The sequence below is a fragment of the Bradysia coprophila genome, chromosome III (genome assembly GCF_014529535.1).
Source record: "Bradysia coprophila strain Holo2 chromosome III, BU_Bcop_v1, whole genome shotgun sequence".
Taxonomy (NCBI): Eukaryota; Metazoa; Arthropoda; class Insecta; order Diptera; family Sciaridae; genus Bradysia; species Bradysia coprophila.
In genome coordinates this window covers 1,960,279-2,104,457 of record NC_050736.1, presented here as the reverse complement: position 1 = coordinate 2,104,457, position 144,179 = coordinate 1,960,279, and the positions used below count along the sequence as shown (strand labels likewise).

The following is a 144,179-nucleotide window of genomic DNA, read 5'->3' as shown; positions in this document are numbered from 1 at the left end:
TATCATTTTCTGCATGTAATATTATACCGAGGCTAGTGTACAGAACATTTTTTCTGATATAATTACACGTTACTTAATTGGATGGAACAGATGTATATATTTCAAAGTCGTAATTTATTTATTTTTTTCTATTAAAAATGGATCAACTTGTATGAGTTTATGTTAACGAAAAAGAGGAATAAAAAATAAAACGAAAACATATTTTCGAATTTGTGTCGTGTGTACTGCTGTGTCAAATCAATCAAAATCTTAAATTCATTGAACATATCATAACAAGAAAACGAATACATCTTAAGTTACCCATTTTGTTTTCGTTGCTCTTTTTTTTTTTGTTCTTGCAAGTTTTCTGAATATAAATGAGCGTAATGTTCCTTGTGTGGTCTCGTTTCACTTTGAAGTGAACAAAAACGAGATTCTCTGATCATTTTGCGCTTGTATAAATATTTCAAATAAATTAATTAAAACGGTACACAACAGTAAATTGAATTTTCATTATTCGATCAGACTGTGGTCAATGGTCAGTAATAATATTTTGTATTTTTTGTTCCAAATTCTTTAAGTGCAGTGGACATAGTCTTAAAAGAGTTTCACCTGTGTAGTAAATGATATGCTGATTTCATTGAACAGCTCCCAGTACCGGCCTGGCTCGATAAAACCCTTCGGGCCATTGTATGAAGAAAATTTGTAAAAAAAAAGCCTACAATCGAAAAGACCATAAGGACAGTTCGGGCCTGGCAGCTTCCAAGTCATGTACAGTGTACTTCGCACATTATAGAGCCTATTTTAGAGGAATTATATTCCCGAAAATTATCCCATTTTTGAGGCTAGTTTTATCTGTTTTCCTAAAATAACAATAGATCAAAGGGCCGCTGTTGGTTTTCATGTTTTTGAGCAAAAAAGTGGTATACGCACCTGTAAGAATGTTCGGAATTATAGGCCCTACATTAATCAACTTCCATCGGCATCTAACGACAATAATAAGCGACTGCCTCCAACGTGGCTTTGTATAATGAAATTGATATCTAAACGTTTGAGATAAAAGATTTCGTATTAAACATTCGGCAATACCTTCGATTTGAACAAAAGATGTAACAGATTGAATAAATTTATGCTCTGCCGTTTCTAAACTTTTAAGAGTGAATTTGCGAATTCGTCGACCAATTGAAAAACATTGGTTCTCGAATATTCAAAACCAATCGAATAATTTTTGCCCATAGGCTAACTACAACAGTAGCCGACTCTCTTCAATAGTCGTGGAATGCCTCCAAATAAATTTCTAAAAATCGAGAATTCAGTTTTGGATTTTTAGAAATTTATTTGGAGGCATTCCTCGACTAATTAAGTAAAGTCCAGGGTGCCGAAAGTTGGCAAGCCGCAATTAATTTCAATGTGTTAAGTTGTCGTTTCAATGAATTTGAATTCAAAATTTTATCTGATAACTTTCCATAAAAAACTTATTCAATATTTGCCTTGTGCATTTTCGCTTCATGTCAGGTCCATTCAATTTCGACGTGTAGTTTTGTGAGTTCAATGTAAACTCGAATTTAACATGCCTAAGACCAAACATTTAAAACTTTATTGTTAGAAAAGCATGTTGCATGAAAATACGTATAACTTGACGACGAAGTTTTATTTTTCAACAAATCAACAACCTGGAAAATCATTTCACGAATTTTTTTTTTGTTTACGAAAACTTTCTCTGTGGACAAATTCATTCGTTGTTAAGGGAACTTGTTTGAAATAAGTTTTTCAATTTTTTTTTTGAAGCATCTGCTTACGGTCTTTGGTTTATTTGTTTGTAAAAATAGAAAAACAAAATTTTCTCTTGTAAACGTTATCGTTTTTGAAATGAGAAGACACCAATTACGAATAATTCAGATAAATTGGATAAATTGGCTAGTAAGTTAAATGTTTACCGTCCATCAAGCTTGGAAATAACAGCACAATTAACAATGAAAACGCACCATGTCTGTAACGTAGATACATTCTCTATATGAGAAAAAAAAAATTAATATTTCAAGAGAGATGACACCATTCCGGTCCATATACATCGCTCTACGTATTCCGCAAAACTGAACAGCAAAATTATACATCCTATGCTTCCCTTTCGTTTTACGAAATCGTTTATGACAAACATTATATTCATTTGGGGACAATAAGTCTTGAGCATTGCATCTTGTTCCAGCTTCAGCTTTACATTTATTTTAAATATTCGTTGAATTTAAAAAAGTACAAAAGTACATACTAACCAGACAATAATGGTGAGCACAAAAGCAACAAAAAAAGATAAATAAACCAAAAAACTTGCCTGTAAACATAGAATAATTTTATTTTGTCGCGACTACATATAATCCGATGCTCCAGTGTCTATTGTCTCCTTATATAACATCGTATCCATGCATCGTTATGTATACTTCATCCCCTTCGACATTGTTTTATATACACAGGGGTGACATTACCATGATTCTTCTACGTAAATAAATTCGAATGATTTCAGTTAAATGAAATTCCTTATAGAATTTCGGGTTTATTAATAATTTAAAATGTTCAATGTTGCCTCGCATATAAATTAGTTGATAAAACAGGGATTTCATGGGACTATTATAGTTTAAAGAGAATAAATAATTTTATTGATTAAAGTCTTTAAATTCCAAATGCCGTTATATACACTAGAGGAAATTAAATCGAAATAGAGACAATATTCATACCTCCAAATGATCGTATGCACGGTAAATTTACTACCCCTATGTGACTGACTGAACTCTCAACAAACTCTTAATACGAATTAAGTTGTTTCGTGTTATTATCAGAGAACTTGTTCTAAATATATGCTCATTAGACAAGAGTTATAAACTTTAGATCGTATTTGTGAAACTTTTCGATAACGTATTTAATGATGTGACTTTGTGCAAAGTTTTCCTATCCAACTCATAGCATAAGTCAAATAGTTGATTTAGACTTAAACGAATTGAGCACAAAACACCTTAGGACGAAAGCATTTATGTTACGAAAATCAATTAATTTCTGTGAATCAAAATAATTCCAGCAAAACTGAAAATAGGAAATGAGATCCGTTATGCTTGTCAACCATTTCACATTGTAGGTGTTTTCAATAGCACATACATACTTCCACTCCACAGTTAACAGTTGAGAAGTGAATTTGATTTAAAAAGAAATTCAATCGATTTCATCAGAACCATTTGATTTCTATTATTTAACACATTTTCTGATATCTATTTTACTTGAGTTTGATTTCACCATACAAAAAAGGCAAACAAAATTCACGAAAAACTAGCAAAACATAAGTGTGTCGGTTTTCGAAATTCCGTGAGTGTGTGCACTATTTTTGCACTATTCTCTGACTCCTTAATACATAAAAATTGTCACGAATTGTCACAGTTGATGCATGATGCGCCACCATGAAACGAAGAATCAAAAAGACCCAAGACTTCTTTGACTATGTTGATAATATTGATTGTTGTTAGGGGGACAAGATCGATAAAAACAATCTAACATTTTTATAGATTAATAATCAACTACACAAATACCACCAACTCAACATATTTTTATTCGAAACACTTTATAATTCCCCGTACAATAAAATGTAAGCAACTGGGCCGAAACCGAAATCGTTTAGTATTTACTCAAGGCAATTTCATTTCTGAGAAGTTTATTTTCTGGTAAATTCATCAATTTCTTTATTCGTTTCTTTAAATTTTAAAACATTAGGCGCAACTCCCTACGGTTCGTTATGTTCGCAAGTAAAAGGTTATTAAACCAAATTTTGTTTAATTCTTTTGCTCAATTACGAATTACGATGCTGCTTACGATACACTTGCGAAGTTGACTGAAATGAGTGAAATTGAATTTTACTTACAACACCGTGTTAAATTTAAGTTTATATACAAACTTCAGGCAATAATTTAAAATTGGCCAGTCCAACGCACTTGAAGCATGAGTGGTAATCTAAACCGGACAAATTTTGGCACTGTAAAAAATCTGTAAAAATTTTTCATACAAAATAGTACTCTAATTGGCAGCTGCCGCTCAAAGTACTTATTGTAGTTCGTGAGTAAAAATTGTAAAAGGCTTATGAGTAATCGACATAAATAATTACTCCTAATTCGTAGAGTACAATCTAACTTACATGAACAACTATAAGATAACTTCTTTTATGTATGAAGTCTTGAAGTCTTCAATGATACACAAGCATATATATGCGACCCTTACCAACCATTATGTCTTACTCAGAGCCTATTTTTAGAAGTAAGTTCTTTCAAAACAAATCTAAATTTTCTTTACGGAACTTTTCAAAAATTTAATTCCAAAAATAGACTCTGAGGCTTTATCAACATGCACCGTTTAGAGGACACACCAAAATGTTGTGCAGTACTAAGCTTGGTTTTGTAAACAAAATTATCACATAATTTTGTTTTTGAATTTTATAAATAAAAGTCAACAGAAAATGCTATCTGTCTGTTATGTGATGGCATTACTCGATGATCAACAAGTAGAATTTTGTAGTACCTACAATACTAAAAGCAGATTTGTGATACGTTGTAATAAGGTCTCTATACTTATAAATATATCAAACGATAATTAAGATTTGTTCAACAATTCAACAATTTGCTAAGACGACACTAAAAGACTCTCTTTGAAGAAGTGTGACATCAATGCACTTCAAGCAAAAGTGCTTATAATGGCAGCTGCCAAATAGAACATTATTAAATTTGTCCTAATTTTTTTGTGAGTGCCAAAGTTTGTTTGATATTCCAGTTTCAGTACTCCATATAGAGTACCACTCATTATCAAAGTGCATCGGTGACAGCCGAGATATTTAGCTATTATTTTGCTAGGCATTTCAGCTATAAGAACAGAATTTGCATTTGAATGATAAAAAACGTGACTAAATCTAAAATCAAGAATTCCTCGAGTAAACTCATTTGTTACTCTTAAGTGTCTGAAAATGAATAATCAAAAAAGAACCCCACCAATCCAACCGACCACCCAGACCCCTAAATGACCATAACGGAGTTTCATATCTGAAAGGAATGAAAGAAGAGTGCCAGACTTCAGCTGGATGAACTTATTTCACAACGTAAACATCGTTTCGATTCCTATTCCGATAACGTTGCAGCTTTTGCGATTGATGTTTAGTATTCCTTGTGGTTTACAATCAATTATATTAGGAGAAAATTTCTCTGTTGATTTGTTGAACTTCGTTAGGGTCCTTCTAAGATTCAGAAGTAAAAGTCGCAGAACGAATGTTTCCTATCGGGTAATACAGTCCTACGAAATTTTTTGTTCAAATTTTTTATTGGGTTAGGACTTGAGTCACAATTCTTCACTTATGTAGGGCCTTAATATGATATTCCAGAAAATATATGAAGGAAATGAGATCGATTATGCTTGTCATTGTCAACCTTTTCACATTGACAGTGTATTGAAATCACTTAATTTTTTTTCTTTTTCAGTAATAAACAAAACTTTTTATTATCAAACTACTTTTACAATAATTATAATTATATATCACGTTTGTATAACTCCTTATAGTCATCAGAATAATTAATCCACAAAATTAATTTTCATAATAGCGATACTTTTGTGTAGGATATGGAGCCTTTTTATCAAAATATTCACCCCTATGTGCGCCCAAACCCTGCCCAACGCGAACACTATAATTTTGTATACGTGGCTGGTGCATCGGATTCAGTTCCACAGTTGCTGCGCCACCATGAAACGACGAACCACCAAAACTGCTTCGCCTGCGTTCCACTGGAGGCTTCTCATAGTATTGATTTCCTCGATGTGAAGGATTATCGGCACGGACATGTTGATATAATTTGGGATAGGGATACCCACTAACAATTGCGACAAGAGCGACAAAAACAACCTAAAATAGTATTAAGTCAAACTACCGTTCGTATAATCAAAAAGTTATTTAATTACCACTAATTTCCACATATTTTTATTCGAAACACTTTATGTTCACCGGGAGGTGCGGTAATCATGGTTTGATAGCGAAATGAAACGCATTTCTGTGTAACAAAATAATTTGAGATAAAAAAAGTCTTCGCAATTCGATTAATCTTTTCGAAGAAGAATTTCTATTTGAATCAAAAACGTACACTATATTGCACTTACCATACCAATTATTCATTCAAAAATAATCACATTGATTTATTTTCATTTAAGTTCGCAAGAGTACACTGCGCAAACATTACATGGAATTGTTCTATGACTTTTTTGTAAACCATGCTTGTTTCAAAAAATGAAACAAAACGAAACAAATCAAAATAAAACAAAACAAATCAAAACGAAACAAATCAAAACAAAACAAAACAAATCATGTTTCGGCCACTTGGCAACAAATTACAAGATCTGTTTTAAAGATTATGACATGGATTTCGATTATCACTCTTTCCAGGTAGCATCATTGAGATTGAACTTAAAGGTAAACAAAGTAAAATTTTAAATTTTTTAATTTAAATTGCTCCGAAACAGCTAAAAACAAATTGTTTTTCCGTGGGAAATCTACGGAAAACAAATTTAATTTGTGCTGTTTCGCGACCTAATACTTACAATATTTTTATGTTTCACTTTGTTTACCTCTAAGTCCAATCATAATTAAGCTACCATAAAAGAATAATTAACGAAATCCAAATATTAATCCTTAAAACAGATCTTGTAATTTGTTGCCAAGTGGCCGAAACATGTTTTGTTTTGATTTGTTTTGATTTGATTTGTTTTGTTTTGTTTTGTTTTGTTTTGTTTTGTTTCACTTTTTCGAAGCAATGTTGGCAACTTACAATAAAAGATCTCACAGAATAATTTCGTGTGTATGAAAAGTCAATGCACACATGATTTCAACTTCTAGGATTTGTATTAAAAAATCAACGTTGATGTGATCATTTTTGAATAAATGTTTCGTGAGTGCAGTGGTGTTATGTTTTCGTTCGAATAGAAACCATGTTTCGAAATATGTGAACAATCTGCAAGACATTTTTTATCTCAATTATATATTGTTTTAGAGAAATGCTTTTCATTTTCTGTAAAACCACGATTCCCGCACCTCCCCGTAAAATTTTATTGACTGTGCAACTGTTCGCAGCTTATTCGCTTTTATACTCAAAGTCGAAATTGTTTAGTATTTATTCAAAGTTGTCCAACATATCATATCGTAAAGGAATATTTTTGCTTCTTCATCTCGTATCTTTCCATTCCAATAACATTGCTTTGATCAACAAACATTGCTTAGAGAATAAGTGCGCATCGCTTAGAGAATAACTGCGCATCGCTTCGAGACCGCACAAAAAATTATTGTGCAGTATTCTAGAGGTCCGCAATTTGTTTGTAAACAAAATTATCAGACAAACTTTGTTTTGGAATTTTAATTTTTTTTTTTTTCAAACAACAAAAAATTATATCTGTCTGTTATGCAATGACATTCATTGATGATTAACCCACAAAGTTGTAGCATAAAGAATATGTGATTGTGGTTTCGTTCTTATATGAAACGTATCCGATTTTTTTCCACTAAGTTATACTTAAATTGGCTAAAACGATACTATACGACAATACTTCGCGTCTAATAAATCTTTGAACAAACTAGCTGGGAATTTTTTAAATTGTATTATTTCCTTGTGATGGATGATGCAGAAAATCAAAGGACAGTAAAAGTATTACGTAGAAGCGTGCGCCGTTAATATCTCGACATCGACAAACAATTTGGTCCAAGCTTTTGGGTTAAGTGTAATTTTGGGAATGCGATATGTTGTCAACCTCGGCTTCGCCTCGGACTTTCCATTTTAACAACTCTGGCGCAAAATAAAATAAAAAGAAAATAGCTATTTAGAAAAGTAAAACGACAATCGTCATCGAAAACTTCTGGACTAGTTCAAGCTATTACTGCTTTTACTGCTATTATAATCTAAAGATCATTGACAAAAATAAAACTTGAAAGGGCAAAATTCCATCGAAAATTGCAAAACAATCATACACCGGAAAGTGAGTCATTACTACATTGATAGGAGAGATTATATTCATTTCTTAGGGTGATTAGCTTACAGAGTAATAGTACATTACTCACCAATGAGGGAAAATGATAGAAATGCTGCTTATTGTGTGAAATTAACCGATCGAGGCGTAGCCAAGGTCGATAAACACACAAGAAGTACCATTTCCATCATTTTCCTCATTGCCAAGTAAGGTATTTAATTCAAAAACTTGAGGTAAAATTTTCCCTCACGTTTTTGAATAAAATAACTTACGGCCTCGCTAAGAACTTTTTATTTTGTGATCGAACAGAAACCCTTAAATTAGCAAAACCAATAATTCCAAACAAGGACGTCATCTACTATACTTCACCGTAGCCTTCGCCCTCGTCAATTCTCTATCGGCCACACTATTCTGCCAATACAGCAACAATAACTAAGCAACGACCGGGTTTCTCTTTTTCCTTTTTTTTCAGAAAATTTTTTCTCACAAACATAATGCCATAGATGCATTACATTACAATGTGTAAATTGATTTTCTTTCATCCCCCTATTTTCCTACAAATAAATTTCCAACAACCGGGGTTGTACGAGCATTTATATTTTATATTCTAAGACGCTTAGATTAGACCTATGGCAAGAAAGTGGAAGCACTTTCAGTACAGTATGTATATTCAGCAAAGTCTATATTCCACTTAAGAGTTAGCTATAAATACGTTTTATTTATTGTATGACATTCAATTCTTTTTCGTTTCCGTTTCGGGCTTCGTATATATTGTGAATTGTGGTGATTTATTTATCACTTTCCTCTTTTAAGGAATGTAATTTCCTATTTCAGTGAAAATAAATTATATTAATTTAACTGTTTGCGAACAAGAAAAAAGAGAGTCCCGTTGGTAAAAACTTTTGCGTTCATAAGCAACAGACAGACAACAATTCGAAGCTAAGTTTGATCAAACTTTCAAACACAAATAGAAACACTGAAGTTAATTTAAATTTTGTCATTTCCATGTCATTTTTTTTGTTGTCGCTTTTATCCAAACAAAGACTTACCGTAAAACTACTTTACGAAACATAAACAAATTTATGCAGTCGTGAGTGTTACATCCTTGGTTACAACATATACATCCAAGTGTAAATCTCTATTTTAAATCGTCAGCTGTTCTAATTCTCATAAAGTTTCGACAATAATCGTAACGATTGAAAGCTTCAGTTCCCCCAAAATTGACTAAACCCCAACAATCGCTTTATGGACTACAGAAGATAAAGATACTGGTGCAATATTCGGGACCGAATACAAAAGTTTTGATTAACTTTGAGTCGTATAATGCTTTGAGGTGTAGCTTTCAACTATAACGTCTACCTTGGCGAAATATTTTATGCGTTGGAACTAGTGTAAAATTGGATTGGGCAATTAAGTTAACATTTACTGAAACGGATGGGCTTATAATTGTTCAATTCGCTCTTTAAATTACGCCAAATTACAATTACAATAATTTTAATTTAAAGGAATCTTAAAGGAAAAGTACGTCAATGAAAGTATTTCTCTTGCCTGATAAGCGGTATTCAGATAAATAATAGCAATTTTCACATCAAATATCGAATGAACGAATAGAGGTTACTCATTTAAGAAAAGATGTTGTGTTAAGAAATATTTATGGTAATAATGGGAACCAGCCTATGAAAGCCAGTTAAGCTTGCACTTTGAGGTAAGATTTTAAGTATAGATTGGAACAGACTTGACCTGACCTGAAATCCTGTTCTAAATCAGGTTAGGTTCAAATGCAACCTGAACTCGAAATTACTTTTATGGAGATACCATTTCTGATACTCCTGCAGATGTAACGCATCTGCATAGCGCACGAGGCACGACTGATAAATTCTCCACAAAGTCATATAATTGATTTTTAATTTACTTCTACGTCAAATCCATACGAAAAGCCAAATTTAATCACGAAAATCCGATAAAATTGGTTTATTTTATTGAATGTAACATGTCAGCAATAAATGGGTTGATTTATATAGTTTTTATAAATGTCGCATGTCTTCGTATACAATAAAATATCAGATCGATTGGGCCAATGTATTATATACGGTTTACGTATTACATAGCACGGTACTGTGGTGCTAGAAATTAATACTGTTTATAAAACCTTTCCCATTTCTGTATTAACTGTTGTAGTATTTAACTTCAGCATTTTCACAATTGCACATATTCCCAGATTAAAGATAAAGAATTTCAATTAATGTCTGCTGTGGTTGAATATTCTCGACCATGTACCACATATTTCGTATGAATTGAATATATATACGTATAATATATAATATTACAGCGCATATATAAAGTCTAAGCGTGTAGTGGAGTAAAAGGATAAGGATCGTTTGTTTGCAATTTCAGCGTATAATTGATTGTGTATCAGATAAAATTAATTGCTTAGTGAGGAGGTGGTCATTTATTTGAAACAAACGAATTAAGCGAACGGATCTGTTATTTTTTCTGTTTTTACTTTTGTGTGATCATAAATCAATTTACTTACAAATCATTTTTGGTTCCATGAAACTGTGGAAGTAACTTGAAGAGAGAAAAGCACTGGACATTGATGTGAAAATAATCCTATTCCTACAAGTACATACAATCCTTGGAGCCAATCCAGCAAATCGAAAAATAAAAAAAATAAATAATGGGATAGTCGTAGGCACTCAACAAAGTTTTAAGTCAGCATAAGCAAATTCAAATTAATGAATTTGTAGTTACCAATTTATAGGTAAATAGCAGCCTCTTCAATGATATAATTGCGTGAGAGCGTAACTGAAGACCATTGAATCCGATTCAATTGTAAATTCAATGTTGAATTATTGTTTTCCAAAATCATTTATATCACCAACATAGGCTTCAGAAACAAGCTCTTTCTCGTACATTTATGACAATAAATTATCTGCAGCGACGTCCATAACATAAAACTACTTCAGTGATAGCACAATGGGAAATCGTTGAAAAGAATTTCTTTTCCATTGTGTTTAATGCTTAGTTTCCTCTTACCAAAAAAAGTACTCCGTGTGAGAGACAAAATTGAATTTTTTCAATTTTTCTTTGTTTATTTGACAGCTTGCTCTCTCACGGCGCTCTAACGGCTCTCTCACGGAGTACTTTTTTTAAGTGGAATGGGCACTTAAACCTAGATGCTACAAAGGGAAAATCACGTCCAACGTATAAGCGTATATTACGAGTATTGCGACACACATGAGACGCACGTGTCAAAGTGTTTCTGAAGTTTGTCCAAATAACACTTGATTTTTATGAATTTCTTTTTGACTGTCTTTTTGTTCGTTTTTTTTCGATTTTATTTTCATTTATCCTGCCAGGCATTACATGAATGCAAACAGATTCCATGTTTCTAATGAACCGCGCATAAAAGAAAAATGGAAACATTTGTCTGGAGGAAAATCAAGAAAAATTAAAATCATGCCACAAACATGGTCATTTCTTTGCAGAAGAATTTTTTTATGCTTTCACCAACTTCCTTTTTTTTATTTTTAACTTTAAGCATGCTAATAAGTTGTCACTGTTAAAAGTTTGTCGTTTCGCAATGGTAATATAATCGGATTATATTGTCGGTTTTCTTGTTAGTTTTATGTGAGTCATAAAATTATTTTATAGTTTTGTGAAGAGTTTGTTATTTAAATGCAGGATTTACATTATACCAGATTGTTTGTGCGTTAGTTGTTCTTGCATGTTAGCAAGTAGAAAAATAGATCAAAATATTTTCCTTAACATTTCTACTCATTTGTATTTGCGGTAAATTTGAAAAAAAAACAACAATTTTCGTGTCTGCTTTTGCTTACCCTTGAAATGAATTGAACCGATGTTAGAAAATTCTTATTGCTGACAAGAACGAAGTATGTGGTGTAGTCTCTTTACTGGTTTCCTCTACGAGAGGCTGTGTGTCGGTAGCTCGGTGCGCAGTCGGAATTACATACTACCCAGGCATTCTTCGGTTCAGTACAACAGCTCTTTTTTCGTTCGGTCAGCAGCCGATTATAACTCTATTCCGGTCCATATTAGGGGGCTACCATCGGCGGTGTAGTTTAATGACGCTAGTATGGTATATTTTACGTCGTTGTAGATGTCGATTGGGTGTTGCTTGGGCGTGCTGCCACCCATGTGATCAGAGTCTTTTGTATCTTTTACGTTTCCTTTTTACTGTTTTATATCTAGGATTTTGCAAAAGTACACTGTAACCAAACTGACGTTAACGTCTTACTTTCCGTCTGTATAGTTCGTTTTTGTAGATGTAAATGTGCTGTATTTTGTTTTTCGCGCAGAACATTAGTATAATGATCTTCCTTTTGTACTAAATTATTGAATAAATTGAATTGAAAAGATTTAAGTTTAACCTTGCAATATTTCTCCATTCACAGATGGTAATCAAGGCATTTTCCACCGATGAATAGAAAAGCTTGTACTTCTTTAGTTTTTACATATTTTTTGCAATGTAATCAGTGTTCATTGTTTCTATTGGTTGCTGTTCTCGTTAGCATATCTACTGAAGTACGGATAAAAACCTTAAGTCTTTTGTTATAACTATATTACTGTAAAACTGTTTGTGTGTGTTGTACGAAAGAGGTAAATAAGAGTGTGTTTTTGACTATGATTTTCTATTATTCATTTTGAAGTTAAGAACTATATTCAAATAAGACGGCAAACATACCACTATTACAAACATGAAGTCTGTTACTTTTTTTGAGTTGATTTGATTTATTAATGACAAAATATGTGTAAGGTGATCTAGATTATAGTTACATATTATACGCGAGCCAAAACAACTCGAGTACATAAATTTGCGAAAATTTGTAGAAGATTGCATTATAAATAAAGAGAAGAAATCGTCCTAATGTAAAGAACAAAAATGTAAACTAAAAAAATACAAGCAAATCATTCTTCCTTTAAATAATAACACATTTAAAACAAAAGAACCGAAAAATAGTTATTAATGAACCACGAGATAGAGAATTAAAATTCAAAACAAAAAACTTCAAGGCCGTACATCCACTGACGCGTAAGTATTTTCTGGACATCGGCGCCTACATTATATTGAGTAAATAGGGACTAGCCAGAGTTCATCTCTTACTTTTGTCGTCAATACTGATAACAGATGAGATAGACGTCAGGTTTTATGTGCAAAAAAATTGTTTAAATGAACATTCACCGACATCGTTATCGAATTTGTCATACTTTTTGTTATCAAAGCATTTTCAACAATTGGATTCAAAATCTTTTACTTCATTAGTTTTTACACATGTTTTCCCATATAAGACCCCAAGTAGCATTTCAGAAAAAATAACTTATTCGTTAAAATAACGTTGTAGCAACGTTGCCACAACGGTTGTGCAACCGTTGTTGCCCGGTTATAGTTTAACCTACGTCAATTAACCGTTGGATAACCGTTAAACAACGAAAAAGTTAAAAATTATAGTTGCTCTACCTTAAATTTTTAACTTTTTCGTTGTTTAACTGTTATCCAACGGTTAATTGACCTAGGTTAAACTATAACCGGGCAACAACGGTTGCAAAACCGTTGTGACAACGTTGCTACAACGTTATTCTAACGAATAAGTTATTTTTTCTGAAATGCTACTTGGGACACCATTAACCAGGGTCATCGCTTATTTTTATTGTTGTTGTAATTAACAGGTGAAATAGCTGGTTGATTTCAAGGTTTAATTGACCAGTCTCGAGTTGGCTACCAAAAGGCGCTCTTGTGAAATGCAGATGAAGGCGCCAAAAAGCTCTATAGAAAGGTGACAATATAGCAAATTCAATAAAATTACTAAAGGCGCGCTTGTGATTTTTCAAGTCGCCTCATATGGCCAGTGCCGGCCTGCCATTTCCTTGAAAATAACTTGAAACGTTTCTCATTTTACATCGTGTCAAATATTTTCTATTCAATTTGAAGTCACATATTTATTTAAATGATGGAAAGAAGACCGTCAAATATTGTAATCCATAAGCAACCAGATGTTAAATTTTTCATTAAAGTTCTCTCTGAGAAAATAGAAAAAAGAATGAAAAATATATGAAAATTCTTTAATCTGTGGTATAGCATGACAGAAATCTACCACACTGTTCCCAGTACCACCCATATGCAAATAATGTAATAATTAAAAATAATTTAAATTCCATTCCAACATAAATCATACCACAGAATTCCAAAAAGCGCACATAAAAAAAAATTACGACGGTACTTTTTTGCGCTATACTGTGAACAATTTCATATTAAAAACTGTGTCTGGTCACGCTTTTGTCTCCAGCGTATCCTGTAAAACCGTTTTTAGTTTTTTTTTTATATTCTTTTTATCTTTTTTTATATTTTTTTTTGGGCAAAGGATATAATTTCAAATATGAGTAATTGTTAACCGGCTCTCATTGTTGGAAGCAAGCATACGATGGCCCGAGGCTAGTACTGTGTGTAGGTGTGTGATATGCGGGTGCGAGATTTACATTTAATGTAAAGTTTAGAGGTAGATTATATTTCATTCATGTGGAACATGTGGACCGCTTAGAGGTAGTACGTGTGTTTTGTAATGAAATATTTACATTGCTTAATGTTTTACACTTACCGAGCTGGATTTACATGTATGATACCATTTGTTTACATGTTTGCAGAATATGCAGATTGTTCATTATATATTTTAAGCTCTTTAGAAAAGGAATATTGCATACAAGTCAGTTGGAGTGGTACATTAATGGAATTAATTTGTTATTTAAAAAAAGACATCAATTCCCTTTTTATCTTTTTTATTTTAATTGTTTTGTGATTTATGAAGCAGGATACGGAGCGGGAGAAATATGAATGAATTTATGTGAGCGTGTTTTACCCCATAAAAGTTCATCATGGAATACCAGTAGCAGTACAGTCGCAAAATTGCATTAAAAATCCATTTTAATTCGAAAAATAATCGATGTTTCTTTAACTCATAAGTATTAAAATGTATTGACTTCGAAGTACTAGATTTTGGAAGAATGATGCACGACGATTCTTTTATGTAAATGCTAAATCTAGTTCAAGAAACAAACGTGAAATTTATTAAGCCATAGATTCAATAAAGGTTAAAGAAGTTAAAATACAATTTTGAATCAGTCAAAAATGCTCAAATATTAAATGCAATGCAACTGAATGGAACTCACCGAAATTCAACGAAGTTTCAATGACATGCACTGTAATAATCAACTGATTAAATAAACTTTCACAAAGAACAACCATATTATCAGTACAAACCGAACATGTAGTCTATTACTTCTTCTAGATGAGTATTTAAGCAAACCAATGCAAAATCTTTTACTTCATTTGTTACTTGAGGCATTCTGCTACGTAAGTGGGCACTAACTACTAGCATGTTTTGGTTCCAAATGTGAATTAAAATCAATCCGCTACCTGCAAGCAAGTAGTCAAGCCAACTCCGAACTGAAATCCGAAATTGTTCATAATATTTCGAAAATTCCAATATTTTTGCCGTAAAAATAACTTATAGAATGTTTACGGAGAGTGAAAACCAGTTAAATTTAACGGGTCTGTGCAGGCTCAACTGTCAAAAATTCATGAATAAATAAGTAACATTGAGAGCCCAGATTAAATTTGTATTTCCTCATATTTTGACTATATTTCCACAGATAAGTTAAAATTAACTGGTCAGAAATCGCTCTCTTTGAACACTTTAGAGTGTTAAAAGAGCGGAAAAAAGGGAAAAGGACCACTTATACAGCTGGTCTCGATGGATGATATACCAATTAACTTAACTGAGCTCGATGACTATTTCTGACATTCTATTTTAACACTATATATGGACCGAAATGATCAGAGCGAGAAGCCAGAAGACTAGTCAATTATAACTTGTCTTGCGGGACTTGTCATTGCATTTTTCCATATATTATTTTGACACATCCCGCAAGACAAGTTAAAATAAGTGGTCTGAATTATATTTCCTTTTCTCTCATCATAATAGTCTCTAGCTTCTATGCGAAATATAGTAAAAAATACTCTTTTTGTGCAAGAACGCTCTCCATTTAATCCAATTTTCCCGTTGAGTCCTATCAAAGCTAAAATGTAGAATTTATCTCGACTCATAAATCTATTGCATGAACAGTTTTGTGATACGATTTGTGCAGTGCAGTTCTTAAAGTAATGTAACCGGCACACTCTCTGCTCGCCCTCACATATTCAAAATTGTATTCGGCTTTTAATACCTCATTTATGTAACAATTTTTCGCTACAGAAATGAATCACACATTTTATATTGACAAATTGATTCGATTTTTACCATCAAGTTCGTATGAAAATGCTCTGTAAGTTTTATTACATGCACTAAAAATCACATTAATTCGATGTCATCAATTTGACTTTTTATTTTCATGCTGACAACAAAAGTACGTAAAACTTTCCCAGTGCCCAATCAAAGTCATTAAGTATGCATGATTGGTCCAGTCAGAATTTATTGAACCGTTAACTTATTGCTTTTCTTTGCTTTTTCGCTCGCCTTTCATCGATTTTTCCTTGTGAACGAAAGTTTTTAAAGTTTCCAACAGATTTAAGACTTTATTTATAACTTTCTATGTTAACACAAAAGAAAGGAATTCGTGTGTTGTGCTTGTACACAATGTTCGCAGTTTGTTATGTTCTCCTTTTTATTGTTGCTGCTAGAAATAATGAATATATTTCGTGCTTTTTGGTGGAAATTCAGTTGGTTAACTTGACTTATGTGGTAACATTTTATAACACAAAAATTTATGATGTTGTGCTAACGGGGAGATTGTTCGTTCATACATAATTGTTAGTAAACACACCACACATAATTAAAATGCAGTCTAAAGGAAATTATTGACTAACATTTCAGTGAGCATTTGCTTGCTTAGTCATATGGAATACTCTAATGTAATAATAATGTCGAATATGAGGAACTTTATATATAATTTTGTATCGTCTCGTATGCACATGAAGTTACTTTTAGTTTAGTTATACAGTGTTCATTCCATCATCTGGCTTTATCAAAAATGGTTGAAAATTTTGCTTGCACCGTACAGTGTCATTAAAGCAAAATTCATAAAGCTCATAAAGCATTCGAAGGGGAGAATTTTATGTCACGCTATCAATGAATTTTAGTGGCCATTTGCTTCAGCATGATGCATCATTTGGCATCAAACTCTGTAGTAATTTAATGAGAGGAGATCTTTTCAAACTGATTCTCCATTACAATGGACCAAAATAATAAAGAATTTATTGTATTCTGTGTTGTACATAATTCATCTTGACGACCGGAGATGGGATATAGCAATTCCGGAATTACCAGAATTTATACTAAAATCAATAACATTTGAATAACAAAATAATTGGGAGTGGGAGTCTGTCAATCACTTTCAAACAGTAAATTTAATTTCCTCTGCGTACAATTCAAAACAGCATATTTCCTCTACACACATTGTAATCAATCGAAGCGAGAAAAGTTGTCAAATGTTCGAAAATTGCAATATTTCAGATGCAGGTTGATATTTTCAATTGAAATTATATTTCACTTTATAAAAGCACATACCGCTTGTGTGTGTTGTATCCATATATATTATGATAACGTTAACTAAAGCTCCATTGAATACCAGCAAAAAAAATCGATCGTTGGTCTATACACATATGCAACTTAAAACTTCGCCCGAAATCTCCCTACAACCCATAACAATAAAAAAAATCCAACCATATTCTGGTTCTCCACGGCTATAATGGTTCGATTAATTACAATTTTAAAACAATCCAATTTGAAGTGGTTTTGTACAACTGAATCATGTCATACATTTACCCTCATTTACGCTGAATGTTTGTACTGTTGCTACCAACTGAAACCGCATTCTTGTGTAAAATACATGTGTAACATGATGAAAATGTTTTGTTTCGAAAAGTAAGCTTTTGATTTATTATGGTAGATTGAAAATCACCCCATGGGAATAGGGGATTCACTCTGAAAGAGCTAACAATTACCGTACCAGTCTGAAAGGAAATCTGATAATTACAATTGCCCGAAATGAGTCTGGTCTGCAATACAATCGATTTCATATTATGATACACTTCCCATCAGTTGCATTGAAGCGTACATCGGTGCATATACGTAAAGAGTTTAATAAGATTTGTTCAGAGTGTTTGTCGCTGCACAAAGAGCTATCTTTTCGGTAAATATTAATCCTGACATTTCACAGACTTTGTATCTCGTTTATGGAAGGGCGTTCGTTGTTTTCCTTATTATTTCTGTCTGTTGATCAATCTCAGCGAACGGCACATAAACATTTTTATCCCTCCAGTAATATAAAATGTAAAATTTCCCGTGAAGTTTACGCGTCAACACAGTTGTGATATATATTTGGAAAACTTTACACGAAAATTTGAAATGCGTGAAAATAAGTTTTACCGAATTTTAGTCTGTTTGAAGACACGTCATTTCATGTTTAATTTAATGTGCTTGACTAAGTGGCAGATTTTGATTTGCGTTGCAATCATTTCGAATTTGATAAATAATTTAACATAAATTTGAGCTAAGAGTTTTGCTTCATAACTTTAATGCTAAATAGACTGACAAAAAAGGCGACAGGTGATGATTTTATCAACAAAATCTTTAATAAAATTTCCAACATTTTCGTTGTATTAATTTGTTTCAATTCAATTTAAATGAGATACGTTTAAGGATACGATAAAAGATTCAACACAACATCTGTTGCTATGTAATACGGACTATGTACGGACTGTCTACACCATTAAAGCAATTCTCTTAACTTAATTAATCATAATTAAAACTGCGTTTTTATTTCGGTAATTATACCTTAATTATCAATATCCACAAGAAAAACGCTCTCGAAATTTCAATAAAAACAACCCAAAGTACCTTCTTCCGTAATCCTTTTTATACATCAACATCCGCGCTTAAAATTGTTATTTTTGAAAATCCGCATACACCCGCATGCTGTGTGAGTATACATCCCATATTTTTTCTAGGCCATTAAACTTGACACTCTTAAGACCGTCGATTCACCAAAAAATTTTCATATTTCCCATTTTAATATTTTCGTGTATAATAAATTCGCGCCAAAAATTCTCATCTTTATGCAAATTTTTCGTTATTTACTTCAATCATGTAAATACAGACATAACATTGCGCTACCAGCCCATTGTGAAAACTTCCCATGGATAGATGATGATGGTGATGCCATTTAATACGCAGACATAACATATTTTCGGTATTTATGAAAATTTTCATAATAAGGTTTTTCATGAAACATAAAACGGTGTGTGTTGTGTTGAAGAGCACAATATTTCGACAGATAAGAATACAGCTAAGAGGAGGGAAAGTGTTATTACATTTAAATCTGTTAAGATAAAACATCATAATTTCGAGGGAAATTTCATTAGGGGGTTTCGGAAAAATTGCTATTAAATTTCCAAAATGTTCAAATATTTGTGGAATAAAGTTTGGCTCTTATGGAGAAGACTTGTCGAAGGTTTTTGGGCGTTTGTTGGTATTTTCCATTGAAATTAAAAATAACTTCCGATTCGTTTCAGTTATACATAGTTACGTAGAGGTTGCGTAGATTGACGGTGCGGAATGTGATAAATGTTCCCTAACGATTCAAACAAAACTAGGGTGCCAATTGTGTGGTAGACGTGTTGTTAACTATGCGGCTGCACCATATTGTGGCACTCAATCCGAGATGAATAAAATCTCTTTCGCTTGTATTTGCGTATCAAACGGAATAGAGGAGCGGTTAAAAGAGACTGGGAAAACAATGACTTAGAAGTTTGTTTACGTGTCGCTGATGGAACTGAATAGGTAATAAATCCAAATGAAACTAAAATTCAAGCCTCTCACTCTGTTGTGATACACACGTTGTTGCAATATTTTACAATTTTCACCCTACTCGTACAAACAAACCAACAAATGATTAATCTTCTTGAGCATAATGACCCACATCCCATTAACAGCAAAAATCTTCAATGCGAAACATTCAGTCGCATATTATTTTATTTGCACAATCAATGTTTAGACCATACGCATAAAAAGGGGGCCGTATTACCACACCAACCCACACACAATCAACATCGCTCGTTTTTTTTTGTATTTAACATTGTAATGACTAACAAATTGAATTGTATGACACGTGTCATATTTGACAAGAATTTTGTAAAATTCAAACCATTTTGACTCTATAATCATCGTTGTTGGGGTTGTCGCATAATGGGCTATAATTTTAATCGAAATATTGTAACGAGTATACTGAAATTGATTCGAATATACACGATTTTTTTTATGAAATTTGTCGTCATTTATTGAAGTAATATGCTTCTCAATTAGATGTATATGTCTGAATGGCTCACAGGCAAAACGCAACAATGGTCTCATTTAATAAACAAAAAAAAAATGAAATTACGACATGATTTCTTTGAAAAAGAAAACTGCATCAAACGAGCCCCATACCGCGTGATTCTCTTTGACAACGTAATTGAATACTTCAAGTTATTGATGTTTGTTATGTTCATTAAATCCGAAAGAGAATTGATATTGTAATTTAAGGGCAGTTGAAGGTTTTGGCATCATAGATAGACGGTGAAAGCGATAAGGTTGAAAAATTGCTCAATGCTGTAGTTTAGGTTTCAAATTTCATACAAAATCTTTTACTTCATTAATTTTAACATATGCATTACCACCCAATCATGTTATAATCAGAGTCATTATTTTACTAGTTTCAGTCACTGAAATTCAGTTAAAGACGTACCTAATCAGTTAAAGACGTACATGATCAGTTTACTAAAGTACTAGTGTGACCCACTGTGCCATTAGTAACGAAGTCATAAACCATTCTTACAGTTTTACGTTTTACGACTTTTAGTAATTTGACTTACAGCAACGCACTTCAAGCATGATCGGTAGTCTAAATATAGTACTGAAACCGGACAGTACAATTTTGGCATTCTAAAAAATGAAAATGCTTGCTCAATTTTTCCCCTGCCACTTACTTACTTACTGACTTAGGCGGGCACCACAACACAACCCACTATTGGCTTTGGCCTCTTCCAGCAATCTTCTCCAGTCGGACCTATACCGCGCCATCGTTCTCCAGTCGCTCACTCTTAGTACTTTCAGATCGGACTCAGTTGTATCTTTCCATCTCGCTCTCGGTCTTCTTGGTCTGCGGTTACCACCGGGATCTGTATTTAGCAGTTTCAGTGGTACACGTTCCTCATTCATTCTTTGCGAGCCATCTTAATCGATTGATTTTGATGAATTTGACTCTATCGGGCTCCTTGTAAAACTGATACAGCTCATGGTTGTATATTCTTCTCCAGTTGCCGATCATATTGACACCTCCTTTCAAAAGCCAAAAGTGTCTGTTCATCACGTTGTGCCATGCACCAAGCTTCTGATCCATATGCTACAAGTGGTCGAATTAGCGAACCTACTGCTACTAAAAGTCATAAAACTACCTGTCTCGGCATCCCATTAAACTGCAGCGTCTAACAATGTCTTACAGCTGGATAAAATTAAGAAATGAAAGCAAAACTTATCTCCATAAATAACACATTGAAAGCCTGACTCGAAGAAATTATTGTTTTGGAAATTCACGCACAATTTATCAAAATTAGCGAATGAGTTTTGTATTATATCCGATCCATTGACTCGTCGACTCAATGAAAAAGTAATCATCGAAATAAAATTAAAGAAAAATAATATTTCAAGGTTTTTATATTTTTTTGCAGTTGAATACGAGAAATCTTAACTCAATTTATTATTCGCTTTAACAAAGACATAAAGAAGGGAATTTTTGCATAAATAATCTTTAAAAACACATTTATAACATTTGGTTCAACACGGTACTTCATTATTTATTCTTATCTTGTTAATCTGCTTTTTTATGGCCGATATGTCTCATTAAACACGAGAATAAATATGAAGACGTTAAATTGGGAAAATTATTGCTATTTTCTGCAGATGAAGACAATTTTTTGTTATGTTTGAATTAATTGGAATTTGAAAGTTTCATAGAATGTGCGATATGAAATATGCGAGAGACATCACAGTTACGGTGTAATATCATGAAGAATTTTTCTGCATTTTTTTTTGCTTAGATGGATTTGAATCGTCGGAAGTACCGATTTTTTGCAGATGCTGTTACCATTCACGGCTCGTCAGGCGAGAAACTGGTGATTTGCGATGGTAATTGGATATTACCAGTTCGCATGGCTAGCCATTTCTTATTAAGAACGATGAAGAAAATAATCGATGAACTCGATCTTGTACATATATTGTTTTATAGCATAGCATTGGTAAAACCAAATGAAGTAAAAGATTTTGTGACAAGCACGATGTTTTCAATAGAAAAAGTAATAGATTGCACGGTGATAGACTTTCTGTGAATATTCATTTAAATAGATCTCTTCGCTTGACAACTGGCAGTGCTATAGGAGAATGATGTTTAGAAACTAAGAAGAAATGTAATAGAGTTTTCCCATATTTTAGTACATTCTGTCATAAAATTACTGCTGTCACTGCGCTTATTTTCATGTGAACCAACTTCATATGGCGACATTTGTTCTGTAATGACAAATGTGAAGTTGGTTCACATGAAAATAAGCTCTGCAGAGAATGAAGTACTATGAAAAAAATGTGGCGCCTCTACAGGCCAACCCACTTGTCCCATCGCATGCCAGAAATTGTGTGCAAACTAAACAGAGCCATCTTCGCAAAGAGGGGAAGTTTTTGAAATATTTTTTAGGAAAACAGTTAACATAGAAAATGCTAATGGAAAATTGAATTAAACACTTTTAGTAATCATGAAATATTTATATTTGAAGTCAAGAAAAATAAAAGCGTTGAATTGCTCGAAAAAATGTTTAAAATTTATTGCTGCATTTGCAGGAATTTAAATTATTTTTTTTGATACCAACATCGAAAGTTGATACTTTCGCCCTCGAAATCCGGGGCGAAAGTAAAAAAATGCAAGTTATGTGTTTGAGCGGGGAGAAAGAAAGAATACATAAAGCGAAAGTCAATATACATAATGCGAAAGTCGACTACATAATGTAATAGTCGACTCTTGTCAACAAGTGTACTGCGATCAAAATTGAAATAAAGCGTGCGCCAGTGCGCTTATTGAAATTAACATACGAAGTTGATACTTTTTGTTGCTGAATGATTTGTTAGTTATTTGTTAATTTTTGTGTGTGTTGTTGTTGTGATGGCTAAATAATTAAATTTTTTATATACCAGGGGGCTGCCGCCCCCTGGACCCCCGCATTTTCTGGCTAAATGCCTTCATATTTCAACATTTTGTTCTGCTGTTTGCGATACGTATCAACTTTCGATGTTGGTATCAAAAAAAATAGTATGAACGACTCGGGGCAAAAGTAAAAAAATTCAACCTGTGCGATTGAGGCCCTTGCCTTCGGCGCGAGCATCAACTCTCGCACACGGTTGAATTTTTTTACTTTCGCCCCTTGTCATTCAATGTACTATTTTTTGATACCAACATTGAAAAATGATACTTTCGCCCCGCATATGACGGGCGAAAGTAAAAAAATGCATCCCACGGGGAGAAAGTACTTAACGAAGAGCGAACGCAACTGAACGAACAGCGAAAGTGACTGACGTCACAGAAAATGAGAGAAATGAGTCGAGTTGTCAACAAAATCCGCTCATATTATGCAGAATACTTTGATCAAAATTGTAAAACACTGTGCGCCAGTGTTCTTATTGAAATTAGCATACAAAGTTGATACTTTTTGTTACTGAATGATTTGTTAGTTATATCTTAATTTTTGTGTGTGTTATTGTTGTGATGGCTAAATTATTCAATTTTTCATATACCAGGGGGCTGCCGCCCCCTGGACCCCTGCATTTTCTGGCTAAATGCCTTTTTATTTCAACATTTTGTTGCGATGTTTGCGATACGTATCAATTTTCAATGTTGGTATCAAAAAAAATAGTATGAACGACTCGGGGCAAAAGTAAAAAAAATCAACCTGTGCGATTAGAGCCCTTGCCTTCGGCGCGGGCTCCAACTCTCGCACACGGTTGATTTTTTTTACTTTCGCCCCTTGTCATTCAATGTACTATTCCGCTTTTGCGAGGTTGGCTATGATTAGTTTGCACACAAAATCGTCAAAGTAATCCACTGCACTGAGCTGTGCTGTCATCAGTTTCGCAAACCGATGAGAACTATAGAAAAGTATAAAATGTTGAAAAATCTAGTCTTCTTGTGATCAATGTCAACATTGGCACAAAAACTGGATTTTTCAATTCTTTATCCCTGGGCATGTAATGGTTATTAAATTCAAGTTAGCAACTGCCAAGTACATCGTACTGGTGTTATTTTTGATATTTTTTGTTATTATCCTCGATTTTACAGTGCAAGGAAATAAGCAAGTGACATTTTCAACGAATGCAATCCAATTGACGTTGCTCAATCTACAGTGTGGATTCCAAATGCGATGCGATATACACGGTATATCCGTTATACATATGCGAAAATGTCTTAACATTAGTAATGCATGTGGATTGAAGAAGGAAAATGGGTTTGTAACTTTTCATTTTTCCTTGCATGTAGCATATACAAATTTAAGTGTCCGCATTTAGTGAATCGAGGCTTAATACAGTTAATTGTATCGGGCTTGTTTTGAGAAATACAAGTTACACGTCTACGAAACCATGCAAGCGTGTCGTCTTTCAATTGTAAACATATATGGATTCTCTGGCTGTTGCTGGTATATTCTTTTAATTAAAAATTATTTTTATCCACAATCTTATTTTATTGCTTCACTGTTATTTTATTGGTACAGACCAACACAAATTTCATTCGATTATTTAAGTCCATAAGTGCAGACGATTACTTAATTCAAATCGGGAATGTTAAAGTGCAATTAGTAATTAAATTAAATTTATAACTTACCAATTTTCAAAACAAATACATAAATCGGTTGTTGGCGCCATTAAGAAACTTTTAATGTGCATTATTGAATAAACATTTTGAGGCTTTAATCTAAATGTATGTTTCGTTTTAGAAGAAATTATTTTTTCTTCAAATGATAACATTTTTAATGTTTTTCACCGAGATAATGAAATTGATTTTTTTCCTTCAACTTGTAACCAATTTCGGTTTTGTGTTAATGTTTATGGAATAAAAGCATTCTTAAAACAGCTATTTGATAAGTACTTTATAAATTGCAGCACTTGGGTTAGAGATGCATTAATTGATTTAAAATACCTCGCTTGACACACTCGTTTATACACTCTAAAATTCCGATTCGACAAAAAAACCGTTGTAATGGCAAAGGAATGTTTACAAAAACATAAAAGTCTGAATTAATTTTACTGAAGAAATCGCTATACTTTAGTGCACATAACTCTTCAGGAGTCCCTTTGGGGAACTCAAAGTCCTTGAGGAGCTATAAGTATCGACGAATCTCAGGTAGTGACAACTCTCGACGGGAAGTCACACTCCAGGAAACTGCTCCAGGGTTACCGTGGAAACAAACCGTGCAGAGACAAACAAATATACCCCACTGTTTTCATAAAGTAGTTACCGCTAGATACTTAAAAAATGTGAAGGAATCGATTGAAGTAAATGAATCTAACAGTACGATACTAACAGGGGACAGTACGAAACTAAAGCTTAGAGACAAAAAAAAATAAAATCCCACTTTGAGAGAAAGTAGAAGGATACTATCTTTTGCATCACTTGTAAAAATTCTTCTGGGAAAAATCTCTTGCGCTGCTGGTGTACATGCGAACATTTTCCAATACTCGCCTAATCTTCCTATAAATTATGTACATTTCAGACAAACTTCTCAATAGGAAGATAACAAACATTGTTGAACAAAGCTGCTGGAAATTATTAATAAAGTATTACATTCATGCCTGTAAAATAATCGGGAAAGTAAAGGGAAAAAAGCACTACTAAAAACAATTAAGAAGAAGTGATGACGATGAAATCTTAAAAGACGAGTTGGTACGAACAAATAAGTGCTATTGAGTCTTTTTTTAAAGCTTACAAAGTGCTATCCTATAATTGCGAAGAAATTCTTTTTAATCTTCTTGAAACCGATTACGTTTTTCCGGTCTTCAAAGCATACTTATGAATATTTATATCAAAAATAAAATGTAAAAAAAAGTTAACGATCTGGCTCGTAAAAAAAGGAACATCGTTACAAAGCATGAGGCTATACGCACAACATCGAATGGAAATGCCAACCCATATGGTATATCTGAACGGAGGTTCATTGCATTGTATTGTACAACTTTTCTAAAGGAAGCAGGCAACGATTCACAATTTCATTTTCTTTGTGGGGATTCATTCAGTGTTCACAGAATTCTGTTTCCGATACATCTATTATACTCGTATACACATTCGATACGGCAATATAACTACGTATCTACGTTTGTACAGCATGTATATGTATATAATATGAACGGCATAGACAGGCAGAAAAGGAAAAAAGGGGACGAAAATTGACTGACTTCTGATGAGAGTGAAAGCTGCAAAATGCTTATTCATAGGCAAATCGACTTCTTTTATATGAACTTTCTTGTGTAATAAATTGATTCTTAACTTTTTGAAAGCATGGAACTAGGATTTGAATACTACACCCATTTCAAATATTAAGATGTTACACACAATCAATTATGATTCTTTCTGGTTCGATAAAGCAGAACATTTCTTTATAGTGGTTCTATTTACATTCACTTGTGATATGTCCATATACAACAGTAAAGTTGAAAGTCATCCTTTCTATTTAGACGCACGCTAACTATGCATACATGACAGTGTCTATTTATGCTCATCCAAACGAAAACGAAACGAAAGTAAGGTATTCCGTAATTTTGCCGGATCCAATATCCAATGGGGTGCTTCTATTATCGATCAAAGTATTATGGTTATCCACAGCAGTGCTGTGATTTATCTCGTTTAGGTGTGTTGTTTTCCGTTCACTTTAACAGATTTGACTTGAACTGTAAATCTGTGTCTTAGTAAATTTTGTTTTAGGTTTCATAAGGGCGCTAATGACTAGCGGCGGCGGCGTTAGCTCGATCAGTCTTAATTTGTTATTGACTCGACTATCGATCCACGTTATAGCAAGCTTCGAATTCCAGGAATCCGTGAGAAAAATGTAGATCATGTCATGTCGTAGGTTACATTTTTTCCATTTATGGCCAAAGATGTGCAATCATGGATAAATTTATCATCATGGATTCACGACAATTTAAATAATGTCCTGGCGAAAAGTAAGTTTTACGATTCTCTCATTAAATTGTGACTACGACGACTTTTATACCCTAGTCTAATATACAAATGGAGTTGGTTCTAGTCGTCCTTTAAGTATTTAGGACATTTATAACAGCCTCTACCAATTATTATTGAAAATTTCAATAAAGTCTCGTTCGTATGCTCAAATACTGATAGTCATTCAAGGAACACATTGTTTTGCTTTTACCTTAACACGTCAATTCAGGAAACATTATGTTGATGTTTCAGGATGAAGGCCGATCGTTACAATTGAAGAAGTTCAAGTCTTCGAAGTTTATGTTTCAAACGTTTCATCTGTTACCTATTAAAATAACGAAAATAAGCGATAGCCCCCCAGATAATGTGAATAAATATAGCAAAATTTGTGATGAAACGAATGAAGTAAAAGATTTTTATCTGATACTATTCTCAACAAATGGAGTAACAGAGTTTGTGGATAAATTGCGATACGCTTGTCGTTTCAAAGAGAAAAGAAGAAAAAAGTCCAGGCATCAAAAATGTCGTCGGCGATTAGCCGAGAAAACAGTCAGCCCACCCATGTGCACATCAATCCTTCATAAGGTCACGGTTCGGAACCTATGCCAAATTGCTGTATTAACCAATATGAAAATCATTCGTAACGTGACTTTCATTTTTGAGCTCAAGTTATAACGAGACCTATTGTTAACCTCAGCCGTCACACATTCACACATGGTACAAAATACAGATTGGTGTCAAATCAAAATGAACAATAAAATTCATTGACAGGTCTGATGAACTAAGGAGCTAACAGGCTAACTACTAAGAATCCTCTTGTTTATTGTGAACATATATTATGCCAATGAAGCGCAGTCAATTTTATTTTAAAACTGAAATGTAGGACACTTGTATCTTCGCAGAGATATACATTCTAAAAGTGCTATTTGTCGCCATGTCAGAAGATTTCTATTTTAGACCACTTATATTTCATAAATCGACGATTTTAAAATCGTTTATTCCGCGCCTTAGGTTTCGTTAAATCCTAAACTAGTACCAGACGTGAACAGAAATTTGTGCCCTTTCCCCCAAATGCGCATATTCTGGTGCACCATCAAGCTTTAATGTGAAAAGATCTGACCAATAGAATTTGAAATGCAAAATTTTCATTCATTATTGAGATTTCTTTGGGAACGTTCATAACTGACGTCCGCTTTTTTCAGTGTTGCCGTCATATTTAAATCATCAATAACTCCATAAGTATGCATTTTTTAGAAGTTAAATGTATGACTCCCCAATAATACTCCTTAAGTAGAGGGTTGGTCATTTGTCATGTGGAGTAATTTAAGATTTAAATCTCACGGCAACACTGGTAAAAGTGCACATCATTTAGGTTTATATGAATGTTCCCTTTAGAAATTCTTCAAATTAATGAAACGAAAATTCGCCAATTAATCCACTAAACGCTTCATCATTCTCATATCAGGCATGGTTTTGATATATTTTTTAATCAAAATTACCTGATAACGAATTATATGAAAAATGTATGATTTTGAGCGCATTAATTTCGATAACTCCAAAAATCTATATCTCCTCTGTACGATATGCCGAAAACATCGCTTTCAAATTGTTTGATAGACATAAATTTTCCATATTTTCCAGCAATTTATTGTTATTTGTTTCGAACGTACCGCATCGTCGTATGCTCTCGTGTCTATTGAGTAAATTCAAAGGTCCCTAAATTCAATAAAGCACTGTGCATTGAAATATATGGTGTGAAACTGATCTGACATTTGGAGCGATATTTCATTTTATAGATTTGACATTTTGTGTAACCAAATAATTTCCGTGTTGGCTTTTAATATCAAGTATAGTGTATCGATAGAATAATCATGAACAATCACAAGTGGGGTTTGGGTTAATTAATTTATTGAATTGCGTCTGTAGAGGGTGTTTTGTTTTAGTTTATGTTCAATGACGGTAACATAGTGCACTCGAACATTTCCGATAATCCATTGTGATGTGAGCCAATACACAAAATTTTGTTGTTTAATAAATTATACAAATACTTCTGACCGGTTTTACGGGCTTATGTGTTCTATATGGATGTGTGTTCTCTGTCGTCCATTCAAAATTCAGTACCCATTGTTGGCAGTTTGTTTTAATATTTGATTAGGATACTTTCATGAGTCGGCCTCAGGTAGGTATCGGGAAAGTTACACAATAATTCATAACACAAATCGATACTGTTGGTAATATGATGTGCATGTTACACAAACAAACAGTGTAGTTCCACAAAATATGTAATTCAATTAATTGATTCAACATTGGGCAACAATTTTACTGCTACTTAGAAATTTATTAATTTTATATTCCAATTGATAATTTGTCTAGAATTAGTTGATCAGACTTCAACTATACCAAATCTACAACTTGCGATTGCATTAACGTTTTCCCTAAAATTATTATCAATTAACAACTTAGGCGGTTTTTCAACAGGTCCACTCATACAAACAAAACTGTATATACGTCTGAAATAAAACCACATAAAAAGCCATATGAACAGTTTTGTGTGTATGAGTGGATCAGCTGATGTAAAACAGCTGAAACAAATGCATGTCTTTTCACATACGTAGACTGTAATACTTCTATTGTTAAGACTATTTTTTCCGAGTTCGCTACAAATTCTTGTAAATCATTCATTTTTCGGAGTTTTTGTCGCTAACTGGTGAGCAACCGAATAGAGAATAGAAATGAATTTTGTGCAACCGAGAATTGAAATACGACTCTTTTCAGCACTCATTTCAGTGTTGTAAAGTGACTGATTTCAGCACCCGTTTGATGTGATATTACAACACTCAAAGCAGTGTTGATATGGAATTTGTATGAGTTGTTACAGCATTCGTTTGAGAAAATGCAAAGCAATGTGATCGATCAAATTTGAAGAGTGATTGTTTACAATGAAAGTTATGATTTTTTGTGCTCTTGTCTATTTCAATTCTCGGTTGGCACAAAGCATGATGTGTTACACGTATTGTAATGAGATTTTTTCAGCACACGACCCAAGTTTTCCTTACGAGCGGAGCGACATTACAATCAACATTACAATACTTGTAACACAACATACTATTTCGTAATTGAGGTTTTCCAGATAGATTCTAAAACTAAGTACAAGCTCTTGTGCTTTAGTTTGATGCAAAATCTTGTACTTCAATTGTTTATGCATACATTTCGTCCTATAAAAGGAAAACCTTATTGGAGCTCATCACTTATTTTTGTAATGATTGTTGAAAACAGATGATAAACGGTTGTTAATCCTTTCTTCGTTCCTTTCCTCTCAAGCCAATGTTATTAAACTGATTAAATAAACCATTTCCAAGTCACTAACAGTAGAATTGTCGTTTCGTAACTTTGTGCTCATAATGGATACACGCCCCTTCAAACTACCGAGTAAACTTTAACAAAACAATATATTTCAGAAAATGTTTCGCTTAAAAAAAGACATCCTTCGATTATATCATCCCACAAAATCATAAAAACAACTGAACAACTAGTGGAAAAAAAAGAACGAAACAATTCCTTCAAAAGTTTTTCTGAAAGTATTTTGTCGTCGCACAGCAATAAATTACAGCACCCACTGTTTTCAATTTAGAAGTTGTTCCTGGTGAAAGCGGTAAAAATGGGGAGCAGCCAAAGAAAGACATATTAAAAAGCGTTCAGTCCGTGATCTCATAAAATTCACTGGAAATATTTCAATTTATCAAGAAGACGTACAACTTCATCCGCACTTTATATATAATAATGCAATTCGTGATGCTAACAAATATACTTAAACTTATATACGAAACTTATATGGTTTATAATGATTCACATTTAAACAATAAAAAAATAAAATGCGTTGCTATATTGCCCAACCTCCACCTTTGTTCTGTCTTGTTCTTCGTTTTGTCTTTATTCTAATTCATTTTATTTATGTTGTTTTCTTATTGGATTTCAAAATATAAAGTTTCGTTTTCCATTGGCTATAAGCATTTAAATCATAAGTGGTAAATCATTCATAATTCCGCATACGAGAGCATCAAGAGTAAATAAAAATCAAATATAAACACCATACGTATAGTGCATGTGTATGAAAATGTATACATAAAAACAAAAATCTTATTGAACGGGAGAGCGCGAGTGAAATGAATGAAATATCCGCCTCTCTCGCATTCTCTTATTATTGTTTACGTTGTAAATTCTGAGTAGCACGTGTTTCCAGCTCGTATTATGCGTGTGCATGTATGTATTGTTAAAGAAAAACGGCTATAAAATACACATGAATTCCGATTTTCGGAGAAGAGAAAATAGAAAGAGTACGGAGAATCAGAGCCGGCAAGAAATTCGGAAAGAGAGAGTATCCAATGTTTGTATGAAAATAATCGAATATGCTGGATTTCGTTTTCAGTTTACTTTCAACTGCCGTAGAGACAATACGGACAGGTCGTGTGTGTGTTTCATTCGATAAAGGCAAAAACTTTTTTTTGAACTATCCACATTGTAAAAGAAGAGAATATATCGTGTGTATTGAAAACATGACTAATTCTTGATAAAGTGCCAAATTTTCGTTCACCGTTACACACCAGATATGAAATCATAATTTCGTTGATACTCGAAGTGTTTATGGCACTTGAAAATTGATTAAAAAGAATTTACGTTGAAAATAGTGCAACCGACAAAAGTGCAGTGAATGGATCACGTTCATACAACATTATAACAATAGAAATATAGAGTTTTTTTTTGTAAGTAATTAAAAAAGTTATCAACAGTTTTTTATATTAATTTTTATTATCTACAAAAGAGCTATAAAGAGTTTAATGATTCTTCATTATTTTTCAAAAATGTGGTAATCAGTGATATCGAAGTTTTAATGAAAAAAGTTTTCCGTTTTTCTGTGAAAACATGTAGCGAAAATTTAGTGTATTCACATACGTAAATATAACTTATGTACATAAAAGTGGAAGAAGTACAATCATTGGTTATACATGCTATGTGTTCTGGAAAATTAATCGGAAATTGTGTGTTTAGTTAAAGGATTACATCTCACTCTCGAATGCTATACATGCTAAACATATTACCCAAATACACAACCATTCTATTGGATACATTGCATCAAATTGCTGTGGATTAATTTGGATTATTAGGGATTATTTTAATAAATTACAATTGTTATTGGTATGTTTGAATATTATAATAATAATTAGATTTAATATTGTCTGTCATATATGGTTATGACTTGGAATTCATATAAAATTTAAATATTTGATTGGATTTTTCGGTTGGATTGAATTTACAATGTCTGTTTCTCCGTGAATGTATTTATACTGATTTTATCATGCCTTTTTTGTGTATGTTTGCATATCCAAATCAAAATAATTTTTGTTTCAGTAAAAAACCGAATTTTGTAATTCATATGCAATCGGACTTTTCGACGAGGAATATTCATTTTTTTATTAACGTTTTTTTCACAAAATATTTATACGATTGAACCAGAGCGATATATTCAAATCAGTCAAAGGAAAAATATTTCGAGTGCTCTTTGAAATATACTTTAGGGAAATGGGGAAAAAAAAGTAAATTTGCGGAATGGAAAGAAATAAATAACTGGCCATTCAATGTAATAAGAGGGGAAATTTTGGACAAGAGACTGAATTTTGTTGACGACGAAACGAATCGAACCGCTTTGTAAACAAAATTACTTTTTAAACTTTGACTTCCTTCATTGAGGAATGTTGTCGAAAGTATCTAACTAAATCGTACAAAGGACGAAAAGTAACCTTAGCGACGGTGTATTTGCTCAAACCATAAATGTGTCTTTTCACCATGTTTTCATTCATAAAAGATTTGAGTTATTCTGCCGTAAGAAATGAACAATTTTCATTAAAATTGTAGAGACAAAGTTACGTAGACAACTAACGAACTAACAAAAAGTTGAAAAAGAGATGAAAAACTTGAGAAGCTCTTCACATCACTTGCAATAAAATTCTGATGTGAATAATTGTCCTCGATGTGAGCACATAGAAGAATATTCAAAAAAAAATAATCATAAATTCTCTGTGCAGAATACTTTTTCGACAAGAATCGAAAATGTTTCCAGCGAAACCATTTAAAAAACTTCCCTAGTTTTTGTCCCATAATTTTGTTTTGAATAAAACCCTCTGACAGTGATGGGATGCCTTTACATCATGTCATCTTGGTATAATGTTCACAGGGCTTCAACACATGATCCACGAAAATCCACATAGGCTCCTCTTGCTGTAAAAATAATAATAAAAAAAACATTTCACTTTCGACTTATCTACATCGATTTTCAATTTGATGTGCCTTTTTTTGTAAGTCGTGTATTGCATGTACACCCAATCAACTTTTTAAAAAGAAATATACCAAAGCAATGGGAATAAGAAAGTTGGTAGTAAAAATATTTTTAATTTAAAATGTAAGTAACGTTTGTATGATTTAACGATATCGGCGATAAGTCAGCTAATATATGACTTTAAGTCGTTTAATGATGGACGAGCAAAACACTTATTAAACGAAACGTAGCACCGTTTCACGTTTTTAATGGGGGGACAACACTCGAGTGACTCTCCGATTGTAGATTTCAATGCGAGATTTGTGTGATAGTTTGTCTACACATTTCTTTCGATTGTGATGATACGAGGTAAAAGGTACTTTAGAAAATCTATTCAATCATTTTAATGCAAGACTACTGAAATGATATTGATATAAATGTGGACAGAACGGTTGAACGAGAGACCGTGATATTGAAATTGTGTTATCTTGATAGTTTTACGTAAAATTTACGTAAATTAGTTTCTTCTCATAATAATTCAGTTTTCAATAGAATTCGAATAAAGTCGATGACTCTAACAGAGTCAACGTTTTCAGTATTTAGTTCTTCGTTAAGTTGTTTTTGGGAAATTTTAATTTAGTGAGACTTGTAACGAAAATCTATAACGACTAGTCGGCACCAGTTTTTTTTTTGCTTGAACAGACAATGAAATTTGTCTGATTTTTTTTAGCAAATAAATTGGACATTGATATACTGATATGTCTTGATCATTCTATTTAAAAATCACTGAACCGAAGGTAGATAGGATGCAAAAAAAACTTGGGTTGTAATTACCAGCTTATTAGTTTGTATAAAACATCAGTACTGTACGAACAAGACGAACAAGATACGAGAAACATGAAACTGAAAATATATTTTGTTAATGTTATTGACATTAACCAATTCAAATAATTCAATTACAAAACCAATATAATCAATCAATGTTTAAGATGATTATGGACATGAATTTAATTTCTGTTAGTGTATCGAACATGATTATTTAAACAGCGAAGAAAAAATTCATTACATTAAAAATTATTCAAAAAATATATTCATAAAAATGATAAATGGGAATGATCTCTAAAGAACTTTTTTTTTTCATTTCGCTGAATATAGCACTGCATCTGTTTTTGTGTGTATCAGAGGAAAAAAATATGAAATTACATTCAGATTTACTTTACAATTTACTGATGATTGATAGTTGACTGGAAAAATGTTTATACAGAAAGGTTTTAGGAGAGAAGAAAAAAGAGCGCGTACAACATAACGTCGAGCTATAAAGATAAACCATATGTGCTAACGAAAAATTAATAATTACAAAATTATTACCTCACCAATTAATTAGCGGAAGATTGCGTTTTAGTAGTATCAAACACTATTATCGATTGATCGAATATACTTAGATCTAAAACGTTTCATCTGGCCGACAAAACCATCTCAGATATGCTTATACACACTCCTCCGACAATGGTAATCAAGCCGACAAAAAAATGGTGAAACTTTGAAGTGGATCCAGAGAAAAAACGTACTGTTAATTGCAAGACTACTTTCTTACAATTAGGTTCCAAACAATTTTTTTTTTTTTTTCTTCGATGCAGAACATTATTATAAGATACTTTGCTTCGTATTATATGCCAAAAAAATGTTTACTTTTTTTTATAAACCATTTTGAAAACCCAAAAAATAACGAAAAAAACGAATTGACGAAACGAAATACACTCCGGAGTGTATTCCGATTCGAATTTTCATGATTTTTTGCGTGTTCAAAGTGTTCTATAACAAAAATTAAACATTTTTTTGGCATATAATACGAAGCAAAGTATCTTATAATAATGTTCTGCACCGAAGAAAAATAAAAAAAATATTTGTTTGGAACCTAATTAGAAGAATTTTACAAATTGTTTGTAGCGGAAGTGGAATTGTAGCAGAAAAGGCAGAAAAGGCACTTAGATTAATTTCTTTACTGGGTTCCAAGTAAAAGTAATATTACAAACATACACTTAGGTAGAAAAATGCCCATAATAGGCCAACCAAAACCAAAATAATTTAATTTAACAAATTTTAATTTAAAATAAAAAAAAACTTAAAGTTCCATTATGGAATCAACAATCTATCGACGAATTTTTAGGAACGGTGATCCGTCGGTTAATCGGTCACACGTCATAGCTGGTGTTTCAGGTGCTTCTCCACATTTCCTGCAACCTGCTAAACTTTCTAGTCCCATGGTTAAATTTTCAAAGAGCTGTTTTAGAGCAGTTCAGTAAATATTTTGTCCTCTTTCCGGAAGGAAATTGGTTGAGGGTTCACATTTCTAAAGATTGTTACACTATAAGGAAGATCGTTTGCTGGTTGTGGTCCGGTATACTTGCTATCGTTACCTTCTCAGGCCAATCTGTAAGCTTCTTTGTTGCTAATGATACCGTGATGACCTGGTACACACGTAAGTGTCAGATCGTTTCGACTCGATACGTGGTCTTTATCTAAACATTTTAGGATAAGCTTTCCTTCAGGGCTGTATACGCTTTAATTACTCCAAAAGTTTCTGCCTGTGTGATCGATTAATACTTGCCCAAGGGGCAGGACACACTTTTTGAAGGATCTGCAGGAGTAACTTACATTATTAATCATCTGTTATCGAAAGCAACGGAAGTATGAGTGGTGACCGGCAGCTAATGTTCTCTTATATAATAAAATGTGTGTTGAAACAAATGAAGTAAAAGACACTACATCAAACTAAAGAAGTACCAGATATAATGATTTCGTTAGGGCGATCGAGACATAACTATGTGATATCGTTGCATCTCGCCCCCAACTAAGCCATTCCTATTTAACTTACAATTAGAATTATGAGACCTATGCCTGACATGCTACAATTATTTTTCTTTGTGATTTAAAATCAGGACGAAAGATTTTAGGTGTCTAAACTTACACATTTGGTGGTTCCACACATTTTATAATGCAATGCAGATCAAAGAAGCAGAAATCACGAAGTCTTCCCATTCATTTTGGTCAACGTGATGCTTTCTATCCATTAGACTCATAATAAAGAGACCTGTCACTTTACACCAAGGTATATGAACATCTGTTGCAGCATCTTAATTAAATTTTCCTTCTAAAACTTAATCAAAATCAGTCCTTATAAGTTGAGCACACTATTTATATACATTTTAAGCTATGGGTAACGTTACTGTGCGCGAAATGAAGAAACAAATCACAGTTTGTTTGGAACTGACTATGTAATTAAAATCTTGTAGTCGTTTAACAAAAATATTAACCTCTTGTGTCACACATATAAGATATATATCGAAACAGCTATGTAATAAATATCGCTTGTCAGATTTCCATATTCATATTTCCATTAATACACTAGATACACACAGGTACACACGTACAGTACCACATGAAATCGTGGCTGCATTTTTTACCTTTTCTTTCACTTAATTAACTGTCAAAATAATAGCATTTATGCCAGATTAGGAGAAAATAAAAATATAAATTACTTAAGACATTTTAACTGGTATTTTTTTTCTCTCTTTGAATGAATAAATTCAATAAAAGATACATTTTATTGAAGAGCAGAAATGTCTATTAAGCAATGGCATGTTGGAGCTTCTCTAGATTTGTTGATACCCGCAACTCAATGTAGGTGTATTGAGCTGTCAACTATTTCAAAACGACTTTATACACATATTCCAACATCAACGGTCTTTCTCTTCTCATTTCCATATATAAGCTGTTATTATACTTTACGACAATGCCACAATAAAATAATTAACTCAGTGAAAAAGAACTTACAAACTGAAATAGACAACGTCAGAGATTTTAACGAAATTATAGAAGAAAAAACAAAAGCAAAAACTCCATCCATTCTATACGCTCTGTGTTGCTGTGTATTAAGTAGTAATGTGAGCTGTTGGCTGTATAATAAGTCCAAGTCAATGATGCATTTCTTGCATTTATTGAGTGGAAATAAAACTGATAAAACCTGTTCCACAATGTACAGCATGCAACATGCAATATAGGCTTCAGCAATATTATTGCTGAGAACATGATTATTGAAGTACGTTCATTGCACATAGCCGCATACCGCTAATATCAAGATAGACGAAAGAATATTGTCAGATGTAGTGAAATATAAATATCGAAGAAAAAAAAACAAAGACTTTGTGGTCTATAAATTACGTCGCCACACACAAAATGTTAAAAGGTATTTTTAATGCTAGGTCAGCCTAATAATTTCTACTTTGCCATTTTATGAACGGGTAAAACATTTTCCGAAATGTGAAATGGTTTTTGATCGCTTTTTTTTGTCGGTTCACACAAAAGCTGGCACGAGGATTTTTGGTTTAGGAAAATACCATTAATGGAACAATGTTAGTATAGTCACTTGCTCTACCATTTTCAGATTAAATAAATCACAAGCGATAACGCAGAAAAAAAAAGTTTTACGGTCTTGCAGTGGTATTCACATCCACTTGAATGTACAGAATTATTCTTTATTCCTCGCATTTTTTTTTCGCTCTGCTAAAAGCAGTTCTCAGTAGGTGGTGATATTTCACTAAGCTGAAAACCCTTCTAACAATGTATACTATGTATTATGCAACTACCTAGTAAATTACTCCAACTACCCTTCCGCTTCAGCTAGAGATTTTCTGTATAAGTTCTATAGCTTTTTACACTGCTGTTTCTCACACAAAACATCTACATGTGGTATTATTCTTTGTCATATTGCGAGAGAAACTAGTACTTTATAGGGCCCCATTGTGGTGTATTGAATAGAATATTGTAATTTGAGTACGTAATACATTTGTTTAGGTCTGAAGAACTCAAATAGAGGTAATATATTTCCATTTTCCATTCTGCACCGTATAACAATCCTCCCGAACAATGCATCAAACAAATTTCGTATATATATACCAGACTAGCAGTTGATACGAAGACATATTATGAACATGAAGGTTTATAATGTGCACTCTCTATTATAGAGTTCTCTGGCTATGCCATAATGAGTGAATGTCGTTTTGGGTAATTGTTCTTGATGGATTTAACATTTCATGCAACTTGTTAGCCCACATGTCATAAAAAATGAATTAAACGAAATTTATAATGACACCATTAAATGCATGATATCAAAATCGGCTTTGCTATTTCTTGTCGTTTGAAAAGAGTTTTTTTTTTGTTGAGTGATGCTACATTCTATATGGATTGTGTGTATGCGTACATCAGTTAAGCTTTCTATATTCGACCATGCGGGGGGACAAGTGGTTTTTAGGAAATTGCGAAACAACGAAACTATATTGAGTGGAGTTTCATTTAATTCGTCTGATAAGAGGAATTTAATTCAGATTATCCGGATTTTAATTTCATGGGTTCGTAAAGCATGGTGAGAAGAAGTTACCATGAAATTGAGTTTATATTTTGATTTTCTTTTTGTGGCTTCTTATTATTTCACAAAACTTTTATATTATATGAAACGTAATGGGGTTATTAATAAGGCTTAATGTCCTCTCATAATAAGACGAACCATGTCAATATTTATTTAAATTGCAAATTGATGCGAATGAATGAACAAGCGAGCGTTGAACAGAATGAATGACTTGTATATACAATTTATTATCATAACAATTCACAGTGAGTTAAGATTTGTGTAAAATTAACATGAATAGAACACGTATCTGTCGTCGGTTTTATGTGACAGAGAGCGCTGTGTAAATAATTTTGCGTAAATTACGACTTGATTACTGAACATTTGACGCAAAGTTGTGAAATCAAGTACAGTGAGCGGTGATCATTTTTGTATTGAAGTTCGCATGTACCAGCAAGTATGTATTCCGAGACATATTCCAAATTACATTCATATTCATCACAAACGATCAAGTACTGAGCCGTATAAAGATTATTATGATCTTCACTCCGTTTACTCACCGTTTTGAAAAACAAAATAATGAAAACCGCTCCTATCATAGTTGTAACGTAAACGGTGAGTAAACGAAATTAAGTGTGGATTAAGCTTAGGGATGTGAGTAAACTGAGTATGGTTGCGCATGTAGTCATATAGCTCAATCTGTAAACAAAGTGACAGTTCAAGTGAGAAAAGTTGTATTTTCGCCCTAACTCTATGATTACTAACGGTAGACCAAAAGTGTTTGTTGCATTTTTGTTGTATTTCAGTACAAAATTTTTTGAAATTGTTGTATTAAAACAACACGTCTCCTAAGGGCTAAGGGAGAGAAAGTACTGAACGTTTCTAACTAGAAATCTCATTCGGATGATCGTCAGAAAAAAATCATTTTCTCATGATTTTTAGGTGGAGAAAATAAAGTTTTCATGCCTTGAAACAAAATTACAGAACTTTCCTCGTCATTTAGTACCTTTGTATGAAAAGTTGTATATATATGTGGACGCTAGATCTTAGGCACTTTCCCTTGTCGCCCTCACTTCGCTCAGGCTACAGTTCAATTGCCTCGTATCACACTACACCTAAGAAAAATATTAATTTACCTGGTGGGCTCAGTTGAAGTTAACTTCGATACAAAGATGACTGACTAAACAACAACTGTATTTCTATTTCGTTCTATTTCGTTGAATGAATATAAGACTATGAAGGAAACAATTGTTTTACCTTTTGAGCTAAAAGCGTATATTCCTTTCTTCGTGTTGCTCAATTATTTCCCAAAACTTATAGTTTGTGAAACAAGCCACATTTTATTTTAGTTGAAGACTTAATATTTAAATTAACATCTACAATTTAATAGTCATGTTAATTAGCCTATAAGACATAAGTACAGAAAAAAAAACAGTATAATTATTATACTTAAAAGCCATAATAATAAATAAACCCGTTGTATTATAGCCAAACTTACTATATACTCCAACTACTAACTGTAGCTTCCCATGGTCTAAATATAATATATGTAAAAAAATATTACCGAAAGTCACACAAGGAACATTTACAACATAAAGAAAACCAGCGAGTGATAGAGCCCCCCCTTTAAACAATCTCGCGCTACATTAAAATATATGTTTGGAAACATAACATCGTTTAAAACACTTGAAAACACAGAGTTAAAATAAATATGTAATTATAGAGATATAAGTACCACCATTTATAATTTGAATTTTCTTATTTGCCTCTTGTGAAGGTAAAAAATAAAGAAGACGAAGTACAAAAAAAAGAGAGGAACGAAACACATTGTTTCGGAATAAAGAAACAAACACGGGTCTAAATCAATACATGTTGTAAATAAAATATGATTTTCTTCTATATTGAACCTCCTCGTTTATAAACGTTAATATGTTATGCACAGAGGAGTTAACCGAATCATAAAACACACGTTCATCGCATGAACCAACATTTCTCTTCTCACAATTTAAATTCAAAATTCCACAATAAAAACGATATAAATTGAACATTATCTGAAATAACAAATTGCCTATCAACACATTTTTAGTACGTCCATTTAGTTATGGATTTTATATATTATGGTTCGGTCAATAACGATTATGTGGACTTGATAGAAGGTGAGGTTTTTTTTTGTATCCTTGTGTGATAGAATCGGTGATAATTTATCGACTGTAAACATTATATTGCTCAGTTCCTATTTTGTTCTGGTCAGCGATTTGACAGTAAAATCACTGTTATAAACTTAATACTAGTTTTTAAAAAAACGTCATTCAATACAACTTACTGTTGAGAGTACTTAATGCCAAACGAACCAGTTAAATTACCACCACATTTCTAAGAATATTAAAAACTTAATTGCCGGCATTGCAAGTTGCATTTCAAAAGTAATTATTTTTTGTAATAACGTCAAAACAGAACCTACAGATATTAAATTAAAAAATAAATTGGTAGAGATCGTTTAATTTGCAATATTCCGAAGAAAGAAAACCATGTTGCAAAAGTGCAAAGTGGAAATCGGCGGTTTAGATGCGAGATGCGAGTTGCGAGATGCATTAACAGTCTTTCTTAATAAGGTCATCACACGGTTCACGAATGAGGGTTTCACCTTTTTATTTAAAAAAAAAAACTCAGAGTGACACAGGAAGGTAAAAATGGTTCTTCTATACTCGTTGTATAACGTACTTCTGAATGACTTGAATACGTATTTATCCAGAAAAGCGGTGAATAAAGTCTTTATGTATAATAAATACGAAGAATATGTAAAATGCTATTGTATACTCTAATGGCATTGGCATGAATTAACTTCAAGTTTTGTACATTTTCTCACATTTGCAAATGTGAACCTTTTTCACAATTTAGAAAACTCTTAGTTCACTGTAACGTAACCTGATACTTTGCATGTAAATTTAAATACATTTTCGTTTTAATAACATTTCTAGATCAACCAACTTAGGTAGCGAAACATTTCGTAAAATGTGAGATCGGTTAGTCGTTCTTTTTAAGTCAGTAACTCGGTGTAGAGAATTTCTCGGAAGATTGAAAGGAAGTGAAATTATTTATTCTTAGGCCAATGTTCTCTTATATAGCATAAAATGAAGTCTAAAGAAGTTACAGATTTGATATAAAACAACAAGAGATACTTGAAGCAAAAGAACTAATAGATATAATTGTTATAAAATTAGCTAAATACATACAGGGAATGTGTTTTAGTAGCGAATTATAAGAAAAATGAAATTCGTATTTTTACTTGTTTCGACATTTTTCTATTTTTCTTCTTGATTGATAATCACATTTATGTTCCACATAAAGTGTATCTCTAAAGAAAATGTTAGAAAATTTGATATTCAATTTTCTTATAATTCGCTAATGTGACCCGTCCCCTTTCTGCATTTAACTACTCTATGGCATTTATCGAAGATTAAGTTTGTCTTTGTCTCCTTGAGGAAACTTTGTCTGTCTCTCAATCGATTTCTTTTTAAACGATTATTCATTATACACCTAAAACAAACATTATTGCTAAATTATCTTATTTTGAACGGCTCAACCAAAAATAAGTCTTCGTTTTATATTCCGGCGATGACGGAGTAATAAAGTACGATTATTGTTCCATCAATTTGAGAAGATTGCATTTAATCAAACAGCTTCAAATTGAACATGAACACCATAGACGTGGGTGGACATTATTTTAGCAAACGAAAAAAAAATGAAATCCCTAACAGTAGTTATTACGTATATATGCACGTTGCCTATCTCCTGACACCATCACAATGTCGTTAAAACGTTGATGTCGCTTATTTATATCAAACAAATTGCAAGCTCTCATCATCCTCACATTTCACAAATACAAAAAAAAAATCACGATAATGAGCAAACGAGCCATCGATTTTTCTATTTGATTTATGATGTATGTTATGTGTTTGCATGTCAAATATGTACAATGTAAACAGAAGATTAAATGAAAAAAAAAATCATAAAACAGAGAAAATACCAAATTAATAGTTGGTAATATTGACACTAATAACAACGGTGTTATTACAACACGGGTGTCATTTGACACGTATTATATTATCAAATATAAATTAGATGGTAGGATATTACACGAATGTACACACGATGCATAAATTAATGGATAAAAGTGCATGTGAAAGTTAAATAATAACAAGAATGACACGAAAAACATATAATAAAATTGATAATTAAATGATAAAAGAAGACAGGCCAGTTTGACAAAATTAAATAATAAAAAAAAAAAGAAGCGCTGGAACAACTATACACAACAAAACAAAAACATAATTTTAATTAATTGAAGTTAAATATAGCAATTACAATCTAATTGGTTTAAATTGTACGACTTCTTGTTGTTATGCTTTTGGCATTTCATTCTTAAAATGTTCCATCAGTCCCTTCAATCGTCCACATCGTTATTTTATATACATTTCCAGTTCGTAACAACAATAATGAAAATATAATTGGTTTTAATTAACAAGTAAAAACATGGGATTTTCAATTGATTAATTGGGGGTAGTATAGTGTTTGTATTGTATCGCTATACATGTGTTCGAAGACATTCAAGTCAGAATATTTCGAAAAACCGTCCGTATTAGCCAACACACCAACATCGAACAAAATCCTAAATTTAAACAATTAATATTGTATAAAGTGTAAGGTACCATCCAGTAACAGGGACTGGAGGGCATTCCCCGTTTACAAGTTGATGATAAATTTATTGTTTGAAATTAATTGCTTTTAACTTCTAGCAAATTGGCACAATTTGTGGAGTGAAAACAGTGCCCTGGGGTGCGATGATAAATAATTATCCATACTTTGGGGTTATAAATGAGATGACACTGTTGTTTACTTTATGACTATAGTCCTATGTACAGTATCCAGCAAAATTTATATAATAATAATAAAAACCGCTATAACACCATACAGTTGATGTGTCTAAATTTAATAATTTTCATCTTGTGTACACTGGAAACCATATTTTATCGTTTTCATGATGGGTATGATGGGCTTGTTAGTTTTGAGTTTTGAAGAATTTATGTGTGTCGTGATCACGATCTCAAACGTTCACGTTGATGATACGAATCTATCTGTCATTTTTAGCTGTAATAATTCATCATTTTAATTATTGAGTGGGCGATATAACCTACCTAATCTTTTGAGTGTGTTTTTATGACGTTAATTATTTTTCTTTTATGATTTTCAAAATAAAAATATTTTGAATAAAAAGTCTTTTGCAGATGAACTTTTACGGTCGATGTGAAACGTTTAGTAATTAATGTCTCAATACGGGATATAGGTCGGTGTGCTGAAAGGTTTCATCTATCAGTGGAACAATGCGCGTTCGTTAAAACAGCATTTCCAGTAAAATATTAGGTCAAGAAATTTTTCAAACTGATGTAACGAATCGATTGTTATATTCAATATAGCAAACGATTTAGATTTTGCTTGTAAGAAGGATTAGATTTCCAAAAATAGCTTGATTAAAGCAAAGACAAAACGTGTAAAATTCAAGTTGTGAATGATTCCCGGATTCAAATCGATTTTTGTTTTTCTAGTATTTTTTAGAATCGCCCAAACCCAACCTACAATGTTTATATATTGACTCTTTTAATAGTAGGCTACTTACACACATTTCACTTCACACTGTGAAGTATGTTCAAAATTCTAAAACAATTCTAAGCTTAAAATGCATGAAGAAGTCGAAGTACATAAAATTGAGTTATTTGTACCATTAAGTAACGTTCGTAAAATTGAAGAGACTGAGAAAGAATACTTACGGCGTCTTATAATCACTGCCCTCGCGAACAATTATTTAACCGAGAACAACTTGAACCATCACTTTGATCGTGTGGTACGTCAACATCGTTCTAAGATAATTAATGTCATCAAGTCTGACCTGCTGCACCGATATTATGGGATGGGAGCTCAATTGACGAATGAATCCATATGAATATCTTTTTTGTACGTGTGACAAAGACTATTTCAAATGAAGTGCTAATGAAATTTATAAAACAGAACTTGTGTCTAATAAATTTTTAAAATTGATAAAAATTTCATCTCCTCTCGATAATGCTAGTAAAATCAAGCGGTTGAGAGAGTTGTTATTAGTCCTTTATGTCGCAAAATTTATGCTAAAACCATAAAGTTATAGATTTTGTTCCAAACGCTGAAAAATGGGTTGAGTGAGATAAGTAACAGTTCTAATGATTATGACGCGATACGACTTCCGTCTATGAAAGGTTATAAGTACTAGCAATCAGCATGCAGAAGTGGCATAATCATATGTTATCGACAACGGCGAGGATAAAAGTAAGCAATGAGCTTTGCTTTGTTATCACATATAGTAGACCTTATATCTATTCAAATGAAGTAGAAAACTTTCTATTAAATACAGGTTCGATACCTTTAACAGATGAAGTAGTAGATGGAACTTTACCGCGATAAATTTGCTATTTCTAAAAATCTGTAGACATTTATCTAAATACTTTACATGAAGGCAGAACTATGTTTTCAAGACAATTGACTTGTAACGGACGGTTACAATAAATCCACACAAAAAATATTTGAATTATTGTCACAAATGATGCGATCCATTCCAATTAATTGATTCGAGTTGCTTTCCCATAAAACAATAAAAAATGTCCATTCCATTTCTAGGCCAAAATCGTCAACGTATTAATAATATAAAACCGAATTCCATTACAAAGCATAAAATATAATTAACAGCAAAATATAGAAAAACACAAAATAAACACCAGCGCGTATCAATTAACTTGTTTTTAATTGAAATTCATTCAACATTGCATGTTCAATTGTTTTATCAGATAAGTTTGGTTCAACTGTTGTTTACGTCCATTTATTTGTTGATGGCTTGCGTCTATAAATAATAAAGTACTAGGCTCTATGCTCAACCAGAATATGAGAACACAATGTGTACATTATGTGTGGTAAAATAGAAAAACAAAAATTGTCGTGGTTCGCAATAAAAATTTTGCATTTTCCAATGTATTGCATGTATATGGTGTGTGTTATGATAACAACATTTCTCTCTTCTTTTTTTATATTTATTTATATATAAAAAACACGACCAAATGTAATTAAAACAAAGTGAATGAAAAATAAACGATTCGATACGATACAAAGTTGTTGTTGTATATTTATATAAAAATAAATGAAAAGGCAGGTACTTAATTTATGTATTGCTGTTTACCGCACTGATATTGATAAATACTTTTTCATCGTGTTTAATTTACCGCCGCATCAGAAATTTCATATCAATGGAAAAATATTATTCACCGAAGACATGGGGAATTGATATGATATGCGAGGCATGTTTGCAGAAAAGTGAGTCGGCAATTTAGTGAATTGTGTGATGGTGTATGGAGATAATGAAAAGGGGGAAAACAGATTTTGAACAAAAAAATTAATTACATCCAGTCAAAATATGAGATGATGTTCGAAAGATAAGGGAAAATATGCGAAAAAGCATTAATTATTTTAATCATGCGAATATGATAATTATCAAGAATTAGTTGGCTGGTATACGCTTTTTGCATTTAATAAGTACATTAAGCCATTTCAGCTCTGCGGGAGATTGCTTGCAAAGTTAAGTGCTTCTTTTAATTTATCTTTTTTTTTAAATATCTTCAAGTATAAATCGTGTGTACTAGTTTAATCGGAATGGGAATACGTTGCCAATCTGTATCTTCGCAGTACAAATTTGGATCCGTTCCTGCTTTCTAGTTGATTGAATAATTCCCTCGAAAACTGTTTCTAATTCAGAAATTTCTGTTTTTTAGTTTTTCGAATTTGAATTTAATATTTCGATTGTTATCTGAAGACATTAATCAAATTTACGAATAGTGTACAGCGGTAGTTGACCTTATCGACATTAGAAAAAAAAACATATTTTTCTGATAAACATTATAAATCTTTACGAGACAGATTATAAACCTTGTAATTTGTCGGGGCAATGCATTCAAAGGTTGAAATGAATCCGCTTCTGTTGGATTGATTAAAGATTGGAAAGTAGAAATTTCGAATGTAATTCAAGTGGACTTTTGGGAACCGGCCGGTAATCTGTTATGGCCTGGCGAACGATCCGGGTTGTGACTGTGAGGCCCAAAGTCTGAATGTACTCTGAGGGCATTTTCAGACAATATTAGAGAATTAAATGAAGTGACACCTGGAGTGCGTGAGTGGCTGCAACGTCTAGACCTACAACTGTAATGCGTATATAGTGATTTGCGATAAAAATTTGACGATCGTGATTTTTAATCTTTGATATTTTTCTTTGTACGACTTTGTAACTTACACATACGATAAATAATAAATCTGTTATGGACAACACTGACCAAAACAAATGATGAACTCTAACCATGTTCTTTGGAATAGAAGCTTAATAGAACAAATGAAGTACAAGATTTTGTAACAAATATGCGGATCCTGCACTCACGGAATAACAAATCTTTTATCGTCGGTTATCAATAACGACCTCAGGCATAAACGAAAAGCACAGACTAACGCGGTCTTATAGAAAAAATATTGTTCCAAAAATGAAGTAAAAGATTTGATCAATCTTTTGAAAGTTCTTCGATCAAATAAAGTAATAGATCCTATAGCAATGCTGTTACTGATATACTTGTCGACTGTGAAAGGTACCAGATTTCCTGTTGAAAGATACTTTTTATGTGCCAAAATATTTTGTTTGTATTTTTACTGCTTTTCATTTTTAAAATCAATGAAATTTTATAACTTAAATATACTGTGTCCCGTAAAGGTGAATATGTTAATCATCAAACACATAAATTCATTTCAAAACAAATCAACAAAACATCGTGAAATCAGAATTTATGACTCATTTCGAGTAAAAAAAATGTTTTTTTTCTGTCGTAGGTTTCCACTAAGACTAAGGACTATAATTAATAAAGAAATAACGCACACAAAAAACGCAAACAAAGATAAATCAAAACAAAAAACTTTGCCATCAAAGAGAATAATTTCAAGAAATTCCTTTTCAGTTCTTCTTTTTTGTCTCACTATCCGTTTTTTGCTTATTATCTTTTTGCCACATTAATTCATTAGAACATAAATTTTGAATATTATCTACAATACATGTAATATCCATAAATATATTAACATTTTTATTATTTATGACTTTCTGTCAAATGAAATTTTTTTTGTCTTAAGTTTCATCATGCTCTTTTAGTTGGTTAGTTCATTTTGAAAATAAAGTTGGTTGTGCTCGGGCCACTCATCTCATCAAATGTATTTAAAAGAAAAAACTTTTTCAATTTAAATATGCAAGGGCAAGGCATATAAAATCATAAAAATTTGTGAAACATGATCTGTCTTTTAGCAGTCTGTGTATTTGAATTGTGACTGTGGTCCCCCTAAGAAATTTGATCTAAAATGATTTAGAAATTTCTGTTCTTCGGTTTTTTTTTGTTTTTAAATAAACAAAATATCATTTTTAATACATTGTATAAATAAACTTCATCGATGCAGTTCTCGATGATTGTTTGCAATTACTTTGCTAGGCAAATATTGCGGAAAAGATTTTGACTTTGATGCATATAATATTAACAAAATCAGTCGGTACTGAGTATTGAATGAGTCATATTAATGTAGTTATCGTGATATTGTAGGTGTGCGAAAGTGGGATGTGTTGAGTTCACAGGATGCTCGCACTATTTAAATTTATTTTGTACGCAATAGGAGAAAAACATTGAAAATTGATTTTTGTTTAAACTTTACGCTTAAATGTTTTGTATTATACAAAGAAAAGGCATGTCTGGTTTAAAAGGTGATGGCTTTATAGGTTCAATAAATAATATGATTTGTTCTTTGTTATATCGAAGGTAGAACAGAATTATATTTTAAAAACTTATTTCTATTAAAATAAATATTTTTTATTGTTTCCTTTTCTGTTATTCTTTATCCTTTGTGATCGTCCATCCCATTTTTATTAAAAATTATGACCATGACTGACCTTTCCCTAACGTAACCATTTTTTCTATCATTCATTATTTAAAATGAAATCAACAAAAATATAAATCAAATTTTCCACTTAGAATTTTACCATTTAGTTTATTATTTGAATGCACAAATTTTTAACACAATTGCATTTCAGTATATAACGAGAGAGCTCTTATAAAAATTCAATTAATTTCGGAAGGGGGTTAAAAAATTTTATATCATAATCCTCTAACCAGCGGTTCATCTATTCACATACATAAAAAATAGAGAATACAAAACTTAATGGTTCATTAATTTCATTTTTTTTAGATTCGAATTTAAACCGATTAAGGTATATCATACAGTCTGTATGGCGATATTATGCTCACTAGATATGTCATGCATTTGAAATTTGTATTTTATGTACATTTTTCTTGTTCCATTTTTTTCTGTACCATTCATTTATTCTTTTCTGTAAACAAAAATTAACCCGAGACTGGTTTCAAATAAAAATTTATATTTTAATTTTCCACCGTGAAATTTGATGGTAATGATTCTTTAATGCCACACTACCATGCATGTATACTATGTTCATAGTCAAAACTTCAGCATTTTATATATTACTTACATACTCAAACATATCAGTAACAACCAGAGAGCCCAATATAACGCACAACAATATAGTGATTACATTTTTTTTGTATTTAAAAAATACTCACATATATGTAGTATAATATAGTCCTAAAAATAATAATAAAGGGAAAAAAAGTTTATTACAACACATGCCTTCACCGTTGAAATTCAGCTCTCTGACAGTACAATGGTATATATCACAAAAATAATAACATACATAAGAGAACTGTGAAGAACCAAATAAAAATGCCGACAGAGGGATATGTATATATATGTTTGAAAATATACTTGAAGGGTCTGGTGTATAGGGTAGGTTTTTTGGTTTTTAATTTTAAACGCCAAGATGCATCAGTCAGATTGAGGGTTATTCATTCCAAATACCAAACCGTGTACACACATAAAACGTAGGTACACATTGATGACTATTATACGTTACATCAACATGGCATGGATATGTTTATAAATACAGTTATATGTATAATAAATAATGTATTATTGTAGTAGCACTCAAGAACACTGAAACGGTTTTATGTTACAGGGTGAATCATTGTGCAATGTATGGTGTCAATTAGGTGGAAATAACATGCAAGAAGGGGACTTTGTGGATATGCACAACTTAAAATTTTCGTCTCATATGTGTACATTTACACTCAGTGTTTCATATTCATCCCTAAGCCTTATTTTACAAAACACACACGGAGAGTCTCGTTACTACTAAAGTTACATACCATCGTCGTCGACGCTTGGTATGAGAGAATTAATATTTAACAATCATTTCTTGGATACACTTTTAGATTAGGGTCTCACGGGATTATAAATGTCGATTTCTTTATTGATGGGAAACATTGCATCACATACGAATGCTATTCAAAAGCGAACGACACCGAGGAAAAAAATATGTTTCCACAGTAGACATTGTCGAAAAGTTTCAAGTTGTTTTGAAGGAAATAGTTCATAATGTGGTTCCATGGTTGATGTTTTGACTTATTGTAAATTGATTTTTTTTTTCTTCGTTCATCGAAATAAACATATGGTCACCAGCCAATGCATGGTATAATTAAGAAAATGGATGGGTTTTAAGTGCATGAAGAAAACCCTATATGGGGAGCGAGAAGTTAATATCGAATATTGAGTTGATTTTAATATAGCATGTTCGTCAATATAAACAAGAACAAAGGGATTTTGTAGCGCTAGCTTTTATGAAACACATTTTACCATAAAAAGTGACATGAATTTTGTATCGTAACTCGAAACATTGAATTTCACTTCGATGAAATATTGTAAACAAAATTTCAGAGTCAGACGATTTTGACATATGCAATTGGTAATCGTTTCTTATATAATATTTAATGTGCTTGCCTGCACTGACAGTAGCATTAAAACATGTTAAGTAAAAATAAAAAATAAAATTCTTGGTAGAGGAACTGAAGACAAGAATAAAATTGCTGAAGACATATTACACTCAGCAAAAAATAAGGGTTCACATTGTTAGCATCACTTGAGATAAAACAGACAATTCAAAAATTATCACATAAGTTTCATATTTGGCAGGATAGAAGCGTTCATATTCTCAACTTAAATAAAATGATAATTTAAAATGCGATCCGTATTTTATTGAAACCTTTTAAATTGTTGGTTTTTTTACAATAGAAAACTGTTAAATTACCTTCACCGTATACCTCAATATATAAGGATAAAAAAACCAAAACATTCAATTCATGGTGCACACAAAAGTATAAGACTTCTAACATTTCTTTTGTTGCTAAAATTTTACCCTTTCGAAAATGAATTGGTGCATATAGCAATCTACGTTATTGAGGGGACGTATAGTAACACCTCTCTATATATATACATTTCAGGGGTGCTACGGGCAATTCAATTGAAAAATATACGCGGACGTGTTACTGCAATCTACCTCTTTTGTTTGTCCTCTTCGATAAAAAGCAGTAGCTCATTGAGGATACCATAAATTTTCGCATAAAATATTTCAAATACCCGGAAAAATAACGAACCAAATAAAAAAACGTAAAATAAAAACTAAAACAATGCAGACAATTTGGCCATTTACAACCAACGCTCGATTTCATTAACACGCACATCAGATATAAACAGCGTTGCATTGAAATTAAAAATGTGTTTTGAATATTAAATGATGAATTGGTTATGCATGCAAACATTAAATTCACCTTTTTATATACAAAATATTTATTTTGAAAAAAACCACAACAACAACAGTGCTATTATACCGTTCAAGCTGTAATGAATGAAGTGTGTTGTAAACTACGCCAACTTAAAGATGACTATATAAACTTTATAGCCAATTTCGCCTGAAAATAAATCAGATTGGGCGCTTATACATCCAATATAAGACCGTTCTAATGCCCAAAGCCATCATCGTTGTACAGATGAAATGTAACAAGTGAAAAGAGCTTTCAAAGTTGTTAAAGTTTTGCCGAGTTTAGAAATTGAACATCAAAAAAATGATACCATTGCTATTGAACTGTTTCGTGTCGTTTTCCACCTGAGTGGGTACAGAGACACAAGAAAACCCGTATCCACGAAATGCGTGTACTTTACGAATATTTCAGTTTGTGATAGGCGCCCGTCTCGGTTAACGAGCCTCTCAGCAATGTATGCAAATTTCTTAATAATAAACGATTCAGAAATGACGAAGAGAAGTTAATGTACATGTTTGAGTAGTTAATTCATTTGAATATAGAGTCAATGTACAAAGAATTTAAACAGTATAAAAAAACGAATGATAAGAAAAGAAAAATGTTTTTTTTTGTACAAATGCATCTGCAATGTTCAGCTGAATAACATTTCTTGTTTGGATTTTGATAAGGAGGACTTTGTAGGAAAAAAACACGCTGAACTAATAGTCTAGTTCAAACAGAGTGTATCTTTTAATAGCGAAAGAACTTTAGTCAAAGAATAAAGTGAATGAATGAACGGTGAATGTAACAATAAAATGTTTATGGACGAGGGGTGTATAATGTCAGGTGTGAGGTCGAACACATTGTCGCACCTTTCTTTCGTTGAAATCTTTACACAACACGTAATTTTACAGTGTTATTTCGTGATGTTTTGATGTTTTTTTTTTGTTGAACTGAACAACAATATCAACGAAATGCTATGCACGAGACATGATTTAGAGTATATTCACCGAGCAATTTATGTCATGCAATGTGCACTATATAAACCAGACATGCAAAACTTGTATTAAATGCATAAATTCTAAATTGGAACAAATAAGTTTTGGATCGAATTTTAATAATTCAAGCGTTAACTAGAAGCCCCTCTCATCCGTTAAATTTCATATTCATTGAACCACAGACACACACAAAGTAGTGCATGACCTATCTATCTATTATCTATAAGTAATAATTTCCAAACTGACACTTTATAATAATTTTCTCCTTCGATGAAACCAGTCAGACAGACGATAGGAGTTTTGAAAATGTTTTTATATCATTTTAATATTACATTCGTACAGCATTCTTGAAAATAAAATAACATTCCCAAGAAATAAATTTTCAAAAAGCAATAAATTACAATCATCCTCGGGACCGTCCCTTTTTGAAAATGCACATTTCGTTTAACTCATTTATCTTTTTTTTTTCTCCAAATCCCAAAATATTTCCGCACCTTCGATGGAATTATAAAATTAGTCTTCATAAAGTGGAGTAATATTTTTTTGTTAGACGTTAGACATGGTAAAGATAGAGTGGTGTATGATGTGAAGACGAATAAGATAAAATGATTTTTTTTCGGAAAAGACTTGTACGTAGTGTAGGTATAGATTGGTCGACAAGTTTGTTTGTTTACTTAAGTATTTAAAAAATTTGTTTGAAAAAAATGTTAATAGCAAAACTAAACAACAGATAAATTTATTAGTAAAACGTCTTTCACGACTATCTGTGCCGTGGCGACGCGTCGACATTTCTATATGCGGTGTATAGATCTAAAAGATACATACGAACCTGAAAGCGTACTTAAGAAAATTTTATTTATTGAATTCTCTTCATATTAATTTCCACTCTAACAGCATGTCGCCCCCCGGATACTAGTTCTTAAGTCTCAAAGTCATTAAACACTTATACCCACTTTAGTGTGTTTTCTTAGACAGATAGAGTCAATTCTACTTCCTCGCAACTGTATTCACTTCGAACGTTTTTTGGATTGTCAGATTAGATTTGGTTCAGAGGAAGAGCCAATATTAGAAAGAATTTTTCGAAAATGTAATTAAAACGTAATATAACGAATGTGACCGAGAACCAAACATATGCCCGGCTCAAGTGCCTTTCGGCTTTTATTACGAAAAAAAAAATGGATTTCGTATTAAATGTGTGTGCACACACATATGCATCGCACTGTGACATGAGTTCCTAATTAAATATGCCGGGGCAATGTGTTCATGTTATTCTTGCATGAACAGTCATAAAAAAAAATTGTTTCATTCGAATTTAACATTGAGCAAATATACAACACACTAAACTCACGTTGATTTTCAAGCATACACATACCAAAAACCTTTTTATGTTTTAAAATACTAAAAATAATAGGCGCCTTGTTATGCAACAAACATCTGTGGCTTTCGAATTATATTTTAAGTTTTCTTTTGAAGGATACTTTGAGTACTTCTAATTGAACAATAAAAAATTTTCGATTTTTTTTTTCACTTCGCCTTTATTGTTCTGTTGAAATACATATTTTCAACCGTCAATTTGAATTTATTTATATGATGGATGAAATAATATTCAACAGCATAGAAAACCTCAATGTAAGCCAATATGTGACTTTGTGGTTTATATTATATTATAATGAAATGTTCGGAATGTGGAGGCAATTGTTTCATTATGAAGGTTTTGTTAATAGTAGTACTTGTATTCGGACAATGATTAAGTTTCTGTTATATGCATATGCCACTGGTTATTATATTTTCAAGTCATCCAATATGAATTGAATAATAAAAAAAACAAACGGCAAATGTTTTGAATATTTGTTATTTGATGTTAAAATATTTTTTCTTTCTATTTTCAGAAGTCAACATCCGATTTAAGCATTTGCAACAATCGAACGAGCTTGATTTAGAATATATTCAAATGTAAGTTAATTTCTGTCCATAAAGCAATTCGTTTTGTTTCCATCTTAGACTGTAGTTGTTATAAGGAAGAGTAAACCGTTAGTCTCCTATTTGTTTCCAATTATTTTTTAAAAACAAATTTGCTTAGTAATCTCTTTCCACGGATTTTCTAATATTAATGAATGCCAGTGATGCATTTTAGGTTAAACTTCTCATCAACCGTGACTAATTTAAAAAACTGAACTGTGGAACTGCCGCTCGTCCCCAGTATTTACTTCTACGCAATTTGTTTGTTTGCTTTTTTTTCGACACACCAGGTGTTAATTTTTTGTGTTGGCAATTTCCATGAGGGAAAAATATAAGTTCCGGATTTACTCTAATTTATTTTCCCTCTGCCAAACAAAAAATAAAAATTTCGGTAAAAGGTATTTTACATTTTACCCCACTCAACGGCTGCAACGCGTAAATGAAACATTTAATTTGTAATTAAACTTTCGGAAGTGCCTTGGTCTGTAAATTTTTGCCTGTCATACAAAGTCTAACTTTTGAGTCACTGCACTCATCTGATCTTTATATAATTAGCTTCGTTTTTTTTTATTCTAAATAACTTCTGGAACTACGGGTACTGGAATTGCTTATTTTGAAAAGAAAAGGGAAACACACCGTGTGGAATTTTAAACGGATTTTTTTTTTATTGCTCCGAGGCAAATAGAATACGTACTAAGTACCCGTGTTTCGTAATTCGGTTTTATTTAGAAGCTTTGAATAAATTTGAAATTTACAACCTGCAACTTCCTAAACATAATAACGTAGAAGGGTAGGTATTACACACACAACTTTCATGTTAAAACAAATATATCATTTTAGAAAGGTATCTCTCAAATAAAACACTTTCATACTATGGTACAAAGTTGCCGCTAGACTGATGCTTCAACCCAACACACATGGATATATCCGAAACAAAATGCCATTTTTCTTAGTTTAATTTGCGAGAGAAGAAAAAAAAAACAATTCAATTTCGTTTTCTATTGTAAAACTGTCAGCACACAGTGCCAAGCTTTTAACATTGATTAATTGCATTTGATTTTATATTATCCAATTAAGATGAATGAATGTAAAAGTGTGATGTCAATTGCTTTGAAAAGTTTTCCGAACGACACACAATAAATTTGAAAAGGAGAAAAAATAAATGGTTGGCGTGTGGAAAAAAAGCTCATTAGGTTTAGTGTTTTGTGTCACAGTAGGACACTGCTGGGTGGATGATAATAACGAATTAATCTAAAGTTTCAAAATCAAATAATCATGGAGTATGGATCGATGGAGGCTGCTACTTGTTTTTATTATGTTGTTGTTTTAGTCACAATGAAAAGACAATAATTCAGAGTTCATTTTCTTACTTCGTAATAAAATCAGTTGCCGAAGAAACATAATATTTACGGTAATATCATACTCGCAGAGTAAACTAAATTTGGTGTTTCTCTTTGTAAGCAACAACGGTGCGACGGCAATGAAAGATTCAATGACAGCGGTAGAAGTAATCCCTTCAGGCACCACATTTTTTTGTGAATTATATTTTGTAACTCGTTACAATAGAATCCAAACTATTGTCGATGTGGTCATAATAAAACACACCTTGCATTTTTTATGCCCCGTGCACGTATGAACCCGCACATCATTTATTCGTACCGTGAACATTCCTCCAAAATTATTAATATTTATTTTCTTCAAATTTAATCCCATTTTTAAATTATTTACTATTAAACGTATCCGCACACTCCATTGTACACTTAAGGAGAGCACACAAACTTGATTGCCCTTTTAAATTATGCAGGAATGTCCTTGTCCCCAGGTTAAAAAAGCAGAAAAAAACAACTTTCAATTCCGTTGAAGTAAAAGCTCGATATAATACTTTTTTCTCTTTGTAAACGTACTTAAGTTTCAAATGTTATGGCAGGATCGTGAATATACTCCACATTTAGCTGGAAGAGTAAAAAAAAATCGTTCTATGTTTGCTTTGCACACCATAAACATGTATATGTAGTACACCATCTGATATGTGCTACTTCCAGTATTACCGAGAGTATTACTTACATTCGAACGAAAATGAAAAATCTGGTTTATAATAAATTTATGAATTTAAGTTACGGTTTACGGATCTTATGTGAATGGTCGTATTCATCCGTACATTGGATGGTTTAGTAATATATTTCGTATGTGGTATAGAGTAAACACATACACCACTTCTTTTATGGTGAATGAGAAGAGAAGTAAAAAAAAAAACAAAATTCCTCCATATGTGGTGTCTGAATACTTTATGTGAAAAAACAACCCATAAAAGAGGGTTGTGCAAGTTTACTTAATGCCCCGAAGCTTTATGTTTTCAAACCATGCTTGTGTGTACATGCTCGAAATATTAACTGCGTTATTTAAATTTTTTAGGTGAAAATAAACAAAATGAATTTTTTTTCCAATGCACACACTGTACAGTGTACACATGATGGCTATTCATAGTTCTTTAAACTTTTGGAATATCCGTGGAACACATTTACATTTTTCTCCATCATCATCATATCCTATCCATTTCTATGATATTAACATAAATATAGGATGTAATTTGCAATAAACAGATTTTAAAGACCTTGATTTAAATGAGATTTAACGATGTATTTATCGACAATGTATCTGTGAAAAAGAATTTCGGATGGAAATCAATTGAGGAAGTTAATCTAAGTAAATACCAAACGAAAATAGATTTTTCAATTTCATTTCTCTTTTTCTTATTACTTTTTTTTCTATCTACTTCTTTTCGTCTATGTTGTTCCATGTACTTGAAAAAATCCGTATAATAAAATATTTATAACAACGGAAAATATGGTTTGTCACGTTTTATTTATTGTTTTAAAGAAAAAAGAAAGTTAAAGTTCTATTTACATTTCGAATTTTATTTGTAAAGATACATGTTATTTTAACTTATCTTCTTTCGGAACAAACACAAGATTTTGTATTGAGCTAGTCTAGCTGAGTGCAATATAATTTATATTGGGTTAGAAGATGTATCTATAATTTGATTTTTTTTTGTTTATTTTCTCAATAAACATTTTCATTGTCTTTGCAAATATCGTCTACGATACGAAAAAAAAATAAATAAAAAAAGAATTTGCTAAATTTACACACGAAATCAATAATCATGACTGGTCGATACATATAAATTTTGATGTGTTCATATCAGTACGACATCATTCGTTGATAAGTTTTTCCGAACAAAAAAATTTGTTTGTTTAACATTTTTTGTATGTGATTGATATCAAGCTAATCGATTATATTTTCAAGAGGTTAGCGCATACGATCAATTTAAATGTAGTATAATTTTTTCAATTTATTTCGTTGCGGTTTTTTCAAGCTTGCTAATCCTTTCTTATCTGTTTGATAAGAGCTTGAACATTAAAATGGATTTTTAGTTTATTCACACTGTGATTATTGTTGTTGCAGATCGAGACATAGAGGTCAGTCTGTTTACAATAGAAATGATTTTAAAATATTCCTTATCGGTTTAGAAAAAGGAGGTCACACATTCTATGGAAATTTGTTTCCGCAGAACTGATGATTATTTCATAATATTGTAGACGACTACAACACTAACAATTGAAATACTTCTCATCCATCTCTCGTTTCAATTCCATCCATCTCCCTTAGTAATTTTGACATATTGAGTAGATTTAACCTTTTAAAAGCGGCTAGTATCTATTCTCTAGACAATGTTTTCTCATATGTATAGTGAAACAAACGACGTAAAAGATTTTGTACCACATACGGAACGTAACTGTGATCAAAAGAAGGGGCAGTTTCAAATGTCTCAAAGGTTAAAGAAGAAGAAAGTAAGGAAACGTGATTCGTCTCCTCATTTCTTTTTTCTCCCAAATCTAAGTGAATGGCTTCAGGAAGAAAAGGAATGGGAAACAGTTGTATTTGATACGCTAGATCTTGTTATCAATCATCACTGAAGGGAGGTGATGACGAGGAAAAACCTTATAAAATTCGGGAAAAATTGAAGTTTTAACCTGTTACAGACGGCAAGCGTATGACCAGTGTTATTATCGGGTCTGTTACTTCACTCATTTTACCATATAAAGTACCCTATTACTCAGAGCTTGTCATTATTTTTGTTGTCGTTATAGATAACAGGTGAATAGCTGAATGTGATAGGTTACCGCATCTGAAGTATCTTGGAATGGTTTTTCAGTATCTACGAAAGTCTCTTCACTAACCTAAACACTAATTTCTTGTGAACCCTTTCGAAAAACTATTTCTCGCTTGAAGTGTAGATCTCATTTCAGGGTAGACCTTCGCTCTGAATTTATTTACCCACAGCATCGAGTCCTGGCTAAAATTTTATAAAATTTAACATTCGAACCGGTATAGAATCTGGAACTTCCGAATGTTGCACGGAATACACAAATATTTCTACTATTTCGAAATAATAACAGAGTGTCGCTTTCAAGGAATAATTTACTTTTCATGCGGTCATACTGAATGGAATTATTGACGTGAACACATTTACCAACTGCTGTGTGTGATGGTATGATATTTTTAACAAAGCACAACCGATTATGTCAGAAATAACATTTTGTAGGAAATACATTTTAATGTTACGTTTATGCATGCTTGAAGATCAGTTCATTTGAATAATTACAATAAATACCATTTCTCAGCCATCAACCAAGCTGCACTTTTCAAATTCAAATTTTATTATGTTACATACTGTCAATCGTAATTCTTTGCCTAATGTTCGAAAAAAAAGAATACGAAAGACAACAACGTTTAAATTATTTATGAAAACGAAAATATTTATGGTGTAACCTTAACCCCATAAAACACATCCGCTGTAATGCATTTTAGAATTTCAAATATATGACTGATAATCATCAACATGCATGAATGAATACATTTTTTTTCATTTGTTGTACAATATAACAAAATAATATCTTTCGAACATCTTTTACATTTATTTGGTGACCTTATCTATTCGGTGTCAAAATGCACATTAGATGGTACCTCAATGTGTATGATTGAGAAGTATTTTTTTTTTCTGTGTTAAAGAAATTCTTTTGTTCACCCAAAAATGAATGAAAAACATTTTTCTATCTAATGCCCAAAAAAAGAGATCTCATACACGGCTTTGTTCCTTAATAACATCTCTTTGAAAACATAATTGTAATTTAAGACAACTGTATAGTTGAATGATGTACCGAAAAATGCACTTACGAAAATAAAATAAAATTTAAAGTTCGTTTGACTGAATCAAATAAAATTTCGAGCTCATAAGGTAAAGATGCTTGCATAGATCTATTTGAACAAAAGAAAAATCTTGTAATCCTAAGTTCATGTATCACGGTATCGGTACACGGTATAATATACCTAAATCTACTACTTCTTTCTGTCGTGAATTTAATTACAAAATCTACTACTTCAATTGTTTTAACATACTTTTTGCTTTCAAAAATACTATTCAGAAGTCATCGACTGTAATATTGTTGGTGTTGTCAATAACAGAGGATTTTTATAAAGGCATGTGATAATTTTGTAAATGGCAATTTGGAAACTAGAATTGACCTTTACTAAATCTTATTAGCATTCTCAGCACTAGCACTAACATCAACCAATCACAAAACACATATTTTATTCGAATATATTTAAGGCAACTCTAGCGTTTATTTTGTTAAATTTCTAGCAATTAATTTGTTTAAATCACTGTTACCACTGCTCCACTGCTTTCTAGTTTTCGTGGGCTTTCACAAAACCCCCAGAAAGATGCGGAAAATGAACGCATCGATCACGTTTATCAGATTAAATTCTTATTGATCCTCTGCTTCCATAAACCGAACAAGGATAAGTGTAGAATTCAACCGATAAATGCTGCACAATCATTCACGTCATCAGAAGTAAAATATTAAATCAATTTTTCCCAAGATAAATATTTGCAGACGATGCAATTTTTCTAAACGGATGCGATGATATATCGAGTCGACAGTTCAGTACACATCGACTACGTTAAAAATAGGAACAAACCTTTCTTGAATTACAATATTTATTCAGCTCACAATTGCAGTACTAACGTAGAGTACCCTACAAATAACTATACTTTAAAAAAAATAATTCGAACATAAAAAAGCGAAAGAAAGAAATGTAAGCCTTGAGGGATTATGCGTGAGATAAGATATACATTTTTTGAGCACGTTAAGCCGTTAGACAAGATAATGATTATGTTATTTTCTAGATTTGTATAATCGATTACGCGATTTGTCATACAAATTTCTTTAGCCTCTGCTGTATTTATATAGGTAACGCGTAATGCATACTACAATAATATGGCATCCAAACGATTGATCATGCATGCCTCTTTATTTTTCGTTATTTTTTTTTTCTCTCGTTTCGGTATCGATATTGAGTTCAATACAGCTCTACACGCTACAGCTATACTCATCATTTATTTTATAAGGAAAAGACACAATTATTTTTATAATACTCTCACGATTTGCTACTTTGTATTATACTTCGGTCTTTTCATCTTTTAATGCTTCTTGTCATGCCGGCATATTATTGAGTCTTTGGCGAACTGCAAGATTAATTTGTCTTTCATGAATTTGACTACTGATGAGCTTGATCAATCGATAAAATGTTTTTTCTTTCTTTCTTTTTTTAGTTTTCAATGTCACATTGTGTAGCTAACACACCCAAACGAGTAAATTTGTCAATTTTTTTGAATACAAAATGAGCACAGTGTTTGTGCTTTGTTAAATTTAAAGTTTGACAGCATCTAATTTTCACTTGATTTAATCAGAGAAATTTGAACGTAGGATTCTTCATATAAGAATCTTCTGTCATCTGTTATCTACTACAAGGACAAGCATAAACGATGTCTTTCGTAATAGTAATGTTTATGTTTAAACAAATGAAGTGCCAGATTTCCAGTTATCAAAGTAGAATAAAATACTTTGAGCAAATAAAGTAATAGATTGAATGTTTACATTGAGATACGCTTGCTGGTTTCTAGAAGATTAATACTGACCTTACATACAATGTACATACATTGTCAAATCAATATAATTTTTAACAATCATCATAAATGTCTTGTAAGATGCAGCAGATACATTCAAAAGATTATAACAAGCCATGTTAAAGCAAGTTCCGGCCTTTGTAGTTATAGCTTAATAGTTCCTTGACTGAGTTTCTGACTTTTATTTTGATTGTTGGGACACACAACCTAAGTTGCAAGCGGTACACCGGACCACAAAATCATTTTATAAGGTTTTCGGGATCTGCGAATCTATCAAAGAGAAACTTTAATCTCCTGCTAAGTACTTTCATGTGTTTGATACAAAATATTCAGATTTTCTTATGCATGAGAACTTGAGACAGAGTTTATATCTTATATTTGTTGTTGTCGTTGCTGTTCGTTTGGCTTGAAGTTGTTGAAGATAAATGAAGTCTTCATATTGGAAATTAATTCATTAAAAACTCTGCAAAATTCGAAGATGACTTGAGTAACTTAGAGAAATAATTCCTATCATAATAGACGTTGTTGAATTTAGAATACGAGAAATAAATTCTCTATAAATGTAGCGTGCAGCAGCAGCACACAAAATGATTTTGATTCGTATTCCCGATTTATAACAAAATTTGATAACGATCAGTTGTCAGAAACCGTATTCCCATAACTATATATCTCATAAAATTGCGATTGAAACTTCCAATAACTTCTATTGAAATTCAATAAAAAAAATTCCTAACCATGAAAAGTCTGTCATGAGATAGTTCCACTTACAACAATAAACGTTTCACAGTGAAACAGAAGCATCGGTAATGAAAATTGGATAAAACAAAGAGACTTCAAGTCAAGTATACGAACGCAATTGATTCCGTGATTTATCATTGCCTTCAAATAGTCTTACATGAGATTAGATTCCAGATTTGAGCTGATTCGAAATGCATTATCCACGTATCTATGGATACACATCATCTAGTAAGGCAACTGTAAAATGTTGAAACAATTTTTTTCTCCTTTTATAAGAAACCAAGAACGAAATAAAAAGATTTTTTTTTCGTCATGTCTAAGTGGTTCTCAGATAAAATGAAAAGATTAACATTTTTTGTTCTATTTGCTTTATCTTACCATAATTTAATAGAACACAAACATCCAGAACATTTAAGCGCATATATATATGAGAGGAAAACGTTTATTTTGATATTGAAATTTTGTCAAGGAGAGAGATCAACAACTGAAGAAAAACACAATTTCCATGTAAAATCGTTTTAAATTCTATTTCTCCATCTCGTGTCGCTTTGAATTGATTCGGTTTTGTTATATGGGTACCTAAACATATATACATGGTATAATATGATTGTTAGATGTGTATCGTGTACAATTCGAGGTACATCCTCATCCTTCATAAATATGTATGGACACAGTACAAAACTTTATCTTTATTTGTATATAAAGTACCTTAGCGAAATGGAATTTTATGTCTGATGTATTACATGTAAGAGATTCTCTGAATCTGACGGAATTTTTATACCGCATATACTATGCATTGCATATAGTTTGATGTCTTTTCGTACATCACAGTTACACAAAATCCTCGACTCTTTTGCAAAACAATTGTTATGTGTTTCGTACCATGAAAATGTAATTCTATATTCCGGAATGATGAATAATATAATGTCTCTAAAAATAAAAAATAGAGAAAAAATAAGGGAAGATAACTGAAATTGAATGATGTGAATTCTTTTTTTTTTGCTGCTCCGCTCCAGTTTAAGGACGAAATCGGATATTTTATAATATTTTAAAGACATTTTACGAATCCGATAAAAGTTTTTGATTCGTTTCGTTTTGTTGGATTTATAATGAAAGGAATTCAATTCTTTGATTATTTTTTATTGGATTGCTAATATCGGATTGAATTGAATATTGAATTATAATAGTTAATTGTTAATTTGGGATGAAAAAGAAACTCGATATGTATATACTCAATACAATGTCGTATAATGGCATGTAGGTAGGTACTGTCGTTGTTCCGATTTCATGATTGTATAAAGCTTTCATAAATGACGTACTGTTTAAAGGGGAGGGGTTACGTAATTTTTGAATGGCGATCATTGTTAGAGGATAGGAAATATGCTGAAAATCTTTTTATTGAAAGCGAAGAAAAAGACTGCTCATAATGTCGCAGCCAGGAAAAAAAACGATCTTTTCAAACACAAATATCACAAATAAGTGAATTGTCTGACTCGACTCAACCAATCATAATTAGGAATTGAAAGGTCTAGTAAAAATATAGAAAGTTCACGATTTCAGCAATGCACTGGCATCAATTCTCGTTTGCTCTACCTTATGTCAACTCTACCGACAAAGTGCGATTCACTATTTCACTGAAAGATGTCGCTGCAACTAAGCCAATGTCAACAGAAAAATAATTATCTTTTTAGTCGACGCATTTTAATCAAATAAAATGTCGTTGTAAAGCACGTGCCCTCAGTACTCTGTAATTAGTTTCTAAATCGGCCCTATATCGGCTTGACAATAAGTGTCCTTAAAAAGGATATGATGAAACCAATTAGAAACCAATTACTGTTCCGGAGTCCCGAGCTCCTGTGCGTTACAACGGTTTATCTAAAATCCGTCGAGTAAAAAATAATAATTTTTCTGTTCACACCGGATTGGTTGTAGCGACAGTGAAATAGTGAATCGTACTCTATCGATAGAGCTAACATATAATAGAGGAAAGAGAATTGATGCCGCAATACCTCTCCTGGTAAATGCTTGGAAGAAGCTAACAGCAATCTATTAAAATTTGTCAGCAAAATTTTTCTTGTTCATCGTTCTCTCACTTTCATTCTTCAAACTATTGGACTCACCAAAACTGCTAGGTTTCAACATAATTTACACTCAGTTATTTAATTCGAAAATTGTTTTACTTTACAACGCTTCCAAGTTTAAAAACATGCAAAGTGCTTTATCTAACATGCCTGTCCATGGTCACATCGAAACACCCGAACCGAATAATGTGACATGAATCGAAACTGAATAACACTTTTTACACACTTGATCGTGCGGTGTAATTCAACGCAAATTTCTGTGTTAAATTGACAAAATGGGATTTTGAATTTGAAAATCATTTATTCATTGGTTTGAAATTGGTTTTTAAGTTTTGCACCACACATGTGGATCATGTGCGGAGACCGTTCGGTGTGCAGTATGGCGAGTGTGTGTGCATTTCGGCTTTTCGTCTTATTTACTCTTTTCCGTTTTGTTGAAGAAACGTGAATGTCTAATTGGGTTATTCGACGAAACGCATTGTGCCGGCTCACATAAGGTATAAAAACTTAAATTAATTAAGCGTGTTCGTACATCTCGTACACGACGTATGTATGTACATATACGTGGGTATGGCCGATCTATGTGAAAACTCTTCATTAAAAATAATAAAATTACATGTTCCACTGGAATAAACAACTCAATGATGATAATCAAAACCATTTCAATTAATTAACATCACAATGTTGTTTTTTTTGTTATTCATTCATTTGGATGAACAAAGAGCAACCCATCCATATTCCATACACCGGAAAAAGATTTTTTATCAATCATAAGAGTAAAGTGCCGCATTGCACACCATTCTTCAGTATATATAAATTGTAAAATAAAAAACAATCATGTAAAACGACGACAGTAAATTCTGCCCACTCATAATGGTAATAGCTATAACAGAAAATAATGCACATTTCCATTAAATTTTGTTTACTTAATTTTAGATTATACACAGAATTAATTGGCATTTTTCGACGTTAATATTATGGTAGTTGCAGTCAATTTATTTTAATTTGGCCCGAAATGCAAACGGAAAAGCGAATAATTGATTAGATTTTGTGTACAGATAGAGCAAGTCAATTAAGATAGATCAAATAATCTTGTTAATGATAAATAAAACCAGTTTTTATTGCAAGCCAGAGAGTCAAATGAGAACCATAAGATGATATTGACAGTTTTTCTACACCATTAAAATGAAATTGGAATTGATAAATATCGGTAATTAAATGAGTTTTTATTATAGATTTATTTTTTTCGATGGAAAATATGGTGCAATTAAATGGGCAGGAATCGTTGGGATTGGGAGCGAAAGCAAATCGATGAAAAGAAATTCTTTATGAGTTTTTGTGTTTTTATAGAGTTTGTACGATGGCTTCATATATTTATTATCGGGCATTTAAGGACGGATGTCATTCTGGAAAGCATCAAGCGACAAACGTTTATTACCGTGATTATAGCTCTAGTTATGTTGTCCTAATTTTTCAATTTTCTTATTTAATAAAAATGCACTACAACTACAAACCGTTGCGGTAAATGATATCCCCACATTGTCGATAAAAAATGAAACTATAGTTAAACTCAAGAAACAAAGAAACGACTAATCGAATCATCTGTTATCGTCAGCAATCACAAAAATAATCAATAAACTCAGTTTAATGTGTTCTTATATAGCTTATATTGCTTGTTAAAGTAAATGAAGTAATAGATTTTGCCATGAACAAAAGATGTGGCAATACGCTTTCCGTTTCTCAAGGTATCATGACATTTTTAGCTTTCCGTCTTAAGGAAGACGCACATGGGCTTAGATGGTATATAGGCTGCGGTCAGGGTTCACAAATCAATACATTTACCATAGATTAAGAGAGGCTCGTTCGGTTTGTGTTTTGTATGTAGATGTATGAAGCACGGGGTTTCGGTGGGGTTTAAAATTCAGTCTCTATATGTTGGCCACATTGCAATGTCAAACATATGTGCAAGATATTTAATTTGTGCTAGGTGAAGTCCTTTTTCACCAAGCAATCAGCGTAACGTCTCAATTATCTTGAAATTGTCAATAACGTGTGACAACGTGTAAATATCAAAAACCAAAACCCACCAGAAACCGGTGGCGATCCACTTGTCAACGGACAATACATAAATAAATTCCTCTATTGAACAGTGGGGATTTGGAAGATATTAAAATTGCGAACGATATGTGTGTGAAGGTTGCGAAATTCGAAGTCACATTTTGGTAGATGAAGGAAATCGGTTGTAATACAGTCGATTGATTTCTGATTCTGAAGGACTTATTCTAGGGCGAGGCATGAGGAACGATAAAGGGAATTAGCAATACCTCTTTGGATAACACTCCGACAACAATGATTTACACGTTATTCTCAATAAGATCTTAGTCTACATTGATCATTCACTCCAATTAAAATTAACAAAGTTAATTTTAACCTTTTTTCCGCAACCCACAGGTAATAATCAGCCTCAAAGTTTGGAATATCAAAGGTGACTTTATTATCCCGCACTTTCATATTTACTGCTAGTTGTACCAAATAATTTTTAAGAATAATTAGCTTGTTCATTGGTGCAGCGAAAAAAAAAACTCACTAAAAAACATTAAAATACCCAATTTAAGTCTGAAAACAAAATATCTGCAGTTTTGAGGTAGCCATTAAAATTAATTAAAAGGCATTACAGAAATTAGAAGGAAAAACTTTACAGAAATATAACTGACTTGAACGATTAATGTCAACTCGAATATAATTTTTAAAGCGAACTTCTAGTGCACAGTAAACGTTCACTGAATTCAAGAACCATTTCATGTATCACTGGCAATTTTAATTTCATTTTCTTTTTTTCTTTTTGGCGAAACTACGATGTTTTAATATGACTCCCTAAAACCGAATAAGAAAATTAGCGGTAAACTTTGGTTATACGATAAAGAAAATAATGCTAAAAGAAAAAAATGTTCAGTCCAAATGGGTAAATAACTTCTTGTATTGCGGACAAAAACCCCCACTTGTTCTACAGTGTAATTTAAGTTGTATTAAAATTTGGTGGAGGCACGAGGGATCAACACCATTAATTTTGTAAGTAGATACACCTGCCCATTCGTTTGAACAAAATGTTAATCCTTCCACTTCAAGTAGTATATGGGTGAAGAAGTAAAGTATAAATGGAAAATAAAAACATTTGTTCTGCTATTTCTCAAGCCATGGCGAAATACAGATGGATGAACTAACCATTCTTGGTTTAATTACGTAACAAATTACAAAATATCTAAAACTTCTTCGTTCTATTGGATTCCAATCGATTTTATCAAGAATTTGCTCTATAAATTAAAAATTCTTTCAAATTTTCATTTGCTAAAAGCGTTCTTCTATTAAAACTTTAATAAATGGAAACTGACGAAATTGCTTTTTAATTGTCCATACATTACCCCAACGAAGCTTAGAAAAAAGGCAGACAATAATTCAATTCGTTGTTGTTTTTCAGATGGCGTCATTTCTCTTCAACATCATTTATTACCACACGTTTACCCCATTGTAGCAAAGCGAACACCGACTATAAAACTTAATTACGCATACAATGAAAATAAATTTAACAACCCGAAGCAACGGGGAATATTCTAGAGATGGAATTCATCGGTTACTTGTTGTTGTTGATGCTGTGCCTTACAACTGTATTTAAGGATGTGTCAAACGAATCGGTGAATAAAGAGAAAACGCCGGTGAAAAGTGATGTGATTACAGACTTATCCGATTTGCCAACGAAATTCGGCGATGAAGATGATGTGATTAAAATAAAACCTACAACCGATTTAAGTAAAGACAAAAATTCGAAATCAAAAGATGTGAAAAAGTTTAACGAAGATCATTTCGATCATAAAGACTTCGATTCGAACGAAGAAAACTACGACGATAATGACGAAGACTTTATATTGTCCGAACATTTTCCGGACAAGGATGATGGTGAAGACTCCGACTACAAAAATGCTGACTACGACGATGGAAGTGAGCTAGGACCGACGTTAGATAATTTCGGTACGAAATTCGACGGTGCTGGTGATGGGAATGAATTGCCGATATTTTTGTCAGAGCCACAAAGTACTTATGTGGTGAGGAGCAGACCAGCTATATTAAAGTGTAAAGCAGCGCATGCATTACAGGTAAATGATTCAAACAAATTTTTATTTTAGTTTTAGATTTATATTGACAGTTGATCTATTACTTCAATTGTTTTTATAGTATTGCCTATAATTTTTAATGCAAAATCTTTTACTTCATTCGTTTTAATAATAATTTTTTCGATATATAAGTGCACACAGAGCACAAGTCATCGATTATTTTATCTTGGTTGTAGATAACAGATGACATTGACAAATTATTCCCCTCTGTGCATACGTTGCAAACAAAGCACCTAGCAGGGTAATATGCGAATATTTGCGTACCTTTTTTTCTTAACGTCGTTGCAAAATTACCATTAAGGCTTCTAATGGTATTATTGGTATTATAATACTACTCTACTTGACGTGTAAAAACCTCTATTACCCTGCTAGGTGCTTTGTGGCAAAGGTTTGAAAGGTTTGAAAGGTTTTAATATTGCAGTTTTAGGTGCAAATTATCATTCTTCCACTGGAGCGATAACGCAAATATGTAGGATTGCTTGATCAAATAGGGTTGTCAAATTGTGCACGAAAACACCAAGATCTACCAAAATTTTGGCGTTTACTGTCCCAGTGATCTACGTACCCACTGTTCGTATGCAAATTTCACAAAACAAGAGCATATTTTTCTTCTTGAATAAATCAAATTGTAGTGAATACATGCAAGGGTATTTGCCTCAGTTTTTAACTCAAATGGTTTCGTTATGCATGCATAATACTTCGAAACAAAGTACAAATGCTGTTGCTTCCTTATTCATTCTTTTATCAACATTACTCATCGCGTATACCATGAATTTAACTTTTTAACACAAATAATGGCATATGGATGTTCTATATACCTGTGCTGTGCAAGTTGAAGTAGTGGGTGTCATTTTTCATGAATTTCTAACTTTTCAAAACAGCAAAGAAAAAACTGCACTGAACATTTATTATCCACAAAAAAAACTTTAATTTCTTTTGCGTGACTGACTTTCTTGGTATTACATCGAAATAACAAAAAAAACGCTATTCCTTCTACATATGTTATATGTATTATGATGTTCCATGTTAAGCATTCTTTTCCATACAATAAATATAGCACAATCTTATCGTTGAAAGTTTCAATTGTTTTTTATTGCTCCATTAAAAAAAAACTTTTTTCCAGCCAAACCAAAACACTTTGTAAATCACTGAACTTGTAATTATTAAGCGGCACACTTGCCCTTGTGTTTGAAAAAAATGTATATAAAAAAAAGATTCTAAAAATATACTTAAATGTTGCTTTTAAATGGTTGATACAAATATAACTTGTGTTGTGGGTAACAGGTAAAAAAAAATTCAATGAATTCAGATACCGTAGGGTAAAGTGGAATTAAAAGTCGTCTCCTTTGTGGCGCCAGACATCCTTTATTTAAAAGATATGTGAACAAACATTTATGAAAAATAAAATAAAATTTAATTCTAAGCAAATAGAAGAAAATATGGTTCAATGTGATGATAAAGTCAAACATATCGTAAAGCCATTAATTCCTCTAACACGTTTATTCTCGGAAAATATAATCAAAATTCAATATTACATGCATTATGTTCAGATAGCAGCTAAACTTTTCTCAAATAAAACATTTTATGGTTTTCCGTATCCTACATAATATTTACCATCTTTTGTTTGGTAGTTATCGAGTTGTTTTTTCTTCGAGGACTGCTGCCTTCTGCCACCGTTCTTCACATGCTTTGTATTTGATATCCAATTTTATGTTCAGACCTTTTCCGTTTCTTTTTTTTTCCTTCAAATTCTTCAACATTCAATCTGACATAAAAATTGTCCATCTTACGACAGGTTTCACTGTCTATATATAATGCACTGTATGTACTTCTGTGCAGTGTGCATATGTTTGTTTCAATCTCATATGAAAAATGTATGTTGCGATAATCATTCTTCACTAATCAGAAGAATAAAATGCGAAGATTAATTTTTATTTAATGTTGTGATTGAAACTGATTGAAAAGCAGAAGAAGAAAAATGAAACAAGAAAAGAAGACTGGTTGATTAAGTAGAAAATTATTTATTCCAGTTAACATTTAAATGCAGCGGAAGCTCACAACCACCGCCATCTTCGCACGAATCTCATGTGGACCCTCATACAGGTAATTAAAATATCGATTCAATAAATGGGAATTTTGTATCGACTTTTTGCTTTTTTTACATTGAAAGAATCTACATCTTGAGCAACTCTGGTAGCTCAGTGGTGTATATTTCTTTAGATTTTTGTGTTCATTGATTCAACTCTGCCCAAATTTCAGATTCTTTAATTTGATATTCATAAAAACGATTAATTACATTTTTTTGCATTTGATTCTTCCAATTAAAAATTTGAAGAAAAAAATTGTGTTGAGTAACTTTGATCAATATTTTTATAAAGCAGAAAAAAACAAACAAAAAAATGTATTCCGTGTGTGTATATGTGTGTACAAAACTCACATTTCACTATGCTCGTTTCAGGTGTTCACTTGCAAGAAGTTACAGCAACAATATCAAAAGACTTAGTGTATGAGTTCTTTGGAAAAGGACCATTCAAATGCGAATGCAATGCATGGTCGCCTCGGGGTAAAGCAAAAAGTCAACCAGCTACCGTAGAAGTTGCATGTAAGTATAAGAAACAATTATTTATAATTTTTTTTATATATATTGGGTATTGCGGATGTTTTTACGCTCCTATACATCTTGATTCTTGATTCATCTTAATCAGTCCCCTTTTTTATTTATTTTCTGAAATTAAAGGAGAAAAAAAACCTCTTGTACCAGTCGCTAAAAACGATCGTTGTGTTCGTTAATATTTTTTTTATTTAATAAATATTTACGATGCGGGTCTGTTTGGGCTTTCAATACGATTAAACATGATTTTAAATTATCATTTCAATTTTAATTTGCTTGTATAGGGAAGGAGGAATAAACATTAATTCATTTCATATTCAGTTATTACTCTTCGAAAGTTGTATGGTATTTCCATTGGTTGTATGATATATTCTGGAACGACGAAAGAAATAAATAACCCGTGCTGTGCGGAGAGCGCAGTTACTTGAGTGATAATAAAAATGCCTAAAAATTAATGTTTTTATAGTGATACCTTGCGGAGTTGTCGTAATAGTCATTGAGGAATTTTCTTTTTATTTATTTTTTTAGGTTTTTTTATTTCATTTTTTTTGTCTTCCTTTCAATGCTGTAAAGTTTTATTACTTTGTGTCGAATTTATAACTTGACGTTAATGATATGCAATTAAATTTTATTTTTAATTTTCTCTTTGAATATTATATTTAATTGTAGATACTATATCGGGACATTCTGTTTAAAGTTGATTTATTTATATAAATTTAATTAAGTGGACGTTGTCGACGGTGACTGATTTACATTGCACAGAGAGACTTGAATAAAAGAAATAGAATTTCGTCGCTGAACAATTTATTTAGTCTAATTATCCAAGCTCAATTTCACATTAACCAGTTTTTCTTGAAAAATTAAAGGCATTCGGTATAATTCATTTGAATGATACTGTGCCATTAAAAATGGGTGAGAATTTAATTCAAAGTTACTATTTGCAGTCAACTGCAAATACTCAATATTAGTGCTATTTGCAGTTAAGTTTAAATGGTTAATAATATTAGCAGTATTTGTAAATGAATAAGATCTTTAACCGAGCAATATGAATTCAGGCTTTTTTTACACTTCAACGTCTTTAACTCAGAACCAGAACACTTTTTTTTATTGACATGTCCGTGTATGTTTGGTGCAGGGTCTACTGCAAAATTGTATAGAACTTTAATTTGGTAAACTTTAATATTTTTTTTGGGACAGGGGCAGAGTCGATTCTTACGTCCGGCCATGAATGGAGCATATTGTGGAACATTTCGCATGAAATGTGGTTGTAGACAGTTTTGAGCGATTGATCTTAGGTACTCGCAAAATTGCGTATTATTCATGCTCACAAAGCTTTTAAAATTCAAGAAGACCTGGCAGCTGCTGAATTAAGAGTTGTACATGCACTAACGACATGTTGAGTATAGAATAAAAAATCTTTTCTTAATATTTACAGTATTTAGCCGAAAAATTGATTTAATGTTATTGTCAGAAATTAGTATCCACCAAACAAAATTGAAACCGTAATAGGCGATGGTTGAGAAAATCCATTTTATTAAATTAAAGTTTTGATTTCGGTGCCTTCGGTACACTTAAATTACTCAGTTTCTAAATTATTCCAAATTTTATAGTATGAGTTTGCATCACAGAAAAGCAAACATTATTCGCCAACAGATGCATCAAAACCTTCCAGTTTCCTTCGACCGAACGCAGATCGAAGAAATTGTAGAAATAATGGCCGAAGCATCTAATAGTTATGTCATATTTTCCGAGGATGCTGCGAGGGCAATAACATACAAAGTGAAAACGAAAGGATCAATAAAACGATATGCCTTTAAACAAAAATTGGTTCAGTCATTACAAGACATAGAACGACCAATATTGGCGATGACAATGAATTTTATTGGCACTTTAGAAGTGTATGAACGTAACGAAACCGGCTCTGATTTCATAAGAAAGACAATAGACCTACCGCAATCCTCATCATCATCGGCATCATCGATTACTCCTCAGCCATCGTCTAGTAGTGTTGTAACTGTATCGACTGATTCGGAAACGTCAGCCAATCCTGGCAGTTCGCGGATCAGTCCAACGAATGAAGATTACGTGAACACTAGAACATATTACGAAAATGTTTATGAAAGTTTGTATGGGCGTCCTTTTCCAAAATGATCTACTTATTATTGTCGGCACAAAATAAAGTTTTCGGTTTGTTGAAAGAATCTTAGAAAAAAAAAAGATTTTATCTTGCGCGATCGATGGATGAATTTTGCAAAAAATTAAGTTCATCTAAAAAAAATTTACACTGTTAACACGTTGCCGGTTATTGTGACTTGTACACACCGGAAAGTGCTAAGGGAGTCGAGGAATACCTCCAATTAAATTTCAAAAAATCAAAAATTTGACTTGATTTTTAAAAATTTAATTGGAGGTATTTCTTGACCCCCTTAGCACTTTCAGGCGTGCCTAAAGTGCCTGCTCGAACATTATCCCCTACGTGTTAAAAAACCTGGAAACAATTTTCATATAAAATGTACTCTTTTTGGCAGGTCACACGAAGCACTTTTGCTTGAAGTGCGTTGACAGAATTCATTAACTGACACTAGCCTCGGGCAAAGAATTGAAGTGTAAAAAAAGTTGTAAAATTTTCGTCGCTGTTTCGGTTGCCAGCGATTATTCCGTTCAAAAACTTTCATCTCGCTGATACGAATGTATCCTAAACGACCTCAAGATGACTGCAAATGGTCAGACAAGGGTTTAGCAAACACAGTGTCAAAATAGTTTGCAATTTAAATTCTGAAGCGCAGTGACGATGTAAATTTGCAGTTACAGCACCCGCCTATTTTATTTCCAATCCTGACAAATCAAAAAAATCTTTTATGACAGCAAATTGTTCCACACTTTTGCTATGAAATGAAAATTTCGTTTTTCATTCAGCGGTTTATCCGTCTACCGAATCCCAAGAAAATTTTTTTTATTATAATATGGAAAGCTCATTATGTGACTGTATTCAGTTACGGGCAAGACCCTTCAAGTTCAAAATGGATTATCCCAATTATAGGTTACATTAAGAATATAAATAATGGTACAATGCGGTTGCTTATTCATACCGAAATGTAATTCAACACCTTTCACCGTTAAAAACTCAGCTCGTAAGAAACCTTTAATACCCCGGAACAAAAGACACAAATCCTTACAAGTATTTTCTACCTTTGTACACAATATAATATAAGTGAAAAAGAGATGAGTGTGTGTAAGCATAACAAACAACATTATAAGTAGTATATGATTAGGATATCGAATGAGAAAAAAAGGCATATAATTCTCATATTTCATTTTTAATTTTGTTCGTGTAATAAGGTATCGAATGTCAAGTGAAAATGGTTACGAAACTATGGATATGCTGACCTTTGTATCCGGATAAAAAAGCAATTCCCTCTATATCTGATGTAACTAAGAATCTCGATTATCCAATTTATTTAAAGATACTTCCTTTCAGCGAAGAGAAAAAAAGTCTTTTGATGGAATAAGCAGCGATACAATGGCTCCATAGTATGCATTCATGCAGAATGTACTTCTTGTACGCTTCGTAAATTTTTAATTATTTCTTAAGCCTTTTATTCGCAGGTTATAAGTCAAATTCCACCTCTTTTTGATAATATTAGCTAAAAAGAATATTTTCAATTTGATTCCTTTTTCAATTTCTCATCTTCTCGTCGTAACTGTATAATAACGTTCTTTTTAGCACATGAAATTGAACATATAATCCTGAATAGAAGCGGCTTATGTTCCTCCAATATAAAGTTGCTAGCATTAGAGGTAATATAAATGCTAAACTATATTACAGCTTATATATATCTACACATCTAAATAAAATATGTGACTGGACTATATGTCTGGATCTAGATAGTGCGCTCTGTGCTACTATACATGGTGTATAATCGTACCCAAACTGATATTTAGGTTCATGTAATGCACAGCATTATTTTCAATTGAAATATTGTGTATGATGGGTTATTTCATATAAGTTTAATACGAAATAAATTGTAAAGGCAAAGTGTATAGCTAGCATGTATACACACCATGCAAGAGTCTGAAAGAGTCTTCGTATGTATTGTAACGAAACCTCTAAAGCTAATGTAACTTTTGACTTATTGATATTACGATATAATGTCAAAGGGTTTTCCGATAGCATGTGCTACATGAATGACATTACAATATAAATGCCATATTTTGAGATTATCGAAACTTTGATATTAATTGTGACCTGACACGTGAATTTCGTTTCTAAGTTTTGTTCTTGTGACGCGCGTTTCTTTGTTTCAGAACGAATCGTCGTAATTGCTATCGTAATCAATATGCATGTACACCTGATCATTTCCTACAACTGTAACTGTAGATTCACAAGAATCGTGAGCAGTAAACGCCTACGCCGAAATTTATCCATAAATGTTTTTTTACGTTGCTTTTATTATTGCTGTTAAAAAGAACAGACAACATTTTCAAATCATTGGCTAAATCCACTTTGAAGGCATTTTCTCTCAATTTTAGATTTTCATTTTATGACGCAATTTAAAAGTTCATCGAAAATCCGAAACAAATGTCGCTAATTAAAACAAAAATCGTCAATTTTTCCAGTTTCCCTATTCGATAATAGCAATTAAAGAAGAATTTATGTCAAAGTTTCGAAGTGGCATGAAAGACATAATTAGATTAACAATATAATTTTATAGTCAAACCGAGTCAAGTGAACATTGGGTTGGGTGAACATTCTGTCTTATCGAAAAATTACAACAATAATTTCAACCTCGAAATAAATGATTTTTTTTTCAACCTTACTCTCTTGATTACCAAGAGTGTGTGTGTGTGTAGATGGTAAATTTTGTGCAGCAGATTACAGAAGCGAATTTACAATTTCTTAAAAATTTATTTTGCGCTCTTGTTGGAATTCCCTGTTTTCTTCCAGAGTTGATCATATATAAGATGTGTAAGATTAACTCTTATGTACAAGGTGTGATTAACAATTTTTCTCCACAAAATAAAAACATGAATTTTTCAAAACAAAAGCAAATGTGACAGTTTGGGGTAGAGGTGAGACAATAACTATTTTCTCCCTCGAACTGTCATCAGACAAAGCGTCAACAAACCGCAATTTCCCCATTGTCTTTTGAGTAGAGAAAATACACCTCATTCTCGTCCCCGAAACATGAAAATGAATACGTCGCTCTTTGGAAAAATAGTATTTTACGTACCAAGCCAGGAAATGACGATTTTTTCAGCACCAGTCCTAAGTTTAAGCGAGTAAGGAAAATTAGGACGTGTGCTGAAAAAATCCATTTCCTGTCGAGGTACGAACAACGTTTTGTGCATCGGACAACTGAAATAGATAAAACACATCAATTTACTTGAAAACATACACACTTCACATTCACCATACTAAATTTAATCAATCGTATAGTCATAGAAAAATTCATGTAATTCTTTTCCCGCACTATAAATCGTAAAGAAATGAAGTTTTTTCCCGCACGATATATAGTTCGGGAAAAACTGGCATTTCTTAATGAAAAATCATGGCAAAATAGGACGTATTTCAATTGTCGGATGCACAAAAATATTTTCCTAACTCTTGCTAAAAGTCTAGCAAAATCAACCAATTTTAGTGAAGTATTGATTGATCGCGAGATTGCAGGCAGATATAATTCTGAGTAGACTCTCTGTCGGTAACCTAATTCGTTCGGAATAAGGACCATGTAACCGTGCAGACACTCATTTTCGAAAAACGTTCTCGATATATTTGTATATCGACTAGTAAAACGTTGTTTTATTGTCGAACATTTCCAACGTGATGGTACAATAATTATCCTACATAAAATGTTAGAGACCACGCCCGCATGAGTCTGTGCAGCGAAGCCAATTAGTATACCTGTACATTGTAATGTTCGGTGCTTTTTTATGGAAATACTCAGGGCTTCCTGCAAAGCGTACAAAAAAAAAGTTTTTGTTATAACAAAACAATAAATCTCATTCCACAAAGCGTATATAGGTACTTTATATAAGCAATTATTAGTTATGATATTCAAACGAAACAAAAAATAATAATAAAATGTTTTAATTGGCGACAGGTGATACTCATCTCAGCAATATATATCAAATTTACGACCGCACAAAAAAAAATGGAAGAAAAAAGAATGAATCCAATCAATATTATCACACAGACTCTTCTATTCATTACCGTTCCATTATAATTTAGTATAATTACAGGCCACAAAACTGACTGAATACAATTCCTAAATTGAAAGCTTCGGCATTACAGCAGTCTACGTAGTAATTATGGTTTTTATTTTCATGTGTTATTTATTATGTTTTCTCGTTTTGCTACAAATGTATTGCTCAAATAAATGTTTTATTCTCCCAGTTCATTTCTAATAATACTTATGTGTAGCAACAGAACATTATACGTGTGTATCGACTGGGACGAAACGTACATATTCGTTATATAAATCAATTTATTGCATCGTTTTGATTTTAAACAAATTTATTTCCTTGTAAAGTACATACGTTCGCGTTCGTAAATTGTATCCATGTTCATCAATTTTCACATGCCAGGTTACATGGATAATCAATGATAAATGAAAAACTTTTCGTTTTGCAAATCAAACCGCAAACTGCACTAATTTACAACAATAATTATTATGCGAATTTTACCTGTCTGAATAGTTATTCCTCGTATTACATTAACGTAACATACACAAATTTACAGGTAAAAAAAAATCAAATCGCAATTAATCATCATTTCATTCAATATCATTATCATGGGGTATACATACTAAGATTTGCGTAATAATCAACGGCAATAATAATACACTCCGACTTATCGTTTTTCTTTCTATTAAACGATTATGTGCACCGGTCGGTGCTTCAATTATTTATCGTCAATTAACAACAAATAAATCATGTAAATTTTACAGGTAAAAAACGTTGGAATAATTACAATTAAATGAAAAATCGCATTCGCGTAGGTTTGGAGCGCGGAGAGCTCTCTTGAATTCTGAAATTCAGGGTTGACTTAATGAGTTATTTATTGCCCGGTGTAGACTTTATGTTGATGTATACAAGTTTTTGAAGTAAGTTTACATTATAATGAATATAACAGAGAAGAAAAAAAAAACGATGAAATGCAGACTTTTATGCATATAAGTGACTAGCATGTTTCCTTTTTTGAGATGTAGAGAATGTTATGGGTACATATATATCTATACGTATATGAAATTGGTATTTCTCACTTTTTACATTAACATACACATGACATAAACATATATGACTGTTTTGAGTAATGGTTACAGTTATCCACATGAATGAACTATAATTAAATGCGAAATTACTTATTGCAAAAAAGGTGAACTCGTAGAAAAAACAAACTTTTATTTAATTAATTTTGCCCTTATCGAGATACAATAGATGTAATTTGAATTTCATTTGGTTAATTGAAATAAAATTTGATATATTGAGAAAATGGAAATATTTTTCCTATTATGTTCGTTCGGAGGAGGCCATATAAAATGGTAAATGGAAGAAGCAGTTTAAACTGTGTTTCGTTTCAGTGGGATGAGCGTGTGGTATAGTTTTGATTGCGGAAATTAAACTTCACAAATTATATTTCATCGATTAAAACTCATGCAGAATGTTCCACTTAAAATTCAATTAAATTGCACGTTGGATAGTCGAAATAATTACTTTCTTCAAGACAAATTTTATTGAAGATGCAACATCAATTATCAGTTAATTGCAGCCAATGTTCACGCCTGAAAATCATAAATTAAATACGAACGATTATTATAGGGAGTTGCACACACGGATCTTTTCTCTTACGTTGTGGAAATTTAATATGATTTTGAAGCTATGGTTACATAACGGAATATTTGAATAATTTTTTTTTCTTTTCTCTTCTTTTTTCAGATATCAAAAAATATTTTTCAATACCCCCAACATCTGTTCGTGTTGAAGCTGGTGGTCGAGCTGAGATCCGTTGTTCTGCTCCAAAAGCTGTACCAACACCGACTATAGAATGGCTTAAGAATGATGTTCCACTTGTACCCGATACATCGGTGTTAGTTACGGCCGAAGGCAGCATTCTAATAAATCATGCATCAATGCAAGTAAGTTGAAAGATTTTTTTTTTTCTTTTCTCTCTCAACATTTATAATACATTTTGAATTAGTTTTCCCTCATGACGATGAAAAAAAAAGTTGAAAGAAAAATATTTTTAAAGTAAAGTTTGTTTAAGTTGTAAGTTGTTTTTTTTTGTTGTCTTTGTTGGATAAGCATGTTTTCTTGACATTGTATAGAAAAATAAACATTTAGTCACATGCTTATCAGTTTTAGGGTGATTCGAAATAGAGACTACATTTTTATGTGTAACGAAATTCTTTGTTTGAGCTAATAGATAATAAAGAAGCCACCTTTATGAAGTGCCATTCTGAGTTAATGTAGGAAATTAGTCATAGGATTTCTTTGTGAACAAACTGTACAAATTGTATACTGTGAAGAATGACACTTACCTTCACGAATGTTTATTTAAAAACAACAATGATCGCAAAATGATTTTCATATTTCTCTTTCTAGGATATGGCGAACTATACCTGCGTTGCATCATCAATTGGTAAGTTCCTTTTATAAAGAATGAATGAAAAGTCATTTTCTACCTGAAGTTGTCTAAATAAGCCTTTTTTTCGGGGTAAAATTTGTCGCCTATTAAATACACAGGGCCACCCGTAGCTACTAGTCCTATGGGCACCACTCATTTCTACAATGATGTATTTATGCCTAAAAAGACATTTCCTGGAATAAAAGTGGGGGAGAGCTGCTCTTATTAAAAGCTTACACAATTGATCATTTCAAGACAACAGTAAGGTTTCTCAAACGATACTAGACGGCTGTGTCAGGAAATTCCGAAAAATTTCTAGGATTCGTTCCCTGAAGAATCGCCGAACATTCCACCAATTTCAAATGTTGTCAAAAGTTTTTAATACTTTACCGTTATACATTCTAAAAGGAAAATTTATTTACTTTTCGCAGCAAGTTTACTTTAACACAGAATTTAACAAGTTTTGAACAAGGAAAAGATTTTCGTATCCTTGCAATTGAAATTATTCTAGCTACACTTCAGAGATATGTCATTGTTTGCCAAACAAGGGTCAATGAACCGAAAATGGATGGCGAGGTGGTTCTCAAACTTTGTATTTTTAATAATTCAGCATCGGTTTCTGTATCTCCTTAGATTTGTGTCTTGTAAGGGTAATCAAAAACCGATTTAATACGACAACGAAACAGATGAAACCATGTAAAATTAATATCTAATGGTTCTCCTTTTCTAATATATAGCTGGCAAACGTTTATCCGATCCGGCAGCAGTTACTGTTTATGGTAAGTTTCTTTTTCCGAATAAATGAATAAATCATTCCAAGCAATTAACCCAAGCTCTATATCTTCATTATATCCTCTGTTGAGAAATTAAAATTTGGTAAATCATTCTCTCACAACATCGCTTCATCATCGTTATGGATATTTTCATTTAAACCCATTATCATTTTATTTATGTAATTCATTCCGAGTTGGCGGAGAGATGAACTTGATGCAAAAATCAATAGACACGAACGCGGCTCTGAAAAGGTCGAAAAAAAACATGAACACTTTCAATAATTCAATTAACTGTGATGGTTTAATATGGGCGCTTGTCTATCATAAAACATAATAATTTTTCAATACACCAATTGTTCATTAATAATAATCTTTTTTTAATCTTCGTCTGTACCTACCTACCTACCTACATACATGTATTACATTACCACATGAACGTGCTGTAAAATTATGATGTGATGGCTCGTAAAATTTGCCGACAAAATGTTTATACATTATAATAATACGCTCATGTACACAATATTTGCCTTTTTATGTGCACACAATAATATATATCAACGCAAATCGAACAATTAAATGGGATAATATTTGCAGAAGTCGTCTGTTAGTTACGTTACCATCATCATTTATCACGTTCCTTAATACAACTTGTGATTGTCAGCAGCGTTCCAACGCTGAAATAAATATATTAATTTTGCTTCAATGGCAATTGAAAAGCTTCTTTTCATTAAAAATTTGTTCGGGCCTTTTTTTGTTGAGGAATCCAAAGAGATTTGACTGATTTATTGCTCGAAAAATTCGTAAAAATATTTTAGAATTTTATATCTCTCAAGATTCTCATTCTCGGAATATTAACAATTTTACTGTAGGTAACATGAATTCACCTCCATTCCACCCACAACGTTTCTACTTTGTTCTAAGAGGTTTATCAATACATTTCAAGTCAGAACCAAAACTAATTGCTATTGACTTATCGTCGAAATTTATTTTATGAGGGATTCACATTGAAATCTCAAAAATCGAAAATATTAAAGCGAACAATTTCAAGTTTAACAGTATTGTTATTATTATCACAAACGGCATGTATATTACCAATTTGCAATGAAAAATCGATGGCACAAGAAACGATGACGTTCTGAAGAAACTGCGAGTTCCTGATAAAATTAGGTCGTCGTTTCTTCTCATCTTTTTAAAATTTTGTACAAAGAGTATCCTCTTCTACAAAATGTCAAAAAACGGCGATTTCCTGAAGAAAAGATGAGTTCTTGAAGAATCGGCGACTATTCTCCATTTCCTCAGGAACTCGCCGTTTTTTCAAAAGGTCGTCGTTTCTCGTGTCGTCGATTTTTCAGTGCAATTATATATTCACGAATCTATTACTTCTTTCAAACGAAGTATTTTCGACAGATTGAACAAAAATCGGTTGTTTCAATATTGTTATTTTGATTATACTCCCCTGCCATCAGAGTGAATGACAGATCTGACAATGTCAAAATAAAAATGTCCATCTGCCATCTGTTATCGACGACGACGACGACAAACATAAATGGTGAAATACATTTAGCGTTTTCTTATATAGCAAAACGTATGCTGAAACTAATGAAGTAAAAGATTTTGGATCAAACACTAAGCGAAATCTCAAACATACGAAGTGTCAAATTAAATGATTTTGTCACGATACATCTGCCGTTTCTATAAGCGTATAGCCATATAACAATTAAATCTGTTACTTTTTGTGAAATAAGCGTATCGGTTTTTGATACAAAATCTTTTACTTCGTTTGTTTGGACATATGTTTTGCTATAAAAAGAGGCACTTGTTGAAGATAATTGCTTATTTTCGTAGTCATTACAACAGATGACCATAACTATTGCAATAAACTCAATTTCTGAAACCGCCGCCACTCCTTTTTAGCCATTAGTCGTAAATAAAAATCCGTTCCTGACCAAATTTCGAAACCCCAACACCAAAGCCAAATGTTTATCGAGCAGTACTTCTAACTATTCGGCTATTGTGATATATAATCCAAGTGAACCAATTTTTGAAGCGTATACATAAAAGCGTCTATTTGATCGTTTTACCGCGCGTGCTAGTACTTTGTAACATCCCAGCTTAAAAACGCAGAAGCATAGTGGCTATTAAGGCAGACTTTGTTTGTCTTCCCTTACTGTTATCTATTCGCCGTAATCATACGAGATCTCACTACAAAGAAGTAATAGATTCAGTGATTACACCGTGACAATTCATTGTCTGTAAAAGGTTAAATGCAGTTCTATGAGGAATGAGCGGGTAAAACAAACATAATCCCTTCAAAGAAACTGTTATTTGTTTATGAAGCCTGCATAGAAAAAATTAATGAAAACAACGTTGGTCAATGAAACTGAACTATTTTACCTCGAGCTAGAATATTTACTTTTTTTTCATTGGTTAGTTACTCTGACACACTTGACTGATACGAACCTAATTGTTTCTGTACGCGTGTTGCCCGAAACATTAATTCCACTTTCTCTTTATTTAATCCTCACTTCAAATCAATCAAAATTCTCCACTCAACTGCACATTCGGACACGCCGCATAAACTTATATATTTTCCTTTTCCAGTTGTCTTAAGAATAATAATGTGTACCATGTGTGGTCGCGTATCAATTGAATGTATCAATATAAACCTTTTTTTTTCTTTTTGTTCTTTCGGCTCTGTTGGAATTAAAACAAAAAAAGTGGAGTCAGTCAAATCAAATAAACTTGATACATTAAAAAACACTAATTAACAATGACTCATGTGATTGAAATTGTTAATTTGAAAAGGTAAATTTTCCGTTCGCTTCATCCAAACATAAATAAAATTCAAATATCTACTTTATGTTTGGAAATTATCTAATGCTCAAAATAATATTTAAAAACAGAAAACATACAACATATCTTAAAGGCTAAAGTGTATTTTAATTTTAAAACCACGCGATATTAAGTTATTCAAAGCTGAACAAAACGAAACATTTAACTGTTCGATTTTTTTTTCTTTTTGTATTTTTAAGTGGGCGATTAAACATGCATGTCTAAAGTGTTCATGTAACAACATTTAAAAATGCATTTTAAAGAGAATCAAAATAAAAGCGGGTTATTATAATAGATTTGTATGAGGAAAACATATAATGAACCATCTTACCATAAACACACAAAATTAATATTCGATGAAGGGAAAATTTCAAAATTTATTTTAACTGTTATGCATTTCAATAAAAAAAAATTATTTTTATTTCGTTTAAAATTTATAGTCGATGGAGGTTGGAGTTCATGGAGTCAATGGACGGAATGCAGATGTCCTGGACGGTCTCCCGTTGGACAGAAGCGGACAAGAAGTTGCAGTAATCCGACTCCGTTGAATGGTGGCGCTCCTTGCGGTGGACCGAATGTACAGAAGACACCCGATTGTGTTCCCTGTCCAGGTAAAATTATTCATTCGGATGTTTCTTTGTTGTTGATTATACAATTTATTCAATTGGCAAATGATTTTAATTGGCACAGTTTGAGTGTAGTTTTTTATTTTAACCGACGAAATTCTAATTGGAAAATGTGGTTTTGCAAAACTTTGATGCTTTACCGTTAACGGTCGGATGTGTCATCCGTTGTCGATAGTTAATTGAAACACGATTTTGCAATAATTTCGTGATTGAATCTAAAATAAGTAACAGATTAGATAATTATATTGATGATGTGCTCGCCATGCGGGAAAGGTTAAATGTATCAATCCGTATTTCTAATAGCTTTGTTTACACACCCGCTCCACACTAATTAAGTATAACTCTAACTCAAATGCTTCGAGAAATCGTCCGTATTTACTGCGATACCTTCCTTGGCTTTTAACCTTTCACAAACGGCTAGTCATATCTTATCGACTAAAATTGGAACCTTGGGTGCTCCACAAGTTTTTTTCCGCAATTTATTCATTGCGCTCTGGTGAAATAATTTCACTGAGGTAAATATTCAGGGCCTGTCCTACCAGTGTAGTTGGTCCACAAAAGTCTATTACATGTGACCTTTAGTTTTGCAACAGCATTTCGCTTAAAACGATGATATCAGTCATTGGTTCTGTAACAGGAAAACACACTGTCAAGATAATGAAGTAAAAGATTTTGGATAAAGACGTTAGACGAAACTTTTAACAACAGAAGTATCAGATTTAATGACTATGCACTCGCAGTATCTTAATAGTGTTTATTTAGACACTTGGGGAGTTATTGCATGAGCCGAAGGCGAATGTTATAACCCCAAGTGTCTAAATAAACATTTGGACAGAGGTGAATACGCTATTTTATCCACCGACGGCGAAATGATAGCACTTTTTCACTGCTATTATTTCACCTAGGTAGATAAAGGTTCATACGTAAAACATTTTCTATAAATACGACACAATCGTTCTCTGTCTATTTCTAAAAACTCCAGCACTAAGGAATAATCTGATGTATTTACCCATACTCTGTTTTCCATTCTGAGAAAGGTGTTCTGTTACTGCTACTCATACGTTGATGTAGTGCTGTTATTGGTATTTGATTTATTGGCCATTAAATTGCAAATCTGAATTTTTACCATTCAGTATAAAGCAAGACACCTGTCACCGTACCTTAAGTAAGCCATTAATATTATTTATGTGGAACACCCTCGACTCACTATCAATAGATAATTGACCTAAATCGGTAGTCGTTCGTTCCATTTAAATAGCGTATACGAGAAATGACATAATCAAAAACATCGATCCTCGGCTTTTGTTTTCTGAATCCAAAAAAAATAATTTAATAAAAGAATGGGTGGCATTCGCAATTTGCGCTGAATAATTCGAATCGAAAATTCATTTCTTTAAATTTGTTTAATTTCCAAACCTTATTATTCATGTACATGACAGGCGAATTTGTATTGTCTCAGTCCGATTGAATAGTTAAGCAATCCCTCGTCATGTTTTGTTTAAATTCGAATAATGGCGCAAATGTATAAACGCACATTATGTACAATTCACCAATTTCTTAAATTATTTTTCAAATGGTTTGAGCCATTCATTTTTGAGTGTAACACAATATTTGCTTTCGTTTCAAAATGTAGGGGATATTTTATGCAAATGATTATTCCCAAATGATTTGGAATATTAAAAATTCGTGTGTGTTTGATACCGGTTCACCGGTGTGTGTATACGTTTCTCACCAATTTTCATAAATTAAATGCATTCGCATTATATGTGACATGTCCGCATCGTAAATCTAAAAATTTTTGTTTTTGAAATTTAGATTTCACTAACGCAGTAATTGAATCAAATTGCGTTAGATGTTACAGTGATTGCAATTTCATTTGTTTTATGATTTGATAAAATTTGCATACCATCCAGACTCTAAGATTTATTATTAAATTTATGTGTTTCACTAACAAGGGCATAGGTTTGTCAAGTTATATCATTTTAATGTAAATTTGCAATTCAAGTCCATAAAGTACCACAACAACGAATCGCTCGCGACAGTCTACATGATTGTATAAATTGTGTTTAGTATACCAAAAGTTGTTAAAAGAATATATTGAAGGTGTTTCATGTAATTAATACAGTTTCGTGTTGGTGATGGTTCGTTCATATTTGGTGCAATAAATCTTGCCGTGTTCGGTGTTCTTATTTTATATAAATTCAATTGTTAGCTAGCCGTATAAGAATAAATTAATAAAATGGCAGATTTTATATAGTCGACTCTATGCATAAATCAATAATCCAGATATGTATCAGTAAAACATGGTCTGTTCATTTACTTTTCGTTCAAATTCAAACATTGTAAGTACTGCGCTAATGACTTATCGTATACAGCACACCCGTCCGTTGAATTTCGTTTTCAATTGATAAAAGAGTCTACAGTCTTTCCTTGAAATTTCACAATGTCACTTGTGTCGACAAATCTGTTACTTCTTTTGTTTCACCTAATTTTGAGTACAAATTCTTTTACTTCATATGTTTTAGAATATGTTTTGCTTGAAAAGAGAGTATTTGCTTGAGGTTTTATTTATTATCGCCGTCTCTGCTGATAACAGATAATTAAATAGAGTGAAACCATAAGATCAAGGAACAGATCAATAAAGCACTCTTGATTTGAATAACGATGCTGAAGGAAACACCTAGTTCTTTGTTCGTTGATTCTTTCACATAAATCATGGAATTTTTTTTTTCGAATGTCTAAAACAAAATGACAAGTCTGCTCAATTTCTTTCTTTTATTCTTGATCTGTTTTCGGCTTTCGCGTACTTAACTCGATATTGCTCAAAGCCAACCTATCTGTACAGACTGTGTCTCATATACGCAAGCTGTTTCTTGAAAATGACACGAAACGTGACCCGTTGACTCTTGTCCTATCTTCTATAGAAATTCTTGGTAACTCCAATTTTACAATGACGTGAGGATTGTGCTGCACTATCCTTACAACTCATATTGATATGTAAATTGTAAAACTATTTCAATTGGATTCCTCTTTTGACTAATACCATCCCAGACAGCGGGAGCACGGAGCAGTGTGCAGCGAAGGCAAAAAATTATCAAAATGAACTATACAATTTTGTTATGACAAAAAATTTTGCTGGAAAATTGCGTTTTCATTCTTGTTATTGCCAAATTCATTGACATCAAGATGAATAGCTAAACGACAAGCGTCGAATTTTTCCCAACGATCATTACCCTTTTGCATGTAGCACAAAGCAATTTACCATTTCGAGTTTATTAAATAACACTAAAACAGCTCTCGTCTCTCTCGGTATCAGTTGTATGTATCATCCAAATCAAATCAGCAAACCAAATAATATGGAAATAAAATGAAATGTACACGTTTTTACCATTTAATTGAATATGCAAATTGACAAAAGGAAAGGATATATTGTACTCGTCTCGGCAGACAAGTTGCCTTTATACCCATATTTATATTTACATAGAAAGTAAAATAATATTGCTGTGTAACATGTAATTTAAGTTTAACTGCACGCCCATGTTTTGTTCGGTTCCACTTATAAAAATTATATTGTCTAACTCCTACATGGCTTTTGTATTATTCTTCCTTTTTTTCTATTCCTTAAAATAAACGCTTTCGCTAAATTGTAGAGGATATTCAAATCGTCAGTCCAGAAGGCTTCGATCTATTGATTGGTAAGCTATTTTATGTAGAATATGCGTGTTTTCATATCATACAATTTTCCAATTTAATTTTTCTATTTTTTTTATGTTATCCTTTCATTTCCGACATTTGATTTATTTGGTATTATATTTTCGAAATATTAAATTTTTGGTATATAAATACAACCCTAAAAAATAGGATTTTGGTTGTTATGTTATACGTATTTGGATTTTTTTTTCATTTTGGTTTTTGTAGCAGACACAGTAGAATTATTTATAGTTTGAGATCTTTTCAATTGAAAATCCTTTTTGTGTTTATTTGAAATTTTTCTTTTAAATTTGCAAATGAATGTTGACCATATTCCCTGACGTCAATACTATATATTTGCTGAAAACATTGTGACGATGGATATTCACGTTATCGTTCTTGATGCTCTTGTTTCATTATTGCTTTTCTAACAGTCTATTCACCACATATTTGACAACCTTTCGAATTTACTGCTTACTCTACTTTTTTATCTCATTTTCCTTAAACGTTTTTAGTCATCAACCTACAAAAAAACCAACTGCAGTTTCAGTAGATCGCAAAAAATTAATATATGAAAAGAGAATATGATGATTTTGGTTGGGTTCATTATTCGTATATATGAACATTTTACATTCTGCAATGTCAACATAAAATTTTAATTCATTTCTGAAGACGTATTTGACTTTTTTTTTAAATGTGTATTAAAACGCGAAATCAATGAAATCAAAAATTGATATTATGTCTGCTAAGCAACAGTATGAAATTGAGAAACGAAAACAATTCCCAACCGGAATTAATCCTGGATTTCCTATTAACTATGTTTCTTTAGGCGAAGCATAAAAATTAAGCTTACAAAGAACAGCATTTTTAAAGAAGCAAATCGATTACCAATACTTTCATTTTGTGTAAATAAATGCATCTTTTGGTCTGTACCAATTTCTGCCAAATTCCAGAGTTCCCATAACTTGCTCGTTTATTTATAAAACATTCAGAATTATAAAAATGAGGAAGTCTGTGTTACAATAAATCAATCAACGTCTACGTCTTTCGTGTACACTTTGTCTGTTACTTCTAAGTTAAACCAGTCTCACAAACCGTAATTCTGAATGAAACAACACACGATGAGAAATACAAGAATCGACCAATTCAATCCAATTGGTTCCATATGCATCTAAGGCTCAACAATGCTCTCTGGCAAAAAATCTATTAAGCACATAAAGTTTGATCTATAAATGAAAAATCTTATATTTTGAAAAAGCAATAGTTAATTCTAGATTTGCTGGTAATATGAGCAAGCGAGCGCCCAAAGTTTTCCATTGCCTCCTCGTACTATTGTCCAAGCATCTCAAGGGCGCGAGGGACGAATAACCACTCTTCCTCTATAAGTCAGTTCTCTTCGGATAGCTAACTATTTAGCCACTAACTGTGATTTCATAGACGATGAATGAAGGTACGAATAAGTTAAAGTTTTATTAAATATGACGTTCTACTCCAAAAGTGCCTACACCTGACCACGAATACTCACTTTTCAGAGATGACTACTAGTCATTGACTAGTCATCTGTTATTGACAACGATGACAAAAATAAGCAATAAGTTCCAAATAGTATTCTCTTATATGGAAAAATAAGCGCTATAACAAATGATGTGAAAGATTTCATATCAAATATAAGAAGTAGCAGATTCAACGAATTGAATTTTTGTGAAGCAGGTTTGACGTAGCTACATATACGTACGTACGTGTTGTAATGTTCTTTTATTTGGAATGAATAGAGCTGATTGGATTGAAATAATAAATTCATCTAACAGGTTGACAGTTGCTTTAAACATAAAAAGTGGTTTTTAATCCGAAGAAATTACACTCCTTTTAGAAAATAGCGTGAATGAGCTTATAAGTTATGCAGGTCTTCTTCATACTATTTTTTTTAATGTTCCACGTTGAACTCCAACTAAAAGCAAACTTACCCCACAGTTCTCTTGTGTCTTGTATCCAATCATCACATTTTAAATAAAAAATTAAACGATTTGTGTGTTCCACGATATTTAGTTTCAATAACATAAACGGATTATGTGTAGAAAAATTGCCACCTTCTCTTTAAAAATCCAATTTTCATGTATGTGCGAAAGAACAGGTGTTTTTTTGTGCAAATTTATCATATTCATTATAGTAATTACTTTTCAAAAACGCAATCGTAAAACATTCACGTATATATGCGGATGGACATACACATTTATTACATACGATATGTACGTATACGAATATTGTGGCGGTTTTATTCCTTTTTCAAATTATTATATGATTTATTAATGCTAAATTTTATGTATTGACGTTTTAAAAGTTTTATTATTTATTCCTGTTAATAATTTTTAATTTTTAATATTGTTCTTATGGTAAAATGTTCACATATAGAATATGTGTACTCCAGGATATTGCATGCAGAACTTTATTATAGTCGTAAGACTATTACAGTCTCGTTTTACATTAATGGTTTTCATTTTTTTTTTCAACTTTTTTTCTCTCTCATTTTAAACCATAGGGGGCCGTTGGTCGGCATGGTCTGACTGGAGTACGTGTACGTCGGAGTGCATTCAAATACGTCGTAGAACTTGCATTGGAGTTTTTGATTCAACATCAACATCTCCAGCTGGGTCGAAATTATCCACCGACAACAACAATAATAATGATAAGTCATCGTGCACGGGACGAGAATTTCAAACAGCCGAATGCCGTGGTGGTAATTGCAGCAAAGGAAAAGAGGGTATGTATGGAATACAATGTTTATCTGAAAGCGAACGATTCTTCTTTTATTCTTTTTTATTGCTGGTTTTCAATTTAACAATGATGGGTCATGGGAACCCTTATCAAACATAATATGTTATGTTATGTTGTATAACTGGTGGAACGATGTAATTTATCTATGTTTTGTGATGTGTTAGAGAGAATCATGTGTCGCAGATATAAAGTCATTTATCAATTTTATTGATGTCAATATTATTTATAAATAATTTTTATTCAATAAATTCTCTTCACCCGCATTACAATCATCTTTCAAAATCAGTGGGTTAAATTATATTTGTGTCAGAAAATATTATTATAATTTGATATCTTCATATTCACTCGTCCATTTAAAGCTTTGATGCATTCGATGATTATAATATAAAGTAAATAAAAATGAATTCAATGTTATGTCCACCCATTGTTTGGCATATGGACGTAAAAATTTGAAAATTCATTTCCGATGAGTCTTCTTCGAAAAGATGTCGTTCGCAATAATTAGTTCGAATTTCAGTCTAATTTTATCGACACGACCAACGTATTTTTCAGTTGAACATTTTTATTCCTTGACTTCTTGACGCGTGTTAACAGCCTCAAACTAAAATTTAATGGGTCGTTAGAGTCACTTTCATGGCTAACTATTAAACATAAGTGCCACTAGTCTCAGTTAAGTATTACGTAACCATAAGAGTAGTAAAAATTATCGGGCACTCAGACGGTGACATCATCGTAAATAAAAATTTATTCATTTTGTGCTCCATGTACATTTTCAGCCTATGCTCCAATATAAGATGACTTCCCAAACATCCAAAAATATAGTCAAATGATGAAATAATTCAAAATTTAGGTTTTGAGTTAGAAGACAAGGTTTCTGATGGTAAATTTGCATTAAAGACTTAAAGTCGCTGGCTAAAAGCGACAAAATATAACCGCCTCGCACCTTCAATACCCGACAAAGATAAGTCCAGCTAGTTTTACGATGCAAAAAAATTTAGCTTCGCGAAATACTTTAAAATGTATAAGCAGGAAACTGTTTTTATCTTTCTTCAACAAGTAGCGAACACTTCGCGGAATCTAACGAATTAATGGCAAGTTTATACATTGTATTCAGTGTACAGTGTACTTAGTAAAGTTTACTAACTTTGTTGTCATTAAACACTATTCAGTGTCATTTTCATTGATATAGCCATCATAGTATATTACTTCCGAGGTTCCAAGTTGTGTATTTGATAAGTGGGGTGTTACAGCCCGACCCGAAGGGGAGGGCTGTATTCCCCACTTGTCAAATAACAACTTGGAACCTCGTAAGTACAATGCTTTACGTGATTAGGCAATGTAAATGAAAATGAAACATGCCGTAACACGTAAAATCTATTACTTCATTTGTTGCAAGTATCGACTCGCGCATGATACAAAATCTTTTACTTCAATTGTTTTGACATTTTGCATCATAAGCTAAAGTTTATTTTTGTTTTGTTTTCGCTAAGAGATTACAGTTTCTAAAACTTGCAACGTCAAATATCTTCTGGGTATCGCTAGGTCCGAATAACTCGGGCTCCGGCAAAGTTAGAAAAGTACAATCAATGACGGGAAATTCTACTTGTTGATATATACGGAGAAAACCTTCTATTATTCATACATAATACCGCAAGAAAGTGTTATGGCTTCGAAGTTATTGTGTTACATCATCGTGGTTGTTAATTTACATATATTTTGCGCCCAGTTTATTTTGATGAAGTTACAAAATTCTGTTGATTAATCAAACAATATAAAAGTTAAATGTTAATAGACATTATATTCACATCAATGAATTTGAATTAAAAATGGTTTTGTTTTTGTTTTGTGTATTGTATGCTGTTGTTGGGCCCTCACTCTCTCTCACTGTTTGTTGCTACTATTATTTCGATTTATTATTAAAGCAGCTTATGGTTTATGCTATTAAAATTTCGTACAAAAGACTTTTAATAACTTACTTACAACGCTCCGATGCTGTACTTCGTTACAAGGAAGAAGAAAAAAGTTTAACACTGCATTAAGATGAAGATAATATTCTAATTGGATATTTGAGAACTTTTCTTACTTTTCTGTTCGGTGTACTGTACGAATTCACAGCAGCAGGAAATAAATCCTATTTTGGGGAGATAGATAATTTCCCGAACAATTCTTGACGGAAAATGTGATACGGAGTTTGTTTTTGTGCTAGTAGTTGCTATTTATAGGACTACGGAAAATATTTTTGCTTAATTAAGTGTTGACGTTGGGGTGCTGAAACTTATCTGTAAATGGAATTTTGTTCGAAAATTCCGATACAGTCTGAACGTAAATAAATAATTAATGATCCTGATGGTATACGAAAAATGTGCCACCAGAATAACACCGCATTGTATTTGTATTTGTTTATCGTCTACTTAATGCCACAACATTTTTTTTTTATTATCAATAATAATACGCAGATTATATTTTCCATGAACGCTTATGAATAAATGCAGATGTCGTCGCTAAAACTACAAGGGATTTATACTAATTCGAATTCAAGATAATTTCCATTTGCATTTGTGTTCATTACATTAAAGTGCTGATGAAAGTGTTTATCGTCATAATATGGTATGCTCCATGTGAAAAAAAAAACGTTCAACGTCTTTGTCCAACGCACCACGCACATCTACATTTCAGATACCACAATCGGACAGTGTATCAAATATTCGACGTGCACTTATAAGGAAAAAGTTCGGAATTTGTATACAAAGTAGATGTCATTGTCAAGTGGTGTACAAATGCTGGTGCGTTGCTTTTCCTTTAACACACTTTGACTTTTAAATTAGAATGCTGTAGAATTATAAAGAAATTCTTAATTGCACCCGCAATATTTATTGATAAATAAATAATTCCAATGCATAAATACCACAACACACACCACGATCTGCAGCAAAATAATTTGTTTTGTAAAACGAAACGTTTTTTTTTTTTAAATTTTAAATGTAAAGTTCACATTCGATGTATTTGACTCGTACAACAACAAAGTGTTTAATTTAAAATTTTGTTATTTCGTTAAGTAATTCAATTGCAATTCAATAATAATAAGACGTGTTAACAACATGTTTCAGAAAATGTTTTTCTTCGAATAATAAATTAAATAATAAATTCAAAATAATATTGAAATCAATGGCCGGTTCGAGTAATACGTTTCACTGTGCCCCGGATACCGATTTCATTATTTCTGTTCTGGCATAACATATTTATATATAGAGAGACAGCGAGAGAGTCTCCGTATCAGCTTGAAATAAACCAAAAATTTATTTCACGTGTTTTTCCACTACGGTATGGAGATACGCTTTTAATGCATAAAAGTACATTTTGAAACGTGAATCTGGATCGTGTACTGTACATTGTATATCTTAAAGTCATTAATTTATTGGACATATTGCGCAAAAATATAATGATTTTTATTAGAATCTAAACCGTGTCAGTATAATTATCGTAATTCTTATAAATTATTTATTTTATCTAATTTACTCTTAAAATTTATTACGATTACACTTTGATATTAAAAACAGCGTTTGTACATTAGAAATGCCAAATGCATATATTCATGAAATGCGGCAAGACCAACGCTGATTTTTTAACCAAGGTATTTCTCTTATTTTTTTTTTTAAATTTAGACAGACACATTTCCTTCCGCTATTAACGAAATTTAAACAAAATGAAAAAAAAAAGAAAATAAGCCAACATCGTGTAAGTATTACTGCTACATATGTGCACTTACATCTCAAATATTACAATTTATGTCGTCACCGAACATAATTCGAATATGTTCCAAAGAGAATTTTCAGAAATAGCTTTCACAGTCAATAAAATGTGAGATATTTTAAATTTGAAAGAAAACGTCTCATGTATGACTACAACTTTTATATATATGCATTTTCGGATAGGAGTGACTGCGCGCTCGCTGCAGAATAAAGTGAAAAATCTTCAACTGAATCTAATTAAAATTTTTAGTGTTCTCTGTCGTATGTAACATTACAAAAAAGAAATTGTCTTTGACATCTGTGATTAATTATTTTGACGGTGCTTTGAAGAACTAGTTTGTTTTTGTGGGCATTACAAATTTCCATGATTTTTACGGTACAGAAATAGATAAATTCATAAAAATTTTGTCATTTCGTTTAAATACCATACTTGCTACGAAAGTTTTTCAACAATCAGCTATCGTATGCCAAAACGCCATAAATAAAGGTACCCCATACGAGAATTGCTGGTTCCAGGCTACAGTATCATGCATTTGAAGAAGAATTTGCAATCATTCAAATAGGCAGCGTTACAAGCATTTGTAGATTGGTTCTTACCTCACATCATAATTAAACGGATCGAGTTAATACTCACTTTAAACTTAACCGTTCAGAGACGGCTTAAGCAAAAATGGATGTGCCAAAATAATTAACAGTGATAAACGGCAAGCGTAACAGTAAATAAACTACATAAACATTAAACCTGCTGCTTGTTTTGTTTAAAGTTTAGCATAGTGTTGGATACAAAATCTGTTACTTCATTTGTTTGAGCAAAGAGTTTATTTGTCCTGGTTATCGATAACAGATGAACGTCCGGGTTTTACCTTTTCCTTCAATAATTGATTTCCTTCTGACATAATTTCTTCTCTGATTCGACATTTTGTCAAACAAATTACACGTTTGACAGGTAAAGTCAATGACGCAACCTGTAGATTTATAATACTCTAGAGTTGGCAAGATGGCGTTTTATCATCTACCCTTCCTTGTGGTCGGTATATGGGTATAACAATTTGCTAGATTTTTAATTACCTTTCGAATTAGTTACTGTAATTTCAGTTTAGCGCAGACTCAAAATAAAGTAGTCGTTTCATTTTTGTTGGTTGAGTTGAGGGTTTGGGTTGAGGGGTTGCGTAATTTTTGAAAGGCTGTCATTTTAAAAGGAAAGGAATATAGTGCAATGTCATTTACTCGTAAACATTAGGTGTTGAAACAGCTAACGTATAGTAGAAATGTAGGAAAGTTTATGCTTTTAACAATAGACTGGTAAATGCGTGGAACAACCTTCTATTAAAATTTGCCATCCTTTCTTCTCTGACGATCTTTCACTTTCATTCTTGGAATTATTGGACTCACCACAACTGCTAGGTTTCAATCCCTTCTACATAATTTACAATCACTTATTTAATTCGGTAAATTCATAAAAATTTTGTCATTTCGTTTAAATACCACACCTGCTACGAAAAATTTTCAACAATCAGCTCTTTCTTACGCCAAAAAGCCATAAATAAAAGTACCCCATTTAAGAATTGCTAGTTGCAGGCTATAGTATCATGCATTTTAAGAAGAATTTGCAATTATTCCAATAGACAGTGCAACGATCATTTAGATATTGATTTTTTCCTCATATACTAATAACACGGAGCGAACTAATACTCACTTTAAACTTAACTGTTCAGACACGGCTTGTGGTATCGATAACGCCTATATTAGCGATTGGTGTTCTATTATTTTGTATGATTACACACCAATGAAGTAAAATATTTTGTGTCCAACATAAAACTAGTTACAAAAGGCTAAGAAAAATGGCTATTGTTTCTATGCCCTAATAATTAAGCGTGATAAGCAGCAAGCCTAATATTATATATAAACATTAAATCTGCTACTTGTTTTGTTTAATGTTTAGCTTGTGTTGGATACAAAATCTTTTACTTCATTTGTTTAAGTAAAATTCTGCTACATTAGTAAAGATTAACAAGAGCTCATCGTTTATTTGTCCTTGTTATCGATAACAGATGAACGTCGGTTTTCGTCGTTGGTTCTTATAAGCCGCAGAGTTAGTTAACAAACCAATAATTACATTCATTGTCTGGTACACAATTTTTTTTTTACTTTCCAATTTGTATCTGCGAGTACAAAGAGTAAATCAACGCTTGTCTGTGTTAATACGTTTTTTAATTAGAAGGTAGCTGTACGACTACACCCAGTCATTTACTCTTTTTTTCATTCTTTTGTTGGAACACGTCAGGGCGTAACGTGAATTTCTTTCAGCATAAACAGAAATTTTATTTGAAAAAGCAATTCACACATTTAACATTTTGTTGACATTTTTGATCATTTATCAAATGATTTTACATGCATTTATACCTAACTAACATAGCCATCGTTGTTAACACATCCTCCCAAGAATCCACAAATTTCATGTTGTGTGATCACACATAAACACAGCTGATAAAACCATAATTGCTGCACTTCAAAACATAATTTTTCAAGTAAATAATTGTTCAGTGGGTTATATATTAGAAGTTTGAATAGCGTTTAGTACGCTCAAAACTACACGTTTACAGCCATACACGACACACATATCCATAACCATTTACTGCGAGTTATGTGTGCAAGAATTTTAGAAGTGTACTCCCTATTAGAAACTCGGTTCAGAGTACATCAAACAAATAAGTTTCTCATGTTTATGTTTGCGGTGTATGGCATGTGTTAACTATACATATATCCAATAGATGCTAATTGTCGATACCATAGAAAGTGAAGTTGAGTTCTTCCAATAATATGAACTTTAAGAGTTGAAATAACATAAATAATATTTCCAGTATACATTCTCTTGTGTGTGGTAAAGTGACACGAAATTGAGCCGAATGATTGTTTCCATGGAACATGCCACAGAAATATGAAGCTTTTGCAATTCACTATAGAAATTGTGTTATACAGTTATATTAAACACCCCGCCTCTGCTGTATGACCACAAAATTTATAGAAATTGTTTTCTCTTATGAAATTAAATTTGAATTCAACAATGCAACATAAAAACTAAGTTTCTATGTTTATGACACATAAATTAAATTTTTCTTCAAGAAATTTTATATTTCCTAAAGATGTAAAATAAATGGTTTTTTTGGTTCGTCCAAAGAGGATAAATCCATTAAGACATTTCGGAATGCAGTTGTCGTGTATGTTAATTATAAATTAGATGGTGAAGCGAGTCGTCCTTATTTAATAGTCATTTGAAAAAAGAAAAATGTATGGTGCCTCAATGTATGCATCACATAGTATTATCGACAATCGAATCAAGTGTTTGTATCGTCACCGTTTATTAACTAAACATATAGGAGGGAACAGTTATTGTAGTGTTTCAATAAGTCCATCCTTTCATATTCATTTCAATCGACATATAGTTTGATATGTGTTTCCTTATTGAGTGACAATTACGAAATAAATTATTTACCGAGAAATTGCATATCAGCTAAACATATTTAATAATTACTTGTTCTCTATTTCAGACACAGAATGGGCTTTATACATCGGATTGACCGTAGTTTGTGCTATTTGCGTTGCGTTGGGCGTAATTTTGTCTCGTGGTGTACGAAAAGGTAGACGACTTCCACCGTACAGTATTGCACGCACAGGTAAGCATAGCGCATTTAAACAAATAAATTTAAAATCCCCCTTTTTCACTTTATACAACAACGTTATCTATATCCTAACTAAATTACCTACCATGCATTTTACACATTGAGCATAACATTTATAACTGTTGTTAGCATATGCATATAGATACATAAAATCCATTTTCTAAACCTCGCCAGTAAGCATGGGGAATTAATTTATAGTTGCAGTTAAACCCGCATATAATCCGCTGCATATAAAAATAAACATACCGAAAAACACTTGTTTTCTGATAGTAAAAATATATTCCACACTCAAATTGTATGTTTTTGAGCTAAGTAAGGGAAAAAAATGCACTTCAATAATAAACATTTTCTTGTGTACGACTTTTACGGCCTTCGTCGTCCATATAAACTCTCGACGGTATTAAGATATGTAAGACGAAGTGATCCATTTACAGAAAAAATACAAAACGTACATTAAACGACCTAACTAACTACCAAAATAACAGTTTCCATAGCATAAAATGTTCGGTACTGTCGCCAGATAGTCGCTGTGATATGTAATACATATGAAAATGGTGTGTTTTTATAGCCAACTAGCTTTTCAAAACCATAAATTTCCAAATTAAACAAAACCCGAAAATTTTTGTTTCAATAAAATATAAATTACGTTTAACTATTATGTTTATCGATGAAATTTTGTTAAAACTTTTCGGCTAAAACTATACTCGACAATTTTGGTGTTGATAGCTGTGTGGTAAAGACAACCTAGATATATACAACTCACATATCTAGATGCGTATACGACGGTATTTATGTTGCTGCATATATACATACATCGGAGAATTTATACGCCATTGATTAATAATTATTGATCGAAACACAGCGTGATTTTAATGTTTATCGGATGAAGAAATTTTATTGTTATTGTGCACTTAAACGTTAATGTAAAGCGAACGCATAATTGACTCCGTCTATTTACACGTATACACCCGTTAAAGTGTATAATACGAAAGTGTTTCAGTATAACTAATGAAATTGTCGTAAAGTTATTTACTATTCTAATTTCTCTACGTTTATTATATCTATCGAAGTAAACTCAACGTAGGACACAATTATGTGTAGTGGACACAAAGCGATGTCTTTAGTGTATGAATGAACATCTGCATCGGAGTGACGTACTTTTTTTTGTTTCGTTTAATAATTTCGAAATATACGAAGAAAGTAGTCTGTAACAACCAAGCGATAAACTCGTTGAAAGCGTTTCAGTCTTTTTGTTCAGAGGTAGTCAGTGTCATTGAGCTGTGCTGATTATGTTCCATATGAAAAAAATTCAACAGAAACAGGATTCGTCAACTTTGACTTAACTACGTGAAGTCTTCCCCAATTTACAAACATTATCACATCCCGAAAAAGATCGGTTAATCTATGTCATATGTTATCGATCACGAGAAAAACCTTAGAAAAACTTGTTCAAATTTTTTTTGCAGCCATTTAAAATGCGAACCGTTGATGTTCTGCGAAATATTTAGCAATAAATCAATTACACAACCTGAGTTTCATCGAGTTTTTCTTCATACGAAAACAAAAACAAAACGTCAAAAAAATGAAGTAAAAGATTGGAAATCAATCTAATAAAAATATTTTCATTTTCATTTACATTGCCTAATCACGTAAAGCATTGTACCTACGATGTTCAAAGTTGTGTATTTGACAAGTGGGGAACACCCCACTTATCAAATACACAACTTGGAACATCGTAAGTAACATACTATTTATCAAATGAAGTAATAGATCCAATAATGCTTTCCGTCTGTGAAATATTAGGATAATATCCATTTATTTCAGGCTAAGGCTTGATTTCAACTTACCAAAAAAGTATAGAGCCAAAATTGAACTTTTTCAATTTTTGCTTTGTTTATTTGACAGCTAGCTCTCACACTGAGTACTTTTTGTTGAGTGGAAACCATACTTAACATCTTAAGACAATCAATCAGTTGTCTCAGATGAGACGAAGAGACACATGTTACACAATCTTGTGGCTCTCTCTTTCTTTTATACGCCCGGACCCGCGTTACGTTCAAAAAGTAGCTTGAATATTTATTTACACAAATCTAATTTGAACGGAATAAATTAATAAAGCCGAGAAAGCGAAACAATGAACTTTTCATGGTTCTAATGGTTCGTAACATACCATATAAGTTAGACATATATATCGTTTTAAACGAAGTCGGCATTCTGATTCATTATCATCATAAAGTTATTAGGGTAAATTGTTGAATAACAAATGCCGCAAAATTCTCGGTATTTACAATGGTAAAATAATTGTTAATTAATTAATTAATGAAGCGTATTATAAATTTGTAACACCTCGTAATTATATCGTAACACCTAATTCATGAGCATACGGAAAATAGGCGTATAAAATGATTGTTCATTCATTTCGACGGCACATATTTTCATATGTGAAATGCGTGTACAGGCGACGACCAAAGATAGGCAAGGTACACACACAAAAAAATATATATCAAAATCGAGTTCTTATCACAATAGGTACCCATAATACCATACCACTACTTTTTTCGTTGATTGATGCATCGGCGTGTTTTTGTAACTTTGATTTAAATTTAATCACATATTAATACACCTCCTTATTGACATTCGTACTCGACACTCATAATCTTATCAGGGAAAAAAGTCAATATTTATACGAATTTTTTGTTCGTAATGGAACGCTGTTGGGACGGAAGTGTATAACATTTTCAAGAAATATTAATGAAACGAAAATGTGGCTCATTGTAAAATTAAACGAAAACGTCGATTTTATTACGCAAATATTAAAGTACCATGTAATTTGTCGACATTAAACAGCTCATTGCTTGTTGTTATGTCATATATATACAAATATATATGTGATGCATACACACTTACACCTTTTTTTTATTTATTATTATTATTTGATATCAGTTTCGGTTCCATTTGGATTTTCGTTTTTAATCGAAACCAACAAAATTAATTATGAATGTTTTATTCCCAGATAAGTTGTTTTCGATGATGACATATACACATAGAAATTCAATTATTGCAGAAGAGACTTAATTAATTATAATTTCGGATACGTAATATAAATGGGTTCATAAAATCCAGACGAATATTTTGTGGTTTTAAGCGCTCTGCTGTTATAAAAGCGGATTAAATACTAATATTTTCATTGGGAAAATGAATTCCGAATGTATAACTAAACAGTTTATTGAATTTACCGTCGGTGTAGCTGTTTACAAGATTGAGTAGAAAACAGATGTTGAAGCTGAGTTTTTAGTAGTAAATAGAACACGTTTTAGAAGTAAAGATTGATCACACTCCAGAGACACCTTTTAAACCGCTAATATCGACCGAAACCATCTATCGGCGTGAAACATATCAAGTTTTTAGTATTCACATAAAAGCCAGATAGATTTGAGTTACATACAATCTTTCACTGGAAGTATCGCCGCCTACAGTAGGATCTAACACTAAATCTGTACATTTATCTGACTACGCAATACCTTACAGTTTAAGTATCATATTAATCATTTAATTCACTTTATGTCTTACCGTACTTTTTATCTAGGCTGATGCTATTCGCACTCTCTTATTGATATTTTTGGTAGGTCTTCCTCACTGTCATCTATCCACACATTATCACTTGTCTCTCATTATACTCAATTTTTTAGAAACCGCAAGCATATCGCTCTATACTCATTAAATCTATTACTTCTATTGATAGCCTAGATTTTGATTCAAAATCTTTTACTTCATTCACTATAAAAGATCGCAACCAACAGTCATTGCTTGTTTTTTTTTAATTAATGTCGATAACAGATGAAAAACAGTCGCACAGGCGCTTGTGTCAGAAAAAACAGGTCCGATTGCAAAAATGTATGGAGAAATTAGATTTTCAAAGAAGCGAAATTCTTTGGCAGATTTTCGTTTCCAATCGAATGACCCAACTGAAAATCTCGAACAACGCAACGCTAGCGTATTGACACAAGAACCTGGACAATAATCAGCAAAATGATACAAATGTTTACGGAATACCCAAAAAACACGAGCCTTAATTTTCGGACTACATTCTCGTTTTATTTTCTATGACTCCCTATAAAGATTAAGTCAGTATAACATGCCAAACTGAATCTGTAATAAAACAAAAACTATCTTTTTCTAGTCATTACACGATCATGTTTCGCTGATTATGTGAGCATCGTGACTGTAGTTGTAGTTACTGAAAAACTTTCGAAAATTGTTGTTATTGCAGGACCTCATAATTTTTGCAAGAGAAAAAAATTCGCTTTCATATTTTACGGTTAACGAAACACCAATAAATTGAAAGCGACCAATAAAATATTGAATTTCGTTAAATTTATAGTTTCACGTCTCGGAAAGAATGCATAACAAAATCCACATAAAATCAGATTTATCGAACGTATAAACAACATTAGTTGTCAATAAATTTTCTTTCTTAAAACGTTTGCATTCAGAACGGATTAGCAAACGTGAAATGTTAAGGAAAACTAAAAATTTTTCTTTCTTTTTTCTAAACTGTTTTTCGTACACATAATTTGGCCACAGAGACATGGTTTGATGAGACGTTTGTTTCTGGATTTTATTTTTTATTTTTCGACAACCAAACCATAAAAATGCTTTTCAACGTTAAAAATTTAAGTAAATAATGCGCTTAATGAAGACAAACATAAATTTCATTCTTTAATATGTTATTTATTTTTAAAATGATTTTTTGTTTCTTGCTTTTTCCTATACATCCAATGTGTATGTTTAATGGCAGACTCTTGTGTATATAACGAATATACTATACACTCTCTCTCCCATCGAAAGATGAACTTAGCTGATTTATTGCGACCCTAAACAAAATGTCAAACTGCAACTATTTTAAGAAAAATATAACAAGTCATGTCGTTAAAACTTTTCTTTGAATTTTTTTTTTCTTCTTCGTCGTCGTCTTAACATGCTCTCCTCCGCTATATTAACTGACTTCCTTATATTTGTTTTTAGATATTATATTGGAAAGCAACTAAAATAAAATCGGAAAATATGAGCCAAACTTTTTTTGTGTGTGTCTTTAATGTATACCATTCATCCAACATGTATGGTGTTTGTATGAAAGGAAGTTTTATTGGTATGGAAGAGGATGTGTATTACAATAAGTTATGCTGGTAAATATCGAAGGAAATGATATCCAGTCATTATATGTTAGGGTGGCGGGATGCTGCGGGGCAACGTCGATGAATTCAATCCATTCTTTCTGTGTGCATATAGAGTGTTAATCTGGTGGTTGAATAATGTCTACAGGAAAATAAACAAATATTTCATGGCAAAAGAGTAAACGAATACGGTAATATACCGAATCTGTTCGGCATTCATAGAGAAACATCATTGTTAACACACAAAAGTATTTGTGTCGGGAAAGCGATGACCGCAACGAATATCTATTTTCTTTGTGTCTCGCTGAATTCTATATCGAACGTTAAACAGACAAGTATTTTAAATACAATGTCTGGGTGAGCTCAGAATAAAAAGCAGGAGATGCTTAACAAATTCGGGCGAGACAACGTCAACTTAAATAAATGACATAGACGCGTGATTCGCCTAATCGCCGCCATAAATGAATGACCAATTGTCTGTTCACGTAATTTGTAGCTTTCTTAATTAAAGTGCACAGCTCGTAGGATAAAATATCTGATGCATGTCACATTAAATGCAAACCAATCAGAATTTACATACCTGTCCGCTGTGTATCGGTACAGCACGACTTTGTTGGAATATATTTACGAAATAAAGTCTCTCACAAAACCACCAATTTGAATAATCTGCAATTTTATTGATTTCCTTTTAGCCATTATAATTCCTGCGGCTATGCAAATGATATGCAAAAGAAATACTCGGTTTTCTACCAACAACGGTTGTGACAAACTTCTTGTATAGTAATTTCCTCTCTTATTTTTTTATTACAGAAATGCAACCGGAATATTTCCATGACCCAGACAAAAAAACGATGCAATTTCAGCCTGATTTAACCCAAAACAATCACGCTGCCAATTACGAATATCCACCGTTGAATCCACATAATGGACATTTACCAATTGGACAGAATATACCGATGAAAATATCACGATCGATATCCGAACATCATTATGATGTACCTCATTTAGCTACCAAGTACGACCACTTTAACATGCTAATTTAACTCTAATTTTAATTCCACTTTTTTTCACGATTATTTGAACATGTAACGAACATTCGATTTTGCATTCTAGCTATGCAACACCAGTGGACAAAGTGAGCGGAAATGATTCATACTCATCATCGAATTATTCAAAACGAATTCACAGCACAGATTCATTGGCAACAACAACGAATACATGTGAGGATAACATTTTTTTATTCAATCGAATGGAAATAAATTTTAATTTCGTCTCTCTCCAAATGTTATTAGCTGATTCAACCTATGACGTCGCTACAGAGCCCCCAACATTGCCAATGAGTCACAAAACATTTCCCAAATCAAATACCGTTCGACAAGTGGTTACCTCAACTGGTGGGTGGCTGAAATTAAACAATGCATGCATTGCCTTATCGATACCCGAAACAGCCGTCAGCAAGAACCAGAGGCATAGTGTCTTTCTGTCGGTGTTGAACGAAGAGAATCTTAAAATATCCATTCCGGGTATTTGCTCACACATTTCGCCGGTTATTCATTGCGGTCCCGTTGATGTAAGCCTGAGCAAACCAGCCGTACTACGAATTCCTCATTGTGCCGAAAAGCTAGATCAATGGCGTGTATCGCTGTATTACTCCAACGCTCACATTCAGGAGTCTGAACCGAAATGGCGAAAATTGGTTACCCTCGGCGAGGAAACTATTAACACACCAGCTTATGTGCAAATGGACGACAGCTACGCTTTTGTCATGACTGATTTCTTAGGACGCTTTGCCATAGTTGGTGAATCATTATCCACTGGAGTTGGTGCAGTGAAACGTTTAAAACTGTTTTGCTTCGGTCCGTCAATTCAACCAGGCTCCGATTCTACGATACGAGTTTATGTCATCGAAGATTTGCCAAGTTCTAAGGATCACTGCACTTATCTCGAGAGTAAATTGGGTGGTGTCTTTCTGTGTCAAAGTACACCGTTCATGTTTCACGACAGTGGACACGATTTGAATCTGGGCATCAAATGTGACGGTGGATGGCGGCCAAAGCTGGGATCGGAAAGTCAAACGATTCCATTCTCTCATGTGTGGAACAATGGTATGGCATTGCATTGTGCTTTCGCCATTGAACGAAGCGAACAAGAATCGCATGGACTACGGATTGACGTTTCGGCACGGCAGCGGCAAGGTGGCGAAGTGACTGCAACGCATTTCACTCCATCGCTGCTACCGTTCGATTTACCCACCGTAGACGAGATGTACAGTGATGGTTCGGTCAAAAGTGTGACTGTATCGAACAAAGGCGTGAACACCGTACAAGATACTGAAGTAGCTTTTAAGTTAACACGACAGGCGAAACGAGAACTGTGTTGCTGTTTAGATCCACCGACAACACGGGGAAATGACTGGCGAATGTTGGCTCAAAAATTAGGCGTTGATCGGTACATTGCCTATTTCGCCACGAAACCCTCGCCAACGGAACAGATCTTAGATTTATGGGAGTGCCGCAATAGAGACAACAATGATTTGGTTAAGTTGACGGTGTTCTTGAGGAATATGGGACGCTTGGATGCCGTCGAAATACTGGAACGTACTCTAGGACCAGCTTGGTTGTAAAAAAGTGTTTTTTTGTTGTTATCTGAATCCTTATAGTTTTCGAACATTAAATTTTTTTGGAAGAATTATGTTACAGGGCCTAAACGAATGGATAGTAAGTTTCCGATTGGTTTTTTGTTTAATTTTGTTTTTCCTTACAAAGGGCTTTGGGTTATATGCTGTTTACAGGTCTTTTTTTTGACGCCACAACAGTGGACGCAATGCTTTAATTTTCAAGATGATAATTTAAACACTTTGTCTGATATTATCGTCCGGGTTTTCATCGGAACAGACCCCATAAACTTTGACTATACTTAAAACTGAAAATTTACAATAAAAACTGATGATGAACAATTAACAGCAATTTGTGACAACTGTTGGAATTCCTTACCTTAACAAGTAATAAATTCCGAACCAAATCAAAATTACACTGCCCTATGATCCATATCATATTTGCTCTACCACACACTGCCATTTTAAAGACAAAACGAATTAAATGCCGTTTAGTATCATCTCGTATCACACATAATCATCTCAATTTATTTTAAATAAAAAAAGATGTAAATTTCGTACTCGTACTACTCGAACCAGAAAACCCATTATTTGAGTATCAAATGGTCGACCAGATAAAGTGTAAAGTTTTATGGAATTTTTCGTTTAAGAAATGAAGAAATTAAAAAAAAATTGTTCATATTAACAACTTAATGTTAGACCGGTTGGTACGTGATTGTGAGGCTAAATGATGGCTTTTCCTCATTTACGGTAATTTCACAGGTCACAGGACGAATATTAATGGAATTTTAACTGCATTTAAATGTAATAATTGTCGTTAACAATCGCAGAAAAAAAATTATCTCTCTATCACATATAGCAATATTTTGCCGTTGGCCGATTAGAGGGACTTCGAGCCGCAGTCTTTCGGGAAAAAAAATATTTTAACGAAATCTAGGACGTCTTATAGTCAAATTAATGTGTAATATCAACATAATGTTCGATAAAACAAAAAAATAGTCAACTGTGTAAAACTAGAGTTGATTTGTTTGTTTTTTTTGTGAAACTCTTTACTTAAATAAAACGATGAACTGACACCAAGAACAATTTAAAGAAAATATTTATCATTAAAACAATTTATAACCAAAACTCATCCCAACTAAAAACAGACATATTTAAATGGAAACAAAAATGAAAAATCTTTAACTAAAATATCGTACATATACATAAAATAGACATAACAATGGAATAAAACCGAAAAAAAAGACTTAGGACGAGCGAGGACGATGATTCGAAAAAGAAAATGTTAGAATTTAAAAAAAACTCTTTTGTATTGTGTACAAAAACAAAATAATCTATTTGATAGAATTGTAGCGTAATAAGAAGTGAAAAAAGTAGTTTTGATACCTGTTATATATAAATATATTATATAGTTGATATTAATGAATCAAAAAAGAAAAATAAAAGAAAAAATGGAAATAAAAAAGATGAAAAACTAATAATGAATTAGAAATTATATTCGGCGTAGATATAACAATAGAAATTTAAACAAACAAAAAATATAAAAAAATTAAAATTATGTTAAAAAGAACAAGAAAATTAAAAAAAGTAGAAGTGAAGTTAAGACAGTGTGTAAATACAACCAACAAAACGATAATAATATTAAAGAAAATGTATTTATGATAAAATTGGTTTCCATTAATTTTTGTTCATTCATTATTATCTACCCCACAACCAACGTTTGCAGACAATGGTGCAATGGTAAAGTGTAAGTATAATGTCGATTTATTGGTTAATTTTTAGCGTTAACAGTGATAGATGGATTCAGATTTCGAAGCTAAAAATTTAAAACCACAGAAGATAGATTCTTTCAGTCGAGGGGTGACGCACTTCCATTTAATCCATTTAATCCATTAAATCCATTTAATCCATTTAATCCATTAAATCCATTAAATCCATTAAATCCATTTAATCCATTAAATCCATTTAATCCATTAAATCCATTTAATCCATTTAATCCATTTAATTAATTAAATCCATTTAATTCATTTAATACATTAAATCCATTTAATCCCTTAAATCCATTTAATCCAAAAAAAAAAAAATTAGTTTTACCGAAATAATTAGGCTACCCACCTGAGAAATTTGTAAAGTAATTGCGAAAAATAGATTTGCACGATCCCGAGCTCGTTTAAGTACTCGTGAGGTATAGGAAAAATTGTTTTGTTAAAAATGGTATTAAATTTATTTAATCCATTTAATCCATTTAATCCACTTTACACCAAAAACTCCTAAAAGTGGATTTTTTCGCTTTTTAACATTGTAGTATGAGTTGTAGTACGTGGTTCGATCAAAATCAACAATTTTTAAGACTTTTACAGTATTTGGTAAAATGAAGTTTTTTCGAGGGGTTCTAGATTAAATGGATTAAATGGTATTAAATGGATTTAATGGATTAAATGGATTTAATGGATTAAATGGATTTAATGGATTAAATGGAATAAAAATTGGATTAAATGGATTAAATACGAAAAAACTTCATTTTACAAAATACTGTAAAAAACTTAAAAATTGTTGATTTTGATCGAACCACGTACTACAACTCATACTACAATGTAAAAAAGAGAAAAAAATCCACTTTTAGGAGTTTTTGGTGTAAAGTGGATTAAATGGATGAAATGGATTAAATAAATTTAATACCATTTTTAACAAAAAAAAAATCCTTTACCTCACGAGTACTTAAACGAGCTGGTGATCGTGCAAATCTATTTTTCGCAATTACTTTACAAATTTTTCAGGTTAGTAGCCTAATTATTTCGGTAAAACAAAAAAAAAATTTTTTGGATTAAATGGATTAAATGGATTAAATGGATTTAATGGATTAAATGGATTAAATGGAAGTGCGTCACCCCTCGAGTTTTTTCCTATTTAATCTATTTAATCCAATTTTTATTCCATTTAATCCATTTAATCCATTTAATCCATTTAATCTAGAAGTGAGTTACCACTCGCTCTCAGTGCTATTTGTTTCGGTTGTCCGTTAGGAGTCGTTGTGATAGTAGATATAATATTGGTTTTCTAAGCTGCAAATTCACATCGAACTCGCAAAAGATTTCTTTTTGACGTTCTCTTTTTCCTGAGTCTGACATTGTTACACTAAAATCGAATTCTTAGCAACAGACAAAGTTCATTTGTTTTTTAGAAGAAGAATATCTTCATAGAAATGAAGCTATGTACTGTAACAAGCTATTCTTACATATAAATACATCGACACACTTAGAGACAACAACTCACAGACACATCTTGTTTTTCGTCTTTCGCTCACCCTCTCCAAGAAACCCAACTGTATCATAAAATTTTGCAACATAAACGTAAAATCGAAAAAATACGAAATTTCAATTTTTACGTAACGCTCCAGACGCTCCAGAAAATAGTTAGTTTTCTTACTATCATTTTGATCTGAAAAAGTTACTAAAAAGTGACTAAGACCAAGGCAGGGTAAAATAAACCAGGTAGGAGTGGTTTAATTCCCTTGACTGTAAGTCATGGGTTTTACAGAAACAAATACACCGTAGGTAACACGTTCGTTCACTATGATTAAAAATGTATGGAAATGTGATGAAAAAACGTTAAATGTAAAATTTTGTGCTCTTTGTTAACACGATAACTTGAGTAAATCTCAACCGATTTTCAAAAACTTTTTTTTTATTCGATGAAGCATTTCAATTCTCAGGTCAAGTTCAAAAATGGGTGGTATCGGTTCAACCATCTGGGAGTAGTTCTCAGAAGACGCCTTTTCTGCTCTTTGTTAACACGATAACTGGAGCAAAGTTCAACCGATTTTTTTTATTCATTGAAACATTGAAATCCTCATGTCAAGTTCGAAAATAGGTGGTATAGGTTCAACCATCTGGAAGGAGTTCTCAGAAAAAGCCCTATCTGCTCTTTGTTCACACCGTAACTGGGGTTATTTTAAATAGATTAAAAAAAAGTTTGTAAAGCACAGAATTCCTGAGGTTAGGTTTCAAGATACATTATATTGGTCTAACAATGTAGCTGCTGTTGCTAAAGGAATTTTCAATAATTGCTTCTTGTTATTTTATTTTGTCTTATTAACGAAAGCGATTAAACCACAAAAAATTAACGAGTGTGAAGTTCACACGAGTTTAATTTTTATTGAAGACATAGAGAATAGAGAATAGAGAATAGAATATTATTATAGACAATAACGGTCTAATATGAGCATAAAACCAGACCAATAACAGAAAATATAAAGTTGTGAATCAAAAATTAATATCGTTTTGTAACTTCACAAAAATTTCCAGTAAAACTAAACTTATTGAATTATTAATGAGAAAGACCGTTCTAGTATAGTTCTTTTTAATCAACCAATAAAAAAATCTTTTCAGAAGCTCAAGTTGAGACAGTCAAGGGATCTGACCCACCCAACAGGTGGGACCTAGTACACTGTATGAAAATGAACTCAAATGAACACTGACATTGAACATAAATTGAATTAATTTTATTCGAAAAATACAAAGCCACTAGATAATTCAGGTCCCTACTCAGATCAAGCGCTCCTGCCTGGATTACTTTACTCTGCCATGCTAAAACGGATGACGACCACAACTTCACTAGAGTAAATGCTTTTTTCTCTGCTCAGTGACATAAATTAGTAAATTAGTAAATTAGTATTATAATTGTAAATTCTTGTGCATTATTGTTGAGATGAGGACGCGCGTACGGATCAGTTGAAAAAAGAATAAGATTCTCTCTGGCTGTTGTTCTCTTAGAAGTTCTAATGTATAGCAAAGAGTATGTTGAAGCTAGAGTTTAGAGATTCTGTATCACATCTTAAAAATTGTAGTTCCTTAAGATTGTTGTCTTAATTTATGTTAAAGTTTGAGTCTTAGTTGCGTAAGGTTTCTCTGTATATATGGTACGGTGTAATGTTACGCTGCAATGCCTAATCAATGGAACTTAACCTGTTACAGACGGCTGTCATCTGTTGTCGACAACGACAGCAATAATGAACGACAAGTTCTGACTAATTAGGTCTTACATAGCAAAAAACATGTTCAAAACAGATGAAGTAAAAGATTTCTGAAATCAACAATCTATCAAAATATTCGATCAAATGAAGTAATAGTAAAACTGCTTGTTTGTGACAGGTTAAAACTTAAGAATATGGCAAAAATATTAAGTGAATATACGGACGGTGTTTGGTTGTAAGGTAGCACCCTATATATCCCTACCCCATACAGTTGTGTTTTTCATTTTATTCACTCGCTACCACCGATAACGGCTAATAGCGGTATATAAAGTATGTCAGGTTGTGCATAGAAGTTGGTAATTCCCTTGACTGAAAGTCAAGGGTCTTACGCCAGAAAATACCCTAAAATGTTTGTTACCACACAATGTATGAAATGTTATCAAAAACGTAATTGTTTGTAACCTATTTTTCTTTGTCATCACGATAACTTGAGTAATTCATAACCGATTTTGATGATTTTTTTTTTAATCGACGAGGAATGAAATTCCTGAGGTTAAGTTCGAAGATGAGCCATGTCGGGGTAAAGCCCTGGAAATTATTCCAGAAAAACAGGATTTTACTCTGATGATAATTGATAATACACCACTGATAATTGATATAATTGATAATTCCCTTCACTGATGATAATTGATAATCTAATGTGTTATTCCCTTGACTGGCAGAAAATAGTGAACAATTTAGGTTCTTAAAATTATACATTTGACATTTGTAAGGTCAAGTTCGACGATGAGCTGTATGGGATTACCGCTTCGGAAGTTATCCCAGAAAATAGAAATGCAATGTATTAAATGAACATTATAAATGATATTCGATAATTGGTATTTGATAATTGATAATTGAAATTTTATATTTGATAATTAACAAGCGGCACCCAAAATTACATGTAATGAAAAAAGTCAAGCAAATCTAACATTAGACAACTCCGACGAGTGTGATGTTTGCGGCCAGATCGAAGCGAGGGTCGTAATTCACACGAGTCGCGGTATCTTATTGTCACATTAGACAACTCGGACGAGCAAGTTTGCGATCAGAGCAAACCTAATATTAAACAACTCTGACGAGTGTGATGTTTGCGGCCCGAGCGAAGCGAGGGTCGTAATTATCACGAGTCGCGGTATCTTATTGTCACATTAGACAGCTCGGACGAGCAAGTTTGCGATCAGAGCAAACCTAATATTAAACAACTCTGACGAGTGTGATGTTTGCGGCCCGAGCGAAGCGAGGGTCGTAATTCACACGAGTCGCGGTATCTTATTGTCACATTAGACAGCTCGGACGAGCAAGTTTGCGATCAGAGCAAATATAATATTAGACAACTCTGACGAGTGTGATGTTAGCGGCCCGAGCGAAGAGAGGGTCGTAATTCACACGAGTTGCGGTATCGTATTGTTAGACAGCTCGGACGAACGAGAAGTTTGCAGCCCGAGCGAAGCGAGGGTTGTAATTCACACGAGTCGCGGTTATTTATTGCAAAATTAGACAGCGAGTCGTGATATTTTGCTTATTACAAAAGAAATAAATTTATGAGTAATTTGAGATTTTTTAGATCCTAAATGTGATGATGTTTAAGGTCAAAATATTGTCATTTGCTTGGACTACAGAAATTGTCCATTCTTAACCAGATGAAAAAATCAATGAAAATAAATTAAGATATCTATAAAAGTCTAATCTGATTGACTATGAAGTTTACCAACATTACCAACCAGCAAAAGACAACATTATTTTGGGAAAATTATCAGTCAAGGGACCCGACCCGCCCAAAAAGGTGGGACCTAGTAGTCGGTTGTGTGATAGTGCCTTACAATACAGGACGTATTCTTTAAGAACATTGTATTAATCGTATTAATTAGCAAGCTAAGACAAATGAAACAAAAGATTGTATTGCAATTTATTGTAAATATTGTAATCAAATCAAGTCATAGATTCAATACGTAACTATCCCAACGATATGCATGCCGTCTGTATAATGTTATGTTGATTATAAGCAATATGATGTAGTTGTGAGTGTATGTCTCATACAGCCCATACAGCGCATGACCGAAAGTGGTATTTCTTTTGCATCGACGATCTATGCGATCCTAACAGTGAAAATAGGTACTTCAGCATCACACACTCAAATTTGATTTAAACGCGCGCAGAATATTCGTTTTAAATCAGCTATTCAACCACACTCAGTCGAATGAATTCGATCGTAAATTATTTATATTTTAGAGTTCTTTGAAGACGTACATGTCAAATTTAGGAGGAAAAATTTAGAAAAATGTTTAACCTGTTACAGACGGCTAGCATATTAGCAGTATTATTATTGGGCCTATTACTTCCATCGATCAAAGTATTTTTAATCGGTTAATTTAAATCTTTTATGTTGTGTTTTTTCTTGAATGATTTAGTAATCACCCAATGAGCTGTTGAATTTTTCCAGTTTTCTGTTACTTTCCAATAAGAAAAGTCGATGTACCTCAGTTTCGATTAGAATTATTATATACGACACGTTAAATTTTGACTCGAAGGTTTAGTCAAACAAATCAGTCAACAAACCTCAAAGAAAGAAATGGTACTTGCGCAAGTCACTTACAAAACTGCTGACATCACTGTAGGTGCACTTTTTAGAAGCAATGTCGCTTATTCCAAATTGTTGAATTTTTCCAATTTATAATAAAACTATGCTGTCATCACGTGACGGTCACCATTTTTCAGAAGCAATGTTTCTTAACTCCAAATTCAGCAATCAGTGCGATTTTATTTTCAGAGCAATAGAGCTTCCTTTATAGAAATACGTTTTTAGTTTTGGGTGCATTTCGAAAAAAAAATCTTTTTTGTTGGGGAGGGGTGTGAAAAGTTAAACAAAAGCTTTTGTGAATTCGGGCGATTCCCAGAGAATTTTTGTATGTAATAAACTCAAACGTATAGCTCTCACGGTTATCTTTGAAAAATGAGGTTGAACGAGTGTGGTACCTAACAAAATTACTTTCTCGCAATGATAAGAACAAATAGAACCAAAAATGTTTTTTGTAGCACCTGGATTTTCAGCCTTGTTCCCATCACCAAACTTATTCCTTGAGTGAAACCTAAATCGAATTTCAGCACGGTCGACCATATCGATTGATCTCCCAACCTTATACATCTTAATGACCTTTTTGTTGCCATCAGATATTTTGTCATGAAGAGTCTCCACTAAAGACATCTATTGAGAAATAGAACCGGAACGAAAGAGAATAGATTTGAGTTATTAAAGAAATAACCAGCGATTTCTTTCATTGATCTAGTTTCTCTAGGCATGATCTTTCCTCGAGCATTTACTCGAATCTTAGGATATTATTCTTATAAAAGAAAATCAACAACAAAACGAAACTTTTCTTCAGTATGATAACCAAACTTTATTCGTCCGATATGTATAATGTAATTGAGGGAAGTATCCGAAACTTTTCCTCGTCACTGCTTTTCATGTTGCGTCAAGAGATCAACGGCGTGTTGATTGCTATTGTCGTAATTACGTTCCTTAGCCAGATCAAGAGCGGTCTTACCATCTTTATCCTTAACCGCAGAATCAGCACCATTTTCGAGTAACAATTCTACAATTTTACCACGATCTAAAAATAACCAGTTTTCAGATATGCAACAGACAGAATAACAAGATCATAAAACGATACTGCTAGAAATGGAACATAAAAATCGCAAAACTTACTTTTATATGCGGCCAAATGCAGCGGAGTTCTTTGGTCGTCTCTTCCATTTCCTCGGCACAGCATATTAACGACAGCCCCGTGTTTGATCAACAAGTCGGCGATTTTATTCTGACTTTCCGAATTAGTTCCGTAATAGGCCACAAAGCATAATGGTGTGTCCCCGTTGTACGTCTTATGATTGACTATCGCTCCGTTACTGATGTTCACTATCATTTCGGCGACTTTTTCAAAGCCGTACTGTGCTGCATCATGTAATGCTGTCTGTCCGTGTTTGTCTGGTAAAGTAACGTCTGCACCATTTTTAATCAACATTTCTGCAATTCTATCGTAGACGACTTGGTCTTTGGGCTCTGAATGTAATGAATGCAATTATATTATAAAATCACCAGAGAAATGATATCTGCTACTATCTGCTATTTACCGCAACTAAAATCACACCCGCGATTCTTGTTAACCAAATGGAATGGGGTGAATGCATTTTGCCTGTCAGTTTTATTAATGTCTGCTCCATGCTTTAATAACATCTCTACCATTTTCTCATCACCTATAAAGACGAAATTTAATAAAATTAGAGTTTGATTTCGCAAACGATCAAATTATAGCTTCGAGAGATGAGAATATGACGCCATGGTTGATGCAAGATTCTGAATGTACAGGTTAGGACAGCCACGAAGGCAATGAAAGTAGATAAGTATCCGTATGTGCTCCGGCTAGAACAAATTTGAACGTTTGGCCATACCTATCCATTTATTTTCATTGCACGAAGGTGGGTGACATCAAAATTGATAAACGCACTCAGTACAGATTGTGTATAAAATTGACTTGACGAAAATGTTTTGGAACCTGTTCTTCATATCTGAAGTGAGTACGTTTATAGTGAGTGGTGTCACCCGCCTCCGTGGTTGTCTTAACTTGTTCTTTCAAAACCTTGGAAAATGTATCATTAAAAAATCTGTTCATATGTGACGTCACAGATCATATGACATTCCCAGGCTAAATCAGGTTCACGTAAGTTAACCTGCTTCCGCAACTTACTATTAGTACATGAGGACGATAATTTTTTTTATCTCCTGCAAGCTGATATTTCATACATTACGCGTTTCTGCATATAAACACAAACACATACATAACCACAGCCTATACGATTGGATAATTCACACATAACCCACCTAGGGTAAATTTACTTTCCATCTACATATTTGAAAAAAAAAATAAAAAATCGCCGAACGGCGGAAGCGAACACGGGACCAGCAGCATATCAACCAAACATGCTGACCACTACGCCAACAAATCACATAACGCGATGCAATTGGTGTCGGTAGTGGTTCGTTAGTCACTTCTACATCGATCAAATAATCAGAGTAGTCGGAATGATGTGATTTGAACGAAATGTTGAGGTGGATAGTATATGTGTGTGAGTAAATAAAGGATTCTCTGTATGATGTTTTTTTTGTTGTGAATGCGTTTTAAAACAACATGCTTAATTAATTAATTTTAAATCCAAATTTTTGTGGTTGTTTCGCTAATGTATGAAATATCAGCTTGCAGGAGATAAAACATTGTTCTACCTTGGTGTATATTTCTCGAATCACTTCTTATGTACAATTGTATATACACTCGCTGGCGCTCGTTATATACAATTGTACATACGAAGTTATTCTCGAAATATACACCAAGGTAGAAAATGTACTATTATTTACCTTTCCTCGCTGCCCGCAGTAGTAATGTATAACCATACCTATCTGGATCGTTCACATTCACAGAAGACAGTAAATGTTCGACGCTCTCAACGTCTCCTGAAATGTTTAGATATTTTGATAAGAATATTAGGACCGTTCGGCCCATGAAAGTTTTCATTTATTACACGGCAGAGTCAAATAAACCAGGCAGTAGCGGTTCATTTTCGAAACGTCAAATAAGGGACCAAGTATATTGTATGAAAATGAACTCAAATGAACACCGACATAAATTGAAAAATTTTGTTCGCAAAATATATTGGGCTACTAGATTATTCAGGTCCTTAGTCAAATCAGCGCTCCTGCCTGGTTAACTTTACTCTGTCCTGATTTATTACCATTTTGAAGAGCTGCAAATGCTTCCTCATTCGCATCTCTGACAGGAGGATCTGAGGTGGCGGAATACTCACTGCATTGATAACCTATTGTGTGTAAAGAGTTCAACTAAGTACGAACACTGAATATTCAAGTTTTGTATAAGCAACTACCTTGGAATACGATCAGCAAGCACAAGCTCAATTCAATGATGAAAAACTTCATTTTATGTGCGAGTTACAGCGTGTAATGAAACTGATTAATTTATAGAAATTGTTAAGCTTGGGTCGACACAATATTCAAATAATCAATCGACTCTGATTAGCTACAAAAATATCTTTAAACCGGGTCAACTAGGAAATATTGATATTGAAACTATCATAATGAGTATATAGAATACATTGCGCAGCAATTATCATCGGAGTAGACAAAATACGTCAGAGCAAAGTGATTGAGAGATGAAAACAAAAGATAGTTCTTGTTGTGCCCAAGGCAAATATAGTGAGGGGGAAATGCATCTCATCCCTTTGTTGAAAGCAAAAAATGAAATAGAAAGTCGGACCATCTGTTGTTTGATAGTGAAAATATTTTTGTGAAATACAAGTAAATCGTAGTCAACCATTTAATGAAAAGATGTCATTGGCATCGAACTTATGTGCTAGGCCGCGCTTCTGAATGGCATTACCTCTTCACTATATTTACCTTGGTTGTGCCTAACGAAGTGCAGAACAGATATGGTCGATCGGCCGATTCATCTTAAACGTACTCTGTCAAAATAATATCAAATTTAGTGCACTCATTTTTATATTATTTTGACATAAAACTGAGTAAGATAAATCCAAGGTTCTGAAAGAACAGGTTAAGACACTTTCGAGTTGATCACGAAGGCGGTGTGATCAAAATTTTCCTGTAACGCCAACTAAGTTTGGAAAATTTTATATGACGATTTCAACTTAACAACAAAAATTTTGTTTTCAAGTTGAATTTTCAAACAATATACATGTCTGATTGTCAAGATTTGTGTTTCACCCGCCTTCATAAGTGTATAACCTGTTCTTTCAGAACCTTAGATGAATCGGCCGATCGACCATACGTACTTCATTCTGCAAGAATTATATTTTATTTTCATCTCTCAATCACTTTGCTCTGACGTATTTTGTCTACTCCGATGATAATTGCTGAGTAATGTATTCTATATACCGAGGGGTAACCGAAAATAAAATCGCGAATCGGTAAATAATTGTAATTGATGGAAATACGAGAAATTGATGGAATTATAAGGAATTGACCGGAATTGACTGGAAATACGTTAAATTGTAAGGAATTGAAAGTAAATTACAGTAAATACAGGTAAGTATGATGATAAGAAAAAAGTACCTGGAAATTGGAAATGGAAAATAAAATCGCGAAACATCCATAAAAACAAAGTTTTTTATTTGTCGACCGGAAAATCAAGGAGAACCAAAACCCTCATTCATTGTTTCCACGGTCAAGGAAAACACAACCTATTTTTGATAGTTTCAATATTGACTAGTTGACTCGATTCAAAGATTAACAATTTCTATAAATTAATCAGTTTTATTACACGCTGTGATCAGTGATCTACATACTTTGTCCCGCACATAAAATGCAGGCCCTTCCCTGAAAAACGGGGTAAACAAACGTTTGGCACCAAAGATAGGAAAAATTAAAATTTTGTCATTACGACAAAAGTTGAATAAACATCATCCGATCTGGATGAGCAAAACGTCGGTCGATGTTCCTTAGCCCAAATATGAACCCTATTGATCGCGGCCACTCTATGTGTTTTCCCTGAGGAACTAGGTTAAAGGGTTTGACACCAAAAATGAAAGACAAACCAGGCTGAAAATAGGTAGGCCACACAATTTTGATATTTTATATTGCTTTGATAAGAGGAACGTACTTTTCATGTTTCAAGCACTTCCTTCGACGCCTCCGAATGTAAAATCCATTACATAGCTCGCTATACGTAACTCTTGTTATGTTAAATACTATTAAAGGAGAATTTATGAATTTGAAGACTATTCTTAGTTTGATTACACCACCGTTTATTCTATTTTCCAGTAAGTCGACTTCGCGATAATTTAGACATGTCTAAACAGATCACGAAAATGATTTTGGGAAGAAGTTATTAACGCATCTTTTTTGGACGGTATATTTTATGCAATCTTGCGAGTTGTATGTAGCCCGAACGAAGTCATGCCCAAGGCACTGTAGTTTCCTGGGGTCAAAACATTATCTCCGCTTCGATAGTTCATCATAAAAAATTAACTTAACGTGAAAATGAGCGATGGTAAGGAGTTTGTGTAGTCTCTGTTTGTCCGTTTTGTTTTTTCTTTCCAGTTCTTTGTTTTAACGACTCTCGTACTTTTGCGTTGAAATTGTTTAATGTGTCTTAATGTGTGTGTGTGAATCGTTTCAGGTTGATATGTAAGCTCCGTGGTATCAGTTTGTTTATACGGCATTCTATACTCATTTTTCTGCATAAAACAAACTGTTCGTGAAATTTTTCGGCAAAATAACCTTGACTAAAACATCATCGCATCGGCTCAATATATTCTCAATTTCAGTGACGATGAAGTCATTGTTCAAGTTAGACGATAATATGAGTTGCGGTATCGTAATATTATTGCTTGGAATATTGTGTGGCAGTGCATTTGCCGAAAAGAAATTATGCACGTCCGATAGGAATTGCTCTTCCTTAGATTACTGTGATTTGAAGTTAGGATTTTGTGTGGCGTAAGTCGGGACAGATTTTCTTCATTTTCTTAAAAGAAAAAATTTCATCGAATTGTTCATTTTAGTTCCCCATTTGGTCTGGGTGTGATTGCGCTTGTTGTTATTCTAGTATTTTGTGTAGTGATAGCAATTGTTGTATGGTCATGTAGAAGGTAAAAATGATTTCTCTAACTAAGTCACAGTTCTAAGACTCAACGAACATTTTTTTTATTTCACCAGACACTCAAGAAGGAATAATTTCCGTCCGCACAACCAATACTTGCCACAAACAGTAATTACAAGAAATGCACCAGCATTGAATCAACAACAAACAGGTGTGACTACCACTACCGTCTATCCACACAATCCTCAACCGAATCAATTTTCTACCGATTCCGACAATCCACCAGCTTATAACAAAGTAGTTGGAATAAATGCCAATCAAATGCCGTCCGCACCACCCGCTGGATATGCGTAATGCACGAGAAACAAGCATTCAAAGCAAGAAGCAGAGTGTGTTATATAATTATGTACATTGGAACGGTTGATTCATTCATCATTCATTCAACATTTTCTGTGATAATTTTGCAACATTGATTTGGCAGTGCCAAATTGGCACAAGGAAAGTTTGCTATTTTTGATCTGGAAATGACTATATACACTCGAATGTAACTGTGAATTTTTTGAAATATAAAATAGAATATTTCACGAAAGTGTTACATTCCAAAGGGTGGTATGTCTCTTTTGCATTGGCGCTTGATGCGATCCTAACAGTGAAAATTGAAAGTATGTGCTTCAGCATCGCACCTCTCAAATTTGATTTTAAAGCGCGAAGTATGTTCGTTTTAAAACAGCTATTCAACCATATTCAGACATTCCAATGAATTAGATCGAAAACTATTTACATTTTTGAGCTATCTGAAAAATTTATGGAAAAATAATTCTAGAAGGACATTGGTGATTTTGTTAGGTACATTAGGTACCAGATCGTTGTCTGGAATGTTTCATTTTTTTAATCAGTAACAGTGCAGTGATTTTGTGAGCTTCAGGACTCACCTGGGCAGCAGGCCCGGACTGGCCATACGGTGAATTCGGGGGATTCCCGATGGGCCTTTTGGATTTTTGTTTGAGAATTTTTAATTTGTGGGCCTTTTTAAATTCAGTTACATGGAGCCCCCGATGGGCTTTTTCGAGCCTGAAATTAATTAGAAACTCCTTAATGTCATTGCTTCCACTTTCGTATTAGTACTAACACCTGTATATCTAATGACGTCACATCAATGGAATAATTGAGAGAAATAATGTTTGGTATGATACTCCGAAAAACGGTGTTTAATGTCGATATATACACGTCAATGCATACAGTATCCTTTGCATGTGAACTTTTTAAAATTTTAGAGCCCACAAAAAAGAACGATTTTTGACACCTTTTGAAAAAAGCGAAATCAATAGTTATTTACGTATCTGTTTTGGACTGTATATTCATTCACCTTTAACCCGAGGTCGGAACCTTACCTCTCCAAGTCCACAAAGTTTTCTTTAACAACTTCCATATTTCTGCCGATTATATCCAGGTCGTCTGTGAAACCAAGTATTTGACTGGATTTGGTGAAAATGGTGCTGCTGGTGTCTGACTGGGTGGCCCTTACTGCTGCTTCAAGAATTAGATTGAAAAGCAGCGTTGCGAGAGGATCTCCTTGGCGTAATCCTTCCTCAATGTCAAACGATTCTGACGGTTTGTTTCGAATCCTTATACGGCTAATCCTTCTAACGTCATTTTCGTCAGGGCACGGAAAATTCGTGGATTTCGATGAAGGCTGTGGGTGCTAAGCACTGCTAAGTCCACTTATAGATCTCACACGTATATTGGGATTTTCCGTGGGCGATCAGTTTTTCGGTGATGCCAAACTCGGCCATCACTCTCAACAGTTTCTTTTTGATCACACTGTCGTATGCTGCTTTGAAATCAACAAAAAGTTGGTGCAGTTCGACGTTGTATTCCTTGTATTCCTCAGCTCACATCAAAATCTTTTTTTTACTTTGTCATTTTACTTTAAAAATGTTGAAATTTACCAATATGTTCAAATTAAATACTTTTATGCGTCGGAAATATCCGATTTCCGAAACTTTTAGAGTGCCCCTCGTATTTTCTTTTGTAAAACTCATGACTTACAGTCAAGGGAATAATGACAAAAGGTTGTGGTATTCCCAGATTCCCACGAAAAACAAATATTGTCTAGAAAGTGCATCACAAATCGAAGAAAATCAAAATTAATGTCAAATTTCTTCAATTTGATCCAAATCAACAACACCATTTAAAAAATTTTGTTGGGAAGCTTGGTGATCCTGACAAATTGAATATTCGAAGATTTGACTTGTCTGACACTACAGAAAATTTTATGATATGGCTGATATGCACACTGGCTCTCGATCTATTTTTGTGACTCTATGGATGGTCTGTCGATCAGGACTAAAACAACAAGATAAAACAAATGAAGTAAATGATTTTAAAATGTCAAAAATGTTTCGATCAAATCAAGTAATAGATTCGATATGACAAAATCATATATTTACCGTCAATTGAAGGTTAAATGAGTTCTATTTTGGGCTAACAATTGAGTCTTTGCATGTCATGCAATCATCTGTTATGTAAGTATAAGAACGACAAAGTAACTTCTGACCCTTGTTGGTGAGGCATTTTTTTGAGCAAATTACTAGTTAGATCTAATGAAGTGACGGATTTACTTAGTCACGACAGAGTTAACTAGGCAGAAGCTCTGATTTGACTAGAGACCTGAATAATCTAGTAGCCCTATATTTTTGCGAATAAAATTTTTCAATTTATGTCAGTGTTCATTTAAGTTCGTTTTCATACAGTCAACGCACTGCTCCTAGCATGAACACTACTTTGACAAATGTCCAATTTGGAGGCTTTTGTGATGAGAGCTACCGCTTAAGATTGATTGTATTGTGTGTTTTAACTCATACAACGAAAACAAGTCATCTATCTTTACGAAAGAAACGCAGTGCCTACTGTGACTTCATCAGCCTCCAAATATTTCTTATGTTCATGCTAGGAGCAGTGCGTTGATACAGTGTATTAGGTCCCTTATTTGACGTTTCGAAAATGAACCGCTTCTGCCTCGTTTATTTTATTCTGCCGTGGCTTAGTTGAAAGATTTGAAATTCTTAGACAAAAAAAAACGGGCAGGATAGGCACACTGGATATATGTGACTAGTTAAAACTGTCATCATACAACGGAGAGCAACTTTGTGAATATTTAGAAGAAAAAACGAAATCATCCGATTTACCTTAAAATACGTAGACCTTCCTCTAGCGTCGAGCATAGTTCTGTTATCACAGTATAATCTTCAATACCTTCATTACGATCGGATTCAATGCCTAACTGGTCACAGTTCGGATGGTTCTGCTCATTGTTTGTTATGTCTGTTGGATCCATTAGTCGAAAAGATAAATCTGATAAATTTATTGCACTCTTAGCGCTGGTTTTTGTATTGAACTTCTTTAAATAAGTACGTTACTTATGTGGGATATCTTGGCACAACTCCCTTTTTTCAATTGAGTTGAGATGGATTGAGTTGAGTTGAGAAATCTTTTGTTATCTCAACTCAACTCAGTAAAATTCTTTTGTTACCACAACTCAACTCAACAAATGAATTGAGTTGAGTTGCGATGAATTGTGTTGAGTTGAGATGAATTGAGTTGGGCTCTATCTCAACTCAACTCAACTCAATTCGGCCTAATAAAATTCTTTTATTAAAAAAAATTATACAGACAAACCATTAGACGATGCGAGAGAGAAAAAAATTAACTCTTAAGTTACCGACACCGTTCCGGCGCCCGGCTCGCATTGCGGCACTCCGCTTCGCTCCGGGACAATTATTGTCGTATGAGGGGTTTCCTCACCGTCTGCCACTTGTGACGCATTTTTTTTGTAAAGCTTTCGTTGTAAAATCTCATCGGTAAACTTCTCGTTGACATATTTTCTTGTTAAACTTTTCTTGGTAAAAATTGATTACGTTGAGGCGCAGAATGCGTCACCAAAACCGATATCAAACGTTTTGGAAGTTTAATTTTTACTACACTAGCGTCACCTTTTCCTCTTTGAGGTTTTTGTGGGATGATGACCTAATTCTAGTATGTGAAGTGTTTTACATAATGCTTTTTCTACGCAACAAACATATCCTAAAAACGATCCGAGAAAGCATTTTGCTGTGTATAAAATCTTTAAGAATAATAACAGCCAGAATAGTTGATGCAAATTGCGAATATAACCGTACGAATCCATGTAGCTAGCGCTTTCGTAAATAGAAATAAAAAATTACATAGATTTCTCAAAGTTTCACTATTTTCAAAACACGATTCTCCATCGTCTGTGCATTACGAGAAAAATCTAAAACCCTACGATTGAAGAAAAGAAAAGATTCCAGTAAATCTGCTGTTTTCATATTTTTCTAACTTCTCTGTCTTTATTTAGCTTAGGATGGGATGAAAGCTAAATTTGTGAAGCGCATTTCACAGTTTTGCACAAATTCAATCATAGCATATCAACTGAAATAGATTCATCAAAACTACATTCAATTTCAATAAGTTCCACAAATTTGACGTTTCTTGAGTGTTACATGGGACGGGGTGCCATTATCATTAGTTATGTAGCCAGTTATTTCAATTATTTGAGAGTAGTTTTATTTCGGCAATTCGGCTAAATGATTGGTCCATTTACAAGGCCTTTAGCTTGTTCAATAATAATCATCTATTTTAATGAGACAAATAAGGACTTTGCACTGGAATGAAGAGTGAAAATGTTAAATGGTGCCTATCATAATTCACAAATGAGCGAGGGTAAGGGAAGAGCAAGAACCGACTCTGTTAAACTCAACTCAATTAAAGTTTGTAAGTATTCTACAGTTTTAATTGTTCCACATCGTTCTACATGTTATCAATAAAAGAAGCGTAAAGAGTGTCGTTTCACTCACACGTACGTGTGGAATTGAAGAAACGTAAAGACAAACGCTACTTCTATGTGGTGGAATACGTGTGGAACAAATAAAAAGAAAAAAAGCAAACGAAACCCACCAAAATTACATTCTTATGATAAGATCAGTTTAGTTTAGTTACGACAGAGTAAATTAAACCCATTTTACTCTGCGATGATATGACTTTTGTTCATTATTGTGCTTTTTTGTTAGGCATTTCGATTGTTGTCCCGGTTAGGCAAAATTTGTTCGAATAGTTGCTAGGGCGAAGCTTTAAAAAAATTCATGTCTTATAACCCGTCTATAAGACCTTTACAGAATTTACCATCGTAGAATGTTTTTCGAGCGAACAAAACTATAAACTTCTGAAGAAAACATAAAAGTTCAATGCATATAAATGTGGAATCATTTGGAATTTTTTTTTTTCAATTTAGCGGTCAAAGTGAATCCAGAATGCACTTAAAAAAAAAATTGTGATTTAATAAAAATGTATTCGTCCAATTTTGTTGAACATAAGATTGCGACTTAGACTTAATAACTAAATTTTGTTTTTTCAAAAATTATTTCTAAAATTAAATATTAAATTTAGTTTCAATTTAGTAAATTTAAATAGTCAAAATTTTGAATTTGAGATTTCATAAAACAAAAAAAAAATTGTAAATTAATTGAATTAAGAATTAGTTAGATTCAATTGCAGTTATAAGAGAAAATAGTTGAATAATATTACGAATAAATATAAAAACAAAAGTGCTAAGAATAAACACGCACTTTGACAACACTTAACAGAAATGTCTTTTATTTTCGTTTAAGTAAAAACTATTCTATTTTTGAGACCTTACTGCGATTGAAGTATATCTGAAGAAACTGGGTCTGATAATTGAGACTTGAAATGCAGTAACTTACTAAAACTTTCTGTGCCACTAATTTTTACGATTTTTTTTAGTATATTGTGGCGAATATGTTACTTTCTCAAATGCGCTGACTTTCAATTTTCTGCTTCGATTTTATCAACAATTTGTAAAAATTTTCTTTCTTTCTAACCGGTTGTTTTGGATCTCATTGGATCCTTTGTGTATCTTCTTGACAAAGTTGAATTTTGAAAATGATAAACGACCAATATTAGATGTGATTAGATTTTCACATATTGCTGTGGTACTCCATGCCTGTGTAGTACTGTCCAGATTAAGCAGTTCTGTAATTGCATCCAATTGGTTACAGGTAGTGAAAACACAACCGGCCGATAACGGATTTTTTCTAATGAACTCCAGACGTATGATGTATGGATTCGGGGACGACAAAAACCCTTACATAGAATGACAAAGAGCGCTATGGAAATTTCAGCATCAGGGTCAATCGAAGTAGCTGTGCTGATGTACTCTTCCTAAATTGATTTGAATCAAAGAGCTCATCTGTTATCGACAACAACGTCAAACAGAAGTTATCGTTGGTGCTCTCTTATATAGAAAAATGGTAGTCTTAACAAATGAAGGAAAAGATTTTCTGTCAAACAATAAGCGATACTTTAACCAAATGAAGTAACAAATTTAATGCCGATTGTAAAAAATGTTTAAAAAAGGACTGGCACATAGCTGCTGTGTGTAGTTGGTGGCGTGTTCAGAATTTCTTCATGATTTTGTTTTGCTTTCTTTTAAAATGTAACGCTTCGTTATATTCAATTGCTATGAGATTATGTGAAGACATGAAAATAATAAAGATCTTCATGTTAGGCTAAGTGTTATTATTTTTGGTGAAATTGTTTGTGAACTCCGTGGTGTTAAGATAATTTAACATTTCATTTTAGTTTTCATAACAATTTTCTAGATTATTCATTTGCATTTAACTTTTGTTATATTTTCGAAATTTATTTAATTTTGTTTTATATCTTTGCTATATTTTTTCGTAGAGTTAATTCATCCATTTTAAATGTTTTAGCTTCTTGTTTAATGTATTTAATGTATTCTATGTCAGCGTAGGTAAGTATATGTACTAAAAAAAACTTTTTCTTGTAAAGGAACTTAAATCAATCCAAAAACAGTTTTCCATCTTAAAACTATACAACACACGTATATCGAACCCTTATACGTATTAATGTTACCTTGTTGTGACTTAATCCTTTTTTTATTTAATTAAAATTTGTCTCCCTTTTGGTGTCATTACTTTGAAACAACGACATAGTCCAGATCCTCGTCGATATTGTCTCTCACAATTACCATAATCATATTAGATTAAGCTAGATCAGCATAATCAGGTCGGAAGAACGATTCTATGCTGCTGTTATGTTTTCATTGAAAAAGCAGATCTGATGTCAAGAATCACTTCGAAATCTATTTGTATATTTAGAACTGAGATTCGTTGGTTAGTTATTCGGATTATGACTTTATATTCAACGAAGATGCCCAAGGAAGGAAGGCGAAAGCAAATTTCTTCGAAGAACCGCAAAGTTTGTACATAAGAAAGCACAATAATGTTTTAAAGTGTGTGTGCACCAAAGGCAACGAACTGCTAATTATTCATTCGGAAACGTTTAATCATCTGCTGTCGACGGATGATCTCTTATAATAGTGAAATGAATTGTTACAGCGAATGAAGTAAAAGATTTTGTAACACACAAAACGGTACCTTTATTTCAACCACTATTTTTGAGCGCAGAACTTAAACGTCAGGCTTAGATTTCCTAATCTTGACAATCAACCAAATTTCAATTGGAGACAACATTAGTTCCATCCGAACCAATTAATAAGTTTTGGCCCTTGGCCATACACTCCCGTTCAAATAAAGTCAATTTTTTCCATATGGGTTTGTACTGGGATAGGTAAACATTACGTAAATTTTGCGGGTCATTTTAAATGTTCGGCACGTAAGCACATCAAATTTCTTTTCTAAACCATTAAGACTGACGACGGTTTGAAAAAAGCAAAGCCACTCAATTTCTTAAACACATTAACGTTTTTGTCTTCCTTACACCAGAAATGGCATTCAATATTACGTATTATATCCAATTCACATTTTACAACATTTTCTTCCTTCGAAATGAAAGTAACGATTTTTTCCGGCGAAATATTTTAATTTTTGATGATTCACAAAGTAAAAAAAAAAAATTGTCCTGCAGAGAGGAAGAGTTTTTTCTTGTTTTGTTTAAGTAGAACGGTTGCAAAATAAAGCAAAAAAATAATTTAAAATTACGTTGCGAAAGGTCTGAAAGGTTTGAGACATTTTAGCAATTTAATTGAATTTAAAAAACAATTTTTCAAATTTTTACTTATACAATCGATCATTTCTTCTTAAAATTCGTTTCATTTTCATTCAATTCTAAAATCTTTACAAAATAATTTCAAATTCATTTTTTTCTCGAGAGATTGAGATAGAGAAAAATCAATAAAAAGTTTTTTAAAAAATTGTGGTATGAGCACTAAAAAAACATGTTTTTTGAATGTGGATTCCTATTGCTAAAATTAACGATTAAAACGACTTTTTCATTATTAATTATTAACAGACAAAGAAAACATCACATAATCAAAACATTCGTCCGCTACGAATATAATTTACTTAAGAGATGGAAATCCATTTTCAGCAAAATCAGCTACTTGCATCCGGCAATAACTGAAATATTTCAACCGGTTGTTCAGCCGATGCGGCCTTATTTCGGCGTTTCTGTTCCAAAAATTGCTGTCGCTGTGCTTCACGTCGCTGAGTCGCCAGCGAAGCTGCAGTCTTTTTAGCGGCTGTGGTTCCGTTCGTTGACTTAGCTGTACTCGAAGCGGCACCGGTTGAAGATTTTGTTGCTGGACGTTTGGGCAGTTTTGAGCCTTGTGGTGGAATCCGTTGTGTTTCAGTTACAGGTTTCTGTTGGGTAAAATAGAGTAGTTTGAGAAGTTATTCGTACGATAAAAAAGGGCGGAATGAAATGGATCTGAAGGACTTCGTATACCTAAATACTGGAGACATCATTGTGTATTAAGATCGATTCTATTGAATATTAATCTACCGACATAGGACACATTTTACAGTGGGCTTTTTTATGTGTTCCTAGAAAGGTATTAAACTCAAGAAGACAAAACCATTTTTAAAAAATTCCAAAACCAGTGGGAGCTGATCGAAAGGCAAAAAATGCACTTTTCTTATGGAGGTATCTCCAGTAGGATGAGTCGATTTTCCTATTTTGAAATATAGAGGACGACTGGACGACCTTCTCTATATTTGTAGTTTTTCTATTTCCGCGACTACTTTTGAATATAACACGATTGTATGATTGATTCTTTGAAGTACTGCATAAACTGTAAGGTGTCCTGCTGTTCCAACAAATCATCTAAATATCAAGAATACTGTATCTATTGAACTTTTTTGTAATATAAATGTCACATTAAGCATTTCTTCGAAACATTAGGCATTCTGTGAAAAGTCGGTCGAAGATAATATGAGCATAGGGTAGATTGTAGAAATTTGGGTATTTCGGCAAACTGATAACGGTTTATCTGCATCCTAAAAGCAACCAAACATACCAGAAGTCTACCAGAAAATTCGTTTGATTTCGGTAGGTCTATTTTCACAAGAATATTTTTAATGCAATGGGAAACTGCTGTACAGAACATTTTTATAATTCTGAACTAGCAAAGTACCAGCTTAGTCACATCTAATTGGAATACATAAAACACAAGTCGAAAGTCACCCACCGCAAACAAAATTATTTTATCGTTTTAAATGGGTTGCGGTTAACTCCGGCATATCATCACACCGCTTATTCTGTTATTTATTTATGCCTTTGCAAAAGGAAATAACAATTGCAACAGAATTCAATATGAATATCATTTGCATTTGAGCCTCGGTCTAAGCTTAAGATTAAAATAGTTTCGAATCGTTTCAAACTGTGGAGTGGAGATGTTGTCGAGTAATAGTCGAATGAAACTCAACCAACTAATTTGAATAAATTCGCAAGTGGGCAATATTTCTCATTTCATTTTATAATTGAGGCCAATGAAAGAATTATACCAGCAAAAAAGTGCACATTATTAGATTAAAACGTATTGTTAAATGTGTAGGTTGAGTTCACTGGCGATGGTATGTCTATTTTCAATTATTTTTTTTTCTTTCGCTTTCGATTAATTTGTCCGTATAAATGTTCCCAGCTCCATAACATACTTTAAACGTATAATTTGTCTGCTTTAAATACAACCAATAGGCAAGAAATAATTTCAACTGTAGGTTGGTTATGTGTGCATGACTGAAGTTAATGAACTGATAAAACAACGACGCATGGAAAAATATGTACACCTTTTCCACGTCTACTAAATGCCAATAGATTGTGTTCAGATGTGAAATAGAAACTACATCTCACCTGCCAATTGTTCTTTTTAAGCTCTTCGATTTCAGCAAAAATCGAATTAACATGATCCACTTGCAGCAAAAGCATATCCCAAAATCCTTGTAAATCTTCAGCTGTTGTTGGAAACTTTTCGCCAGGTATTTGATTCAGGTTGTTGTGGCACAGACCTAAAATAATTTTTAATTTTCGTTAAATGTATTGATACTTTCGAGTATGTACGTGTGGGATAATATGGCTTTTTGGTTTACGATAAATCGGTGTCATACCTTCGAACTGTTGCATTTTTTGTGTAGCCAACAGTCTTGCTTTGCCTGCCGCCGAACGTAGGTGGCCAAATATTTCCTCATTTGGTGGTTCGTCTCTCTAAAAAAAAATACAGACAACAACGTTGCACATTAAAATTTAATTTACATGACACTCGCATTATTAATCGGTTTTGGTGGTGATGATGCACAAGACAGCATTATACAGAGAAGAACGTATGAAGTAAAAGAAAATATTCAAATTTGAAAAATGTAAGGAACATATCTAGTCTCGTCTAATTACAAAATTATGTTCTAAGGCCACCATTTAACAGGCAAAGAAGTTGCAGTCAAATATGACCCACAAATTCTTTCCCACTCAATAAGTCATGTAATTATTCCACAATGAAAATATTCAAGGCTTGAGAAACAATGTTATAACTGTTAGAATAGGATGGAAGAGTTTATAATTACCAAAAAAAAAAATGGAAACGTGTTTTATGGACAGTCTTCAAGTGGAGCGATTTAAACATCCGCCAGAGGATATTTAGAAGTAAATTTAACAAGAGTCTTAGAGCTTAAATAACTTTCAACTGGCAGTTGTTAAGCTGCATCATTTTTAACGATCGCTCATGCAACGTCGATCAAGGTGAGTCGCCCGTGAATTAGTTCCTTGTTTTTCAAAATCCGGAAATTTTAAAATATCTAATCAAGTGATCTCAAATCGATAGTTAACTCGCGGAAGGAATCTTCAATATTGTTAAGGGAAAATAGTTTTTGTGTAAAGGCCTCCACTCCACAGATAGGCTACATATCAACTATACTGTCCATAAAGCCAGGTTAAAGCAGCTTACTATCGTAATGTTTACATTCGATGTAAGGCGCTTTAGCCTGGCCATAAGAGAAAGATTTCATTTTCAATTTCTTCAATACCTGGGTCTGACGCTGAACTACTTAATTTCCATTGTGGTTACTTGGCTACTCAATCTAAGAAGAATTTTTTAACCGAATGAACTTAAAGGCACAGGAAAAGGCTTCTTAAAGAAGACAGTTTTCTTTTGCAACTCCTATCCTTACTAACTTACTTCAGTTCATCACTGCCTAGTCAAATAATTTAATTGAAATTGAAAACATTTACAAATTTTTGCTATTATAGCAGCACAGCGAGCAAGTATCCGCCATCAAATTCTAAATTGTATCATAATTTCTATTTTCGTGCATCAATGTAAACGTATAACAAAAAAATAAACTCGTTTGTACATTTGCATTAATTAAAACAAATACCTTGTCATCACCTCGAAATTTAAGTTTCGCGTTTTAATCGAATATCAACGACTGAATTTACATTTGCACGCAATAATAATAAATAATTTTAAGGCAGAGAGAGAGAGAGCTCCGCATATAAATATATGCTCTTAATGCTCTGGAGCAACTTTAATTAAAACACCGTAAACTAAGCAAAAACAAAATCAATTACATTTTGTTGCTATAATGTTTACAATTTAAATGCGAAGTAAAAAAAATCGTTTTTGATTATTTATTTTGTGTTGAAGGGGAAAAAAGTCTATATAAAGTGTCATAGGAAGTCATTTGTATGTGCAGCCATGGTTAGCCCCTCAGTATAGTCGAGCTGCTTTAATGATTGCGAAGATGGGACGGGACAGTATAATTTTCAAAAGGAAATAGTGTTTACGCTTATCAGACTAGAGTTTTTTTTTGTTCCGCTGGAGTACTTAACACCCAGATTATATTAAGTGTTGTCAAAAGTGACACGACTTCAATCGAGTACTAATATTACTAATGCAGAGAAGTGGAAATGAGGAAGAGAATGTTGTCATCTTTAGATATATCAACTGAGCTAATGCAAAAATGATGAAATGTGTGAACATTGAGACATTGATGACTCTTCTATAGGTGTTAAATTCAATAATTTACAAGAAAATGGTCACCTTAGCTTGTTACAGATTACCGGCTATCACCTGTTACCGATAACGACTGAAGGAATAAACGTCAATATCTGTCTATTGCAGTCTTTATATAGCGAAAAGTATATTTAAACAAATGAAGTAAAAGATTTAAAGTCAATCACTTGAAAATACTTGGATCAAATGATCATAGATCCGATAGAAGAACTGTAGGTCCTCTTTGAAAGGTTGAATGGTATCAACTGATACGAGAAAAAATAAACCAAAACCTTTGGCTGATACGGTCCTCTATAGAAAATAGAATCGTAAAATTAACCGCGTCCGAGAAAGGTATTGTGTTCAATCAATCAATCGGAGAATATACTGCTTATATCGCTGCTAATAATAGATCTTAGGTTCAAACAAACAATTCCTCTTTTTGAATTCATCCGAGGAATAAGACGGAAGAAAATATTTCTGATTGGTTGTAGTAGGACCAAAAGCTTTACAATAGCCAGACTGAACCTTCACATCCATGAAAAAGAAATTGATTTAACAACCATGAAATACATGCCGTGCCAGATCTCGTAACTCTTATTTGTTTGATATAAAAGCGAAACAACGAACAACGTTTCTGGTAAAAATCCTTTTCGTTACCTTGAATTATTTTTAGCATGCACATTTTGTCTAACCGAATTCTGCCGGCTAATTACTTTCAACAACACGCAAGATGTGGTTTTGTTTTGTATAATACTCGCTTGACACATAACGGAACATTATTTCGATACAATGGTATGAGCTCTCAATGTAATTCGTACGATTTGAGCAGAATAATTGCAAACAAAATTCAACTCACCTCCGACAGAACAGCCATATATCCTTCAGCAGTTACAGCGAGCGAAATTAAACGATCCCGTTCATCTTTTAGCACGTTCAAAAAGTAATGTCCACCTTTTTCCTCATAATGACTGCCATTCGCTACACCGTTACTTTGCCCGTTTTCCATTTTAGCGTGGCCATTACTCGGTTTCTTACTAGACTCAACACCATTATCCTCAGACAATTTCATTTTGTTCACTGAATACGTTGTTTCCGATACAACACCGTTTATTGCCGAATTTGATTGACTTGTGCTTGTACTACAACTATTTACACTATCACTGTTGTTGCTAACATTTTGTATTAAATTTGGCAATGCTGTTTTATGTAAATTATTACGTTGTGCCTGCGCGGCATCACCATTCGTTAGTTTATTGTTCGATAACATTGTTGTTGTTGCTGCTGCTGCTGGTTGGTTACTACTAAGTGATGCAAATTCGGTTGATAATTTTGCTATCGATCGCTTCGGCGATAAAATTGGCAATTGAGCCCGAAATTCCGGTCGTAAGTGTCTCAAAACTGGCAATGATTGTTCGTCTTCCACTTCTAAATTTTCAACTTCAAATTTGTTCACCGACGACACACCGTTTTTATATTCGGTTTTAAAAATTTTCGTTTGCTTGACCGTGTTGGTTGAATTTTGCGAACGTTCTGACAACACCGAACTACTACTGTCACTGTTACTGCGTTTCGGACTGTAAAATCCTTGCGCCAGTGCACCTGGCCCGTAAAGACGCTCGACACGCTGTTGAATGAAACTTTTCGGAGATTTGATTTCAACATCGTCCTTAACAAGCGTTGTAGTTGTAGAACTGGTAGAACTAAAGTATTTTGTTGATGAGAAATAACTTTTTGTGTTAACGTTATCGGTAACATCTTTTCCACTTTGTTCCGGCGATTTCGCCGACGTGAAAAACTTCTTTTCCGGTGAAATTAGAGAATTCATATTCATCATATTGTTTTCTTTTGTATCATTAATCACAGGTACAGGTATTGGTACAACCAAATAGTTTCCGTCGCCTCGGGTATAATGTAATGTATGTGTGATGGGACGATTCGGTGAAACTTCTCTCGATTTGTTTATATTCTGCCGAAGCTTCGAATCATAAGTGGTTAGATTCGAATATCCGTTGACACAACACGCTAGATTTAAGTAACTCGGTTTTTTGATTGGCGACGCAGATAGTCCTTCGTTGGTAGATAAGATGGTTGCTATTTTGCCTGATGTCGGATCTAGTACTGCTGATGCCTTCTGATAGGATATTTGGCCAACTTGACACCGTTCCTGAATGCGTGATGTAAATTCCCTAGTGAAGTCCTTTCCAGACAGCGGGGTACATAAGTTTAGGCTTCCACTCGTGTCTATGAGAAATGGAAAAATTTGATTTTATTAATGGAAGTTACTGAAAAGATTTTTTTTTTGTTACAGTGTCATAGTGTGGGTGGCTTAGTTATCTGTACAATATGTTTTGTCTGTTTGGCACGAAGTGAGTTAAATGGAGCTCCAACGATTTCAGATCAATGAACATTTCTAAATAAATTGTCACATGGTTCAATGGTGGTATGGTCAACGGAATGAAACGTTCGTTATATTCTGTTAATTTCAAGCTTAAATACAGTGCGATTATATTTATAAAACCAAATCCATTCCAGTTTAAGTTTATTTTATTACGTATATCGGTGGCGACGACGTGGATATTTTACAATGATTTTGTACACTATTTGAAATTCGTCGATAGCGCCGACAAAAATCAGTAATGAGTTGTAGGCTTAAGTATAGTTTCCACTTAAAAAGAGCACTCCGTTTAGCCTCCGTCTACATGACAGTTGCAAATTAGAACAAAAGAACTGTCACGCAAACGGAGTGGAAATTGAATTTATTTCAATTTTTTACTCCGTTTACGTGACAGTTCCTTTGTTCTATTTTACAACTGTCATGTAAACGGAGGCTAAACGGAGTGCTCTTTTTAAGTGGAAACTATACTTTACGTCCCTTTTAATATTAAAATGCATGTTAAAGTCATCATCATCTGATTGATTTTTGTAATGTCTTAATTGGACATCAAATGAAGACTGTATGTAGTGACCTTTAGCCCTTATAATGTTCATACAGTGTAATCAAGCTCATTCAAGCGATTATGATTTATGTACACTGTTAATGTTATACAAATGGTTCGAATACTTCCTACAAAATTATTCTGACAAGTCCACTGAAATATTTAATTTCCATTTGCAGAAAATACTTAGGTCAAATGAAGTAATAGATTCGTTGAGTAATTCGACTTGTCGTAAGATTTATTAAATAAATAGATCTTGAGGATAACATCACCAAAACCAGATAGAGAAAACATCGAAATGACGAACATGTTTTATTACTTCCTTTCAGCGGATGTTTAGTGAATTGTTGGTGACAAGTGATGATAAACAACCACATTTAGTGAAAGTCATAGGATTTGGCAAAACGAGTTTCATGAGGTTCCAGTGTACTATTCTTGAAAATAGTTATAAATTTCCAGAATTTTGAAAATTTTTGGAATATTTTTAAAAAATCGGCGCTGTCTGACTCACTTTCTAACTCTTCATAGAAACACTTACAGAAGATCTAATTTCTTTTAGAGAGAATCTCCATCATTTTTCTTTGAAACGCAATGACTAAAGTGACAATCTTCAGTACGATGAATGTTCTAATAAAAACAGAAGCATTACTCGCTGCAATTGCACCCATTTACAGATAAAAACTTGAAAATATATTCATTTTTGAGAGTACAGAGTCTCGCCGCAGATGTAGATTATTGTTTTAATATTGTGCTATGTTTCTCAATTTGTTAATATAATGAGTGTTGTTCTGTTAAATGACGAACGTTGCTAAAATTGGCTGAGTATAAAACAGATCGTGTTTATTCAAACACTGGCTCAAGGCCTGAACACAACTTATTTGGTAGAAAATATTTACCAAAATTGTCGACTTTTAAAGTCGTTTCGTTGAATGAATACTTTTACCGAAATGTAAAATCGACTCTCACCATGGTGCTCGGCACAGGGTTGTTGTAATATAGGTAACTCTTAATATGTATAGCTGCTATTTTAGGGAAAATACTCCCTGAATATTCAAAATGTCAAGGAAACACCATTGATAACTAAATAACATGCGATAGTTCTGTTTTCGTTTGCAATGGTGTCATTCTATCAGCTTCAATATGCTCCCACAGAAACAACATCTAGATCGCATGTTTTCACACTAGGCAGTACCGGACTGGCTCGAAAAAGCCCATCGGGGGCTCCATGCAACTCAATTTAAAAAGGCCCACAAATTAAAAATTCTCATACAAAAATCCAAAAGGCCCATCGGGAATTCCCCGAATTCACCATATGGCCAGTCCGGGCCTGACACTAGGGTTTAAATGAATGATTCTGTGAAAAATTACGTTAAAATCGAGGTTAAAATGGATTTGCGTCAGCTCAGAAACGGCTAATTATCTGTTATCACCATAAAGCGACGAAAACATTATTAGAGGGAGCCTAATGTGGACCTTATATGATAATCAGAATGCCTAAACAAATGAAGTATAAAATAATTTGTAGCGAACACTTTGGACAGTAACACGTTAAAGAATGTGTCTAGACACATCACAAACACAAAACCAATTAATTGAATTATAAAGTTTTTTGTTTGAATGAGACACAAAATGTAATGGTTGAATCGATATACATTTCGTTTTCCAAAACACAAACATCATGAGATGCAGATACAGTTTATGGACATTATTTTTAAGTAATGTTTTGTGTGTTACAAGATGCTGCTGCTGGTGTATTTTGAGAAAAAAATGTACGTATGCTGTGAAGCAGTTATAGATACAGGCACAATAGTTTTAGAAATGTTTTCGTGCGAATTAAAAGAGTTTAGAGACTGCCGTAAATTGAAACAATGTACAAAAGGTGTGTTACTTATCCTATAAGATATTGAATTATAAACAAAAGTAATGTTATTCAGTCATCGGTACGGAAGTATAAATTCGCATACATAAAATTTTGAACTCGGTGTGAGAATTTAAAGTAGAAAAGGCATTAGATATAAATATATGTACAATGTACATGTTACCAGCACATATTCTATCTGTAGACTTGATAATCTGGCAACGTTTTCTTACTCCATTCAGAAAGATTATCGTACACACACGGGCATTATAAAAGCGAGTTTATTTTATGGATGACTAGAGACGAATGAATATTATACAATTAATAAACCACATTCGGTAAAATCAAATGCGAGCCGTTACTCAAGAAGCAGTAAATGGGCTTTAAAATTGAGGTAAAACAACTTTATGACGCATGAATTCAATAAAAATATTATTTTTGATAGTCTTGAAATACATTCCTCGTAATCAGAGCCGATTATTATTTGTAAATTTGTTTACCGAAAATTTCCGTAAATTTCACAGATACTTCATTCGTCTGTATCGGTCTGTCATCTGTTATCGACAACAACGAAAATAGACAATAAGTTCAAGCTAAGTGCTCTCTTACGTATAGAAATATAAAGTTAAACTAAAGAAGTACAAGATTCGGTATGCAACACTAGGTGATGCTTTAAACAAAAGAAGTAGCAGATTCTAACGCTATACGCCTGCCGTTTATGAAAGATCAACTGTAAAAAGAGTAAGGCTCGGAATCGGTCGACCGAGGTCAAAAAATGATGAAACTTCAGGTTTTTATTTTTGAAGAAACCTAACTCGAACCTGAATTTCTGAAACCTCTCAGGTCAGGTTTCAGGTTTACCGGACATTTTGTGTTAGGTTTCAGGTCTGGTCTGACATATTTTAGGTTTAGTTTCAGGTAAATTCAGGTCAGGTCAAAATTAATTGAATCAGGTTCCGGTTATGGCAGGTTCAGGTATTTTCAGTTCAGGTTTCAGGTAAACCGGACTTCTTTCGAACTTTAAAAAGGACAAACCACTAATTTCCGTTGGTCTCCTGAAACAATCATTCACGTAAACTATTCACGTAAGTTTTTGTGTTGCTTTAATGTTGGTGTTTTATGTGTTTTCGTGTTAAATTGTGTTCCAATTCGAAATGGTCCACATGACGGCTGTCAACAATCATTTCGTTTAACTATATGTACAAAGTATAAAGTGAAAACAAGAATTTCAACACAGACGGTGTGCATTGGCATTGCATAAAAATAAATGTGATGATGAAAAGTACTTATAACAGCGGTTAATAAATGAGAAAAATCATAAAATTCACCATAATCACAAAATATAATTTTAAAAAAAAAATTAAGAAAAAGCTGAAGAAAACAACATCCATGACCACAATATACAACAGGTACCTGAAAATGTTGACTCAGCATCCACATCGAGTGAACAGCTTCCAATCGAATCGACACTACGATCCATAACGTTCAAAAATCTCTGTTTCGACAATTTACTTTTTCGACTGATTCCAAATTTATTTAATTTCGAATTTAAATTGGTACTGGATGCTGTTAAAGATCCTGAATTGGTGGATGAATCATTCCTATCAATTATCTTTGGCAAGTGATCATACAAATGACACGCAACTTTTTTGTCGCTAGTTTTGTTTTGTGTCGTTACGTCCGGTATATGTGGCACGGTTAACAGTTTACTATTCGACAACTTATTCGATCGATTTTGTTGAAAGCAGTCTGTCAAATTCTTAACATCACTTTTAATGATCTCAGTAATGTCGTTTGTATTGCTGTTGAATATTCTTTGTTCATATAAACGTTGACGGAAATTTTCATTGGGATCGGCTTTGTTGGAAACACAAAATTTATCAGACGTCTGACCTATTTTGATGTTCAACCGTTTTTTGTTAGTAACCGATTGGAATCGCAGTTCTTTGTCGTCGTCCAATGGCAGTGTACTTGATCGAGAATACTGATCAATGGTTTCGATTCGATCGGTATTGATATTTGTCGGATTAATTGGTAATTTAGTTGATTTTAATCGGTCAGATGAACGCTGTTTTGCTGATACTGGTTTGTGAGTCACAGTTTGATTTTGTCGAGGATTCTGTTCCAGATCGGGGAGCTCACTAAATTTAGAATAAAATTTTTATTTAATTGATTTCTGAACATTCAAGTGCAAGCAAAAAGGTAATAAAATGAACTGTTTTGCAGCATTGCCGAGATTTTAGTGCATAAAATAAGACTTATCCTAGGAACGGGATAAAATTGCCAATATTGATGGAATGCGGCAAAACAAAATAAAATAGCAGAATGGGAATATAACATATGGCTTACATCACAATTGTAAACCGTTTGAATTACAGTTTTTGCGTTTGCGTCTTAGCCATATCTTTCAGCAAAGAAAAACAAAACAGTCGTACAAAAAATTAAGCATTAAGCCGTTGGGTGTCTGACGAATATTCAAAAAGGATTTCGATTTTTATAAAAATAATTTTTTCATCAGACAAAGAGTTAAGAAGGATAAGTTAAATAATTTACATTTTAAGGCGCAGTTACTAATGTTGTTTCATTAAAATTCCATATAAGAAACTCTGTTTCTATGTATCTTATACGGAATGAGAACACAACTCATGTGACCAGTCACGGTATTGTCTGACCTTTCATTAAGCTAATAACTTTTTTTCATTTAAATTACAAAGAGGTGGATTTATAGCAGGAGATAATAAAGAACACGCATATCAGTTCCGGATATGTATGAATTGGAATTGAGAGTAGTATAGCAAGCGAAACAGTTTAAATTCCTAACGAGTTGATTGTACGCGCCGGTAACACTTTACCTCTGTCTTTTCCACCGAAAAAACATTTTTCCACTTTTTCTTTGACCCATTATAAGTTATTCATTCAATTTTAAACAAATCAATACTTTCGTTTAATTAACTACTTGTTTTAATAGGAAATAGCTGTCTTTGTGTTCAACCAAATTACACTTGAAAAATAAAGATAAAAATTCCCCAGTCAAGAGTTTTCACATTTAAAATGGAAATATAAATTTCAGAATTCTATAAAATGAATCTCTCGGTCATTATATCCATAAGTTCAATGAGAACTGTAACTGTTTTAAACACAATTTTTCACTACATTAACTAGAACGCGAGACTTGCCGACGGAGACTGAATACACATTTACTCATTCGTAACATATATTTTCCAAATTGTCTGTACTTAAAAATTTAAGTATATGAAAATATAACGAGCTAATGGCCATGCGTCGTATAGTTATTTTCGGTTGAAAAATTATCGTGAAAATGAGGGGTTTTTTAACGAAACGAATCAATTGTAGATGTATTACGGTTTTTAGTACTAAATGTGATATGAGACAATTAAGTCAATGGAAGAGCGAGAGTATACACTGTACTCAGCACAGTGATAACTTGATTCTGAGTAACTATACCAATAATAACATTTGTAGAATGGTAGATATAAAAAGTTTACTAGCGCTTATAGGATTATGTTTAAATACAATAAACATTGAAATATGATAAAAGAAAATCGTTTTAGGGTTTTCATTACATCAGAAGATTCTTACGTTTAAGTCATTCACCTTTCACGGAAAGTTTATATTTTTATAGAATCAACAATCTGTTACTTCTTATGTTCGAAGCTGTTTCGACGGATTGAATTAAAATCTGCTACTTCATTAGTTTTAACATTTATTGTGCTATAAATGATTGTAATAGTTAGAGCTCATTGCTTATTCTTGACGTTTCTGTCTATAACAGATGTAGTTGGTTTACAACAATTGTGCAGCGTCAGCCTTTACTCTAGCAAAATATTTACTAAAAGTTGGGCCAATTATGTTCTAATTATTTATACTTTCATCCTAACTACTATTTTACTGGGTATGCGCAGCTATCTATTACCCTCTAACATTTAATACCATCACTAACAGAATTCCAGAAGCTAATAAATATCTTTAAAATTGACAAGGACTATCATACTCACTTACATAGTTGTTGACTTAACCATAAATAGTGCAGTGAATAAAAACAAAACTGTAACTCGAAAAATACGTCCATAAGATCGCACAGTCGTCGCGTCGTCCCCTAACTTAAATAAATCACATATCATGTTAGAAATGGGGTGTTCTGTGATAAATTTAAACCATTCCTACGTTACATATACAACAGTCTTAAGACAAGAAAAATTCTATTTAAAAATAGATAATAAATAATGCGCTTGTGTCAGCCAGAAAGTATACCGTGTGAGTGAAAGCAAAATGAACATTTAAAGTTTCGTTCACAAAATCAGAAAAACAAAAACTATAAAATTATCGTCGTTACTCATGGGACATCTTACACACAGATAAATGTAGCACGTGCATTATGTGTGTGATGGAACGTGCTAGCCGCAAAAGTATATTTACAATTTTATAGTACATTACTGCAAACACACATTTACACGAAAGTCATTAGCTTCGGAGGTATATAATGTTTATAAATACACCGAGAGTATAATAATTAATTAAAGGTTACTCTTCCATTACGAAGTTCTGAAGTTCTAATTCAACACATTCATCTCTTTCATGTCTAAATGAGTAAAAATATGCCAATAAAATTGTTGGTTTTTTTCTGATGATTTTTGTGTTGAGTGGTATTACATACCTACATAATACATTTCGGATTATGTAGGTATGGTTTTCAGTTCGTAGTCAATTAAAATAAAAATAAGAAGAAGCAAAAAAGAAAATAATAATAAAAATAAAATATTATTACGTGGTATAGTATATGGTATACCTAATGCGCATTGAAACGTTACATGCTCGGTTAGATTGGTACATTGAACTCTCTGCCAGTAATGTTTCAAAAATAATTATGTCTATGATGTGCATTCATAGATTTTTAAGATAATGCCTCAGACTCAAAATATCTTATATATGAGCATTACAGAAATAGACAACAAACATATCTCATCTTTTGATGTTAGCGTTCTTAATTACGGTTTCGGTGGCTATTTTGAATTAGTTAACTTTTAACTTTGAAGGAAGTGCGATAAATCGTCAACGTATCTTTTGATGTAACTTTTATGTTTTCGAAAATTTCTAGCTAGAAAAAATGTACTTAGGAATTTTTCGAATATCCTCCTTGCTGACAGTTTAATTAATTGATTTAGAAAGAAATTTTTTTGACTAACAAAGTTATTAATTTCATCAATCAACACGCATTATAGCGCTAATATTATCACGAAACAATTTTTAGTTGGTGAAGGTGTTCCGGGTTACATAAATATATAAATACGGACACACCTGATGTACATCATTGGATTTGATAGCGAAAAGAATATGGTAGTGCGCCTAGTGCGCACATATCATAAAAGAATAATTCAGTTCCCTTCGGGTATATACGTCTTGTATTATATCCTGTCTAACTACACAAGCAAATTTTAATCCATTTACGCTTCTTCCATTTCCATTTTCTTCTCGAAATTGAATTCATTTAACGAAGACAAAATAGCAAAAGAAAAAGAAAAATCTTGACAGAAAATCACTTAGCAGAGTCGGGACAATTTAACGCTTTTTGTTTCATTTGTAAAGTAAGTTAACTTGAACTGAATATATTAATCGATGCAGGTAGAAATAGTGCAGCTTCTTAATCTTTTTGCAACAAAAAACGCGTCAATCTATTACTTCATTTACTTAACATATCGACTGGTGCAGAAATTCTTTTACTTCATTTGTCTTAACACTCATTTAAGACTGAATTATCCGTTGATTATAGCTTATTTATGTCGTTGCTGTCGATAACAATTGATTGGTCGTTTCACATTAAATCGTAAAATCACTTTAAATATTTGGCAATTAAAATGACTAATGGCTTCAACCCATGCAAATGCAATTTGCGAAATTATTCAATTGATTTTTTTCGACTACATTTGACCTATAACTACCAGTGTTTCTAAGACAGTTGTATTCCATTATCCAATAAAAATAAATTCGCAAACAACCTTGACATGTGACATTATAATGCCAATGAGGTTGACTAATTTCGTCTCAAATTATATTTCCAAAACAACAATGAACTATTATAAAACTGTATTGTCTATATGAATGTACGAATATGAATCAAGAGCTCCACCCGCTTTGTTAAACAAATGACATTGATGTTATATAAAAAATATGAAATTCTAACATTTTTTAAATGAATTAATTGTTATGGAACGTTGACAATATGTACGACGTATTAAGTTTCACTGTGTATTCAAGCAAAGAATTAGAAAATTGTCACATACAATCCTCAATTAAAGTTCAAATATTTTACAAAAAATTGGCAACAGAGACTCTGCAAGCTAAATTAATGTTTTTGAACCGTAACAGCAATTACTTGTTTACCTATGGAACGTTGTGAATAATGGTCGGTTCGTCTACATCGAAAAGTTGCGAAAAAGCAATGGATATTCTAAGCTACACTATTTTGTACCGTTAACGTACTGAAAGAAGAAGGGAAAAAAACATCTTTCTAATTCATTTGCATTCAACGTTGTATAAATGGAACGAATATTTAGACTCGTAATTTAAGTAATTGGTTCATTTTGTTATAACTACTTCCAGTTCTTTAGTCAAGATGTTGTGCAAAAACAAAATTAATTTCGAATTTGAATTTCAATTGGTTTCAAGATAAACGAGTCATCATTACATTATTACAATAATTTAACGATGAAATTTAAATTTGAAATTGGAGTCAATCCAAATTTTTGATAATAATTCTCAGCATGTATGTGTGCTTAACATTTTGCTATAAAAGAAATTCAAGTAGGTGATAAAAACTCATAATAAAGAAAACTATCTCAAGTTTATGATTTTTTTAAGTTATTTGAATGCGAAATTGAGATCTGAAAAATTCACACGTTGTTGAGCGGTTAGATATGCTCGCAAGTTTTGATAAATATAAAATTATTTTCGTTCTGTCTTAAGAAAATTGACTCATTAGTCCGTATTAAAATGGGATGACAATGTTAAGAATGTTTGGATAAACACTCAGATATGTATGGATCATTAGGATAATCATAATGGCAAAAACCAATAGCAAACTGTATCTAACTCACTAAGTTGTAGGATAAATCATGTATAGCAAATGAAGTAACAGATTTTATTTCAATCAGCCATACGTACATCAAATCCAGTAATAAATTCGAAAAGTATCATCCTAATGATGTGCAGATATGCCTGCTTGTCATTGACACCAATCATCAGCATAAAAATAGTTTTAATCCTTTTAGACTTAGACTGTGACTTTCTGTAGCAACGATACCTTTATGGTATGGTGATACGCTTAGCCTCAGTAAAAATATAAGTCGTACTACAATTTCTATTTTTCCTCACTAGTTACAAGAGTTCATTTACATATACAAATAAAAGTTCATGTTCCAGAAACCGTTTGTTTTATTTCGTCTTTATTCGAATAAAAAATGAACAAAATTAACCCGCATAA

The 144,179-nt window shown here is 32.7% G+C and overlaps 5 protein-coding genes across 7 annotated transcripts in view; 2 read left to right on the top strand and 3 right to left on the bottom strand.

Annotated features, from left to right (window-relative positions):
- LOC119078176 overlaps positions 1 to 6,054 on the bottom strand; it is an 18,179-nt gene extending 12,125 nt beyond the window's left edge. Inside the window, exons 1-3 of one of the 2 annotated variants that reach the window (XR_005087948.1) lie at positions 5,950 to 6,054; positions 5,575 to 5,893; positions 3,907 to 3,909 (exon numbers count right to left, since the gene is read on the bottom strand). Coding sequence is in view for 1 of the 2 variants with exons in the window: in XM_037185652.1 (XP_037041547.1) it covers positions 5,579 to 5,893; positions 5,950 to 5,964 (330 nt within the window). In the remaining variant the exon portion in view is untranslated. Of the gene's footprint in view, positions 1 to 3,906; positions 3,910 to 5,406; positions 5,894 to 5,949 lie in introns of those variants that run through there. The other variant, XM_037185652.1, reaches the window with a different exon arrangement.
- Positions 6,055 to 31,724: 25,670 nt separating this feature from the next.
- Positions 31,725 to 107,582, top strand: LOC119075735 (netrin receptor unc-5). 2 transcript variants are annotated; one of them, XM_037182279.1, is made up of 15 exons: positions 31,725 to 32,487; positions 54,690 to 54,753; positions 68,081 to 68,753; positions 70,802 to 70,874; positions 71,230 to 71,373; positions 79,318 to 79,517; positions 79,984 to 80,020; positions 80,743 to 80,784; positions 84,051 to 84,221; positions 87,887 to 87,931; positions 90,463 to 90,684; positions 97,996 to 98,121; positions 104,112 to 104,316; positions 104,415 to 104,521; positions 104,594 to 107,582. In XM_037182279.1, exons 3-15 carry the CDS (start codon positions 68,220 to 68,222, stop codon positions 105,922 to 105,924), a joined length of 3,237 nt encoding a protein of 1,078 aa, XP_037038174.1. In that variant the 5' UTR covers positions 31,725 to 32,487; positions 54,690 to 54,753; positions 68,081 to 68,219; the 3' UTR covers positions 105,925 to 107,582. The 2 variants fall into 2 exon arrangements, with proteins under 2 accessions (XP_037038174.1, XP_037038182.1); XM_037182287.1 differs by lacking the exon at positions 87,887 to 87,931.
- Positions 107,583 to 114,299: 6,717 nt separating this feature from the next.
- On the bottom strand, positions 114,300 to 116,968 carry LOC119077461 (poly [ADP-ribose] polymerase tankyrase-2-like). Its single transcript, XM_037184671.1, has 6 exons — positions 116,858 to 116,968; positions 116,708 to 116,791; positions 116,334 to 116,429; positions 115,055 to 115,177; positions 114,633 to 114,983; positions 114,300 to 114,537 (listed from the first exon to the last, which is right to left on the bottom strand). Exons 1-6 carry the CDS (start codon positions 116,907 to 116,909, stop codon positions 114,380 to 114,382), a joined length of 864 nt encoding a protein of 287 aa, XP_037040566.1. The 5' UTR covers positions 116,910 to 116,968; the 3' UTR covers positions 114,300 to 114,379.
- Positions 116,969 to 119,235: 2,267 nt separating this feature from the next.
- Positions 119,236 to 120,345, top strand: LOC119078027. Its single transcript, XM_037185442.1, has 3 exons — positions 119,236 to 119,444; positions 119,510 to 119,596; positions 119,664 to 120,345. The coding sequence occupies exons 1-3, from the start codon at positions 119,281 to 119,283 to the stop codon at positions 119,899 to 119,901; spliced, it is 489 nt and encodes a 162-aa protein (XP_037041337.1). The 5' UTR covers positions 119,236 to 119,280; the 3' UTR covers positions 119,902 to 120,345.
- Positions 120,346 to 126,052: 5,707 nt separating this feature from the next.
- On the bottom strand, positions 126,053 to 138,822 carry LOC119075791. The gene is made up of 5 exons (XM_037182362.1): positions 138,095 to 138,822; positions 132,744 to 134,128; positions 130,008 to 130,104; positions 129,754 to 129,908; positions 126,053 to 128,264 (listed from the first exon to the last, which is right to left on the bottom strand). Exons 1-5 carry the CDS (start codon positions 138,159 to 138,161, stop codon positions 127,998 to 128,000), a joined length of 1,971 nt encoding a protein of 656 aa, XP_037038257.1. The 5' UTR covers positions 138,162 to 138,822; the 3' UTR covers positions 126,053 to 127,997.
- Between the last annotated feature and the right edge of the window lie 5,357 nt (positions 138,823 to 144,179).

Excerpts from the sequence above, each read along its gene's own strand:
- LOC119075735 (XM_037182279.1), top strand. The coding sequence starts at position 68,220 with ATGGAATTCATCGGTTACTTGTTGTTGTTGATGCTGTGCCTTACAACT. Across the intron at positions 70,875-71,229 it reads TCATGTGGACCCTCATACAG|GTGTTCACTTGCAAGAAGTT; the intron begins GTAATTAAAATA and ends TGCTCGTTTCAG. Across the intron at positions 90,685-97,995 it reads TTGCAGCAAAGGAAAAGAGG|ACACAGAATGGGCTTTATAC; the intron begins GTATGTATGGAA and ends TCTCTATTTCAG.
- LOC119077461 (XM_037184671.1), bottom strand. The coding sequence starts at position 116,909 with ATGAAGTTTTTCATCATTGAATTGAGCTTGTGCTTGCTGATCGTATTC. Across the intron at positions 116,792-116,857 it reads CTTGCTGATCGTATTCCAAG|GTTATCAATGCAGTGAGTAT; the intron begins GTAGTTGCTTAT and ends TACACACAATAG. Across the intron at positions 115,178-116,333 it reads ACTGCGGGCAGCGAGGAAAG|GTGATGAGAAAATGGTAGAG; the intron begins GTAAATAATAGT and ends TCGTCTTTATAG.
- LOC119078027 (XM_037185442.1), top strand. The coding sequence starts at position 119,281 with ATGAAGTCATTGTTCAAGTTAGACGATAATATGAGTTGCGGTATCGTA. Across the intron at positions 119,445-119,509 it reads AAGTTAGGATTTTGTGTGGC|TTCCCCATTTGGTCTGGGTG; the intron begins GTAAGTCGGGAC and ends TGTTCATTTTAG. Across the intron at positions 119,597-119,663 it reads GTTGTATGGTCATGTAGAAG|ACACTCAAGAAGGAATAATT; the intron begins GTAAAAATGATT and ends TTATTTCACCAG.
- LOC119075791 (XM_037182362.1), bottom strand. The coding sequence starts at position 138,161 with ATGGATCGTAGTGTCGATTCGATTGGAAGCTGTTCACTCGATGTGGAT. Across the intron at positions 134,129-138,094 it reads TGCTGAGTCAACATTTTCAG|ACACGAGTGGAAGCCTAAAC; the intron begins GTACCTGTTGTA and ends CATTTCTCATAG. Across the intron at positions 129,909-130,007 it reads AAAAATGCAACAGTTCGAAG|GTCTGTGCCACAACAACCTG; the intron begins GTATGACACCGA and ends AAATTATTTTAG.